This window comes from Phragmites australis, chromosome 12 (genome assembly GCF_958298935.1).
Source record: "Phragmites australis chromosome 12, lpPhrAust1.1, whole genome shotgun sequence".
Lineage (NCBI taxonomy): Eukaryota > Viridiplantae > Streptophyta > Magnoliopsida > Poales > Poaceae > Phragmites > Phragmites australis.
In genome coordinates, this window is record NC_084932.1 from 25,447,158 (window position 1) to 25,591,336 (window position 144,179).

General features: G+C 42.8%; 6 protein-coding genes across 10 annotated transcripts; 2 read left to right on the top strand and 4 right to left on the bottom strand.

Moving 5' to 3' along the window:
- Nucleotides 1–1,445: 1,445 nt before the first annotated feature.
- On the bottom strand, nucleotides 1,446–3,153 carry LOC133886082 (protein yippee-like At4g27745). The gene is made up of 3 exons (XM_062325808.1): nucleotides 2,711–3,153; nucleotides 2,456–2,566; nucleotides 1,446–1,902 (listed from the first exon to the last, which is right to left on the bottom strand). Exons 2-3 carry the CDS (start codon nucleotides 2,546–2,548, stop codon nucleotides 1,675–1,677), a joined length of 321 nt encoding a protein of 106 aa, XP_062181792.1. The 5' UTR covers nucleotides 2,549–2,566; nucleotides 2,711–3,153; the 3' UTR covers nucleotides 1,446–1,674.
- A 1,898-nt stretch (nucleotides 3,154–5,051) lies between these two features.
- LOC133886219 (growth-regulating factor 8-like) lies at nucleotides 5,052–7,977 on the top strand. Its single transcript, XM_062325945.1, has 4 exons — nucleotides 5,052–5,381; nucleotides 5,833–6,036; nucleotides 6,627–6,936; nucleotides 7,229–7,977. The coding sequence occupies exons 1-4, from the start codon at nucleotides 5,234–5,236 to the stop codon at nucleotides 7,734–7,736; spliced, it is 1,170 nt and encodes a 389-aa protein (XP_062181929.1). The 5' UTR covers nucleotides 5,052–5,233; the 3' UTR covers nucleotides 7,737–7,977.
- Nucleotides 7,978–30,123: 22,146 nt separating this feature from the next.
- LOC133887289 (nicotianamine aminotransferase 1-like) lies at nucleotides 30,124–34,658 on the bottom strand. The gene is made up of 7 exons (XM_062327227.1): nucleotides 34,293–34,658; nucleotides 31,824–32,163; nucleotides 31,505–31,723; nucleotides 31,234–31,293; nucleotides 30,928–31,083; nucleotides 30,750–30,843; nucleotides 30,124–30,589 (listed from the first exon to the last, which is right to left on the bottom strand). Exons 1-7 carry the CDS (start codon nucleotides 34,583–34,585, stop codon nucleotides 30,468–30,470), a joined length of 1,284 nt encoding a protein of 427 aa, XP_062183211.1. The 5' UTR covers nucleotides 34,586–34,658; the 3' UTR covers nucleotides 30,124–30,467.
- Nucleotides 34,659–37,887: 3,229 nt separating this feature from the next.
- LOC133886443 (uncharacterized) lies at nucleotides 37,888–48,120 on the top strand. Its single transcript, XM_062326148.1, has 8 exons — nucleotides 37,888–38,073; nucleotides 38,266–38,352; nucleotides 39,931–39,996; nucleotides 40,274–40,414; nucleotides 45,446–45,607; nucleotides 47,223–47,609; nucleotides 47,699–47,756; nucleotides 47,832–48,120. Exons 1-8 carry the CDS (start codon nucleotides 37,888–37,890, stop codon nucleotides 48,017–48,019), a joined length of 1,275 nt encoding a protein of 424 aa, XP_062182132.1. The 3' UTR covers nucleotides 48,020–48,120.
- A 10,022-nt stretch (nucleotides 48,121–58,142) lies between these two features.
- Nucleotides 58,143–63,899, bottom strand: LOC133887434 (uncharacterized). 5 transcript variants are annotated; one of them, XM_062327393.1, is made up of 8 exons: nucleotides 62,780–63,899; nucleotides 60,423–60,798; nucleotides 60,130–60,299; nucleotides 59,936–60,034; nucleotides 59,794–59,848; nucleotides 59,598–59,719; nucleotides 59,394–59,529; nucleotides 58,143–59,289 (listed from the first exon to the last, which is right to left on the bottom strand). In XM_062327393.1, the coding sequence occupies exons 1-8, from the start codon at nucleotides 63,800–63,802 to the stop codon at nucleotides 58,364–58,366; spliced, it is 2,907 nt and encodes a 968-aa protein (XP_062183377.1). In that variant the 5' UTR covers nucleotides 63,803–63,899; the 3' UTR covers nucleotides 58,143–58,363. The 5 variants fall into 5 exon arrangements, with proteins under 5 accessions (XP_062183377.1, XP_062183376.1, XP_062183374.1 ...); XM_062327392.1 differs by having other exon boundaries at nucleotides 59,794–59,812; nucleotides 59,936–60,028; nucleotides 60,130–60,798; XM_062327390.1 differs by having other exon boundaries at nucleotides 59,936–60,028; nucleotides 60,130–60,798.
- Nucleotides 63,900–139,463: 75,564 nt separating this feature from the next.
- On the bottom strand, nucleotides 139,464–142,782 carry LOC133886951 (probable receptor-like protein kinase At2g42960). The gene is made up of 2 exons (XM_062326865.1): nucleotides 142,597–142,782; nucleotides 139,464–141,804 (listed from the first exon to the last, which is right to left on the bottom strand). Exon 2 carries the CDS (start codon nucleotides 141,711–141,713, stop codon nucleotides 139,659–139,661), a length of 2,055 nt encoding a protein of 684 aa, XP_062182849.1. The 5' UTR covers nucleotides 141,714–141,804; nucleotides 142,597–142,782; the 3' UTR covers nucleotides 139,464–139,658.
- Nucleotides 142,783–144,179: the final 1,397 nt, after the last annotated feature.

Genomic DNA, 144,179 nt, shown 5'->3' on the forward strand with positions numbered 1-144,179 from the left:
ACCGCTCCGCCCCACGAACCAAACACTAGTTAGTGGTCTTCGCCACCACCCAATCGCCTTCAAAAGTTCCGACTATCTGCGTACTACTTTCTCCCAAAAATACCAAGGTGGATGGCATCACTCTGCAACCTCATCGATTTAACATTGCAGAACTAACAGGTGAAGACATACTCATCGAAGACCACCACCCAATCGCCTTCAGAAGTTCCGACTATCTGCGTACTACTTTCTCCCAAGAATACCAAGGTGGATGGCATCACTCTGCAACCTCATCGATTTAACATTGCAGAACTAACAGGTGAAGACATACTCATCATCAGAGAGTTGCCTTCCCTGGAGGATTCTTCAGAGCGGGATCAATGGACAACGGAGATTTCATAGCTGTCGGGTGGTTAGGACAAAGAGGGAGGACAGACCAGTCTCTTTCTTTCCGCTTTGAACGGAAGCCCATTTTTCGGGCCGCCCTCTCTTCGTATGCCACCAGCCTTCCTATCAAAAAAAGATCAAAAGCAATTTCTCTATCTCTAGATACGCTCTTGGTAAAGAAGAAGAATAAGGTTCCTCACCATCTCCCTCCCCATCGTCTCCTTCTTCACTTCCCAGGAACTGCACATCAGGATTCTTCAATCCTTCTATCTGTCCTGAAATCAACCCCTAGGGATAATGGCTTTATCTTCCCTCGATCGCATTTACTTAGTGACTAGCTCAAGTGCATTTGATCGCAAAAAAGACTGGCATTGGCTCGGTACGGTGTGCATATCCATCCTTGGAAGAACTAGCTCCGTCCCTGTCTAGCTTTCGTCTCGACTTATGGTTGAAATCACCTCAGAAGGACAGGATTGTTATTCATGGTGTAGGATTCCAATACTTGAAAGAGCTGCTCTTCTTCAATTGTGAAGGAACCTGCTTGATATTTGAACCAGCAGCTTTGCCGAAGCTCAAGAGGCTACAGACAACAAGTCCATGTAATCAGAGCAAAACCATATAGTCACCAACTCGGCATCGAGCACCTTACATCTCTCAAGCAAATTGACATCCAAGTTTTCTGTGATGGCGCAAGTGCTTCTGATATCAAGGATGTTGAACATGCAATTGCTGCTACTGTGAAGTGCCATCCTAATCATCCTAGGATGAATATCCAAAACCGTGGCATGAATTTGAAATTAGAAGATAGAAACAAGAGAGAACATTCCGAAGACAACAATGTGCAAGAACATACAAGCAAAGAGGATACCAATCATGCAAACAAGACGAGAAGGGTAACAGAGATTGAAGGACACCATGTATCAAATGCACAATGATTTCTCTGTAACTGTAAATTCCATCTAAAGAGGATACAAATGACAGGCTGATATATTTACCCTAGAAATTTGTTTTATTAAAAGCATGACGAAGCTACCGTCTGCTATTAGCATAACTTTGATGGCTAACAACTGGAAGAATAATAAAGAATTTACCAAGTCATCCATTTATGACCAATGAGAAAGGTCACCAGACAAATAAGCACAAATCTGTCTTCTTCACAGAAATGAACAAGGGCGGTTGAACATTACAAATGGCATGACGCCATGACCACAGTATCGTGCGGCCAAAAGATTGGAACTTACAGACGACAACTATGTACAAAGACATGGAATCTTTATGATAAAGTTTTAGACATCAAATCCTTGATCACTACCAATTTTCCTTAACAATCTTTGCTTTCTCAAATATGAACTTCCCTTCCTTGTATCTCTGCGACTCCTCATAAGCTCTCTCGTATTTCCAGCCCAGTATTTCACGGCAATCACGGCAGTAGATATCAGCAACTGTGTGAAGGCCAGTCATGAGTTGCCGATCCTCCTTAGTCCCAACAGCTATGTTCATGGCATGAGAAAACAGAAACGCGCGGCCGTTCCTCCCCTAGAACAGACAGAAGAGCAAGGGAGACAGTATCATCCTCCGAACATAACCCGAAGAACCAATGTATCTAAACTCTAACATGTTCTCCATCTAAATGAGTTGCAATTTGTTTCTGCTTGAATCAACTAAACTCATGTGTATACCGCTCATATGCTATTGTCGATTTCAACATCACAAACTTCACTGACAGCCTCCCTTACCTACTGGTAGAAATGACAAAAACTTGGATTAACTGAAACTCTGTAACATCAACCTCTGCACATTCGTTACCCTGCGGATAGACTAACGCTCAAGCAACAAAAGCAACTCTGCTGAAATTGTAAACTTGTGTGTTCATAGGCACGCACCAAACAGACGAAGCTTAGATTGCTGATTAATGTCTTCAGTCCTCACTGCAGCAAACCACTAGTAATCTGAATTTATGACCATCTGATGAAGAGACTAATTGAGAGAACTCTTAACTCCGAAACCCTAGTGATTAATCCAACACTATTGGCACATCAAGAACTGGGGACAGGATTAACATTTGGAGTTAGCTCTTGTTCTTGTTCACCTGAAAGGCCTTGGAGATGATGTCGTCGTGGAGGCAGACGTGGTTCCGGCAATGGCAGCAGCTGTACACCCGCGGCCCCACCAATTCCGCCATCGGTGCCCCTCCCCTCCCCTGCAACCAGTCTACGAAATCAGGAATCAAGAACCGATGATGCATCACAAATCAAGAACAACGAAAAGGTGCCGTCTTTCCCCCCAAGAACCGGAGAAGAAGAAATCCAAAACCCAGATCAATAAACCAAGGATCGAGACATACCTGCGACTACGGTTGATTCTGCGATTGGTTCGATGAGAGGGAGGTGGGGAAGAGACAGGGAGGAGTACGGATCAATCGGTCGGGGAAGGAAGAACAGGACGCAAGAGATGGGGAGAGGGGCTACGAAGAGACGAGTAAGAGATGGCGGACAAAACCAAACCCAGCACGAAAAGAGGCGGCGCCGAAGATTAGAAAAACATCAGAAAGAAGAAGAAAACAGTCAAACGGAGACGGACCAGAGGTAAAATCGAGTGATTTGTCAAAGAATCTAGGAGAAAAGAAGGCAATGGCTACCAAGTGGCGGTCAAAATTGGCCCGAGATTGATCGACTGGCACGATCAAAAAGATGATTTTTTTTTCCTGCAAAGTGCCGAGGAGGAAGTGAGGAACAGTGAGGGTGATGAATGGAATCCGAGTAGGAAAGGGAGAGGGGTGATGGACGAGGTGATAGTGAGGTTTGGATTAGGATATAATCGGTGTGGTTAGTTAGCTTATGTTGTGTTTGGTTGCTTATACTAAGTAGAATATGGATGGAATGGTTTATTTGATGTGTTGATTCTAGATGATATGGAATAAGTAATTTGTTTAGTTGTTTGTATCGGATAGTATAAAATTATATTTGGTTGGTTATATAGAATGACACAAGTTCATACAGAATCATGTTTGGTTAGGAGGATAAACTTGCTACGGTAACCTACTTCCAAAATATGATCTTGCCACGGCTAATCATTTTTTGAAACTTTTGTATTCTAACCAGGTTGATCATAAAATTCACACACATTTTATTCTTATTTTATTTGTATTTAAATTTTGTTCATAGAAAGCCATTGGCTCACAAAAGAAACACCTCAAGAGTTAATAGGGATTTTGAAATATTTTGTATAGAGCCGTGCATGCCACGAATTTTCGATGCTAGCAAGTCTAACAAAAATGGTTTTACATGCTGATATACAGTGAGCTAGTTCTCTACTTCTCTCTCACACACACACGGAGAGGTAAACAAAAAAGAGATGCTCACGTGAAGAACGGGATACACATATGCATGAGGTGACCCAAAGCATCCTGCTGCGCGCCCCCATCCTGGACGGCATGGTTCCACCATTTTTATGGGATGGAACCGTAGATGTAAAAGGGATATTTCTCTTATAAAAAAATTTATTTAGTTATCACTCTAAAGAAATAGTAATTGCTGCTGAGTATGATATACGGGTCACCTCGAGTCTATACATATGGGATATTATGGTAAATAAGCGATTGTCACTTTCTCAGAGTGATAAAAAAATGAATACTCCTCTTAGTAGGATCCGTATAAGATCTAAAGGAAAATTTTCCTCTTAGTAGGCTCATTTGATCATAGATGAGTTGGTAGAATTCAATCAACCAAATACATCTTAATCAAACACAAAGATGTCTCTCAATTCAGAATTGATCCATTTATACATCAATTGATACATGCAACCAAACACTATCTTAAACAGGTTGATTAGGGAGTGTTTGGTCATTCTGCCTATCTAGTTTATCCGTTGTGGAATTTGGGTATGAACAATGCTAATGTTTATACTAAGTGTTTAAGAAAAGAAAGTATTAAACATTTATACAAAAATTATAATTTTTAATATAGACAGACTTTTTTAAAGATAAAGATTACGTATATTTAAAATATAAGTAGCTATCTTATTAACACTAATATATAGTGGTGCTTATATAAATATTTTATTCTCTATCTAAACATATGTGTCAGTGTAGTTGAGAAAAAGATCCTGATTTTTTTCATAAGCATGTTCTCTGAGTACCTAGTTGTACATGTTCTTAGCGGGTATCCGGAATGACAGGGAATCAAACTACGGACTAGATTAGGTTGGTGTCGAGTAACCTTGGAGCTCATTTATCCACTCCTCGAGTTTTGGCCTTCCCAAATCTATAGCGTGTCAGACTATTTAGCCATATCAAAGGTTCGTTGCGTGGCGAAAAGACCAACACTTTTTTTAAAAGATTGTCAATAATTTATTTTTAAAATATCAATTAAAAAGGTTTGAAAAGAGAATTTTTACCTCTATAGCCATCAACCAAAAAAAAACATCACATCATGCATCAAAAGCTATTTTTTTTCCAGAAAAATGCATCAAAATGGGGAAAAACACTACTAGGACGTACTTTTTTTTTTACTGTCAAGACACAACAGTAACACCTTATTGCTCTCTGGCTGTGCATTTTTTTACTGTTAACACAAAGATCCTAATCTAGGACGTTTTAGAATTAGCAAGAAAAACAGGGGAAAACACTACTAGCAGCAGTCCATTTTGAGGTAGGCAAAGCTAAGATTTTGTTCCCTTGTCCAGAACAGGAGTCTGCATTCAATTCCTTTGCTTCCTCCTCTCACCACTCCCCTCCCCAAAACCAGCAAGCCAGCCTGGCTTCCCCAAAACCCACAGCCATCACCCCTTCTCCTTTCCCATCATGCCGATCCCCCAAGAAGCCATTGCTCCCAATCCTTCCTGACTGTCCTGCACATCTCCACGAGCAATGGCAGGAGGCCAGGATGTGTTCTTGGGGGTGGCAAGGGCGTCGCCGCCGCCGCCGCCGCCGCCTCCCTCTTGCTCCCCCCTTCTTGGATCCACCACCAGCTCTGATGGGCCGCAGATGCTGAGCTTCTCCTCCAATGGCGCATCAGGTGTGACGAGGCAAAGAAAAAACATATTCTTTTTTGTCTTTTTTTTTCTTCTCTGGTGTGTGGGACTGTGCTCTATTTGAGCCAAGCTGTGATTGATTGCTTGCTTATGGGTCATGGCCATGGCATCTCCTGCAAAAGCCCCTGCCTTTGGGGTCATGTCAAGAGAAAAAGGAAGGCATGTTTATCATTCCCCTCCCTTTTGCTTTCCCAAGCCCAGGACGTGTCTTGTCCCAAAGATGCAAGCTTTTTCTCCTCGGATTTACCTCACCCTCTTTTTCTCTCACAAAAAAAAGCTGAAGGGGTCACTGATTCGTGCTGCCTCCTTAAATCTTGCATGTGTGGGAATCAGGAAACCATTGGTTACGGGCACCATTTCCTTCAGTCCTACTGTACTTGCTCCCTGACCATTGCCTCACTTGTTCTTGTCGCTGATGCTGTTTATGTGATGAAGGGTTGGGTCTGAGCTCAGGGGCCAGCAGCATGCAGGGGGTGTTGGCAAGGGTGAGGGGGCCGTTCACTCCAACTCAGTGGATGGAGCTGGAACACCAGGCCCTGATCTACAAGCACTTTGCTGTGAATGCTCCTGTGCCGTCCAGCTTGCTCCTCCCCATCAGAAGAAGCATCTATCCATGGAGTACTTTCGGCTCTAGCTCCTGTAATTAGTCCTTTTCTCCCTCAATAGCTCAACATAGGAATAGTGAAATGCCCTCCATCCAGTGCTCTGTTATGTCGTTCCTGAATCCTGATATGGAAGATTGTCTTGCATTGGGATTCTGTTGTAGTTTAATTATATTTTTTGTTTTTCTTGGGATAAGATGGTTTTGTTTCTTCAGGCACAAAAAAAGCTGCAAATCTTGGCAGTATAATAATCTCAATGATTTTAGTAGGGTTAGAAACATGTCGTTTCTGGGATGTTTATCTGATGCTCATTTGGTAGTATTTTCCTTCTACCAATGTGATGCAACATGATTTTAAATATAAAGCACTCACACGCATTGGGATTCCGTTATGTTTTAGTTGTGTTCATGTCTTTCTAGGCAAAAAAAGCCCAAATGTTTTCATTAGTTTGTTGTGATTCCCGTTACTCGAGGCCCTTTTTCTGTACGTAATAAGCGAACTCCAGATGCAAACCTGAGCACTTGGATGCTCTGAAATTCTGAATCTTGCTGAGTTAGTGTTGGAAAGTAATCATTTTGGGGTAGTTTATGGCGTTCTCATATGTAATGAGAGGAATCTATTTTGCAGTAGCATGGGCGCCGTATCGTCCTGGCTGTGCTGATGCAGAACCAGGAAGATGTCGCCGTACCGACGGCAAGAAGTGGCGGTGCTCTAGAGACGCTGTTGGGGACCAAAAGTACTGTGAGCGACACCTAAACCGTGGTCGCCACCGTTCAAGAAAGCATGTGGAAGGCCAAAAGGCAACACCCACCATTTCAGGACCAGCCATGGCTGTCTCTGGTGGTGTATCGTCGCGCAGCCATTCTGTGGCTTGGCAGCAGCAGGTGAAAAGCTCAGCTGCTAATGCGACCGATCCTTTCTCCCGAGAGCCCAACAGGTGAAGTCACCTGATCCTACATTAGTGGACTCATTTTTGCCTCTTACAGGATTGTGAATAAGTGTTTGTGAAAATAAATGGCATCTATGGTTGATACATGTGGCAATCTATTGTTCAGGATCAGGACATAACAAAACTTCAAAATGTTAGGTATTTGAATTTTTTACACAAACATTAAAAAATAGATCAGTTTGATCTTAGCTTTTTATTGCATCAGCAATTGTCATTTAGTTACTAGTAAAATAAATTTTCAACAATGTATTCTTCCATGAACTTAAGATTTGCTTTGCAGGAAGTTGCTGGACAAACAGAATATACACGGCCAATTTTCAGTATCCACCTCCATGGATTCCTTTGACTTCTCATCGTCACGTTCTTCCCTAAACCATGACAAGGTAGCATTGTCACCAGTGGAGTTGCAGCATGATCATGACCAAGCATACATTGTGCAGGGAGCAGGCAGTTCTGCAGAAAACAGTAACAAGTTGCAGGAAAGTCGGTTACTAGTCTCCAGGGAAACAATTGATGACGGACCTCTAGGCGAGGTTTTCAAAAGCAAGAATTGCCAAATAGCATCTGGAGACACCTTAACCGACGAACGGACTGCGAGCCGCAAGTCGCATTCTCCAACTGGAATCCTACAAATGACTAGTAAGTTCAGTTCAGTGTCCAGCAGCAACACAATGCCAGCAGAGAATCACATAAGTAGAAATGGCTCTCTCACAATGAGATTGTTGAATTCTCAGACTGTCACAAAAGCACTTGTTCAGGCTGATCTTGTTGGAACCACAAATAACTGAAACTATGTTCATGGCACGAGTTTGCTGATATAAGGTTTCAAGTCAATGTCTTGTAGCTCTTATTTTATTTATTATGTGTTCAAATTAGGTTGCCTTTTCGTTTTGGTTGAGGTGGATGTACTGTTGTTTTGTTTCGTTATGCCTTGTAAAGAATTTGAACTCCAGTCAGAAGTTGAGTGCCTTTGTACACCCAACATGGAGATATTATGCAATTCGGACTTTTAATGGAGCATGATTCCTTTAGTTGTACAGGAAATTTATTTTTATTAAATTGTCGAAGTGTTGCCTTTTGCTCGAGCTTTTTACTATCATTCTGTACTGCAGAAACAAAGATTCAGGTTGCGTGAATGAGAACAGAATTACAATCTACTGAGACGGATCTTCTCATATAATCCCTTCGTTATTACAATCTACTGAGTAGAATCGTGAGTAGAATCGAGAGTTGCGATTAGAACGGGGTGAATAAGCATCTCAATAATTTTTTATAAAATTAATAGTCTTTTTCTATTCGAATACCTAACACACCTCTACAAGAGAATCATAACAGAATATAACATAAATACGCAGCAAAAAAACTACACCTAACTAGAAATTCCGAAAACTCTGGAGAAAGGTCAAAAATCAAACTAGAAAATTAAACAAAAAGTTGATCTCATGGCTAGAATCGAACACTAGATTCCACGGCAAACCAATCTATGATTTATCCTCATACAAAGGTTGAATCTTTAGAAAAGACCACTTAAGGATCAAGAGATGAACACCAGATGAATAAGATCTCCAAGATTATTGTCTAAAGGCAAAGGAATTCAAGACTCTATCACATATGCATGGTATGTGAATTTTATGCCTTTAGCATCGAGAAGAGCAACCTCACAAGGTGTCAAAATTTCAGCTAAAAAGAAAAACGAAAATCAATATCGAAGAGAAAAAACTTACATACAAGGCAAGTAAATTAAGAGAGGGAAACTAAAAGGAGGGGAATTCAAACATATGAAACAAAATAAACTTTATTACTCAAAGATCAGCCCTATTTTAAGCGGATTAGAAAGATTTTTCTCTCAAAACTCTCACCTATTACATAAGCTAAGCACTCATTCTCATCTCCTCTAAAACTCTAGCACAATATTCTCATATGGGTAGCACAAGGAGCTCAAATGGCTGCTTTTCCTCTATCATAACCCTATCCCTCTATTTATAGGCTTAGAAAATTTGATCTCTAAGTTTTCTAGATTTTTCTTAAAATACCGCTCTCTTGTAGTACACTCCTACCTACTATCGAGGGTATTTTGGTCTATTTTCTTTTCCATTCATTGGACGGCCACGAGACCTTCACAACTTAGCTTCGCCTCGACGCAAGCTTTGCGATGGTGTCACGTACTTCTCTAGTCCTCCCACGGTTTTGAGGTCAAATCGCGAAATCTTCTGCACGCTTTTCAATGTGTGACTCGCCACTTGCTTACACCTTAAGCAAGCACTCTAATGTTGACACGTGTACTCCGTCTTGCGATTCTAACCACCGGCAAGTCTCTCCTGCTCCTGATCCCTCAGGTCGTCTTGTCACTTATATCGGTATCCCTTTTACTTGACTTTTTCAACACGCTGTCTTCATCCTCTGTTCCATACTTTGCTTGAGCTCTACGTGTACAATTAGGATCACCCTTGACACTGTCCGGCCTCCTTGATCATCCGGTAACAAGCATCCGCTTTGCCCTGATCACCCACCGTCGATCGTCAAGTTTCATCCGTCACTTGCACACCTTTAAACAAGAAAGCATATTTCTCCACACTCCAAAACATCTCTAGGTTAGCACAAAACCAAAAAACTTCAACTCAGAGCACATCCCGCAAAAAACGTGAACACCGGATGTTCCCGTGTGTCCTGCTCCTGAACATCCGACCATCCGGTGAGTGTAATATTATCTGTTCTAGGAAATTTTGCTCTCTACAAGAAAAGGTCCGGTGAAAGCTTCCGGTGATCTCATGTCCATCACCGGATAATCTGACATGTGCCAATCCATCGAACCACCCTTCTACAACCTCTCTGCAACAAAAGTCTGGTGCATTCTCTGGTGTTCATAATCTCAGTACTGGACTATCCGGCGTACATAATCAAACCTGGCTCCAAAAATCTCCTCTATGCAAAAAATACTCCAGCGCTCTCAAAGTCAATCATGTAAGGAACTGTCCAAACAGTATTTGAATTAATCATTAAGTCGATCATTTACTTAATCACAACTTCGACGATTAACCCGAATACCGCTCCGGTAGTCCCGGCACATGTTTTGTGCTCAAGATCGGAAGACATGCCATCCAACATAATACATCACAACATAGCTTAATAAAGAGCGAGTAATTAACATTATATTACAAGTTCTTTAAACATGTAACGGTTTCCAACAATTTACAGCAAAAGGGAAACAACAACTATGCAGCGGAAGAAACCTATACAATAAAAGAGATAGCGGTGCCATATGCCCTTAGGCACCGCCCCAAAAGCACGACCTCCTAGAGTAGGATGAACTACTCTTGCCCGCCACCCTGATCGGTAGGTACGAAGTAGCCAAAGACAACCTCTTCCTCAGTAGCGGCAATATCTGCATCAACTTAAGGGCAACACCCTGAGTACGAAGGTACTCTCAAGACTTACACAATATAGGTATATAATATTCTGACTTCAAGGATTATGCATTGAGCTGTTAGCAAGGACATGCCATAAGGATAAGTAAAACATATACAGTAAGCAACCTAGACATATATGTGTGAGCACCTATACTTAGGGCCTGTTTGGTAGAGCTCTCTCTAATTCAAATTCTCCGTGGAGAGTGATTCTCTGGGGGGAAGTAATTCTATGGCTGAAAGTGATTCTCTAGAATAAACTATATGGAGGAAGTGATTCTGTGCAGGAAGTGAATCAGGGGAAGCTGCTTTTTTCAGCTCCCCAGCTTCTAGTTCATTTTAGAGAATCACTCCCACGAATTCCACTCAGGAAGCTAAAAGCTGAAAGCTATTGTTTGGTAGAGCTCTCCCTGATTCCAGCCAAAAAGCTGCTCTAGGAGCTCTGCCAAACAGTCCCTTAACCAAACATGTCATTCTACCCTACAATAACCAACCGAACATAAATCAAACTGTAACATACGAGAACTCTACGACCGGGTGCAAATGGAACAATAGCATGCTCATGATCGAGAGTGCGGCAGTTCGAACTGTTTATACACCATGCATGGGGATACTCCTGGACCCACATGACACGAGAACTATACGGCTTATGCCACCCGCTAAAGTGGACACAAGGAGGTACTTGTGACAACCTTTCCCAACCAGCCCCAACCGTGTGGATCGTGCATCGCTCGACGCGGTGGTACTATAACTACTCCCGGATCAAACTAGTACCACTTACAAGCCCGCCCGCTCACACCGTTGATGTTCAGGCCTACAAAGCCACAACTGCAAAGGTATTCAGCTCGTATTACTATTAGATCAACATGTGGTGAGTAAGGTAAGTGCTAAAGCCAACTACCCCGACGATCGACCTTAAACGATGCAAACGGTCTACAATGCCCGGGTTTCTCTCTCGAACTGTCCTCAGGACTTTCCTTCGAGGCAGACGTCACCCCTAACACCGCCCACATCTCATCTCATACTCACCACTCATCCAACCAACATCCACATAACCATATACGTGAACAAGTAGCATTGCTAAGTATTTCGATCGACTCTTAGACATTTACCACATTACCAAGGCTATAAGGATATAGATGAACAATTCAAGGTAGGAATTATGCAATCAACATAGGTTCTACCCATAAAAACCAAACATTGACTCCCTATACATACAAACCTATACATAAGTATAGTTTATCAATATTTAGATTTCATTCAATTTGACAAAGGTGCAATATGATAGATGCTTGCCTTGATGCTCAGTGGCTGTCTATAGTTACCCACGCAACACTCACAGAAATCTGGAAGATTGGAGTCGTCTTCGACCACGGTCATTTCCCGCTCCAACTCCTTGTTTGCGAAACAAGAACGCGTGCAATGATGAGCATGAATGAATGTAACAAGGTATTCTACAATGCTCAACAACATGCTAGAAGTATAAGATATACGAAACGATGCGATACTAAACGATCTAAGCGAAATCCGAAAAACTAACAACCATCCGGAGTATCCGGATTGGTTCGGAGTATCCTGTGATGAGAGGATTAGGCCCGATCTTCCGTTAGGTAATGGTAAGTCGATTGGTGGAGACTCAACGTTGACGATCCAAGGATTCCGATCAGGCCAGAACGCATCCCTTGCAATCACTACACCACTGCTCCGTTGGTTATCAACCGCGCACGGCACGATCGACCTCGCCAAGAAAGCTAATTCATGCAAGCGAATCAAGAACACAAGCAAGAACATGAAAGAACACAATTTAAAATTGCAAATATGATTAAGCTCACGAGTTGGGGTTTCACAAACCGAACGACGGCAAAACTATTCAATGATAGATTAATCTAAGAAAAATCCAAAAAGTCTGATGACGGCTGCTAGATATATGAAGAGAGGCGTGCTAGGGTTTTGGGCGACTAGTGGGGGCGTCCACAACTTGGTCTTAGACCCGAACACATTTACAAGGCCCGATATGGCCCAAAATTGTGACACAGCACATTGTTTTGACTATACAAAATAATCCACCATGAATCTGGAGATGGGACCAGTACCAAAACAAATCTATCGTCCTTAGCTTTCCAACGCATCAAAGAACACCTTATTTGGACTCCATATGAAGTAGTTATGGCCGTTTTAGTGCGGCGCTGTCTGCTGAATCCGAACCGAGTTCCGACTCCAACTTGAAGTTGGCTTGAGCCCCGTCCGACTTGGCTGTTTCATAGGTGCTTCTCCCATATTCTTAAGTATCAAAAATTCACAAAAATTGAGTAGCATCCCATCCTTATAATTAGTAGTATGGATAGCGAGTAATGAATTCACCTCGTGAATTAAACGACGTGCACGAGCCCGTGTAATCGGTCCTTGTAATGGATCAATCACCGGAGGATCACTTGTAGCGCGTGTATCTAAATGAGTGATGTCCTCATCATCCGGGTTCGGACCCTCCGGGTGAACCTCCGGAAAAGGCGTTATGTTACTGCCTTTTGCTTGTTTGACTCGGAGTATCCAGGTGAATCCGGAATATCCGGGTTCGGAGCCTCCGGGCCACCCTCCGGTGAAGGCTCTCGGTTAGCCACTATTCTAACTTAACCCGGAACCTTCGGGTTGGTCCGGACTATCCGGGATGTGCTGGACACTCCGGGTGAGGCTCCGGGAGAGGCTCTCGGTTATTCATTAACGCAGCTACCCAGAGTCTACGGGCTTACTCAGATTATCCGGGTGATACAAACTTGGGTTCTTCCACAAATTTTCCCCTCGGTGATTCGACTCACTTTACAAATCTGTGCTACACAAACGTGTATATGCCATATCCAAAGGATTCTAAACCCATCTTGCATTCTAAACCCTAACCAATTTTGAACACAATTCAACGGACGATTTCTGCTGAACCCGGAGTATCCGGGTGAGGCCAGAATATCCGGGTCAGCCCAGAAAACTGCTCTCGAGTGGATTTTTGGTCGATTCGAGTTGCGATCTTTTCCACGCCTAAAGGGAACATGTTAGGGGTAGTCCAAGGGTCCTGAAACTTACTTATCAACTATCAACACGACTCTAGAACTCAAATTTGTCCAAAATTCCATTTTTGCTCCAAAAAGCTCAAGAACACCAAGAACTTCAAGAACTACTCAAATCTTCCACGAAAATAAAAATAAATTGGATAGATGAGTAGCTCATGAGCTAGAGAATGCAATGGTATCACATGCATACCTTGGCCTTGCTCCTAGAGAGAGAAATCCAAGGGAGAGTGAGAGAGCTAGAGAGGGGAGTGAGAGGGAGGGGGTGAGCTGCTGCTGCAACTACAAGGTGGAGGAATGGAGAGTGAGAGAGGAGAGAGAGAGAGAGAGCAGGTGGGGCTGCCCACTTGAGTGGTTGGGATGGTGGGGCCCACATGTTAGAGAAATGAGGTATTTTTCAATGCCATTTCTATTCTTTTCTCTCCTAATTTTCTTTCTCTTATCCAATTTACTTTTAACGAAGTGCATTAGTATTCCGAATTACAATTACGCAAAATTAAACATAATGCTTAAAAAACATGATTATGCTTAATTGCGTGATTAAGAATTTAGGACATGACAAATCACCGGACCATCTGGTGTTTGCTTTTATTTCTGCTTCAGCACTGAAAATGCTCTGGTGCTCACTTCACCGTAACACCGGACTATCCGGTGTGGTAAAAAAACCACACATCGGATGTTTTGATGAGATATAATTCTATAGACTCTGAAACAGTCTGCTCCAATTCAAACTTTGGTTAGCCATAAATAAGATCATATACACAAGCTCATGCCAACCAAAATTATTTTAAATCCAACGTTGTCAATGACTCATCACATGCAAACCAATGCACATTTCAACTTGGTTTCTCAATCTTCCCCTTGATGAGTGCATTGACAACCCTCAAAACACAAAGGTTAGGTTTGAAGAATGGAAGCACGTCAAAGTGACCAAAACTTGAGAAAGAGCAAGAACCATGTCACTTGGCATAAGAAAAATTGTAAAAGCCCGAAGAGAGGCAAAGACAAGCTAAAGCCTCAAAAGAGTAAGAAAAACTCAAAAACTCAAAAACAAATGCTCCGCTTTGATGAATGCATATTTTTTATTTTTCTTTGAGGTTTGTTACAAATATTCTCATTTCTCTTCCTTTGAAGCATATTTATGCATTGAAGTATATTTATGCACATTCTCATCTTTGTGTATATGCTCTCTCCCTTTGGTAATGCAAACATCAAGGATAAAATATTATGAACATGCAATTCTAGATGAGCTTTTACAAGTATACCACAAAGCATTTGCGAGAGCTAAAAATTTCAAAGGGCTCCGGAAGGTAGAACTAGAGCTCACAATCGCATAGAGGCTCAAAAAGAGACAGTGACACAATAGCATTAAGCTTGACAAGCTAAACCCGAAGAATTGGTAGATGCATTTAATTTCATATAGCTGAATCATTTCCAAAGTGACCATCACATAAGCATTCACTCGTGCCGACGCAATACAAGCATTAAGAAATAGCCAATTTCAACCTCAAACTAGGCAAACAAGTGTTCATAATAGTAGACTTTGCAAACGCTTACATATGAAACTAAGACTTAGGTTGATCAAGTGATTAAAAAGAATTTAACAAGTAGGCATATTTATTTGAATTTTATTTTATCCTCAAGTTGTCTCTTATCCAAACAAAGTGTCACATGACTGGGTAAGGCAAACACCTTGAGGCTTCAAGACAACCGTATTAGATCATATTTTAGCACAAGAGACTTGATTTTTCATGATTATTCAATTAGTACAAGTTATCAAGATGGTCACATGATCAAGTTAATTAGTGCCTTTGTGACACAAGGAACACATGTTTCTTCAAGGTTCTATCATGAGCTAAACATTCAACAAAGACAGAAAATATAGTGCAATATTTCCCAATCCACTGTCTTGAACCAAGAAGACCTAGAGCAAGATATTCATCAAACTTGCATTAACACAAGTATTGACTAAGCCTAAGAAATTATGAACATGGTGATCAAGAATGTAGCATTTTACAGCCTACATGATTCATAAAATTGCCAAATGTTATCTTAAGGAAAGCAAGCTTGCTTGAAATGTATCATGTCAAAGCATCAAGAAGAGCCTAAGATTAAAAGATTGCTCCACACAACTACTCAACTTAGTTCAAATTTAAGTCTAGCAATCGAAAATGTTAAAATACATACAAGTCAAAGCTCAACTACTATGATTATCTTACATAATATAATGTAATGTAAATACAACAAAAGTAAGATAGAGTACATACAAAGGACAACTCCCCCTCACACAATGCTATAGGGATGGCACACACCAAGCTCTCCTTTCAAATAGGCAAATCTTGTAGCATCTAGAGGCTTGGTGAATGTATCGGCTAGCTGGTGTTGGGTATCTATGTAGCTCAACTCAATATCTCCCTTCTCATTGTGGTCTTTTAGAAAGTGAAATCTCACATCTATGTGTTTGGTTCTAGAGTATTGAACTGGGTTGTTAGCTAAGCTTATGGCACTAGTGTTGTCAAACAAAAGTGGTACACTCTTGAAATTCAACCTAAAATCTCTTAGAGTAGCAACCATCTACAAAATATGTGAGCAACAACTAGCATCAGCTACATATTCAGCTTCAACAGTGGGCTGCGCAACACTAAACTATTTGTGAGAGGACCAACACACACGAGAAGTACCCAAGAAGTAACAAGTACCAGAGGTACTTTTCCTGTCAATTCTGCAACTAGCAAAATCTGCATCCGAAAAAACCTCGAAGAGAAAGTAGAAAACCAAAGCTTATACTCGAGAGTGTGCTTGAGGTACCTTAGAATGCGTTTTACTGCTTGGTGGTGAGACATTCTCGTTGAAGCCTAGAAGCGAGCACACAAGAAAACAACAAAGTAGATGTCGGGTCTTGTCGCTGTCAAGTATAGGAGAGAGCCGATCATGCTCTTGTACTCCTGCTGGTCCACCTCCTCATCATCTTCATCTTGATCAAGCACGATCGAGGTAGCCATCGGTTTTGCTGATTGCTTCGCATGACTCATGTCGAATTTCTTCAATAAGTCCTTGGTGTACTTCGTCTGGTGAACGAATATACCTTACTTGTGTTGCTTGATTTGTAGTCCAAGGAAGAAGTTGAGCTCGCCCATCATCAACATCTTGATCTCCTTACACATAGTTTCTGCAAACTTGGCCACTAGTGCATGAGAAGAGCCAAAAAAATGATATCATCCATATATATCTGAACAAGTAAGAAATCATTGCCATACCTGAGAGTGAACAAAGTTTTATTAGCTGACCCTATCACATATCCATGCTCCAGTAAGAAAGACCTAAGCCTATCATACCAAGCTCTAGGTGCTTGCTTAAGCCCATACAAAAACTTTATAAGCTTGTAAACTCTATGTGGGTATTTGGGGTGTTCAAAGCCTAGGGGTTTCCTAACATAGAGCTCTTCCTGAATGAAACTATTAAGAAAAATACTCTTGACATCCATTTATTACAACTTGAAATCTCGGGATGCCGCAAATGCAAGAAGGATCCTAATGGCTTCTAGTCTAGCTACTGATGCAAAGGTCTATCTAAAGTCTATCCCCTTTACCTGAGTGAAACCCTGAGCCACTAGTCTAGCCTTGTTCTCACTACAGACCCATCCTCTCACTGTTTGTTTTTGAAATCTCATTTTGTGTCTATGATGTGAACATTAGGGTTGGCTCTGCAAGGACCCAAACTTAGTTTCTCTCAAAATTTTCAAGCTATGAATGCAGAATCAGTAAAATAAGCATGAGAAGCAGATTTGGACCTCGTTACCTTCTCATTGATGTCACCGACCATCATCTATGGATGGTGTCACCATTGAATGTGTTGAGAGGCCTCACACTGTGAGTGTACCTCTCCCTCAAACACTACTAGTGCAGGCTTGAAAGCAGCTGAAGTGAGAGTAGAGGCTGCAGGACCCTCTGCTGGAGTAGAAGAAGTAGGAGTCAACTCTGGAGCAGGTGTGATAGAGAAAAGTAGTGGAACATCCTCGTTATCACCAAGAGCTGGAAGGCCGCCATCTACAAAGATGCTCTCGCTCATCTCCTAATCACTTGCACACTCAAAGACAGGAGGATCTAGCTCAGGGTCGCTGTCATTGTTTTTGTCGTCCGCCATGAAGCAAAGGCCAGTGAAGTCCCTGGTCTCCTTCTTGTTCTTTACTTGTGGTTCATCCTCCTCTGAGCTCTCCTCCTCGTTGAAAGAGGCATCAATGTTGCTGAGAGCCACTACGAACGCCCTAGAAGCCGTCTTGACCGCCTTCTTGACCATCTTTTCGTGGTTCTTCTTGAAGAAGGGCTTCTTGTTCTTCTTCTTGTGCTTGTTGTTGTTGTGATCGTCATGTTAGGTAACGGGCAGGCTACACTAGCCTAAAACAAAATTTTTCTACTGCATTCACCCAGGAAACCATGCTAGTAGGAGATCATAGATCTTTATTGCTCGATGCGTAGTGCAGTAGAAGAAGAGTTGGAGTAGACCGATCCAATGTCGTGCGCGTCAAACTCCTCGAGCAGCTTCTCGATCAGATATGCGACCAGCCCAGCACAGGTGATCACGCTCCTCGACCAACTCCGAGTAGGTGGTCGTGCTCCTCGACCAGTTCCTCGATCAGCTCCCGATCAGGTCTATCACATCCCTGACTAGTTTTGAGTGATCGTGTCGTGCAGTCCGACCAGATCTGAGTGGTTGCGTTGTGCTCCGTGATCAAACGAGCAGGTACGTCGACCAGTTCATCACGGTCGGCGACCAGTCCCAAACAGGTTGTGATCAACTCACCGAGGAGATCAGTACCGCAATAGCAGCAACACCTATACGATATCCACACGTACTGGGTAGAAACGCTAAGCGCCGATGTGCTAGCACCTCACGCATGGTTTGGGTTTTAGGAGATTGTGTAGAAGGTTACAGTTAGGGTTTCGGAGTGGCTCAACCTCCGCACGACCTACCCATGCCTCTCCTTATATAGAGCTCGCCAGTGGGCAACGTTGAAGCCCTTTAGGACTCTAACTTCTCATGGATCACAATCCAATAAAAACCCATATACCAATCCAATTCGCATGTTTTGTTCCAACACATTAATGTGTGACACGTTAGGTTCATATACAAATGGCCACGACTCAGAAACACTTTCCAAACCGAAATAAATAGCGGTCCCTAGCAGGACATGTTAACTCCCGAGTATACACAAAAGATCATATCGGCTGAACCTTGATATACACATACACTGATCCCTTCGCCTCACGATATCAGTCAAGCTTAAGGCAAGATAGTGCCACCCTTGTGATAGATTGACCATTCATTCAATCAAGTAGTTGATTCATCATGACTAACTCTTTAATCAAATTGGCATGGTCATGTACTTTCTCGATCCAACTACCTCGAGGGGCCCAGAGATATCACTCCCGTTATCAAGGAGGGACAAATTCCATCTTGATCGCTCACACCTCACGACATGTTTCATGACAAGCCCGAAAATTACCTTTATGACTATCCAGTTACGAAATAGCGTTTGACAACCTCAAAGTATGTCACTACACATTCTGGGAATCAATGACGATCTCAGGTCTAAGGATCATGCAGGTACACCATTTGAGATAACAACTGATGACACATCACTAATAACAATCCCAACAGTATCTCAAGGTGGGTCTATCCAACATCATATTCTCTAATATAAATGTCCACATTATTAACTTGGTATCTCTATACTTATGATATATGAAACGTGATAATCAATCAATACATGTGCTGGTCTTATGTATCATTACAATGATATGTGACAGAGATTGAATAAGAATAACATCATGATATAAACGAAGAGTTTCATGAACAAATCACATACTTGCCAATGAATGTAAAAGGTAGTTATTCTTGGAATAATATATTATTGAAAAGTACATTAACATAGACGTGTGATATAATCATCTTTATGATTGCCTCTGGGGCATATCACCTTCAATCTCTCACTTGCTCTAGAGTCAATCATGTAAGTATCTAATACCCATAGCTCTCATATGCATCTCATGCTTTGGCCGCAAGAGTGGCTTTGTCAACGGATCAGAAATATTCAAATCCGTGTGCACCTTGCATATCTTCACGTCACCCCAATCTAAAATCTCTCGAATAAGGTGATAGCACCGCAATATGTGCTCGGACTTCTGATGCAACCTAGGTTCTTTGGCTTGCACAATGGCTCTACTATTATCACAATAGAGATCCATTGGACTAGTAGTACTAGGCATCACACCTAAATTAGAAACAAACTTTATGATCTAAACAGCCTTCTTTGCAGCTTTAGAAGCTACAATATACTCGGCTTCTGTCGTGGAATCGGCCACCGTTTCTTACTTGGAACTCTTCCAACTCACTGCTCCTCCATTGAGGCAAAACACAAAACCAGATTGCGATCTCGAATCGTCCTTATCGGTTTGGAAGCTAGCATCAGTGTAACCATTTAGAACAAGCTCCTTCTCATTTCCATAGACTAAGAACATATCCATAGTTCTTCTCAAGTACTTGAGGATATTCTTTACTGTTACCTAGTGAGCTTCACACGGGTTTGATTGATATCTACTCATAAAATTTAGAGCATAGGAGACATCTGGATATGTACAAAGTATGGCATACATGATGGATCCAATAGCAGAAGCATACGGGATCACACTCATTTTCTCAAGCTTATTAGTGGTCGAAGGACACTAACTCTTGCTGAGAGTGATGCCATATGACATCGACAAGAAACCCTTTTTGGAATCTTGCATATTGAACCTTTTTAATATCTTGTCGATGTATGTACTCTGGCTTAATCCGATCAGCCTGCTCGACCTATCTCTATAGATCTTTATGCCCAATATGTATGCTGCCTCTTCTAGATCTTTCATGGAAAAACTCTTTTGCAATGAAGATTTGACAGCATCAAGCTTCTTAATATCATTCCCGATCAATAATATATCATCTACATACAAGACCAGAAACACAAGTGCGCTTCGACTAGCCTTTTTGTAAACACAAGGCTCTTTTTCATTCTTGATGAAACCAAACCCTTTGACCACCTCATCAAAACAAAGATTCTAATTCCGAGAAGCTTACTTCAGCACATAGATGGACTTTTGCAGCTTGCATATCTTCCTAGCATTTTTCGGATTGACAAAACCTTCAAGATGTGTTATGTACACATTCTTACTTAGGTTTCTATTAAAGACCATTTTGACATCCATCTGTCATATCTCATAGTCATAATATGCGGCAATTGCTAGGATGATCCGGATAGACTTTAGCATTACGACGGGCGAAAATGTTTCATCATAATCAACACCTTGAATCTGCCTGAAACCTTTTGCCACCAATTGTGCCTTATATATGTGAACATTTTCATCAACGTCTATCTTTTTCTTAAAAACCCATTTGCACTCAACTGCTTTGACACCATCAGCTGGATCAACCAAGTTCCAAACTTGATTATCGTGCATGGATTCTATCTCGGATCTCATGGCTCCAAGCCATCTCTCAGAGTCCGGTCCCACCAACGCTTCCGAGTAGGTCTTAGGTTTATCATTGTCCAACAATAATATATTGCGCTGCTCTGTTGTTAGGAACATAAACCTATCAGGTGCGCAATTGATCCTTTCCGACCGTTGTGGGGCTGGTGTCTCCATAACATGTTCTGCAACATCTAATTGTGGTTCAGTAGGAGCTGAAACACTTTCTGATGGTTCTCGAATCTCTTTGAGTTGCATCGTGCTCCCACTAATGTTCCTTGAGAGAAACTCTTTCTCCAGAAAAGCACCATTCCGGGCGACAAACACTTTACCTTCTTCCCAATTTTAAAAGTAATATCCTTTGGTTTCCCTAGAATACCCCATAAAGAAGCATTTATCTGATTTGGGAGTGAGATTATCTGACGTAAAATGTTTTACATAGGCCTCACAACCCCAGATCTTAAGGAAAGACAACCCGAGACGCTTCTTGGTCCATATTTCATATGGTGTCTTCTCTACAGCTTTAGATGGAACCCTATTTAAAGTGAACACAACAGTTTCTAGAGCGTATCCCCAGAAGGATAATGGAAGATCAGATTGGCTCATCATGGACTGGACCATATCCAACAAAGTCCCGTTCCTCCGTTTGGATGCTCCATTCCATTGAGGCATCCCCGATGGAGTCAACTGTGGAACAATTCCACATTGCTTTAGATGATCACCAAACTCATTGCTCAAATATTCATCTCCACGATCAGATCGTAGAAATTTAATTGTCTTGCCAAGTTGATTTTGTGCCTCATTCTGAAACTCCTTGAACTTTTCAAAGGACTCAAACTTGTGCCTCATTAGGTAGATGTAACCATATCTACTAAAGTCATCAGTAAAATTAATGAAGTACTAAATACCACCTCAAGCGATAGAGCTCATTGGTCCACATACATCAGTATGTACAAGGGCCAATAACTCACTTGACCTCTCTCCTTAACGGGTGAAAGGCGCCTTAGTCATCTTGCTAAGTAAACAAAATTCACATGTATCAAATGATTCAAAATCAAATGAATCAAGACGACTATCTTTATAGAGCCTCTTCATGCGTTTCTCATTTATATGACCTAAGAGACAAAGCCAAATAAAAATGGGATTCAAATCATTAAGTCGAGGCTTCTTCGTATTAATGTTATAGATAGGGACATCCTCAAGATCTCGAATATATAATCCATTCACCAATGAACAATTACCATAGAGCATACCATTCAAATAAATCGAACAACACTTGTTCTTTATTATGAAATCATATCTATCTTCTTCCAAACATGAAGAATAGATAATGTTTTTGCCCAAGGCAGGAATGTCATAACAATTATTTAATTCCAAAACTAATCCTGAAGGTAGCAATAAGGACTAAACACCAACAGCCAATGCAGCAACTTTTGCACCATTGCCGACACGAGCATCCATCTCACCTCTCGCATACTTCCTAGTCTTTTTCAGTCCCTACAATGATTTGCAAGTATGAATTATTGATCCGGTATCAAATACCTATAAATCATTATGACGCATAGCAAGATTAATTTCAATAACATTTATAATTGAAGTGGAAGTCTTACTTCCCTTCTTCTTGAGTTCTTCCAAGTATAGCTTGCAGTTCCTCCGCCAATGGCCATGCTTATGGCGGTGGTGGCAAGCATCAAAAGCAGCAGGGCCAGCCTTGGACTTTTCAACAGGTTTAGGCTTTGAGCTCAAGATCTCATCTGACGCTTAATCTTTGGCCTTACGCTTTCTCTTCTTGCTATCCTTCTGAACCATCATCACATGACTAGAGCTTTTCTTAATGCTTTCCTCAGCAGTCTTAAGCATCCCATGCAATTCGGCTATGCTCCTCTCCATACTATTCATATGAAAATTCAAAATGAAAGGCTCGAAGCTCGCAGGGAGTGATTGGAGAATCACATCCGTAGCCAACTCAGGACTAAGGGGAAAACCAAGTTTTTCCAGGCTCTCAATATAACCAATCATCTTGATCGCATGAGGACTAATTGGACTGCCTTCTGTTAACCTGCACGCAAACAAGGATTTGGAGTGAACCTCTCGGCCCTAGCTTGGTTCTCAAACATGTCTCGGAGTCTCACAATCATATCGTGAGCATCCGCGTTCTCATATTGCTTCTAAAGCTCAGAGGATATAGTGGCAAGCATGAGATAGCTAACATCGAGTGAATCGTTGGTATGCTTCTCGTAAGCCATCCGATCAGTGGCAGATGCATTATCAGCTGGTTCATCAGGATAGAGATCCTCTAGAACATACTCTTTTTTCTCTTGTATGAGAACATTTCTCAGATTTATATAGCAATCAATAAAGTTTATTCCAGATATCTTTTCTTTTTCAAGAATTGAACGCAAATTAAAACTAAAATTGGCGTTAACAGTAGGTGCCATGATCTATAACAGAAATAAATATGCAAAGTTTAGCGCTATATTTATGTAAACTTTTTATTAAATAATTTAACAAAAGATACTCCCACTATATGTTTTGAAACCGTTTCCCTCTAATGACATATAGTGGAACAAGATCCATATTCAACTAGATTCTAGTGAGCTTTGGCATCACTGCTAAAAACTTAGGTGACAAGGGTAAGCAACATCTTGCTAATCACATCCCTATGTGACTCTTGTTTATGGGTGGCATCGAATGCCCCAGCACCCAACACTATGCCCCAAAGCTCAAAACAATTTTGATAGCTTTGTTAAGTAAACGAACACTATACGTGTGGATGTCCGACATCCACCCTAACTGGTTAAGATAAAAGATAGCACCCTGTTTTGGCAGACCTACCAAACAATGATCAAAACATAAGTAGGTGCAGCTATTGGAAGGGCATCAATTATTCTTAATTTTTCTGGTGGAAGCTACTCTATCATGTAAACATATCCATCTCATAGAAAACATGAATAAAATAACATGACAGGAACATAAATAAACATCACAAGCAATCATATTCACTGTGACATAGTATGGCCCCTTCACATGGTGATCTCCATCGCCATGGTCCCTGCCCTCCAGGTCATCACGCTTCAAGTCTCCATGATCATGTATTAGTCTATTACACCTAATAGCACTAGACAAATACATGAGAAATAGAAGCATCACAAGTCAGCACGTAAACTGTTATATAATAAAATGACAGCCTTTGACTGCAATTAACCATGACACGCAGGCCATAAAAATTACACACATGCAACATATACTCATAAAGGCCATACTATTCACATCATTCCCTGCAAAAACCAGTTAAGTGCAGAATCAAATTCTAACGGGATGATGAAAACATATTATCCCTAAAAGCACTAGGCTCAGACAGCACGGCGGTCCCGCTAGCCGGTTAGCAGGTGGGGGGTCGGGGGAAGCCGCCCCTGCGGGTTTCAGGGTAGTGCCCTGAAAACCTCTTAGAAATTCATAGATCGTATCTACGAAATCGCTATGAAAATATCAACGGATTGATCATATCAAGCCGATTCTGAGTCATTCACAATGCCTCAATTTTCATTAGATTAATCATATTGATCATCGCGTGAGGTTTTCTAGAAATGCTGACAACACGTACAACCTCGATCTACTGTTCTCCCGACCACTAAGCGGCATGCACTATCAGCCCTGATGGTGATTCCAACCGGTAGGGGCAAGTCGCATGCGCGACCATGTGGGAGATCGAGCTAATCTTTTTGGTCATATGGTTCCATCGACTCGTAGCTCATCTGATCCCAATTGCATGAAACCGTGCAACGACCAATCCATCACATGAACTAATCACTAAAATAATAGATCCAATCTATTACTACCACATATCACATATATGTGACCAATCCAGATAAAAAACTATGCAAGATGGCTTTGATACCACTGTTGGGTAACTGGTAGACTACACTAGCATAAAACAAAATTTTTCTACCACATTCACCCAGGAAACCATGCTAGTAGGAGATCATATATCGTTACCGCTCGACGTGCAGTGCAGCGAAAGAAGAGTTGGAGTAGACGATCCAACGTCGTACTTGTCAAACTCCTCGAGCAGCTTCTCTATCAGATCCGTGACCAGCCCCGTGCAGGTGATCACACTCCCCGACCAACTCCAAGCAGGTGGTCGTGCTCCTCGACCAGTTCCTCGACCAGCTCCCGATCAGGTCTGTGGCGTTCTCGACCAGTTTTGAGTGGTCGTGTCTTGTTGTCTGAACAGATCTGAGTGGTCACGTTGTGCTCTGCGATCAGACGAGCAGGCACATCGACCAATTCATCACGACCGACGACTAGTCCCAAACATGTCACAATCAACTCGCCAAGAAGATTAGCACCACAATAGAAACAACGCCTCTACGGTATCCACATGTACTAGGCAGAAATGCCGAGCGCTGATGTGCTAGTACCGCACACGCGGCTATGGTTTTAGAGTGGCTCAACCTCAGCACGCCCTACCCATGCCTCTCCTTATATAGATCTTGCCAATGGGCTCCTATGTTTAGAAGCCCTTTAGGACTCTAACTTCTCATGGATCACAATCCAATCAAAACCCATATACAAATCCAATTCACATGTTTTGTTCTAACCCATTAAGTGTGTGACCCGTTAGGTTCATGTACAAACGGCTACGACTCGGAAACCCTTTCCAAACCGAAATCAATAGCGGTCCCTAGCAGGACATGTTGACTCCCGAGTATACACAAAAGATCATATCGGCTGAACCTGGATATACACATGCATGGATCCCTTCGCCTCACGATATCAGTCAAGCTCAAGGCGAGATATGTGCCACCCTTGTGATAGCTCGACCATTCACTTGATCAAGTATTGTATTCATTATGACTAACTCTTTAATCATATTGGCATAGTCATGCACTTTCTCGATCCAACTATCTCGAGGGACCTAGAGATATATCTCCCGTTATCAAGGAGGGGCAAATTCCATCTTGATCGCTCACACCCCACGATATGTTTCATGATAAGCCCAAAAACTACCTTTATGACTACCCAGTTATAGAATAGCGTTTGGCAGCCTCAAAGTATGCCACTACACATTCTGGGAATCAATGATGATCTCAGGTCTAAGGATCCTGCAGGTACACCATTTGAGATAACAACTGATGGTATATCATAAATAATAATCCCAGCAGTATCTCAAGTTGGGTCTATCCAACATCATGTTCTCTAACATAAATATCCACATTATTGACTTGGTATCTCTATACCTATAATCCATGAAACGTGATAATCAATGAATACATGTGTTGGTCTTATGTATCATTACAATGATATGTGACTAGGGAACGTGATAATCAATCAATGCAAGAATAATATCATGATATAAATAAAGAGTTTCATGAACAAGTCACATACATGCCAATCAATGTAAAAGGTAGTCATTCTTGGAATAACATATTATTTAAAAGTACATTAACATATACATGTGATATAATCATGTTTATGATTTCCGCTAGGGCATATCACCTTCACGTTATCCTCCCTCTTATTGAGCTTGGGGCAGTCCGCCTTGAAGTAGGTAGTGTCACCACACTCAAAGCACGCACGAGAATCACCCCTCCTCCAATCTTGATGATTTTTGTAGAAGCAGGTGAACTTCTTCACAATCAACGCAAGGTCCTCATCATTCAACGCGTCCACCTACTCCTCTATGACAGAAACCAAGGAAGACAAAAAAAGTCCACTTAATAAAGTGTTAGCACAAGAAAAACTAGCTACAGACTGATTGCCACCACTAGGTCCGAAAACCAACGTCATTATCTGAGACAAGGGATTTTCGAGACCGATCTGAGCCACCTTGGCTATCTCGGTGAACTTGAGCTTGCTGAAGAGCTCATCACAAATCAACGTATCGTAACTTGGAGACTCTTTAATGCTCGATATCTTCACTTCCCATATGCTACGGTCAAGAGCATAGAGAAGCTTGATCGCTCTCTTGTGGTCATAATAGGGCAAAACAACAGTTGATCAAATATTGCTAACAATCCTATCAAAGCGAGCAAACATCGCATCCAAAAACTCTCTGAGGCCTTGCACAAACATTTGGTATTCTTAGTTGTATGTGCTTTGGCGTTTGACTTTAATCTGATTAGTGCATTCATGAAAGACACTCAGAGTATTCTAGATCTCTCCGGCAGTACGGAGGTGTTGGACCTTGTCAAACTCATTCTGACTTAGGCTAGTGAACAAAATATTTTTGGCCTTATTGTTGGCCTCATACTGTTCGATTTGAACCTGAGTCGTGCGAGCAGCAGGGATCTCGTAGTTGGAATCAACTACTTTCTATATTGCACTTCCTTGGCTTAGAAGATAAGCCTCCATGCGCACCTTCCAATATGAAAAATCACAGCCATCAAACAGTAGAATTTTTCTACTTCTCTCCATGTCGCCTACGGATCACAAAGCCAGTGAAGATCAACAAGTGATCAAACCAGCTCAGATACCAATTGTAGGATCGAGAGTGGCGACTAGAGGTGGGGTGTTGAATAGACGTCTCAACAAATTTCTTGTGAAATTGATGGTCTTCTCGTATTCGAACATCCAACACACCTCTATAAGAGAATCACAACAGAACATAACACAAATACGCAGTGAAAAAACTACACCTACCCAGAAATTCTAGAAACTCCGGAGAAATATCAAAAACCAAACTAGAAGATTCAACAAAAAGGGGTCTCATGGCTAGAATCGAGCATTAGGTTCCACAGCAAACCAATCTATAACTCATCTCCACGCAAATATTGAATCTTGAGAAAAAGATCACTCAAGGATCAATAGATGAACACTAGGTGAATAAGATCTCCAAGATGATTGTATAAAGGTAAGAAAATTCAAGACTTTATCATATATTCATGTGCATGTGAATTTTATGCCTTTAGCATCAAGAAAAACAACCTCCCAAGGTGTTAAAATTTCAGATCAAAAAGAAAAATGAAAATCAACATCGAAGAGGAAAAACTTGTACACATGGCAAGGGAACCAAGAGAGGGAAACTAAAAGGAGGGGAATTCAAGCATATGAAATAAAATAAACTTCATTACTCAAAGAGATCAGCTCTATTTTAGGCGGATTACAAAGATTTTTCTCTCAAAACTCACACATATTACATAAGCTAAACACTTATCCTCCTCTCATTTAAAACCCTAGCACAATGCTCTCATATGGGTGGCACAAGGGGCTTAAATGGCTAGTTTTTCCTTTCCTATAGCTCTATCCCTCTATTTATAGATCTAGGAAACTTATGTTGGGAAACAAGCAGGCTACGCTAGCCTAAAACAAAATTTTTCTACCGTATTCACCCAGGAAATCATGCTAGTAGGAGATCATAGATCGTTACCGCTCGACGTGTAGTGTAGCGAAAGAAGAGTTGTAGTAGATTGATCCAATGTCATGCGTGTCAAACTCCTGAGCAGCTTCTCGATCAGATCCGCGACCAGCAGCGCGCAGGTGGTCACGCTCCTTGACCAACTCCGAGTAGGTGGTCGTGCTTCTCGACCAACTCCGAGCAGGTGGTCGTGCTCACCAACTCCGAGTAGCCTACAACCAGCTCCGAGTGGTCGCTGTGTGATCCTCAACCACATAGAGGAAGCAGCGACCACGATGGGGAGGCCTCGATCGCGTCCCCGATCACGAAGAGGAAGTAGCCGATCACCTTATCGACCACAGAGCATGTACATCGCTACGATCTTCATGCCGAGAAGATTAACGCCGCAATAGCAGCAGCGTCTCTATGATGTGTACACATACAGGGATAGAACGCCGTACGCCGGTGTGCTAGCACCGCGCACCTGGCTAGGGATTCGCAGGGAGTTCGGGAAGAGGTGGCGGCCAGGGTTTTGTGGCGGGACCAACTCATGCGCCCACAGCCCCTCGTCCTCTTATATGGAGATGCTAATGGACCTTTAATCACATTAAAGCCTATTATGACTCTAAATCCTAATAGATCTTTAATCATATTAAATCTCACTCGTAGATCCAATCCGCATATGTGATCGCCTCTAGTGCATATCACCTACAACTTGACCCTAAGTTTTCTAGCTTTTCCCCAAAATACCCCTCTTGTAGTACACTCCTACCTACCACCGAGAGTATTTTGGTCTATATTCTTTTCCATTCATCGGACGACCACGACGCCTTCACGACTTAGCTTCGCCTCGATGCAAGCTTCGCAATGGTACCACGTACTCCTCTAGTCATCCCATCGTTTTGAGGCAAAACGGCAAAACCCTTTGGACGCTTCTCAAAGTGTGACTCGCAACTTGCTTATACCTTAAGCAAGCGCTCTGATGTCGACATGTGTACTGTGTCTTGCAATCCTGATCGCCAGCAAGTCTCTCCCGCTCCCAATCCCTCAGGCCGCCTTTTCATTTGAATCGGTATCCCTATCGCTTGACTTTGTCAACAAACCGTCTTTATCCTCCGTTTCATGCTTTTCTTGACCTCCATATGTACAACTAGGATCACCTTTGACTCTGTTCGGCCTCCTTGATCGTTCGGCACCAAGCACCCGCTTAGCCCTGATCACTCGTTGTCGATCGTCAAGTTCCATCCGTCACCTGCACACATTGAAACAAGCAAACATATTTCTCCACACTCTAAAACATCTCCAAGTTAGCACAAAATAAAAAACCTCAACTCATAACACATCATGTAGAAAACGTGAACACCGGATATTCCGGTGTGTTATGCTCCTGAATACCGGACCATCCGATGAGTGTAACACTATCTGGTCCAGAAAATTTTTGCTCTCTACAAGAAAATATCCGGTGAAAGCTTCTCGTGATCTCATATCCATCACCGGACAATCCAGCGTGTGCCAATCCATCGAACCACCCTTCTGCAACTCCTCTATAACAAAAGTTCTGATGCATTCTTCGGTGTTCACAATCTTAGCACCGGACTATCTAGCGTACATAATCAAACTTGGTGCCAAAAATCTTCTCTCTGCAGAAAATACTCTGGCGCTCTCAAAATCCACCACCGGACCATCGAGTGTTTGCTTCAATTTCTGCTACAACACTGAAAATGCTCCGGTGCTTACTTCACCGTAACACCAGACTATCCGGTGTGGTCAAAAAACCACACACTGGATGTTCCCGTGAAGCATAATTTTCTAGACTCTGAAACAGTCTGCTCCAATTCAAACTTTAGTTAGCTATAAATAAGATCACAAACATAAACTCATGCCAACCAAAATAATTTCAAATCCAACGTTGTCAATAACTCATCACATGTAAATCAAGACATATTTTAAATTAGTTTCCCAACTTCAGATCCCCTAAATTTGCATTGCACCTTCAAACACTGGGCGCTACAACAAGAGTTGTAACAGCATCTAGTTACAATTGGTCAATTGCTAAGCAAGGACCTTATGCATTAAATAAATCACCTCCGAGTGAAGATGATACAGCATATCATGAGAAGTTCATAGCAATATTGAATCCTGCTACCAGCTCCTGCCTCCTGCTGATTCTTCAGGCAAAAGCAGGTGCCTCATCTTACAAGGAACTGGTGAGCTCATCTTATCACTTCTTCGGCTTGCTGTGTCGCAAGCAGAAGGACTTGAGCCTGTCAAGGCCATCTTCAAGAGAAGATGGTCCGATTGCGAAGGTGATCCGGAGCCAATTCTTGTATCCCACAGCATATCCTGGACAAATTATTCCCAACTGTTACTTTTTTTTAAAAAAAAAAGGTTGCCCCAGTAATGGAAGAAAGAAAATATCTTGTACTGAATTACTTTTTTGAGGGGAATAATAGATTAGAATTACAGTTTCACAATTCACATCATGTATGTGGGAGAGCTGTACCAGGCAAAACAACCACCAATTCTTCCTTTGCCAGCCGGCAGCAGAAGTCCATATCATCTTTGATATCTTGCATGCAGGACAGATCCAGTTTCACCTGTAGCAAGCAAATGAAACTTCCATTAGCAAATGTTATGGTGTCTTGCAACATGGAACATCATGTATGTAGTTACCCACAGACCATCACAAACATGGAACCCTCAGGTTTGCTTGGGCAAGTGATGCAACTGATTCCCTTCAGCTTCTCCCAGCATATATCTGCGGTTTGTCTTAGAACCTCTACGGTTTTGTCAAAGAATTCTTCCTTTGTGTTCTCTATGAGTTGTGGAATTGCTCCCTGACAATCATAATTTGTGTCAGATTGGATGCAAACCACTATATTTTTCCGATGTTCAAGTCTTGCTGATCTTTCTGCATACTGCAGTGATCTTTCTATCGTTGTATATGCATTATCTCTGAAAGAAAATGACATGACATTTTTAGTCACCTGGACAAAAGTTACAGGATCAGAGGAGATATTAAGGTAACTCTTGATGCTGTCCAATACCTGAAACGGGGAAAAAACAAGTTTAAGCATTGTTTGACTGCAGTTGCTATGGTTCAGGCTTTATATAATTCTAAATCTGAAGCATGGCCTTGCTATTTAATCTGACGTGTATGTACTCTCTGTTGTAAATGAACTGTAAATCTATCTGAAGTTCTGAATTTCCACTACTGATTGTGATATTATAGACATCGAAGCACTAGATGCGAAGAACCTTTATCCTCTGAAATACACCATTAGGATCATTCGTCACTATCCAGCCAAGTCGCCATCCAGGCACCACCCATCTCTTCGATATGGATCCCAGAGTGAGCACCGGCGATACCGAGCCAAACACACCCATGGGCACAAACTTCTTCTCCCCAAACGTCAAGTGCGCATACACTTCATCCGCAATGACAAAGATGCCAAGCTTCCTCGCAGTCTCAGCAATCTAGAAAAACCATTGACTCAAAAATCATACATTAAGATCTTTTAACAAAAGTCTCATCAGTTGAGACATATCATGATTATATTCATGAATCAGCACTTACCTTGGCCAAATGCTCATAGGTGTAGACATTGCCACAGGGGTTCCCTGGGTTGACAATGACCATGGCAACTGTGTTCTTGTCAGCAAGTGCTTGCAGGCCATCAAGGTCAACCTCCCAGCCTCTATCTGGTACAAGATCGAAGTACCGGACCTCCATGCCGTTGAAGATGGCACGCGCCTTGTAGAACAGGTAGCCTGGCCTTGGAAGCAGGATGTTGGCACCAGGGCGAGCTAGAACAGAGCAGATTATCTCGATCGCTTGAGCGCAGCCGCTTGAGAGGTAGACGTCGTCGGCTGATAGCTCGTATGGCAGGTTGCGCGATAAGTACTGCGCGATAGATCTGGAATCCAACTTGAATTAATTAAACTTTCTAAGCCGTGATGAGGTAAATTTAATATATGCTCAGAGCTTGTTAGGAACAGAAGTATATAGTGAATTTTTTAGTTTTTATTTTTAGGGACTAAAATTTGTCAGTGACCCTTTCACTGTCCAAACCGTCGATCATCATCAGGATTCAAAGCCAAAGGATTGCATCACTGAATTGAACAATCATAGCTAGACAAGATTGGCAGATGACCTCTCAGGTTGTCAACTAAGAAGAAGGTTAACCACTTAATCAGAAGCCAAGTTCAGTGACTTCCACAAAGAACATCAGCAAGAGATAAAGGAGAAGGCCAACTGGACAACATGTCACCACTCCACTAATGAAAAATGGTGTTACCGTGGTTTGTGGTGTCTAACCCTACATGGGCGGGCCCTGTAAGGGGCATGAGTGTATAGATGTACACCTAAATTTTGAGATTTTTTTCCTATATGTAGTATTCTCAAGGTATGACGATCCAAGCTCATGCAACCTTTACATGATATTAACGGCTAATAGTGCTTGATGCGTTTACATCCCACGCGTGACATGCCACGGCCCACGACCTAAGTCACCTAGCTGCTTTGCCCGTTAGGTGTATCGAGTTGACCCACGACCTAGCTGCTCGATCACTGGAGGCTGGTGCATGAGATGGACAGGGGTGGTGGTGTGGGCACAAGCGAGGCCGATGCGGGACGCATTCTTGGGCGCGGCCTCGAGCCTAGAGGGCGGTGACAGACTGGGTGGTGGTGGCAGCGCGAGCGCGAGCCAAGAGAGGGGGGGGGGGGGTTTGTGGCAGGGATGCGATGCAGATCCAAGAGGGCTTTGGCGGCGGCTACAGCGCAAGCAAGACCCTGCCCCATCTCTAGAGGGCATAGTCGCAGCGGTATGAGTTCCTTACTTCCTTTCCTTGTTATGTCATATTATTGTGTTTCAATTTTAATTAATATATGTGATGATATGATGGTAAATTCATATGCATGAGATGAGTTAATGGTAAAATCACCAAGTTAAATTTTGTTAGTTGGTTAAAATAGATCACTTTTCGTTATACACATTTTCATGATTGATGTTGCATTTTAATATTTAAATAGACTATCATCAAGGCAGCAGATGCTCATAAAGATTTTTGTTGCAGCACATACATATGTTCATGGTTATTATTATATTAGATGTTATCATTATTATAAATATTTTTACTTTATATTATGTCATTGTTTTAATATTTAATTATTTATGGTTATTAAAAAATAGCTATATATAATGTAATATTTACACCCAAGATTAAAATCCTGAGCCCATCACCATAACCCTAGCCATCAAAATTGCCCCTTCTCTGTTTTCTCAGCTTCGGAACTTAAAAGCACACTGGCTTCTGCCACACTGAATGCATGGTGTGCCTCCTTTTTTTCAAAGAAAAAGGTTTCCAAGAGCTTTCATATTCACTAAAGAAGAAGATGGACACCTGTGCCGGCTCTAGGACTCGACAGCTTTCCCACTATCGTGATTGTTCATGTACTGGTGAATCACCAAACTCAGAGGTAATCACTTGTTTTTTATAGCTCTCTACTGGGTATAGCTGTAGCATCTGTTCATAAGTGAACACATACTTCACTCATATCTTACGCACACATACAGACTTATAACTGTACGCAGCTTAAAAAATTGTGTTTCTAAAGAGATCAGCAAAACTAATGGAAACATCGCATGTGATAGGCACGTCACATTCTGACATGCTCTTGAGCACGGAACGAACCATTGCTCCTATCACCGGGCTAGCAGTACGATTCCTTTCCTCGTGATTGTCGGTTGTCAAGCTCTGTGTTGGTGTAACAGTGTCAGAGTGAGACCACAAACAGTTCCTTTTATATGTAGAGCCTAGTCATCATCTGACAAATCCTGCTGTCACTTTTCTCATGGCGAGTGAAACGTACCAAATGTTTTGAATCAAATGTTCCCCTTTTTTGCAACGACGGAATGTATTTTTGAATTGATTTCAATTAGATTAGCATCAAGGAGGATAGATATGCATGTATAGCATGAGCAAGAAAATAAAGCGATCGACTGAGAGAAGCCAAGAAGTTTTTGTGTCTTGGATTTTCACTGACCTCCGCGCAGGCTCGAGGCCGACGCTGTTGGCATAGGAGTTGTACTCCCCGGACCGGAGCGCGCCGGCGACGGCGTCCACGGCCTCCGGCGCGGTCCGGAAGCACGGGAACGCCGACGGGTCGCCGTGCCCCAGCGGCACCACCGGCCGCGCGCCGTCCTCCACCATCCCGGCCTTTACCCTGCCCAGCACGCCGCGCAGCGAGACTGCCGTCAGGCCGAGGAGGGCCTCGTTCGGAGAGAAGTTCCATGCGGCCGGCGGCGGCAGAAGCCCATCGCCGGCGGCGTTCTCCATCGGCAAGTGGCGGTTTTGTGTTCTTGCGGCGCGGGAGGATAGGCGAGTGAGCGGAAGAGGATGTGATGCAGTGCAATTGTGTGAAGGTGTATTTATACACATGATGGCATGGCTCGAATGCCAAATACTCTCTCTATTTACGAGTGCAGGGCATATCTTGTTTTAAAAAAGTCAATTTTATAAATTTTGATCGATAAATAGTTGAATTATATGTAGATTTAGTTTACAAAGTTATATAAATATATTCATATTTCAAAATACTTTTAATATAATATTAATTCTGTAGCAATTAATAACATACTGTAAGAGAAACTAATAATTAAAGTTTATTTTTGATTATTTTTTTAAAACAAGATACATCCAATATTTATGGATGGACGAAGGGAGTAAGAAAGAGTGGAGCTCGAAGCATATTTTAGCCCAACTTTTAGGGTCCACAGCTTCCGGAGGACTCACAAATTATTAAAATTTAAACATAAATTGGCTTCCCAACTATATGTTTCACTCCATTTCTTAGGCATTAAACATACTCTGATATGCATCTGCCAGTTATCGGCCTTGAAAAATACTCTCCTTTCTTTTTCTAGTTTGTAGTATTTGACACTTACACCTACTCTCTACTACATACTTTGACCATTAATTTTTACATATGTATCAGTAAAAATGATTAAAAAATATATGACATGAAAGTATCTTTTATAAGAATCTAAAGTTTTGTAAAGTTTTGGTGTATAATAATGGCCAAATTTTGTAAAGTGTTGTTGCATGTATTATTATACAACATATATTTGAGAACACATGGAGCATTTCTTTGCTACTAGTCAGGACCTCTGGAGTTAGAGCCGACACTAGAGCAAAGTTTTTATTGGTTTCTATGGCAAATGGACTTCTGGAACTTCCTGTGTCGCAAACATGCCCTTAGTATTTCTAGTGCCACCCTCCACGATGCTTAGTAGCAGCACCCATGGACACATGTCCGAAAACATGGATGCATCTTTACCATTCAAAGATTAAAATGACATGCCTGTGAATAATGGAACTTGCGGTAGTAATATATAGTAGTTAACAATTGCAAATTGAGCAAGCCATCATATACAGTAGAGGGCTTTGTGTGTTCCTTTATGTGTAGCGGGTAAACTCTTGTGCGGTTATATCAGTTTGATGTAACGATGAGAATTAATAAAACTTTATTTAAAAATATATATATATATATATATAGTAGAGGACTAGACGGCTAGAGGCGAGAATACTGAAGAGACGCTTTTTTGAGCTTTCTGAAACAGACAAACGTTGATAAAGACTTGACCAGTGGTTAGAAAGAATCTCGCGATCTCGTGACGTGCGTCTCAGTTAATTTAAGCGGTTGGTGATTTGCGCCACATTTCTTGGCTTGGCAGCCAAGCTAACTGCGAGTTTTGGTGGGAAACGTCTCATGTTGGCTCCTACCAATTGTTCTCTTCTTTCTTTTATTTCCATAAGCCTACGACAAGTCATTTTCACTCTGAACTCATGGCACATCTTCATTCAGTGATAGGTCCTCGCAAGTTAATATGCTTCCCAATTCTCATAAACCTTTTCATAAGTCATATATCACACTGCATATATAGGGTTGAAATGCAGATTTGAACCTTGGAGGATGAAGGACTACTGGGAAAATTTCACCAATTGACCATTACATGCTTCTTAAATTTCAGATAATTAACAAGAGTCTTGAGCTCCAGATATTCTTGTCAGTTGAGATTTCTCTGCCCTACTAAAATAGTTTGAAGGCGCACCGGCATATGTACAACGACGTGAGGCAAACGGACAAAAAAAAAAACTGCCATTGACTATGATGCAAACATGACCACACCACATCAAGCACTGACGCTTGCGTTTCACGCTTATAATGCACACTACATGACGTGTAAGGGCCGGGATGGTTCGAAGGGCTCTCTTTTCTTCCTCCTCCACTCCCTCTTCCTCTTTTTCTTCTCATCATTTCTCTGCCTTCACCTCCAATCTTCAATGGATTTCCAACCGGTAGGGGGTTGGAACCTGCCGCATGTGTCAATGCCTTGCTATTGCTGCCAATCCTACGTGCAATCTTCCGGCAATCGCATTCGTGCAGTCTCGAATTTCTCCTACGTGAGTAATACTCCCGAGGCAAGACTTTCTGCAGTCAATCCTGTGCTCTTGCAGGTATTAGTCACGTAGGAGAAATTTGCAAAATAACGAATCCTATTATGTTTTTTTCTAAACTTAGTGATCGCTTAGTCCATGGATGTGACAGTTGTGGGAAATCGTCGTGCAAAGAGAGAGTACTGAACATAAGAGTTCAACAACGTACCGAGTGTGGTGTGAAATTATAACATTATAGATGCAACGTAATGGTCAGTACTTAGTACACCATTTATTTGCATGGAGTATACACTGGGCAGGCACTAGGTAATAGAAAGGCATTTTTATTGAATTTGCATCAAACAGATAGATGCATTACAATGCCTAGTTTTTTCAGCAGCAACTCCCCGGAGTGCCGTAGGCATCTTCACCGTTGGGGTCATTTCTTCGCAAAAACAGCAGCAATCCGAAGCCGTAATATAGCGGAATTTTGTAGCACCTAAACTTTGGTGATAGTGGCGGTGGCGATCGCTCCCAGGCAACTGATGCCTACACATGCAACACAGTATAAATGAGACAAGATTGGTTTGTTAACTAATCTCTCATACTTAAAAAAATAGAAAGGCGTGTTTCGTTTGCCCTGTGCCGATTCCTTTACCATCGTCCGTTCGTCGATCGCTATTCGTTCCCGATCGGGCACTCGTGCGCTTCGTCCACACGCCTGCATGATCACCCCACCCCTCTCCTCGATTCCCCACCCTAGTCTTCTCCGCCCGCGCCCCACTCCTGAAATCGCCGCCCGCCCCATCCTCATCGTGTGCAAGAACAGTGCCCCGCCACCCCTAACACCCGTCCCCGCCGCCCCCATCCTCCTTGCCCTGCCGCCTCCAACCCCGCCCCCGGTCACCTTCTCTACGTGCCCCCGGCACCCCGTCGTGGGCCCATGGAAGAGAGCCCGCTCCCATCGTCCTGCATAGCGCCCTCCTCCCCCACCCATCACCGCCAGCCCTGCCCCTGGCTTCTCCGCACCCCTTCGTGGGCCCATGGAGGTTAGCCAGCTCGCCCACCCTGTCCCAGAACCCTAGCCCCCTCCCTCTCCCCTCGCTTCCTCCATCCGGGCCATGGTGGAGATTGAGGTGGTATCCGACGGCGGTGCTAGGCTGGATGAGGAGGAGGAGCGACAGTGGAGGTAGGGCGGGGTCATGGAGCTGGACCCTGTGGTGGACGCGTACTCGGCGGTGGTGTACAGGGACCTGGAGCGGTTGCGGGTCTTCATGGAGCATGGAGGTGCCACAATCGTGCTCAGGGAGCCCGACGGAAACGGCTGCCACACACTCCAGTGGGCTGCGCTCAACAACTACGCTCGCATTGTGCTCTACATCATTGAGGTCGGTTAGGCTCATCTCGTCTTAATGCTGCTGTTCTACTTGTTTGCTCTTCGTTGGTTTCAATCCGGTGCTGATTTTAGAAAATTGGGATCCGTCCCCCCTCCCTCCCTACTTCGCTGATGAATTTGGTTTGCGTAGCACAGAGGCAATGTGAATGTGATGGACCATGCGCACCAGACCGTGCTGCACTAGGCGGTGGTGCGTGGGGCAATGGCCGTGGTGGACGTGCTGTTGGAGAATGACGCGAGGCTTGAGGTGACCGACGTCAATGGCTACCGGGTAATGTGGTAACTTTGTCTTTCTAGGAATTTCCCTGTTGTTGCTCTTTGCTTTGCTGATGGGTTTAGTGTTTGATTGGTGAGGATATCATAAGACCGATTGCTTTTTCTGATGGTCTGTGTGATGTCTTTGGAACGATTGTTTGACTATTGAAAATATAGGATCCGTGTTGACTGTGGATTATCATCTAGTCCGGCATGTATGCTGTATAGTTTGTGTGTTTCAACATATATAGACTACAACAAATATTCATGAGCTAATATCTATTTGTACATAACTAGGAATGAGCTTGGCAATCTAGAAAATCTGTCATCTCAATTTAATTTTGAAAAATACATGTCTTTCTCATTCCTGCTAGAACCCTCTTTGTTTGCTAATAACAAATCATATGCAATAGGAGCAAGTAAAGATTAGTTCTGCTTTGTGTGCTGCTAGGAAATCATTACTTGCTTCATTGGAAACCTGTTTGGCAATTTTACAGTGCAACTTCTGAGGATTTCCTTTTAGGCTTGATAGCTTGTCTTTGTGGAAGCCTTTCAGCCCTCCTTTTGGAGTTACAATGCTGAAAAGGAATATAAGTTTAGTCCCTGTCACAGCTTAATGCCCCTTTGCATTTTACCTTTGTGTGGAACGAGTGTGATCTTCTGTTTGACTATTCATCCTTTGGACTATAATGTCAAGCAGACCATGTTGCAGCTCAGTATGGCCAAACATTATTCTTGCATCACATTATCTCCAAGTATGGTGCAGACTTTGATGCTTTGGACAATGACGGGAAGTGCCCATTGCACTGGTACATGAATATGGAGAATACTCTACTCTCCAAATGCATGCTTTCCCTTTTCTATGTATCATTGGCACCAAGAGGACACAAAATATGTATATTATGAATTTATATATTCTGTCCGAAATGTTGTCACAAAATTTTCATGCAATTAAATGAATTTATATATTATTTGTAGTGTATGCATATGATATGGTGTTGTTTGATTCTTTTTAATATTTATTTGCCATTTGGTATCAAGTAAATTAACAGTCACTACGATACACCACCGATGAAAAATGAATCGCGGTATTTAAGCTTGAGCAACCTCAAAATGATAAATGTCTGTTACATACTTGTTATGTAGTATATATTGTACATAAATTCATCTGTTGTCTTTTGGTGGTTTCTCATCACTTTGTCTAAGAATCATGTATAAGGTGTTCTCCTACAAACCAGTGAATCACCAGTATTAGTGGTTAAAAAGTGAGAGAAGTATGAAGTTTGTTAAATGAAGCTTCTGTATCTCCATCACAGTCCTAAAGAGTCAGTTGATAACCTGTTGTGACCTTATAAGTCCTATAACATATACAGGGCTGCCTATTTTGTTTCAAGCATATTAATTATGATAATTGGAATGGAATGGTTATTTAGCAGTGTATCCATATCCTATTATTAAGTTGCTTCTGTGCAAGAGGTATTTTAACATCTTTGTGACCAAAGACAGCTTTTTCTTTTACAAAGACATAGAAAATGAGATGGAGGTTGTATGGCCAATATCTGGAGGTGCTGCTTTTGACTTTGTTTGCCGATAGGGCCCTGCACAAGCTCATACCTTGAGACACTCACTTGTTGAGGCAAACTCAGACATTGTTGTCAAGGTTAGCTTTTCTTATATTCTGCTTGTCCAACATATCTTAGCTCTAATTGACAAGGTCAAAATTTCCACCGTATCTTAGCTCTGAACTATTGCTTGAATGGGCCATCAAGTATTCTTTAGTTTCTTCTTAACTCGACTTTACATAAGTTAGCATTTTCTATAAGGTAGCTAAAACAAAATAATAATTGCTTATGGGCTTTTCCCTTGAGAATGGTTTATCAACAAGTGTCTAAGCAATAAACAGTACACACATCTCTGATTCTGTGTTTTGATTTTAGATTGGTCTCCGAAAAGATTCTAAATCTTTTCAAGAAGCCTGTGTAGCTAGATTCACTGAAGAGACTAGGACGCTGGGTGATATATGGGAGACTGTATCAAGTAGTGATCTTCTACTGCTGCTGATATTGGATGCTGCTCATGTTTGCTTCTTTGGAGATTCATGTGCTCATATATTGCATACTATCTATGATCGTTCCCTAGTGTAGTGTCGTACCTTATACTATTTAAACTACTATTTCTTATTTCCGTTATCTTTCATTATTTTGTACAGAACTCAGATTCATGAACCAATTACATTTATGTGTTCTTATATATAATTTGTTCCTGATCTATTAGCGATATTTATTTTTGTTATATTCATGTTAGACAACAAATCAAGAGTCATGAAATTATCCTAATGTTGAATCTTAGACATCATAGAGCACTATTTCTCTATGAATTAAGTGTTACCTTTAGCATCAATATTTGTTTTCTTCATGTGGAAAGTAAAACAATATTGTGTGTGAGATTTAAGAACCATTGCAATGTAGGGGTGCCAGATTTAGGATCCATTGTAACGCATGGGCATTATACTGTAAAGTATTAATAGGCATATCATCTTTCTCTTGTCTTATATTATTTTAGAATCTAAAGTATTTATAGCGGTAATACTATCGTGCATTATTATTTTGAATATATTTCACACGGTCAAATATATTATCTTGTGAAAAATTTTAGCACATATTGCAACACACGGGTAGATAACTAGTTTAAACAAACACGTCTAAAGAAATAATGCAAAGTACGTAAAAGTCATGGTGTTTGGAATGATGGGAACTTGGAGGACATAGTCAAGACTCACAAGAACCAATAAAACATCAGTGGTCAAGGACATGATCCTGGTGGTATTGTTCTTGATGAGCACCATGAGTAAGAGAATACCCTTTTCTCTATATTTGCATGAGTGTACACTAGGCCGGAATGCAAAACTCGGTGGCATTCGATTAAGTTCATCAAAGTCTAATAGAGCAACCACGCCGAAGATGAAGCGACTTGGGAGCGTGAGGATAAAATCCGCTCCGAATATCCTGAACTTTTTGAGAACTTGTAAATACCGTTGTAATTTTTGCACATTGGAACATCTTGTATGTCTATATTCATCGCTATGTTTAATAGAAGTTTTGTTCCAAGGGTTCCTGCCAAAAAACCACCCAACCGGGAGAGTAATGCTCCTAATGGTTTGATCGCTATTGGTCTGCCGGTCTGACCACCAGTGTCATTTGGAACTCAAAACTCTCTGCTCCCTGGGTGGTCTGACCGCCCAAGGCCGGCGGTCTGACCATTGGTTGGCGGTCTGACCATCACCACACCGTCAGTCTGATCGTAAGAGCCCAAAACTCTCTGTATAGATTTCGATCTAACTGCCGTTTCCGCGTCTAGCCGAGCCACGGTCTGATCGACCCTAGCTGCGGTCTGACCTCCAATTCACAGAGAGGCCTGATGGCTATCTTTTTGTTCCATTGATGAAGGTCGTCGTGATTCTTTCCCCAATTGCAGAGAATCCTTTCCCATTTATCAATGTCCCTTTCTCCCAAGAATTTTTGAATCTCGGGACGACATTCTTCTTAAGGGGGGAGGTTTGTCACGTCCCAAAATACTAATTATGTAATTATGCATGCATAATCGTCATCACATGTGCTTACACGTGTTTTCTATCAAAAACTAGTTTAACATGTTTCAAATACCTTAGGGATGGTTTAGAGCACTTTGGAGAATCCCTAAATACTTTGGAGAAAGAAAAGAATAGAAGGAGGATGATGAAGGGAAACTTAGAAAAATTTCAGCAAAAGAATCCCCTCGCGGTCTGACCGGAGTCACCTGCGGTCTGACCACCAGCTGCGCTGTCACGTGGGTTACCACGTGGATTTCCCATGGTCTGACCGCCCGAGCTTGCGGTTTGATCGCTAGCACACAGAGGCTTGGGTTAAGTAGATCGATCACTTTATTTTGTTCTCTCCCTCTCACTTTTCTCTCACTCTCCCTCTCTTGACTTGACCCTAGATAGAGAAAGAGAGGTCCGTTCGTCGCATTCAAAGGCCAAAGATTAGAGGTGGGAACTCCCATGAGCTTCCTGGAGGATTTCCCCAAGTGTTCCCCTTCTTTCCCTCACCAGAAAAGTGTTCCTCGGATGTTTCCTCCTCCATGAGCTTCACCACCACTCCGGGAGCCTATCCGTGAATCGGAGCCTCCTTGAAGCATTCTAATCCAATAGAAAGCTTCCATAAGCTGAGATGAGCTATCCCCTACCGTTTTCTTATTTTTTTAGGCTCGATTCGACCCTTGTGTCATTTAGGCCCAAGTTCAACCTAGCCTAGAACTAATCCATGGGGTATTTTGAATTTATCTTGATGAATGATATCCAAATCACTTTAGGAACACTCCACTAGTCCTATAGAGCATTTTGGTACCCTTCGTTGTTGAAGGTTTCACCAGAGTCCTTACCGGTGACACCGCAAAGGCGCTACCAGCAAGGTCTGGTGGTCTGACCGCCACTAGGGCCAGTCTGACCGCAGGTTAGGACCGGAGAATCCAAGTTGAAAACTTATCCAACGTCCATGACACATAATGATCAAGCTCCTTTATCGACTACGCTAGCCGGCGAGGTGACGCCGGAAGGGCCAGCAACTAGGACACGCACTGCAACACGTTCTGCAGCCGACTCTCCAAAACCCCCCACCAATCTAGTGGTGCTGTCGGCACCTGAATTGCTGGTGGATGATCGGGCCACACTGCTATCGAGCGGGAGCAGCAGCACAGATGAAGGGTCTGTTCGATATAGGCATATTGACGATATCATGAGAGATGCTCAAAGGGTGGATCTTGATGAAGACTTGGAAGTAGAGGTCATGCTCGTGGAGACGGAGGAGCTACCTTGAGGCTGCTGGACAGCAGGTCTGGGAGGACGCCATGGCCAAGGAGATCGAGTCCATAGAGAAGAATAACACATGGACTCTCACGGCATTGCCAGCTAGTCACAAGCCAATTGGGCTCAAATGGGTTTACAAATTGAAAAATAACTCAGATGGAGATGTGATCAAGCACAAGGCAAGGCTGGTCGTGAAGGGATATGTGCAGCGGCAAGGAACTGATTTCGAAGAAGTGTTTGCGCCGGTGGGGCTGGACACTGTACGCATCATCCTTGCTGTTGTAGCCAACCGAGGTTGGCAAGTTCATCATCTAGATGTCAAATCGGCATTCTTAAATAGTGAGCTCAAAGAGGAAGTATACGTGACCCAGCAGGAGGGATTTGTAGTGAAGAACAAAGAGCATCTTGTGCTCAAACTCAGCAAGGCACCGTATGGACTCCGACAAGCGCCACGGGCCTGGAATATCCGGCTTGATAGAAGCTTAAAGCAACTTGGATTTGCGAAGTGTGCTCAAGATCACGCCGTATACACAAGAGGAACATGCCAACATGGAATTATTGTTGGAGTATATGTTGATGATCTCATTGTGACAGGAGAAAGTCCAAAGGAGATCATGGGATTCAAGTAGCAAATGATGAGTGAGTTCGAGATGATCGATCTCAAATTGCTCAATTACTATCTAGGGATTGAGGTAGTGCAAGAAGATGGGCGAATTACAATCAAGCAATCAGCGTATGCGAAGAAGGTTCTTGGTCAATTCGGTATGCTGGATTGCAATCCCACAAAATTCCCCATGGAACAAAGAGTGCAGTTGCATAAGGATCCAGATGGAAAATCGATGGATGCAACCAAGTATCAACGCATCATCGGTTACTTGAGGTATTTACTCCATACAAGACCTGATCTTTCTTTTGCTGTCGGGGTGGCAAGCAGATTCATGGAAATGCCTACGGTGATGCATTACAAGGCAGTAAAGCAGATTCTTCGGTATTTGAAGGGCACTGTGCATTACACTATTGTCTATACCATAGGAGGAGAAACACAGTTGATCACCGGCTATACAAATAGTGATCTGGCTGGTGACATGGATGACAGTAAGAGTACTAGAGGTATGGCTTTCTACATTAATGATAGCCTGGCGACATGGAACTCGCAGAAGCAGAAAATGGTTGCTTTGTCTTTCAGCTAAGCTGAGTTTATGGCGGCAACGACGGAGGCATGCCAAGCATTGTGGCTTAGAAGTCTGTTGGGGGAGCTGACAGGAGAAGAGCTCAAAGCAGTCAAATTATTTGTTGATAACAAATCAGCGATTGCTTTGATGAAGAATCCAGTGTTTCATGGCTGTAGTAAACACATTGACACCAAGTTTCATTTCATCCGCGAGTGCGTTGAAGAAGGCCAGATTGAGGTAGATTTCATCTGCACGGAGCAGCAACGAGCTGACGCTCTAACGAAGGCATTGCCGGCGGTGAAGCTAGTGGTCATGCGATATCTTTTGGGAGTTCGTGATCTAGACCCATGACAAGATTAAGAGGGAGTATGTTGGATTTAATCCTTGTCGTAGGCCTCGGGGACTTGTTTCACGACAGTGTGGAAACAAGGAGTTCGTATACAGTTCGTATACGGCTATAGCGTCGTTCGTATATGTGTAGAGTTCGAGTCGGATTGTGGGATGGCACGATTCGTGTTAGGATTCAAAGTTAGCAGGTCGCTATAAATATGAGTTGTAATCTCTAATTTTTGTAAGCAAGACACAAAGTCATGCAAGTCACGAGTTGAATAGAGTCCAAAATTTCCTCCAGAGAGTTTTTGCCTTGTTTCATTGTTCTCGTCAAGTTTCTACTGTTTAACGTTCTATTTGCTTCTTGTCGAGATACGTGAGTTCATTCTCGCTGAGTAGTACGTGGCTCAGGAGTTGCTAGGCGTTGCTGGTCGATCGGCATGATCGAGAGCAGCACGTACACGACGGATAGCCAAATTAGTCGTGGTCGGGCACGTACGACTGGTTGCTCAAGCTGGTCGTGACTGGTGGTCGTGAATTGGCGTGCTTTATCCTTCTACTCGCTCGGGTGGTCGAGGAGCCTAGTCGCTTGCGTTGTCGCGAATCCGAAGTGGTCTCGCTCGTGATCCAGTGGTCGGACCCAACAGGCGGGCCCAAGAAAGACGGAGTACCTGCATTGGCGGTTCATCAGGCCTGTCGTGGAGCGTTCTTGGCCGCGGGAGAGCAAGTTCCAGTTGAGTCCTGGCACGGCGGTGGAGGCGTAGTTCAACGGGGCATGGTCACCGGGAGTGGTGCATAGGATTGTCGGAGATGGTGAGTTTGAGGTCAGCATCGATGAAACGGAGCAGCTGCTGACCAAGGTTGTGGAGTTGCTGAAGCCGCAGTGCAAGTGGAATGGCAAGGATTGGAGAATTGTCAGTGCTAAGGTAATACAACAAATCCATTTCGTCTTCCTAGCTTTGCATTTCACATTGTTTGCTGCCCTAGGCTTTGCAGTACGGTAGTGCTATTTTACACCTATTGTGTAGCGTATTATTCTACATCTATTAAACAAAATTTTAGTAGTAACTACTGAATCGCGTTTTACTACTGAAATTTTGTTCGATAGTATTAAAATTTTGTTCAGTAGGTGTAGAATAATATGCTACACCTAGGATATAGAATAGTATATATATGTCGAGTCTATTTTACACCTAGACGCACTGTAGTTTATTATTGCATCACCCTCCAGTTACAACTCAAACAATTGTCAGTTATAATCCGCTAGGTAGATCAGTTACAACCGCACGTCCAAAAATACATAATTACAATACGAGAAACTAACGAATTACGTTTTAGATTATACTACGATTACAATCATGTTTCTTAGGTTGTACATCATTAGGCAAGAAATTCGTTAAGAGTTACGTTCATCCATCGTAATTGCAACCCAATTTTTTTTTATTTACGTCTAGTTGTAACTCCATATCTTGCGGATTGTAAATCTACTATTATTTAGATTGTAATTTGGGGTGGTACAATAGCAACTAGAGTTGAATTTAGGCACATAATATATATTATATTATATTATATTATATTATATATATATATATAAAATAAAACATGCTCGATTTATTTGTTCGATGGTTAACCAGATAGCTATGCTGGTTGCTGTTTAGCTAATTAACCCATGCATATTGCCTTGGTGTATTCTTCTTCAAGGAGTACTAGTCATTGCTCTGAGGTCTAGCTAACTTATTCATACAACAGCCGAGTACTCATTGTTATTTTGGAGTCTCTCTTGTATGCTAGGTATTTTTCGTAGGCGTAAGCATGCCTTATTTTATTTTTGTTACTGTAAACACACCTCTTAGAGTTGTACTCTCTTGGTTCTTAAAAAAGTTGTACTTTTCTTGGGTACTAATGTATAATCTACTGATTAATTACACCGTTATGATCTAGTTCCACAAAAATAAGCAGTGTGTCTCGCTCTCTTTTTTCTTAATTAATGAGAGAATTTCTATGATTTGTTTTCTTCTTTCTCAATATGTTTAGATTTTTAGGATTGTCATGGGCCTTGAATTCCGCCTATTGTTTTTACATTTATAGAATTACTCTCCCAAACTACATTCAAGGAAAATTAGTGGGAAGAGCTGTTGTTGCTGTTATCATCCTTATTTGTAAATTCTTTTACTCCCTTTTCATATATACTTTTATATCCTCTTTGTTGGTGATTCTTGTTGGGTTCGATCTCTAGCTTACACCAACTTGCGTGGGACTAAAAGACTTCGTCGTTGTTTTCGTAAAGTCTTTTTTACTCAAGCATGTTAATAGTGTTTAGCTGATCTTTGTTGTGTGGTAGCATTTTCTTCATAAGAATACACCATATATTGGTGCTATATGTTTTCAATAAGTAGAATTATTGAGATGTTCATGTTCTGAGCATGTACTGTTACTTTGCTTTATACTGACTGTTGAGATTTAAATGTTCTACGAATTTTTGACATTACATACTATTCTACAGGTAGCATGATGCATTCTGATATTTCATTACTTGTACAGAGACAGGGTAACTTGAGGCAGCAGTCTGCATCTAGAAAACGTCCAAGCTCACCTGTTGAGGTGCCATTCAGTGATGATGAACATAGTCATAATCCTGAATATTCTGGCACCAAAAAGTCAAGGGAAGAAGTGAAGCAGCAAGAGGTCACATTAGCTGAATGTTCTGAACTTGCTTCAGTCTCTGAGATGGACATTCCATTATCTGCACCGCACAAGTCTCCAGCAAGCAACCATTCTCTGAATTCTTGTTCTCTGCTATCTGGTAAGAATGGTTCTCAAGTGCTTTCACACAGTATAGTGAGTTCTTGTTCAGTGCCAATGAATAGGCGGCTTCTTTGTGCTTCCCCAGTACATTCAACAGCCCCAAAAGATGATGCCTCTGATAATGTAAGTCCGTTCATTATGATTTGTAGTTCTAGTATCATTGCATTCAGGTTACTTACAGTGGTTGCCCATGACATGTCAATATTTTGCAGGTGGAAAATCAGTTGGAGGGAAATAGAAAACACGTATGTAAGGTTTACACTAGGAAAAGTAAGTAGTTCCTCTAACACTGATTCATGAATGACATGGTTTATCAAAATTTAACGATTGTGGTACAATCTGCAGTGGCTGGAAAGAAAAGGGAAGGCTTCAAAGGAGCACAGAGTTCACAGAGCTCATTAGATTTGCCTTGTACTGGCCAGAAGAGAGGAGCAAACAAAATAGCTGGGCCAATGAAAGAATCTTCCTTAATAATAAGAACATTCTTTTTTGACCTGACACTTATATTATCCGTAAGATTCTCACTCTGGTAATTTGTTTCACATACAGCAGTTGGGGAGTACAAAATCTAGTCAGCAGCAGCTTGAAAGAACTTTGGAGGATACATTGAAAATAAATGAAGTAACATATCAGGAACCTTTAGCGTTGGCACCTTCGGGCTTCCGATCATTTTACGATGGTATGAACTGTCTAAACTTACCCATGGTGAAAATATGCGTAAATAATTGTATGTGTACCTCAAAGTAGCATGGTTCTAATGACTAGGTTTTTATGGGCAGGTATTAACATACGCGGTAGTCAGTTGGACGAAGGGCTGAATGCTACTAGTAGCTGTCAAGCGAACAGAAATGTAAATGTGCTCAGACACAATGCTGGTACCCCGGCTCCATTCGTAAAGAGCTCAGATTTATGGTCTGTAATTGAAGAAATCGATGAGTTTAAGGAGTTTCCACAGCGACCACATTTTCTTCCTCTTCAGCAACATTTGCCTGGACGACGTGAAGGATTGGCTTTAGGTCTGATGGTGTCGTTTGACAACTTAGTGGCAAATATAAGGAAATCAAGCATATCAGACAGCAAGGAATCATTTGAAGAGAAGAACTGTGTACTTGCTGAACTAAAGGCTAATGGATTCGATGTTCAGTCTTTGCAAAGTTGGCTGAACATATTGATCGAGGTGAAATCTGAACATACCAAACATCTCGAAGAGAAATCCGCGGTTGAAGCACAGAAGCTGGGAACGATAAGTTCCTTGTCCCGAAATGATTCATTACTTTGTGAAATTGATAAAGCTATGGTTCAGCTTGAGCAGAAACTTGTGCGCCTTCGCCAAAAAGAACAGCTGATTGAGAAGGAGAAAGCACATGATGAAGATGAACTCTCGAGACTGAATGTAGTGGACAGCAGCGTCAAGAAAGCACTTGATGTCGACAAACAACAGTTTCGCAGCATCTTAGCTGAGATGCAACAGTTTTTATGTGTCTATATTAACATGATGTTAACTCATGCTCCTGCGGGACTGTAGGTCTTAAGGTTGTCACTAGGTATCATTGTATACATGAATTAACTTCCTAGGGTCATTTGCTACCTTTTATGCATCTACAATTTAATTGCTAGTTGGATTTTACTTATTGGCTTAACGATGTGCTCAATTTGTGTGCAACCTGTTTTTGTACTAGAACTATTCCTCCTCGGATTTTCTAGCAATTAATTTTGCGCTTGGGATATTCCGCAGCTTTGTGTATTACATACAGCACTGGTGAGGGTCTCTTTTGCTGCTACTAATCAAACAAGACTTGCTTGCAACTAGGTTAATACCTATTATCTGCCTCTCTGATGTGGATGATGACTGCTTGTGTGTATGTAGAACAGCCATCCTTTGAAGCTTTCGTAATTACTAAAAAAACAAAACTGTCATCTAGAAACAAACTGGAACCCAAGAAGCAGCGTCACCAAATCGCGCTAGGTGCAAGTCCTGCACAAGGTACGAACTGAACCCAGTAGATTGTGGCTGCTACATACACATTTCATGATTGCACCATTGCCCTGTGTTCATGGTGCACAAGAACTTACTCCATTTGCGAACAGGCATCAATGGTGGTGGTGATGGCCGCTGCGGAGGAGACAGATGAGGTTTCCGATGGTGAAATTTCGTCGCCGTCTTCTCAAGTGTCATCCTCTGCAGGTCTAGGGCTGCCACTGCCACTTCTTTTTCGCATAAGCTCTCTGCGGCTGTTCGTCAGGGATGGTTCGAGAAAATTACCACGACGAAGACTGAATAAGATAGGATGAGTACTTGAAGTGGCTGCATCAAACTTTTGTGTGATTTATCTAACCTCTCTCATTATTCGTCTTTTGTATAGATTAATTTGAATGCTTCTGTGTTGTTATCTATCTTACTCCAGTAAGTTGCGTCAGGCCCTCGGCTCGATCCACCTCACACCTAAGCTGTTATGCTTTGCACCACGTCCTGGGCTCCAATGCTAGCTCAACCAAGCTCCACTGTGGCCAAGTTGCGCATACAATTTGCAAAATGGAGGTTAGATGGTGCAGGAGGTGATTTTTCTTTGTGTTCTGTGGTTGAAGGGAGAGTGCAAAGTGAACCAATGGCTACAGCTATCACCACCCACTTATTTTTTGAAGTGGTACTACACGAGCCGTATAGTTTCCTTCTGTATACTTCAGTTGCAGGAGCCCGCCAGTGTTAGGAAATTTAGCCCTCCGGAAGCAAAGGATTGAACTACAAGACGATGCACATAGAATCACAGACGACAAAAAAAAACGATATTTATTAGTAAGGTTCAGCGGAAACTTGCATCCCCAAGTCATAACTATAGACGCTCCTCCCGACGGAATCACAGACGACACCTGCCGCTCTGGGTCCCGATAGAACCGCCACCGTCCCCTGTGAGTCTGTCACTATGTTATCATTGTTACAACAGTGGTCCTCCTCTTATATTTATGAGGAGGCTAGGTTATAGGAGTCATACTCTAACTCCAATATATACTGCTAATACAACTTCAAATCCAATAAGTAACATACTTTGTACAATATTCAACACATATTTCAACAAATCCCACTTTAGCGAATATTCCGCCAACTTGAAGCCGTCATACACGAACTTCTATGTACACCAGACTTGAGTTGTCATCTTTGCCGCTTAACAAAAGTTGTCCAATGAGTTTGACTTTACTTAGACTCACTACCTTTCAGAGACGCGGCTATCCCTGCAACTCCAGACTCTATGACTCCACCTACAACTGTGCATCTTTCTCTCATACCAGCACAACCTCTCGTAAGTAAAATCAAATTCCTTTTCAGCCTTGACATATGTCTGACTCCTCAAAGCATGTAACTCCATTATAGATCTTGATTTTGATGGCACTTATTCCAACAGGATGGTACCCCATGTCATCACATAAGTAGACCAAAAATTACCAGACTCGTATGAAGAGAACTACTCATGTTGGGTGTCACATGATAAGAGCCAACTGAATCCAACATCCATGCTGCTAAATTTAACTACATTCTTCATACTGAGAACTTCACTATTGTTTCTGAGTCACTCAGAAATTGCTATATTAGCATTACTCTTCCACTTGGCTGTTAGGTTATGATTATCCGATGTCTTACACTGTAGCCTCATGCAACCCCAAACCAATCAGATTACTCCAGTTGCAAGTAGAGAACTTCGTAGTCTCTACTTCCTTCCAATTCAGCTCTTGATACATCTCCACACCCTTCGATCCACACTTCACAACTCATGCGCAAACCTTGATTCAACCCACACCCTTGTCGATTTGGAAACGTGCAAGCCATCTTCAATACAAACATGCACCCTGAGGCTCACACCGTGTGTTGCCACGCCATAGAGAACGAACACTGCCAGCCCTCATGCTCCTATGACATTGTCGCCAGTCTTGTCATTACCTCTGTCACCCGCAGTATGACTGTCCTGTCGCCACCAGCCTATCCTTCCTACATCACAATATGTTCACCCTCCAATTGTACTATCCTCTAGCCTTCCTTGAACTATCCACCATGTGCCCACAAACTATCTGACCTCAGTCTGTCTGCCTCAGATGGACTGCTAGTAGGCTGCTCTGCTCCTCGACTATGACAACATGCTGAGCACCCTCCTGAAAACACCACCGTTGACCTCATGTTAGTCATCATGTGCACCACAACCAAACACTGGCCATCGACAGCCTTTACTTGTCACCGAGCACCGCAATACCAGCCTAAGGTTTAGCCAGCTGACCACTACCTCCCTCCTATGCCTGTTGCAATTTTCATCAGCGTATGTGACCTCATGTCGCGCTTCAACACCCATGCACCTCATGCATGTGCCTGCACGACACACCTCGTTGCATGCATGCCAATTGCTAGATTGTTCACCTTGTCGCAGACTGCCTACCCAGGTTTGTCACTAAACCTACATATCATCATCAAAATGCCCTACACGAACCCACCAGCCCACTTTCGTAGTCTACCGAGTTGCCTATTCATTGCATTGTTCCATGCACGGCATCCGCTCGACTCCCGATCGGCCTTGCCTTGGCGCACTAGGCCACGCACGCCCAAATGGGCCTACTTAGCTACTGTGGGATACCAGCGCGTTGGTCCGCCAAGCCGTCGCCCTGCTTAGGCCTTAGCCTACTAGCCCGTGTGCCACCTGGGCCGGAGACCTTCACGCGCGCTAGCACGTACGCTCCCTCCAGCAGCTGGCCCACTACCGCGGTTGCTCTTCGTTGGGCCACCGCACCTTGGTTGCAGGTCCTCAGCTCAGCCAACGCACTCGGCACATCAGCTCCTACAGGACTCCGGGTGTGATTGGTTGCCCGCATGGGTCTAGCCTGCATGGACAGTATATGCAAACTCAGGGGAAGCAGACTGAGTAAAGTCATATTTGTTATAAAAAAGAATATTTGGTTGGTTGTATCTGTCTGGACAGGTTAAGCTGAGATTCTATTTGGTTCACTGAATTTGAGGTCACATGAGCGGATGCAAGAGTTGAGACTGAGATTGGTTGCTCGCATGAAAATGATTTTATGACACTAACAAGTGGGCCTGCCTACATGAGTGATGTAGGAGCCTGCATTCGCTGGGCCAGACTGTGAAGGGAAGCTCGAATTGAGCTTCCCTCCCAGGCTGTAGGCATATATTTGCATCTACTGAGCCAGGATGGAATAGTGCATGACGGTAACCTAACACGCTTCTCTCTAAGATTATACGCATCCATCAGGCTAGGTTGCCCCCATGCAAGCAATCAATCACATCCCAATTGAACACATCCACCAATCGCTAGCCACATGCGCTCCTGCCCCTCAGTCGAAGCTCCATGGGCTGGCCGATTGTCGAGCCTAGCACCCCGAACCAACTGCCCGCATGGTCTTCGGCCTTCGCTCCTAGCTAACTTGTACACGTGTGCCCGCGCTATCCCATGTGTTGCTGTTTTCATGTGCCATTCCAAGCTTCGCCACACATGGGGTGTGTTTGGTTGCCCACATGAGTTTTCGTAGAGCTGCAACGTATATCCTGTACGAGTAGAAGCACACTAAGCGGATGCAGTGACTCCGAAAAGAAGAGTGTTTGGTTGTCTGCATGGGCAGGTGCAATGACCCTGCACCTGTGAATACAATGACCATGTGAAGGTGTTTTGTTGCTTGCATGAGCAGATGCAATGATCCTACACCTGAGACTAACGAGTTGGCTCGTTGTAGTACTCTAGTAGATGCAATGCATCCACCGGGTCATGCTCTAGAGAGAAGCTCGATTCGGGCATATCCATCAGGCCAAGCTCCAACCGTATAATTACATCCGCAGATGCAGAGAGGAATAGTGCATGTAGGCAACCAAACGGCCTTCTTCACAGGAATATATACACGGGCAGAGACAGGATACCTCTGATGCGGGTAACCAAACACACCCATGAGCTCTGCTCAACATGTGCACTACACCAGCAAACTGCCTTGGGCCACGCTCCACCTATGCCATGTGCACCTAATGTCTTCGACCATAGCTTGGCCACCACAACCTCTTAGCCAGTGCCACAACCTAGCTCAGCGTGTGCTCCCGTGCACTCCCATGACTCGAGCCGCATTGGGCCTCCATCTTCTACCAGGGCCACCTGTCGTCAGCGTGCCCATGGCCTGCTGCGAGCCTATGGTTTCACAGAGGTGATCCACACGATGGTGAGTGGTGGATCAATCGGTGGCACGGGGAGGTGGACACAGTCGGTCTTCATTGGCTGGTCCACTCATAGCAAACAAAGATGTATGTATACCTACAGTGCGACATGACAAGATTCAGCCAATCGGGTTCATGTAGGTGACTAGCCAATTAGGTAGTGAGGTGTGCACATGCCACCGTGCGCAAAGGAGCAGAGTTGGCTGGCCATCTAGGAGATGGTGGCTTTTGTAGAGGCTAATGGGAGGGATCAGCAATGGTAGGGTGATGTCAACTCAATTAGGGTTTCGACGTTGTCGTTGTAAAAAATTAGATAAAATAATAATACAATTACTAAATAATTCAATTGATTAGAGCAATGAGATATACTTGATTAGCTGGAGAACTCTTTGCAAAACTGGCTCAGGTCATATTCAAATAAAGTGGGCGCGACTTAACCAGCTTCCATGCTAGACTGAGCTCGATTCAGTTGAGTTGTTCCTCGTGAAGCCAACCCGCTTTCAATAGATCAGGCCAAAAGCCGCATCCTCTCACTCCCTCTCTCACAGACACACATGCTTGTGAGTTGCAACCCCAAAACTCTCGCCACCCAAAACCCCAATCCCAAATTGTTGGATAATGCCTCAAGAATCCTAGTCGAATACGATTTCTCAAAACGCCTACATAAAGGTCGCTTCATCGTGTTGATCGAGATCTGATCGATCGCCACAGGTCTGACATCGATCGAGATCCATTCGTACTCTCTACCACAGATCTTGCGCAGGCCTTCTGCCTCAATCCCAAGAACGCTCGCGCCCACATATTGTTGGGCTTCCAGATCGATTGGCCGCAGTAGATCCCACCCAGATCAGCATAGGACAATAGTGATGTCATCATTGACGTCATTGTGATTGTGATGTCAGCATTCAGAGTACCCACAGTTTTTGAGCGAAATTGCTACATGCACCTAGCCATCGTACTAGGGAGTTTGCGCTGAGTCTTTTTGGTTGAAAATTGATAATGCACCCACATCGTACATGGAAGCCTTGTTTTCTTCAGAACCTATCGTATTTTTTTATCTGCAATTTTTTCTCCAACATGTCATCCACTAAATTTGACATTGAGAAATTGGATGGCAAGATTTGTTTTTCTATATGGCAGGTGCAGATGAAAGTTGTTCTTACACAAGTAGACGTACGAAAGATGTTGCTTGCTAAACCGGCGGACATGCCAAATGCCAAATGGGAGGGATTGGATGAAAAAATAGTCTTCACCATACAACTCAGTTTGTCTACATATGTTGTACGTGAAGTTAGTAATGAGACCATTGTCACCTCATTGTGGTCAAAATTGGAGATGTTATGCATGAAGAAAAGTCTCACCAATAAATTATGCCTCAAAGAATGTTTGTACACTTGAATGGCAAAAGGTACCTCCATTCAGTCTCATCCTGATGAGTTCAATTCACTAATTAATGATCTTGAGATGTTAGATGTCAAAATCGATGATGAAGATAAGGCCATTCTTCTTGTTGTCTCTTTGCCTGCTACCTTTAAATACTTCAAGGAAATTATGTTTTATGGCAATCATGTTACTCTTAGTTTTAAGAATGTTAAAACAAATTTGTTATCTAAGGAAAAATTTAATGTTGATTCTCATTCTAAAATTAAAGTTGAGGGTTTAATTGTTAGAGGTAGATTATTAAATAAAGGTAATTCTTCTACTCCAAATTCTAGATCAAACCAAGAAACTATAAATCCAGACTTTTTTTACTCTTATTGCAAGAAAACAAATCATAAAATTTCTCAGTGCTTAAAGATAAAAAATAAGAGAGAAAGGAGTAATAAGATTTAAAAAGAAAAATCTACGGAGGCTAGTTTTGTTGCAAATGAATCTGAAAGTGAGGCTCTCATCAACACTACTAATTTGAGTAATCAAATTGCTTGGATTATTGATTCAGCTTGCTCTTTTTATATATGTCCATATAAAGAGTAGTTTTCTACTTATAATCCTATTAGTATTGTGAAGTCGTGGTTGGTGATGAGTCTTCATTTGAAATTGTTGAAATTGGTTATGTTTAAATCAAAACATATGATGCCACTATTATGACCCTTACCAATGTTCTTCATGTTCCTAGAATGAAAAAAAAATCTTATTTCTATAGGCACTAAATAATTTTTGGGACATAAATATATTAGTGAAAATGATGTTCTTATGATTTCAAAAGACAACTTTGCTATGCTGAAAGCCAATATAATCAATAATCTTTACATGTGAAGCAATCTAAAATCTATAAACAAATGTAAGTAATATGAAGACCGCTAGGATTATAAATAATAGTCCCTCCGATTGTAAATATATGTTGTTTTTTAGACTTGTGCAAAAGGATTAAGAAAGTATATCAAATGACCTTGTTGCTTTTTATTTATTCTGTATTGGAAAAGATAACTCATTCATTTGTGAGAGTGATAGTATTTATTAAACAATGGTAAGAAGAGCACAAAATAGAAAAAATTGTATAGAAATTCAAAAATAACTTATATTTAAAGAATAGTTGAGGAGGTTAAAACGACCTACATTTACAATTAGAGAGAGTATTAAACGCACAATTGCGCTGTCCACTTTACTAGTTACACGAATTTTTTTTTGGGCCGGGGGGGGGGGGACAGTCGAATGTTATATGCACAGTACTGTTAACGAGCAGTAGGGAAAAAAAGAAAATATACTGAGACATCACTCTCACCACTAGAAATGATGTATTCCCTTGCTGAAAAGATAAGGAGTGCAGCAATTTTGATGCAGCCCCTTCAATCGCTCACGTTCTCTTATACGGTCCTCGATGTGGCAATCTTCTGGCTCCGCCCCTGGGACTCGACAGCCGCAGCGAGGAGAGGGCCACGAGATCCGGCGGTGGCAACCCAGTGGAGGACGACGACGCAGTTTCACCCTGGCTGTCATCGCCGTCGGCCCCTCGTCTGTCTCCTCCTCCTCGTCCGCCGCCGCCTGGTCACCGATGAGATGAGGTTAGTTCACGTTCATCAGACACAGGACGACGGATGAATTAAACCACGAAAATGTGAATGTGCCAGCCAGAATCAGCTGGGTTCAGTTCATACCTTGTTCAGGACATTCACCCAGCGCGATTTCAAGATGCTGCTTCTTGGGCTCCCTGTTGTTTCTACAAAACAATGTTTTTTTTCTCTCTCTCTCAGTAATCAATTACACAAGCTCCGAAGGCTGATCATTCTAAAGAAAAAATTCGCGGAATAACAGTAATTGCAAAATCAGTAAGTTTGATGACGGTGTGTTACCTGAACGCGACGAACACGGCGCACTGTGCCCGGAGCTGCTTCAGCTGCTGCGGCGTGAACTCCGGCGCAGGGCGAGAGGATGGAAGCATGCCTGCCCTTCTCTGCAATGGAGCGAAGCAAGCCAGCTATTTTTCCGTACCTTGTTGCGTATGATGATCATGGAAACTGCCATTGGTACACAATTATTTGTGTACTTTGCGTCTGCCGGCGAGTTTGTAGTGACCTGATCAAGACAGGTAACTAAAATACGACGATATGATTGATGCATTTTTGTTTATCTCGGACCTGTTCTGAACATCTGATGTCATCGGAAGGTAAAAAACGATTCAAGGATTCTTTTTTTCCCCTGGTGCAGGGGCATGGTGAATGCAGACAGAACGCAGGATAAGAGGTGAGGAAAAATTTATGCAAAAAACGGCCAATGCATGCAAACCTGAGAAGACTTGTTCAATTCGGACAGCATAAGCTCTCGCATCAGCAGCACTGAAAGTTTCTTCACAAAATCTAGTATAATTTAGAAATGGAAAAAGTTCAAATTACTTCCATGAATTATTCCTAGTATCTGAATAATCCTAAAACTTTAAAACTATTTATTTACCTAAAACTTTAAATACCGGATCACATAATCTTATAGAGTATTTTTTTCTCGGTGGTTGTATTGACATGACGACAGTTTCACTGACATGGCAACCTATAATATTATTTTCGCTGACATAGCAGTGCACAAGCCTCTCTCTGCTTCTCCTCCCTCTGATCAAGCTCTCTCTACCTTTCTCTCCCTCTCACTGGCCTCTCTCCCATCATCCTCTCTCGGTTTGGACAACACAGGACAAGAGCTAACTCAGGTTCCAAAATACGCGAGAGAGATAGCGTTATAGCCACGTGGCAAAAACAAGTAATGTGACGACTAGTTATTAAAACAGCTGTTGCAAACCACATCAGAGATTATATAATCCGATATTTAAAGTTTGAGGATTATCTGAATATTAGGAATAATTCAAGAGAGTAAGAACTTTTTTCCTTTAGAAAACGACCAGCGATGACCATCGCTAATCTCTACAGGTAACCAACCGCTGACACAACCAGATCACATGATCGACCAAAAAGACACCGAAATGATATTTATATCAAGCTTCCAACAAGGCATCAGATAACACTAGGTAAGAGACCATCATGAGAAAATATAAATAGTTTAAATTCCATCAAGCTCCCTAGGCCATGGGCATCTTGTACATACATAAAAAGTAGCGAATGACCACATAAAAAGTAGCGAATGACCAAAGTTGTTCATCCGAGACCGCAACGGTACCTAGATAACCTTAAGACCTACAGACTACAGCCCTGAAGCATGAGTTAACATAATGTCGAATTAGAAACATCGGAGCGATATCCGTACATCAAGTTAGCTGCTTTCGGTGCAGCCCAGCCAAGACGCTCTGAAACTGCCGTTCGGCATCTCCGTACGCTTCCTCCAACCTGCTATGTGCCGATTTGAGTTTCAAGAGTTCTGCGTCTTCATGTTCTTTGTCCTTTGCAATCTGCTGCGATTCCTGGCGGAGGTGCCCAAGTTTCTGCTCAAGCTCAGCTACAGCTCTATCCTTTTCAAAGAGCAATGCATCAATTTTGGACAAGGAGGTTGTCGTCCCCTCCATCTGTGCTTTCAGCTTGTCTATTTCTCCGAGATAATTGGAACAACTAGATTTGATCTGGAGCAATTTGGTGAGACTGCTCTGCAAAAACTGTACGTTGAATCCATTTGCCTCTAAATGGCGAAGTGTACTGATTTTGTCCTCAAACAATTCCATGCTGTCATCTATGCTTGATTCCCTTGTACTTTTCACTAAGTTGGCAAACGAGACCATCAGACCTAAAGCCATTCCTTCACGCAGTGCCGGTGAATATTCTCGAAGTGGAAGGAAATGCGGCTGTTGCGGTACCTCCTTAAACACATCCATTGCTTCAATTAGAGGCCATGCAGGAGTGTTCTTGACGAACAGAGCCTGGTGACCAGATATTTGAGAGAGAGAAAACTGTGAAGGCATAGAGCTCCCAGCAACAGAGCAGCTCCTTAATGGAGAATTGTCCATGTCCATGGTGCATTGTGTGCTCCCAGAACGTAGAAGGATTGATCTCTCATCCACTTCCTCACCAGCCTGTTGAACTGGACAATCAAGAGATAGGATAGCTGTCTCCATAAGATGGTTGCTTTTAGCTACTTGGGTAGCAGCATGCTCTGTGAATAAATCTGGATTTATGTTCGCTTGACAGATGTTGATCGCAGGAGTTGGCTCTTCTTCCAACATACTAACATGTATGTCAATACCTGCCCACAGAAATCCGATCATAAAAAATCTGCTACTTTGAAGTACACATTATTTAGGAAAATATGCACATTTCCACAACGGGTAAAGTTTTCACAGATCATACCATTTTTATTATGCATTGATTCAAAGCGTGGAGGTACTATCGATAACAGTACGTGATTTGCTAATCCATTTATGTTCAGAGTATCCTCCAAAGTTACGTCGAGCAGCTGCTGAGTATCAGATTTTGTACTTTCCAACTGTATGTGAAACAGTGCTAGGGTGAGAAGCTGGCAGCTAATATTAGTTCAAAAAAGAATTAACTTACTGTTGAGGAAGATTCTTTCATTAGCCCTGCCACTTTCTTTCTTCTTCTCTGATGAACAGTACTAGTCGCATCCAATGAGCTACATGGACTACACAGTTTTTTTGATCCTATCCTTTTAGACACTGCGGATTGTACAGCAGCCATTAGATTACAATAACCATCCTATTGATGAATGAGTGTTGGAGGGAATACTTACATTTCCTGTGGGTAAGAACCTTTGAATTTGAACCACTATTAGTCCGTTTTGACACCTTAATACAGATTGACAAACAGAACAGAACACACATGAACATGAATATAGAAAGGAGATGTTTTAAAAGCCAATCACAAGTCTGTACCTGTCTATTCAGCACTGAAGTGGTCTGGCCTTCCACAGAGGCAGTCAAAGCACAAACAATGTCCGTACTAGAGAAATTGATGTTTCCCTTCGACTGAATCTTCACCAGCAAAATGATCAACATGAACATAAATTGTACATCTATGGACAGATACAATATTACTCCAACTATGAAACAAAATGAAGGGGACTTACGTTATCCGAGGCATCATTTTTCCCTTGAAGTTCTTGAATAGGGTGTGTTTTGCTCCTTTTACTCTTGGATATATCTTTCTTTACCTTAAGTGTCTTGACAGAGAGCAGTTTTTTCTGTGTTGGTTGGGAAGCACTATTTATGCGAGCTGAAGCCATTTTCTTTCTTAGTTCTGCAATTGAAAGCATATCGTAGGCATCATCAGCACTTGTTCCACAAACGGGTGTACTAAGCTGACCATTGAAAAGCATCATCTCAGACATGATTTCTTGATTGTGCACTGTTTCTCCAGTACCATTTGGCATTGATTCGTTTTGAGGCGTTGAATGTCCTGAAGAAGCACAAAGAAGAACATTCGTTGGCGCTGAACTCACTTTCCTGTGTGAAAGCACTTGAAGACTATTCTTTGCTGAGAGTGGAGAACAAGAATTCGGAGAATGATTGCTTGCTGGTGACTTGCACAGAGAAGATAAATGAGTGTCCATCTCAGAGACTGAAGAATGTTCAGATCCATCAGTTAATATGACCTCTAGCTGCTGCAGTTTTTTCCTTGACCTTTTGGTGGCAGAAGATTCAGGATCATGACTGTGTTCATCATCACTAAATGCCACGTCAACAGGTGAGCTTGGACTTTTTCCAGATATAGACCGCCGCCTCAAGTTAGCTTGTCTCTGTATAAGAAATATCCAGAATGGATCATGCAAATTGAAAGGCAGGATGCTATGTCGAAAAGTCAAAGAGAAACCACATTGTTTTATCATAGCAATGTGCTATATACATATGACATGCCAATGGTTAAACAACTTAGAAAAGCAAGACAGTCAATAAGATATAGTAGAAAATCTGCCGCACTTAGTGGACTTCATCAGTGAAGGAACATGTTCCAGGATCCCCAAGATCATGAGTTCAAACAAGACAAACTTTTAAGTATTCATTATCGGTATTGATGAATAGGTTGGAGCTTCTGCACACCAGATTTCTAATTGACATGAAAGTCAGTATGAAATGACTTTTCCATGAGAGGTAAGATGAGTGACCAAAAAATTTGGACCGTTGGATCTAATACCAAAGGTACAATAAATTCTAGTTGAACACCATAGGACACGTAACTGACCATGTCGCAGGCAGTTGCAAAAAGAACAAGAAGGGCGGTTGCATGGGTAAATTAGCCACACTCCAAACCAACCACTAGTGCTCCTTCAAAAAAAACACATCACGGCCAAATGCATGGATTAATCAGCTAGATTGCAACTAACATAGCTAGCTAACCGTCAGACATATATCTGACCATGTATTATGAAGATTAGAATTTCTAACCGGCCAATATGATATGATGAATGAACACATGCATCACTTGCATCCAAAATTTGTATTTACATTTTTAAGTTTCTTTCTAATCATATTTAGTTTTTTCTTAACATAGACAAACTAAATTGATTGCCAACTCCCATTATTCCGACCTAACAATTTCTAACTCCAAACCAACACGTGCCTCTTTTCTTAACTCCTCACAACTTGCAGACTGCTTAACCCTTAGGATCCAACAAGTACTATGCTACCATCCCACTCGAGGTTGATTGTGCTTTCATAAATAATTATTTGAATTATCATTGCCAAAGACAATAATAACTTCATTTTAAAATGCACATGAAATTTTTTTTAGTACATCAATTAAATAACCACCATTGGAAATTTTGCTTCCAACACTACATATGCCAGCATAGAGCAAGGATTCCTATCCACCGGAGCTTATTTGAACAGTGTAGAATCTATAGGATATAATCTTACTCAATAGACTTACGGCTAACTTTACGTCCTATTAAAGTTTATTAACCAATCACAAAAGTATTGACATATATGACTCTACAAACTTGTGATGCTAGATACAGCCATATATTTTTCCTTGATCCAGGATTCATTTTATGTATATGTTGCTACAGCGCTGATATAATCTCTATTCGTCTTATGTATATGTTGCTACAGCGCTGATATGATCTCTATTCGTCGTTTCATTTAATTTGATGAAAAAAGTGGTCAGCATCTTAATATTGTTAAGTTGCTGTGGTTTAGCTTTAGAAACTTTTCCCATCTTCTCTCCCCACAATTTAAAAAGCATGTACTCAAAACATCTTTAACTTGGACTACTAACAAATAAAGATAAAAAATTGATTGTATTGTCGAAAAGTATCACATTGGTCCATTACGCCATAAGTAGCATTGTCCATGTTGCTCATTCCTCATCCAATCGTGGTCTTTTTTATATTTCACTAATCGCATTGTCATACATCGATTGCTATTTCAAAAAGACAATTGCATCATAAAAGTTGATAGTGATTCAGCAATAGTGGTAGTATTAAAAGCGCATTTTCTCATTGTCTTTATGCAAATTTCAGCCATACCTGGCTGAAGGATTCATGAACCAGAAGAAAGGATAATAAATTATGATCTCATTCTAAATAACTAAAGTGGAGAGAGGAAAGGGATTGAGGTTGAGGGACTGATATCCTCATCTCCTACCAAATTAGACATGATCTATGAATGGCCTAAAGCAGTAAACCTTACAGTCTATATCATCCACAAGGCTATGGAACAGCAAACAATGTGAAATGCAAAGCTAACAAGCACAGCTACGAAATGGATTTGTTGGATTACCTTAGCACTAACAATCCTCCATTGCTTGCCATTCCACTTGTACTGCGGCTTGAGCAACTCCACCACCTTAGTCACCAGCAGCTCCGCCATCTTGCCATCAATAGTGACCTCATACTCACCTTCCCCGACAACCCTGCGCACCACTCCCGGCGACCACGCCCCGTCGCAGTACGCCTCCACCGCGGCGCTGGGCCCGAGCCGGAACTCGCTCTCCCGCGGGGAATGCTCCACAGCCGGCCTGATGAACCGCCAATGCAGGTACTCAGTCGCCTTCTCCGCCCCGCTCTCCCCCTCCTCCTCCAGATCGAAGTACTCCACGACGTAGCTCAGCGGATCGACCACCTTCGCCACCGTAGCCGGGAACCAGGAGTAGCCGTACACCTCCCGATCCCTCCCCACCTCGACCTTCTCCCCGACCTCGTACACCCGAACCGCGTGCTTCGGCTGGACGGCAATCACGGACCGCGACGGGACCCACTCGCCGTAGACGTAGTCGCGGCGGGGGCGGGCGAAGTGAGGCGGAAACGTGATGACCTCGCGGGTAATGGGGAACGCGACGGTGACGGACGCGGCGGGGTCGTTGGGGGCTGCGACGACGATGCCGGACCACCACCCGTCGTTGTGGAACGCCTCGACGATGTCGTGGAGGAGGAACCGCGGCGGGGACGACGAATCCTCCGCGGGAGGTGGCCGCGGGCGGATGTGCGTGGGGGCGAAGAGCTCGGCGAGGGTGCCGCCGCCGTCGTCGGCGAGGAGGTGGGAGTAGGTGACCGTGTACCGCGCCGGGTAGCGCGGGCCGCGCGCGGGGGCGAAGTCGACTACCTTGGCCTCGAACCAGGAGCCGTGGAAGCCATCGTCGTCGACGCGGACCTCGACCTCGGCGCCGGGAGGCAGTGGTGTCGGCTCCTGCGAGGGGGACGACGCGGGGGGCGGAGAGGACGGGCGAGGGGGTCTCTTCGGGGACTTGCTCCAGCCGCGCCGGCGGGGCCGGCCGGAGGTCGCCGGCGAGCGGCCGGCGGCCATGGGCGATTGGGGTTTTGGCGGCTGGGGTTTTGGGTGGCGGGGTCACGACTCACAGGCGTGGTGTACTGGTCTTCGTGCTGACTGCCGAGTGGGAGTGGCAGCGCTCTGGCCTTTGGGCGTTCCGGGCTTCGAGGCGCGTGAATTGAAAGCGAGGTGGGCTCGACCGGTCACGACTCCAGTCTGTTTGACTGACGCGTGGGTCACAGCACCGGTTGGGTCATCCGGGCCCGCAAGCTGGTACCTGGGTGCTACACTCTCCGCGGTGCGAATGTTTTCTTTGATCGGGTTCCGGTTGCTAAGCAGCGCGGGGAAGCGGGAGCCACGTGGCGTGGCAGCGGGCAGGTGGCGGGCATGGGAGGGAGATATTACCGGGCCCACTTAGCAGTGGGAGAAGGTGTGAATGACAAGTGGGCATGGACGCGTGCTGGCGTTTTCTGAGTTTTGTCGCGGCGCCACGTCCGTGCTGGCGCATCGGGAAGCTGGAGTGGGACCCGCGAACAGCGGTGGTGTTTTGAGTGGTGGGTGGGTTGATGCTCGGTGCACGAATTCCTGTGGAAGAGGGGCGCAGGTGACGGATGACTGACTCGCGGGGTCCACAGGAAATGGATGCGGTGCCTACCTGGCAGACAGAGCACAGCGCTGGAAGCATAGGACGACAGGGCGGACTGCGGAGAGTCACTGCAGCGTGGGCCCTATGAGCCAGCGTGAGAAGTATAATTGGTCAGGGCCCACTCGCACTAAGGAGAGAGGGGTTGCCTTGGAACATGGCTAGCATGTAACAGCGATTTCCAATAGCTGCTATCTAGCTAGGCATAGTTAGATGTAGCGATTCGTGCTAAAAATAGGTTTTAATCGGCTCCCAACCTCTCGTAATTTTGGTCGGTTCGTTATCCCCTTTCCATTCTTCATCAAATTGAGATAGCGTAAAAATGAGTTCATCAAATCATGGACCTCTCGGCCCTCCTCATTGACGATGTCATGGCTGCCACAGGTGAGGACAGCCTCACCTCCTTTCTCGTGTGAGTGGGGGCCAGAAGAGCTCTATGCGGTCGTGGAGGGGGAGGTGAGGGCGAGAAGGGGGAGGCGACGGCATAGGGCGAGGTGCGAATAGGATGGCGATACATTGAAATACTTTTTAAGTTATAGGCTATTAATAAAATATAAGTGAGTGAAATTTAAAGAGTGAGATTTAGAGAGTCAGTTGGAGCGCACAGAGAAATAGAGCGAATTTTTTTGAAGAGGCTCTCTATATGAAGATACACGGAGCGAGATTTAAAGAGCCGATTAAAGATACTCTAACGCCTCTCAAAACTAGGCATTAGCAAAAAAAAATGCAAGTTGCCTGATTGTTTGGATTAATAGGGAATAGACGATAAATAGTATTCCTTACCATAAAAAAAATATCATTTTAAGTTCCATACAGTCAACATGCTTAAACTTTGATTATTAATATATTTTGAAATATTTTGATAGAACTTTCTAAAATCTTTTACATCTAAACCCCGTGTGTTTCTAAACACGTAGTTGAGCCACGTCAGCAGAAAAGGACGAACCGTCGGATGAAGCCATGGAGAGAGGACAACCGTCGGATCATGGACTTTGAGTTGTCTTCAGGAGTGTTCCCAAAGGAGCCGCTCGTGATCCTTTTCCCCCTCGTGAGTCTTTCCATAGGACACCCGTCCTTATCCTTTGGCACGCCCGGTGCGCTCCTCCTTGCTCTCCTCCGTCGCCAGCTGTGCTTATCTCTCCTAGTCTTGCTCCACCTGCAAGAAACCAGAGCCATCCACGCGCCTTTCTTTGCCACCGTTGCTCCAGTTGCGCCTCCGGCAGGCTGAGTAGCTAGCGCTAGAGATCCCCTCTTCCCCTCCCCCCCCCCTCTCTCTCTACCACAAGAAAACAACTTAGATCAAATGATCCGGTCTTTCTTTGCCGTAGCCACCACCGAAGATCCCATCTTTCCCGGCCGGTTTTCTCCTCTCTCTCTCTCTCTCTCTCTCTCTGTGTATGTCGCAAGAAAAACAATCTGGATCGAAGGTTCGATTGAGGAATCCATAGATCAAGATAAAGATATTATTTTGATCTATAATTTTTTTCCCTTAATAGCTCACTGTGTAACACATTAGACTGCCGATGATTAGGGCGCACGGTGTCGTGGTCGTTTCTTCGTCCCTGCTCATAGTAGCTCACTGACGACCAGCGCACGATGCAAGTGAATTGAGGAGGAAGTAATCATCCACAAGAAAACAACTCAGGGGCAAGGTATGATTCAATATATTCTCTCGTGAGCCTACTGAAAATACATCATATCTTGCATATATTCTCATGTCGGCAAAGTGAATGCCAGTGTATTAGATAATCTTTATGATGGCTAATGACTTGTATACTGAACATGCATGTTTCCTAGCACTACTATAAAACCTATTTTTCGAGACATCTAGGATTGATTTGTACAGGTGGTTCGTAGGAAAAACCGCTTCAGAAAGTGGCTGCGGCCCCGTGCGGCCGAGGACCGCCTGTGAAAAGTAATTTCCACAGGCGGTTCCTTACGTGGACCGCATGTGGAAATGGATCCATTTCCACATGCGGTCCACGTAAGGAACCGCCTGTGGAAATTACTTTTCACAGGCGGTTTATTAAGTCGACCGCCTATGAAAATACTCCATAAATACTGCATCTTCTCGACCAGCTCTATTCAGACAGACTTACTGTTCGAAACAGTAAGCATTTACTGTGGTGGCCGATTTGGAAAATAGGGGGGAAAGGTTTTGTTTTTGATTTCCTTGGAGGAGCCAAATAAGGTATGTATATCTCATCCCTAGCTTGCATTTTTTTGAAGTTTAAATTTAGATTTAAGGCTAAATTAGAGTTTCAATGTGATCTAGAGATGCTCATGGTTCTTGCTATTTTGATCATCATATTAGCTCAAATTTGTTGCAATATTGATTTAATTGTGTAGATTCACATGATTCTAGTATTATATTTTAAAATTGTAGCTAGAATGTGATGTTTAGCCTTAGGAGGTTTCATCATGCATGAATGAGGATATTTTCTCTAGATCTAGATCTAGATCTAGAGGAGAGGGAGAGGGAGAGAGAGAGAGAGAGAGTAATGAATTCACATTATTTTGAGTCATAAATTTACGTTAATTTAGATTCAATTGCGTAGATATATTATAATCATAATAATCTTTTTAATTATGATTTTCAAATAAATTATTTAATTAATTAATGTACCTAATTTTGTGGTTGAAGTTAAAGATGGACAGAGCATGGATGTATGATGCGCCAAAGACATGGAGAAATATACATTAAAGGACTCTCTGTTTTTATTGAAGCCGCAGAGAAGGACGCTTTAATTAAGAAGACAAAGGAAATGTACTGTCCATATTCTGACTGCAAGAACCAGAAATTGTGGGACAAATCAAGTGTAATCAAATCGCACTTGATCTTGAGAGGTTTTGTTGAGAATTACAAATGTTGGTCCAATCACGGCGAACAACGTACAAGCAAATCAAACCAGGACATCGCTGCTGATCAAGTAGATGGTGATGATGAGGGAGCAGTCGGAGCCGACAATGATTTTATGATGGATGATGAACCCGATGTTGATCTGGATGATGATGCTGACTTTGATCTGGAGGAAATGCTGCGCCACGCTGAACCGCATGTTTTAAGGGACACGAGAGGTTTAGATAATTTCGAGGCATTAAAAAAGGCATCGAACGAACTTTTGTATGAGGAATCGAAGGGCTGTGATAAGGAGTTCACGGTGTTGCATTCGGTCCTTGAACTTCTAAGGTTGAAGGGCAGCAATGGATGGTCCGACAAGAGTTTCTCGGATCTGTTGAGTCTCTTGGCAAACATGCTTCCGAAGCCTAACTCCTTGCCCACCACCACTTATCTGGCGAAGAAGCTTATCTGCCCATTGTCATTGGATGTGCAAAAAATACACGCGTGTCCGAACCATTGTATCCTGTACCGTAAAGAGTACGAAGCCTTGGATAGATGTCCAGTGTGCAATGGGAGTCGGTACAAGAGGAATGATGATTGCGAGGACGAAGTTGCTTCCGCCAACATGAAGAAGAAGAAAAGTAATGCTGGTCGTGACGAAGAAGACACTTCTTCCAACGTGGAGAAGAAGAGAAGAAGTCCTGGGATGGTGATGTGGTACCTACCAGGGATACTCCGCTTGCAGCGCCTGTACTCGAACCCTAGGGACTCTGAACTGATGCGTTGGCATTTTGATAAGCGCAAGAAGGATGGAACTAAGCTTCGACACCCCGCAGATGCTAGGCAATGGAGAAAGTTCGATGCCATGTATCCAGAGTTCGTTGAAGAACCAAGGAATGTAAGGTTCGCGTTGAGTACGGACGGAATGAATCCTTTCGGTGACATGAGCACCTCACATAGCACTTGACTAGTGGTCCTTGCCATCTACAACCTTCCTCCATAGCTATGCATGAAGCGGAAGTACCTTATGCTGTCCACTCTTATCCAAGGACCGAAACAACCAGGCAACGATATAGATGTGTTTCTGGAACCATTGATGGAAGATATGGCGAAACTGTGGAACGAGGGGGTCCGGGTATGGGATGAATTCCGACGACAGTACTTCACGCTGAAAGCAATGATTTTTGTTACCATCAATGATTATCCCGCCCTTTTTAACCTATCTGGACAGGTTAAAGGGAAGCAAGGATGTGCAGTGTGCTTGGATGAAACCGCATCTGTGTACCTTCCGTACTCACAGAAGGTAGTGTACACCCGCCACCGACGGTTCTTACTCAGAACTCACAGATACCGTAATATGAAGAAACATTTTGACAACACGGTTGAGGAAGATACTGGCCCGAAACCTCACAGCGGGGCACGAGTGTTTGAAATGGTCAATAGCATCAAGGTTGTTTTTGGGAAGCCGCCGAAGGGTACAAAGAAGAAGAAAAGTGAGACGCCGACCAGCACGCTGTGGAAGAAGATGCCAATTTTCTTTAAGTATTTGCCCTACTGGAAGGACTTGGACGTCCGTCACAGCATCGATGTGATGCACGTTGAGAAGAATGTGTGTGATAGCATCATTGGCCTCTTACTGGACATACCAGGCAAGACAAAGGATGGAATCAAGTCACGTAAGGACTTGGTGCATTTTGAAATTAGGCCAGAGCTACACCCTGAAGACAGACCAAATGGAAAACATTATCTTCCGCCGGCTAGCTACTCTCTGACACCTGAGGAGAAAAAGGCACTGTGCAAGTGCTTACGTGGGGTGAGAGTCCCGACTGACTACTCATCCAACATTAAGAACCTAGTCTCGATGAAAGATTTGAAGCTAATCGGCATGAAGTCTCACGATTGTCATGTGATGATGATGCAGATGCTCCCTATTGCAATAAGGGGTATCAAGCCGAGATACATAAAGGTGGTCATCACATGGTTGTGTCACTTCTTCAACGCAATTGCTCAGAAGGTGATCGATGCTGAAAAACTGGGTGCTCTACATAGTTCGTTGGTAGAGACTCTGTGCCAACTTGAGATGTGCTTCCCTCCATCCTTTTTCGATATCATGGTACACCTCTTGGTTCACATTGTGAATGAGATAATTGCGCTGGGCCCCGTATTCTTACATCAGATGTATGCGTTTGAGCGGTACATGGGCATTCTGAAGAGCTATGTACGGAATCGTGCTCACCCAGAGGGTTCAATGATCGAGGGCTACAGTACCGAGGAAGTCGTTGAGTGTTGCATCGATTACATAAAAGATTCTAATCCCATTGGTGTACCTGTATCTCGACATGAGGGGAGGTTGTCTGGGAGAGGGACCAAAGGAAAGAAAAGATTCATCGATCATGATTACAAAGCAGTGGAAGAAGCACATTTCACCATATTGCAGCAGATCCAGTTAGTGGCGCCGTACGTCGAGCAACACCTAAAGGAGCTGTACACAAAAAATCAAGGCCACTCGTATGATTGGATCTTGAAAGAGCACAAGCGTCGCTTCACCACATGGTTCAAGAACCAAAACCTTCCGGACGATGAATCTCTAGATAAAAAAATGTTAAAATGTTGGCCTGTGGCCCATCAAGTTTAGTTACGTCATGGCAAGCGTATGACATTAATGGGTACACGTTTTATACCAAAGCAAAAGACAACAAGAGCACGACCCAAAACAGCGGAGTTCGAACAGAAGCCTATGACACAACAGGGGAAAAGGTCACCTACTATGGGTTCGTAGAAGAAATCTGGGAACTCGACTATGGAGTGAATCTACAGATTCCCGTCTTTTGGTGCAAATGGGTCAAACACCCAAATGGCGTGGCGGTGGACAACTACGGCTTCACAATTGTCGACCTCAGCATTGTAGGCCACAAAGATAACCCGTGGGTACTCGCTGATCACGTTGCACAAGTTTTCTATATAATCGACCCCGCCAATGAAAAGAAGCACGTAGTTGTTGCCGGAAAACAAAGAATTGTCGGAGTCGAGAATGTGGAGGATGCGGAAGAATACAATCAGTTCGATGACGTGCCGCCTTTTGGAGATACAGAAAAGATCAAACTTGTAGAAGCAACCCTCGATAGATCTGTGATGCCGTACATGCGTCTGGATGGTGTAGGGAAAACAGTTCAAGGCAAATAGTGCAATGTTATGCGACATATTTTTCTAATGTGATAGAACCCTGAAATTTGTATACAATTAGGATAAGCTTTAATTTGTATTATGGACTTGTATGCATTTAAGATGCTTCAATATGTAATAGATTATTTAAGATGCTTTAGTACGTAATAGAACATTTAAGATGCTTTAATATGTAATAGAATAGTATTTCCCAAACTAGCAAAAAAAAACATTCAACAGGTTTCCACAGGCGGTTGACTTAAGAAACCGCCTGTGGAAATGGATTTTCACAGGCGGTTCACCTAAGGAACCGCCTGTGGAAATGGATCATTTCCACAGGCGGTTCACCTAAGGAACCGCCTGTGAAAATGATTTCCACAGGCGGTTTCTTAAGTCAACCACCTGTGGAAATCGTTCCTATTTATATAACCGCGCGCGGCCCCGAAAACCCTAGTGCTTTCAGAAAACTTCGACCTCACCGAAAGGCTGTCCTTCCGTCCCCCTACCGCGCTCTCTGTTTCCGCCGAGTGCGACCGCGCCGAGGAGCCGCCGAGGTTGGCAGGGCCGACGAGGAGCCGCTGCTGCCACCGTCGGTGGAGGGCCGACTGCACCGAGGAGGAGCCGTCGCCGCCGCCGCTGCCGCCGAGTACGACAGCGTCGAGGAGGAGCCTCCGCCCCCGAGGTCCACAGCACCGAGGAGGAGCCGCCGCCGCCGGTGAGTAGTTCCATGTCCCCCTCCCGGCCGAAACGTCGTAGTCGGTTCTCCGGTCGGCCGTGTGTCCCCCCCTTCTCTGTGATGCCGGCCATCGTGTCGTGGTGCAGCGCCGCCGGTGAGTACCTCCTTCCCCCCCCCCCGGCCGAGCCGTCGTAGTCGGTTCTCCGGCCGGCCGTGTTCCCCCCCCCCCCCTTCTCTGTGATGCCGGCCATCGTGCCGTGGTGCCGTGTACTGTAGATTTGTTCCTTGTATTGGTGAGGTGAACCCATTGCAAAGTTGTCAAAATTGATGCTTCAAAGACATTGTACATTTCCATTTCTAAAAATTTTCTTATATGGGAGTGGTAGCTCTTTCATCGATCTTTCGTGTCATGCATGAACCTATATATCTAGAGTGATTTTGTATGTGTACTATCTCTTGCGTGTCTTCCTAGAACGCTTTCAGCCAAAATTTTAAAACTTTAACCATTCTGTAAATAAAAAGTACTTACTTTTGGTTGAATATGAAAATCAATAGATCCATCATCAATCATATATACTCCATTGCCATTATTATAATTTTATTTACCTATGATAACACATGCTTAATTAGAAAATGTAATGGTAAAACTTGTGCACCAGATTCTTTAAGATGCCCTACACGACAGACAAATCACTTATACATTATAGAAATCGAATTACCACTTATTAATATTTATTGTGCTCTATTTTGGCAACTCTTAATTTTTTTTATCAATTAGTTCCACCCATACATTATAGAAATCGAATATTAAAGAAATCGAATATGAACAATTGATTCTGATAGACTTTATTGATATTCACCATCTAGCTTATGTGTAATGCTAACTAATTCGCTGCATCTTTGTGGTTTAGGGACATTGTCACTAAAATTATTTTTTGTTGGCGATTTGCTTTTGGGGAAATTGGTCACCCTCATGAAAATTCCCTAGTCTGTTTGTGTTTAGAGGTAAAAAAAAAAGAGATTAGCTGCGAACATGTTAGTTAATTCGACCTAATAGGTACTCTCTCTCTCACACACACACTGGAGTTCATGTGGAAGGAAAACCATGTCGAAGGTTATGCTAGAATATGCAAATGAGCCACATTTTTCTTTATGAGGTAATAGAATATGCTGCATAGCATACTGATGCCTAAAGTAGGAAAGTGGGCACATAGATTCCCAAGAAAAAGAACATGGAATTTCAATGTATGCGAATGAATTTCAATGTATGCGAATGAATCCATGCATGCTTATCTCCTTTATGTCATCTAGATGGATATATTGGACTAATGAATAGGATGAGTTAATTACTACGCTAGTTAGTTACTATTACCTTCATTCTTTTTTGCTTGTTGTTTTGAACATGGATATAGTCTCCAATATATGCCTTTGACTATTACTTTTTCTAAATTACATCTATTTGAGAACTAAGGGAGTATTAGAACCTAACCAAAATGGCAGAACTAATATGTTGTAACAATATATTATGTGTGCCAATCATTGGAAGGTGTCATCTTAGAAATTTTCATCAAGCATGGATGGAGATATATATAGTACAATAGGTCGTGCAATGCATGATAATAATTCAAACATGGAGATATATATAGTTTTATTGAATGCATCACTGCCCCACCTAATATTAACTACTTTGCTATAAGATTCATATTTTTTTAGAAAGAAAGAGCAATACCAAAATGTATAAAACATCACCTCTTTGAATATTTTGTACAAAGATTTATTGGAGTGGTGAGACATATTGCATTTGTATTAGATGTATTCTTTTCTTGTAGTAGTTGTAGGCATATAGCATGATTAAATTAAAACTAGTCTTTATTGTGCTTGTAATGCTTTGTTAATTATTTGTATATGATGGCTTAACAAATCACATACAAAATGTTGAAATCGGCTGTATAGTTTTATTGAATGCATCACTGCCCAGCATTTTTCAGTACACTTAACCTTGTACATATGCGAATAACATGTTAATACCCTGTACCACTATTGTGTGTGTTTCTAATATTTTTAACCTTTCGTTTGTCCCTAACATATAGTCCCTAGTAGGGATCAACAGAGAGAGACCAAATTAAGTTCAGTAGCCCATTTCCCAGGCTAGTTGTTGCCCATGTAGAATAGCCAAAAGTTAAGTGCATAAAGTGCTATTGTAGCCAATCTTTTCTATAAATGGCACCACCCGTCTCGCAAACTTCACGTAGAAGCTTCCTTTCCCGTGTTATAGAGCAAATCCTTATTCAAAAGCTTAATCTACCACAATGGTGATCACCAGAAGGAAGACCCTCATTCTTTACTTCAGGTTTCTAGACTTTGACATTGCGGCGTTCGAATAATCCAATATTGTCATTCTCTGCTCTCTAATTTCCATGCTTTTCTTGTGTTCTATGATACTCCATTTTGCATTTTACACTACTACTAAATTCCCCTTTTTTTCGTACTAGCATACTTGTTAGCTTTTTCTGGACAACAATAATCCAGCGGTCGATTCAGTACTATGGGGTAGAAGAGGACAGTAACCCCGAAGAAACCAGAAGCAACCAGGATGTCGGATATTGCAACAGAGGTCTCCCCGGCACAGAGGACGCTCGCAATAGAGGCCTCCCCGGCACAGAGGTCGGATAGGGATCCAAGCCCACACCAACCGTCTTCCTCCGACAGCAGCAAAAGCTCGGGCTCGTATCACAGCCCGAGCCCTGTTCCGTGCGAGCGGGAGATCCGTCGTCGGGAAAGTGACAACGAGTACGATCCCGTCGAAGAGGTATTTAGTTGAGTCAATGCATTTCATACTTGTTACATGGAGGAATATCTTCTGTTGATGTCAACTCTCATTTATTTTCTCTCTAGAGGGTGAGGGTGCCAAGATCTTCACGTCGATCATCTGCGTCACAACCCACTGCTACATCTGTGCCCGAAACTGCGGGTCCCTCTGGGCCGACGCTGAAACGAAGAAGGGGCGAGCGTAGCAGGAACAAGTTGCCGTCCGGCATTTTTACAATAACACGATCGGAGTTGAAGGGGAGCCTATTGCACCTCATGAGGCCTGCGCCAAATTCCGCAACGGTTGCGGATTCCTTGTCAAGGAGTACGTCCCAATCACTGTAACTGATTGGCGATTGGTGTCGGATGAGACGAAGGATTTTCTATGGGCAACATTGCAGAGAACCATCTGATTCCCCTCGGGAACAGAGGAAGCAGCCAAACAGAATGCATTGAAAACTATGGGAAAAAGTCTCCGGGGTTGGAAGAGTGAGCTCAACAAGGAATTCGTGAAGAAGAATCTGGTACCCTTTAATAAATACGGAAAAATTACACCAGAGCAATGGGCAGAGTTTGTTAGGCAGAAGACCACACCTGATGCCATCAAACTGGGTGAATCGTTCAAGCAACTTGCGAAGAAGAATAAGCACCACCATCACCTGGGCACTTCTGGGTACGCCCCCAAAATTCCTGAGTGGAGGAGGCAAGAGGAAGAGGCTGCCCGGGTTGGGAAACCCAACCCTTTAGAAAATTGTGACGAGCGAAGCAGGAACTGGGTCTATGCTCGATCACAACGAACCGAGTCTGGGGACTTAGCCTTCAATAGCCCCGAGACCATGGAGGTGACCCAGACCATCCAAGGGCTTGCTAACGAAGGGTCTATAGAGGCCGACAGGGAGAATGACCTGCTTACCAAAGCCCTGGGGAACAAGGAACACCCGGGTCGCACTCGAGGCATCGGATCAAAAGTGGGCTGGAAGCATGGGTTCCCAAACGATGCGGGCCAGTACAAGACACGAACTAGATATAAGAAGACCCTAGAGGAACAGATACAAGAACAGGTTAAGGTCGAATTCATGAAGATGTGGAATGAAAAGGAGAAGGAAAGGGCGACATTAATGCTGATAGAGCAACCAACCAGCCCAGGATTTCGGAGCAGCGTCGGGTCCACACATTTCGATAGCCAGAGATATCCTGTGGATGAAATCAAAGAGACTACCCCTTGCATTCTTCATGTTCTGGTCGGCAAGGGAGACTTCACTGTCGAGGCTGCCACTGGCCAGGCCATTCCAGGCCGTGTGTTTCACAGTCAAGATATTCCGGCCGGTTACGCCAAGGTACAAGTGGACTCGGTGCAACCGATTTTCAGGAAGTACAAGCTCAAAATCAGCGCACCTGAGGGTATTGAGATTCTCGATGAGGCTGTTGGAAACTTCATTTTGTGGCCCAGACGGGATATCATAGTAAGCTATCCGAAGTCACAATCGCCAGCGTCCCGCCTGTCCCAGGGCCCTGCATCTCTGCCTCAGGCACTGCTGCCCCAGAGCCAACCCACTCCGCCTCAGGCAACTCAGCCCCAGAGCCAACCGACTCCGCCTCAGGCACCTCAGCCCCCGTGCCAACCCACTCCGCCTCAGGCACTGTCGCCCCCGCGCCTGGTATCTCCACCGCAGGCAACTTCGCATCGTGCTTCACCGTCTACAACTCAGGCACCTCCGCCTCCAGCGTCTCTGACTCCGGCGTCTCCGCCTCCTGCACATCCATCACCTGAGCATCGGAGAGTTCCTACAATGATTACCCCGTATGAGAAGATTGAGCTACCTGATCCGATGAAGAGGTGGCTTTTGTCTCGTCAAAACCAAAGGCATCATCCGCACAGGAATCTCCAGCGAAGGGCAATCTCACGAAAGAGATCGTCAAAGCATTAAGTACGTCACAGATAGATTTTGTGCCTACACTGGATGTTCCCGAAAAATATGAGCATGGCAAGCCATTTCTGCCATCATTTCAACTCCAGGAAGGTCCGTGGGAGATGAGGAAATTCCACGAATGGTACATGAGGGCATGTCGCGCGGGCCTCTCTATAATCACTGCTTCTGTCCCCGCTAACGTTTATCTAAGCGGAGACAACTACCTCATGTTGGATTTCAAGGACATGCACGCTGTGTTCCGCCTCGACAAACTTGACATCAATCTCATAAGCGTCTGGTGCCTGTAAGTGCCAACAATCTATCTCTACGTTCATAAGTGTACCAATATATGTTATAGAAGCTAATGACTATTAATTTGTTCTGTAGGATGCAATTTAACGATGCAGATAAGTTAAAAAGGCCTGTCAGATTCCTTGATCCGCAACGAATTTCCCAGCCAAACATGATCGTGAACATAAGGACTGATGACCCTAGGATTAAGGGGAAGAGTAAAAAGGATAAAGCACGGGTCATAAAAGAAGCAACCAAAACAAAAAGGCTCGAAATGTCAACCTACGTAGGAAGGGCTATGCTTGAAATGCAGGACACGGACTGCATCTTTGCTCCCTACAACTTTAAATAAGTGTGATACGTTATGAATCTAACATAAGTGTTCAACTTAGTTGATTGATCAAGAATCTAACAGAAGTATTCATGTAGCGATCACTACATTTGTATAATGCTGATGCCGAAGTCGAGCAGACTCGTGGTCCTTGACTCTGCCGATTTCCAACAAAAATCCTACCAAGATTTCATTGATATTATACAGAGGTAAAGGAAGTCTCCCATACTTAAAATTCTTATACATTATTTATGAATTGATAATTACTTGTTGGTATTCGAATAGGGCCTACAAGTGGTACGTAATGAAAGGTGGGATACACGATACGGACAGGCCGGATGCGATGACAGTCCGTACACATTTTCCGGTACTAACACAACTTCTAATTCTTGTATTCCACTATTAATGACGAATAGTTTTATTGAACTAACGAATACGTTGCATTTTTTTAAGTGCCACAAGCAAGGTTTCAATACCGTTCTTTGTGGATACTATGTTTGCGAATTTCTTAGGATAAACAGGAGGTACACAACGAACCCTGAGGACGTAAGTCACCATTGCGCCTGCACATTCTTATTTGGTTATGTTTCCGTTGTTAGTAGTGTTTTAACTCTTTTAGTGTGTTTTCAAACCAGGCAAGGATGATTCAATGTGCGAACCAAGCTCTCACCGATAAAGAAATCCAAAACGTCCAACGTGACATGTGCCGGTTTATTATGCACGAAGTCATCCACAAGAACGGTAGATTCTTTGATCGCGGAGGCGAATTAGCTAGCCATCCGAGACTTTGTGTGTGGGACAGCGACTCTTAGCTATATAGGCTTGTGATGTTGTAAATACTGTTTTGTAAATATTGCTGTACTTGTGTTAAATGTTGAAATATGTGATGTTATTCATATTGTTATTGAAACTGTGTGAAATCTGGATAGAATAAAATATATTCTATTTATTTTTTTTGAAATTAATACATACCACAGGCGGTTCTCCTACGGAACCGCCTGTGCAAATCTTTATATCACAGGCGGCAGCTAATGTGGACCCCGCCTGTGGAAATCCATTTCCACAGGCGGTTGTCTTAACGAACCGCCTGTGGAAATCCATTTCCACAAGCGGTTGACATAAGGAACCGTCTGTGGAAATAGATTTCCACAGGCGGTTCGTTAAGATAACCGCCTGTGGAAATCCATTTCCACAGGCGGTCATTTTTGCGCGTGTGGAAATCGTTGGCCTTCTGTCAGAGGCGGGTGCGCCAAACGCCTGTGAAAAGGCTTTTCCACCCACCTATACAGTATCGTTTTGTAGTAGTGTAGACAACCTTAAACTGGAGATACTGTATAAATTTAGTCATAAGAAATACGTCAACCCAAGATTGTTCTTAAAACATAACTTGACAAGTCAAGAAGCTCTGCACAGCAACAATAAGCATCATAAAAGTACTTTTAGCTGAAAGTGCAGATACTGAGACATACACCATGGAATAAATAGAAGAGAGTATTTTTCAGCAAATTTTGCATCAAGCATGAGCACAGATCATGGTGATAGCAAGGAAAACGCATCAAAACTATAAATAAATGTACTTCTTAATCTGTTCCATAGTGTTTTTTTTCAGCCACAGGTATCTTTGGAGTCTAGACTTTTCGTCTGACTGTTCATATTGTAACTGATGGGAAAAACATATGTCCCTACTGCCCGGATGGCCAGTTGACTCTTCGTTGTAGAAAAGACACTATAATAGAAACAGTCATTTAAGCTGGGTCATCAGTGTCAGTTTTATCTTAGCCGACACTGATGAAGTATCCGTGTCGGTTCATAACTTTTTGTGCTCGATCAATGGTTGAGCCGGATTTCAACTGGCACGGATACTGAGTATCAGTACCGGCTCTTAGAACAAATCGGCATTGATACTTTAGTATCGGCTGGTCACCATGTATAATTCGTATTACAGGCTACCACTAATATGTTTACAACCTATGAAAGGCTCCTTATTCTCCTCCTAACGCGAATAGAACAGAGAGGAGGTCAACCTTACGCTTGGAGACTTCAAAATTTGGGGAAAAACCTTACAAGGAGCTATGCCTGGACCTCACCCTTGACCCCTCCCTCAGGCGGAAGGCTGACAAGGAGCTAGCTCACGTCCTCTCCTTCTTCTTCGGCTGGGCACCTTGAGCTCCTCCTCTGCCTCCACGCTGACAGCCACCTCCGGCCACTCTTCAACCAGGCTGAACCCATGGTGACATCCCCATCCTTCCTAAGAAGCTCATGCTCTCCTCCCTTCTCTCTCTTCCTCGCCGGATCAAGCCGCTATCGTCCTCTCAAAATGCCGTTACCGCAATTGTAGTCAACAAGCCCTTTCGCCACCGTGCATATCACCATTGACCCCTCAAATGCGTTCCTCTCCTCACACTAGTCCTCCTTGTACCACTCTGTAGACAGACCTCACCGCCGTTCATCGCCAGCGACCGATCAAAATTGAGTCAAAGCCGATCCCCTCACCCTCTATTGTAGGTTGATTGCAGTCGTGGGCCTAGGACCAACAAAATAAAGAGAGGCTAGATAGATCTGAGTAAGAAAAGTATTTGAGGTTAATTACATTTTCGTAATAATGAAGAAGCGATGAAATAAATCGTTTGTACTATTTAATCAACTGAAAGATTATAAAATACATAGAAAAATAATTAGAGCTCAAAAAAAAGGTGAAACTAATTTTTTTTTGTTCACATTGATGTAATATGCATGTTAAAAATACATTCACTCCTGAAAAGTGTACTAAAATTCCTTTAGTCCATTAATTGTGCTGTAAATTATTAATTCTATAACTAATTAAGGAGAAATCCAAAAATGATGAAACTAACTTTGTTAAGCTTCTTTTACCATACTCTATACAGAAAAAATACCATCAAATCATGAAACAGTTGATCTTTAATTAACCCTTTATGTTTCATTAATTTCTACAAAAATTAATAAAAACATAAAATGGAAAAAACATTATTTTTAAGACTTCTCTAGATGTATCTTACACATAAAAAAATACATATTTCCATGTTAAGCCCTTAATTTATATGAGTTAGTTTGCATCCTCTCTTTTAATTATTGATTAAAAACAGTACGTAAGTAGATCATTAATAACTAAAAAGCCTCTACAACAGGTCAAATCGTGCCACAACGCCATGCTACTTTCTAGTTGAGATCTTATTGAGTACAAATTATAATTTTCTCATTGTAGGGCATATAGAGATAATCTACTTTTTATTTGTGGCTACTTTTCTCATTGAAAGTATGTGATTATGTCATTGTTAACTAGATCTCCAATTTTCTAGTAGTGATTTAAGGAAAAATGTTAAAATCACCTCTAAATAGATTAAAACCTAGCTCCAATTTTCTAGTATTGAATATGAATATTGTGTTTTAGGGATAGTCAATCCACCTGCTAGTCAAAGCGGGCATGGCAGTATTTAGAATATGGGTCCTCCAACCCGGACCAAGTGCCGGAAGGAGATGGGCCATCTAACATGGCGCAATCAAGATGTGAGATAATTCAATAAATTAGATGCACATTTTGAAATATTGCATAGTTATCATTTCATTGGCTTTTTTATTGATTTCTAAAATGTAATGTTAATTATAAATTTGCAGATGGACCGGATATGGATGTACAAGTCTGATCATCATAGTGCAGAGTTCTTTTATGGCATGGATGCTTTTTTGAGGGCTATCGCAGTGTAAAAAAGCCAAAAAAAACAAGCGTGATGATCACTATATATGATGTCCATGTGTTGATTGTAAGAATGAGAAACAGTTCTCAGGCATAGAGCAGATCCGTGCACACTTGTTTTGCAGGGGTTTCAAACCTGGCTATATCTGTTGGAGCATGGTGAACATGAGGAGGTTGTGCATAAAGAGCAGCCCACGGTCGAGGAAGACAAAGGCAATGATATAACGACTGATGAAGACATCGATATGTCAGCGTTCGAAGGTACTTTTGTTGGCAACGATGATGATGACCTAGACGAAATGTTGTGCAATGCTGAGGGCGACTTCACCAGTGATAAGCAACACGAAAAGTTCCAGCGCATGATGGAGGACTATAAAACATCAGTGTTCCTGGGCTGTAAGAAAGAGCACAACAAGCTGCATGTTGTGCTAACATTACTGCAAATGAAGTCTAGCAATGGTTAGTCTAATAAGGGCTTCAACGAGTTTTTACGATTCTTGAGGGACTTGTTTCTAGAGGGCAACGAGTTGCCTAAAAACATGTACCACGCTAAACAGATTGTCTACCCATAGGGGTTGGAAGTAGAGAAAATACATGCATATCAAAATGACTGCATGTTGTTTCGCAACGGGGATACAGACTTGGAAGCGTGTCGCATTTACAGTGCATCACAGTACAAGCGCAACATTGACAATATCGATAGCGATGATGTAGGGGAGAAGAGTAAGGATAAAAGACCCCCATGCAAAGATAGTTTGGTATTTCTCTATAATCTCTCATCTGAAGCGATTATTTACCAACACAATGAATGTTGAGTTGATGCAATAGCACACCGAAGGGCGCAAAAAAGACGAAATGCTTAGACACCTGCTGTTGGAATGCAATGGAGAAACTTTCATACAAAATACAAGGAATTCGAAGTTGAAGTGAGGAATATAAGGTTCAGGTTGAGTGCAGATGGATGAATTCTTTTAGCAACATGAGCAGTAGTCATAGCATTTGGCCCGTAACTCTCTGTATCTATAACCTTTCATCTTGGTTGTGTATGAAGCAGACTTTCCTTATGATTTCTTTGCTGATCAGTGGGGCAAATCAACCTGATAATGATATTGATGTGTATCTCCAACCATTGCTTGAATATCTCCTTTTACTATAGAAAGATGGTGTACAGGTGTGGATGAATACAAACATGAGCATTTCACTCTACACGCAATGTTGTTCGTAACAATTCATGATTGGCGTGTTCTTGCTACCTATCGGGAAATACTTTAAAATGCTACAATGGATGTGTATGGTGCTTGGATGAAACATGGAGGTTGTGGCTGAAGAACTATAATAAAATGGTCTACATGGGTCACTGTAGGCTTCTACACCCAGATCACCCATACTGCAGGAATAAAAGAGCTTTTGACGGGATAATGGAAACTCATTGAGCTCCAAAGGTTCACATTGGAAAACATGTATATAATATGGTAAAGAATCTTAGAGTTGTCCTTGGAAAGGGGAAAGACAGTACAAAATTCCCAGCTGGAAAACTCACTCCTATATTTAAAAAGAGATCAATTTTTTGGAACCTACCTTATTGGAAGCGCTTGATGATCCGACACGCAATCGACGTCATACATGTGGAGAAGAACGTGTTTTACAGCTTGATTGGTGTCAAACCCGACCAAATTAAACTCGGCTCAACAAAGCCTAAGATCACATCATATACCATTTACAACATAGTTTAATCACAAGATATGAAAAGAGTATAACAGTTTTAATTTTTATTACAAACCTTTTTCCGAGTACCGTGTCTAATTAATAATAGAGTTTTCAAACGCAATGGAAAAATATTAGTAAAACAAAAGACCAGTGGCACTATTGTCCATAAGGCACCACCGGGACTAGCTCAAACATTCAATCTCTACTCCTAGCCATCTCCAGCATCATTGGGATAAAAATACCCGTATACAAGTTCGTCATTACTTGCATCAACTTAATGGTAGCACCCTAAGTACGAAGGTACTCGCAAGACTTACACGATATAGGTATATATATTTTCGACTCTAAGGATAATGCATTGAGTATAGCAAGAAATAGTCACAAAGTTAAGCTAACTCAGCAAAAAGTACTAACCAGTATACAGATATGAATAACTAGCATTGAATGACAATAAACATCTCTTAAATAAAGTAAACTTACTCATCTTAAATGAGTATCAGCCCACGCTTCTCCCAGAAGCCCACATATTTTCCCTTCCTTTTTCCCAAACTAAACGAAACTCTACAATTGATGTCCAATGAAATTTAAGCATGCCCATGACCGAGAGCGTGGCAATTCAAATTGTTCTTACACCCTACAAGGGATACATCTTTACCCACATAACTCGGGTCCACGCAAGGCAAGCATTAACACATCATACGATAATCAACTTATCTTACCATTAGATCGACATATGAAAGTACGAAAAATGCTTAAGCCAACGACACCAACGATCGGTGCTTAAATGATGTAAGCGGTCTATAGCGTCTGGGCTCCTCTCTCAACCTATCCCAGGGAACTCCACTTCGGGGCAGAAGACACCCCTAGCACCGCCCACATCTCGTCTCAACCTTTTGAACTCACAAACGGTCTATGGCTTCCGGGTTCCTCTACCGAACTGCCCTAGCACCACCCATCTCTCTTTTTCAATCTCACCAACTCACCATCCCAACATATCATTTATTTGTAATTGTAGTTGAAATTCCTGCAGCTCGCGAACAACAATGACATCCATCGCTCGATTTTTACTGATGACCTATGCAAGGCTAAGCAATTACCTCATCACTTTTAAGTTGGACCATGATACGTTATACCCAGGCTACAAGGATCAAGATTAACAACTTTATCAAGGTAGGTACAATGCAACAAATAGGATCTACTAGATTCCTGACATCGACTTCTTATCACATGCATCTACGACATATAGCAAAATCTAACAGATTAACCAACTATTCACCAAAACATATAGGAGAGATATGATAAATGCTTGCGTGGTGCTACCTTTTGTTCACCCACAAACTCCACTGGTTCACCTTCATGTTCAAACTTGCGACTCTTTGAAACATCATTTGCTAAATAAAGAATGGTGCATCGCAGTGAGTATGATGACATGCAGTGAAAGATGCTCCACAGTGCATCACCATAGTGGAGATGGCTGGCGGTAGGCGAGCACGGAGGCCATGGCGGATCGGTCCAGCAGACCTGTGGCTAAACGATGGATCAAATGGCCCGGACGAGAGCACCTTCTACACGGGCTGGCGAACATAACAGTGTGCCACTTGGTCAAGGGCCCGGTCATGACTCGATCGACGGTAGCGAGAAAAGGCCCGACGTCTCAACCACAGTGGAGAAGCGTGCCGGCATTGGCTCGAAAGGAACCGGTGCACGCACTAAACTCTACGGGGGATGGGTAAGCTCACCAAGGGGCATGTTGCCGTGAAGAGGTAGTGAAGGCGGCTCGACAATGAGGGGTGGAGCAACATGCCGGCATTGGGGAAGACGACGCTTGGCATGAATCCGGCCAGGGAAGAAGGAAAATCTGATGGTGGAGGGGCTCGGTGACCTTCCTTCGTGCTCCTGGGCGCTCGGGTTGGGCTAAACGGGGCTCAACACGGTGGATTGGGGGAGAAGGAAAATCTGATGGTGGAGGGGCTCAGTGACCTTCCTTCTTTCTCTCATCTGATTGACTTTAAATGAATTGCACTAGCGTTCCAAAATAAATTGCCTCAAAACTAATCATGGCGCTAATGATGCATAATTAGACTTAATTACGTGATTACGGTTTTCGGGACGTGACATTCACCCAGATTTGTGACTTCATCTTTGGGGGGAGCTCTAACACGTGATCGGTGGTATTGCTATGTACCATATCCACCGTAACTACGGCATAACTAGCACATATCAGGACCATATGTAAGATTTGGACATACAAGGCTGCTGGGCGTGAACCCTTCTAGCATGTCAATAGTATCCGGTTCAGTCACGATAATAGCTACTTGTTAATCGACCTCCTTGGAGGCACAACTACTCTTCCCTACAGTTTTGGGGCTATCTTCCGTTGGGATGGTAATCTCTATTCCCTGTGCTTCAAGCGTTTGCATTATTTTTGCGTAAACTTTCCAGGTGATGTCATGTGTCAATGCATCCACGTCCACTACACCCAACCTCTTTCTCTTCTTATACATTCCGAGGTCTTCGGAAAAGCCGTATTTCCAGCCTTGTGAACTTGATACACCTCACACTCGACCTGGACGCTCTGGGTTTCCCAGCGCCGCTGAGAGAATACCATATTTCCTAACCTTGTGAAAGAACCTTGGCTAGCTTCAACTACCTTTTCTTTTACTTTTTCTATGACTGACTGGGTTTTATTGTTTCTAAATGTGATTTCTCTGCGTTCCGACAACCCACCCCTTGCATGCAACTATGACCGCAATCGTCCCGGGATTGCAACCAATTATTCTCGCCGCCTTCTTTGGCTAACTTTTCATTCTCTGTCTGTCATTTCACCCTTTTCCCCACGTAACCAGTTGCGTCGGTCCTGTGGTTGTGCTTGTTTCTAGCCTGAAGCTGATTCTTCTCCTCACTCTCCTTTTAGAACCGCTTTGAGTTCTTCATCAGCACAAAAGCATCCCAATCTTCCTCTTTCAAGTGCTTGTAGCTCTCCAATGGTGCCACCCGTTTAGCCAATAACAAATTAACAAGCTTGCTCTTAAAGCTTCGTTGAAGTTTCACGATCGCTTTCATTGCTACATTAACTGCGGCGATCATTTGATGCTCACTTATGTTTCTAGGGTACTTTATATACTGCTTGATGACATTATCGAACAAGTCACTCTTAGCTTCATCACTGAGATCATCAAATTTAGTCGTTATTTAGCCCTACGACCCTTCGGAATCTATTCACGGTCTTTTCATCCGTAGGTAGCCCATCACCATCGATTCCCGTGACGATAACCTTGTCTGTCAGCCACTATATTTGTGACCTTGGCTTTTGGGCTCATTCATCACTACCAATTGTCTAGCTTGGAGAGTGCGCTTCCTCCATATAGAGAGAAAACAAGGGGAGTTGGTATAAATAAAAAGTATTATTCCATTCAAAAAGTATAAAATGCATTGGCTCAAATCAATACCTCTTTGGCGGGATTGCATTCTTCGCTACTTGCCCGACGTCGGCTCTCCCTCTCGCACGGAACAGGGCTTGAGCTATGATACTGGCTTTCGCTACTGTGGGAGGAGGACGTCGGGTGCGGGCTTGGGCTCCTATCCACCCCATTTTGTGCCAGGGTGACCTCTAGTTCTAGCATCCTCTGTGCTTTTGGTTTCTCAAGGGTGACAATCCTCTTTTGCCCCATGAAAATTAAGTGTAATATATTCTATTCTCAATAGAGGAAAGGAAAGGAATCAAGGTTAAGAATAGGGTAGCATCAGTCTAACTACAAGAGGTGTAGAAAGACAGCTAATTTTGACAATGACTAGGAATTGACGTAAGTAGTTCGTGTTAGCATGTGAGATATAAGAAGTATCTTGATGTAGGGACATTAATGGATGCCATGTATTGATAGTTCTTTGCAATTCTAACAAGTTTCTAATTGCATAAGCTTCTTGTGTAGTTTGTTCCTGCTAACTTTAACAATACATATTTGTTTAGATTGTCCATATTTAAGTGTTCTCATATGTGATCATGTGGACTTGTAGCCATATAATATGTGCATATTAGTTATTGCCTTTTCAAGTCAATTAGTAGAGTTATAAAACAAGAATGTTATCATAGTGTGTGAAAATGGATGACATATAGAGTATGGCAGGAACTTATTGACATATAGTATGTGAAAATGGATTTCTTATAATGTGGTATGTCACGTTGTCTTGTAATTGATTTCCTCAGTAGGTGATCATGTTCATAGCACTAAAAGTAGACACATGCTTGTCAACCAAAGAATGGGAAAATTTCACATGATAAATTCAATAATCATCAACTAGTCAACTACTTCTGCTCGAGTGGGGAATGGCACATCTTTCTTTGGCATGATTTATAGGTAGGAACTATCCCCCACTTGTACTCTTTAACAAAGAAAAACGTGGTCACCCTTCATTCTACTGTATCAATGGTTCAGCTACATCAAATTTTTAACTTGGCCACTATTGTTCAAGCCTTTGATCAGCTACATGAGTTGCAGGAGCATATAAACAATATTTATCTTTCCAAAGAAGATGACATCCAGATATATTTATGGGGCAATGCTATATTCTCAGCAGCTAAAGTTTACAAGATTCTTATTGGGCACATGCCAATTCACCCCATCTTTAATGGATATGAAAAAGGTTTTGTGAGATGAAGCATAAAGTTTTTCTCTGGCTTCTTCTCAAAGATAGGCTTAACACTGAGGGAGATTCTTCATAGAAAGAATATGCATCTACCATCCTATTGAGATGACCAACATAGAGGCATAGATGTTATGCAGCTATATATATGCTATGTTTGTTCCAACATCTAGCCAACAAAAACTAGAGTTGCAAACGCAAAGCCCAAGAGCTCAAACCAACAGAAAAACACGTACACGAGTTTACAATTCCCTCTCTCTCTAGTTTCTCTCCTCAGTTAGCTCACAGAGAGCACGTAGCTAGCTGATGTAGCTAGTTCTTGTGTGTCCATGCACATAGCTCAACAACGAGGAGAGGCACGCAGGTAACTACAGGTGTGCAGGAAACATGAAGGTTCAGATCGAGAGCTCCAACACCATCAAGCTGGTGTACGACGGCATGGCTCCCATCACCGACGAGAGTGTGCCTCGCAACGTGTTCTACAGGGTGTCCTACTGTTGAAAATTAATCTTGTTTTATGGTAGGTTTAGTTTTGGCATGTAGGAGAGTCCATGTCAAAGTAGAGAGTTGGAGTAGGATTAGAGTCCTAGTAGGAATAGGATTGCATCGGAGTAGGATTGGGAGTCTAGTATTTGGCCCCTATATAATGAAGGGGGGGCACCCTATAATGTGCCTTGGAGAAGAGAGAGGTGCCGTGTCTCCCTCTTAATCTTGTTTTCTTCACACTCGATTCAGGATGACGAACACTTCTTCATCACCCTGAACGCACTTGCACTTAGTTCAGGATGACGAGCACACTCCTGCCTGCCTCCCTGCACACTTGATTTAGGATGTTGAACACTGCTTCATCAACCTATGATGGCAAGCACACCTCTTCCACCCTGCACTTGTTTTAGGACGACGAACATTACTTCATCATCTGAGGATGGAGAGCACACCTCTTTCACCCTGCACTCACCACACACCACTTTGGACACGCATGGGCACTACATGCACGACCACACCTCAACACAAGATCACAAAAGAGCTGTCTCATACGTAGGTAGCCCCTGCTCATCATCTTTTCCTTTCTTCTCTTTGTTAGGACACTCAAAAATGCCCAAACTTCTGACAATTATAGCATTGTATCTTTGACTTGTCAAATTTCTTCTTGCGACCACCGACCTTCGCCCCCCTTGCTTTCCACTCGGCCTTTGTTAGCAGGAGATGTTCACAACCTTTATTAGCGCCTGCATAACTACGTAGTCGCTCCTCATGTGCTTTTAGTCGACCGATTAGTTCCTCCACAGTCATGGTCTTTAAGTCACAAAATTGCTCAATGGTAGAAGCAATATGAAGAAACTTTGAAGATAGGGCCCGAAGAATTTTCTTGACAACATAGCTATCCTCCACCTTGTCACCGAGTCCGCGTAATTTGGCAATGATGGCCGTGACACGTGTGGCAAAAACATCAATTGAGTCCCCTTCTTTCATGCGCATCATATCAAGCTCGTTCTTGAGAGTTTGAATCCTTGCCTCCATTACATGTTCAACACCCATGTACATTGTCTTGAGCGTGTTCCAAGCCTCTTTCACTGTCTCCTTCTCAAAAATTAGCAAGAGAGTCTCCTCGTCGATGCCTTGATAGATGGCCGCAAGTGCCATCTGATCCTTGCTCGTGTCGACCGTATCCTTATCCCCATCCTTGTCGACAGCTTCCCACAGCCCCTGTGCCTTCAGAAAAACCTTTACCTTGATTGCCCACGCCGCATAGTTGGTCTTCGTGAGTATAGGGTACTACAACGACATGGAGCTCGATTTCGTCTCTCCGATCTTTGCCATGGCTCTGATACCAATTGTTGGCTTTTTCATCAGGATCAAACAACCACGAAGAACACAAACACACAAAAGAACGACGAGATTTTTTCTCAACACACGCTGCTATTTTATTTCTCACACACTCACACGTTACAACTCATGAACACGACTCTTTTCTCACGGCACCTCTCTCTTCTCCGGGGCATATTATAGGGTGCCCCCCTCCCTTCACCTACAACATGCACATTGCCGTCATCTACGCGTTCCGGTCGCCAAACCCACCGAACGCCATGCTGGTGCAGGGGCTGGCCAAGGCGCTTGCCATGTATCGGAAGTGGGCGGGGCAACTTGATGACAGGTCCGATGGAAGGCCGATCGTCCTTCTCAACGACATGGGTACGTGGTTCTTGGAGGCTACCATGGTGCCAGAGCTGCTGCGGCTTCACCCTAGCATCGACGACCCCGTGGAGGAGCTTATGCAGGTGGGGAGGAGATGGGAGGGAGCTGTAGCAGAGTTCTTATGAAGTAGATGGGGGAGGAGATGGAGGGGGAGGAGCGGGGGCGTACTTGACAGAGATGGGGATGGGCCGGAGGAAGACGATTCTGCTGGGTGCTTAGAGGCGGCGGGGCTCTAAGGGCGGCGAGGGGGATAGTGGCGTGTGGAGGAAGGTGACGGCACTGAGCTCCTGGTCCTCTGGGACGATGGCGGTGAGGTGGACGGCGGCTCGCAGAGGAAGGCGACGACGTTGGGTGCTCGAAGGCGATGGCGAACCCTACTGTGGGGGACCAGAAAATGACTTAGGTGGAGGGCGCACGAGGATGCCTATATATACATAAAGGTTATATGTGACGGGTGATAAATTTTGTCATCCGTCACCAATTAGCTTATTTTAAGTCATAAATGACAAGTGATACTCTTAACCCATCACCTATAACTCATAATAAGTGACGGTTGAATATAGTAAAAGGTGACAGATGATTTTATTTACCCATCACTTATTATATATAATAAGTGACAGGTGAATAATATCACCCGTCATATATAATAAGTGATGGCTGCCTTTATAATGCTAATTAAATAGACTTAAAATATGCTCATAATTTCATTAACATTAATATAAAAAATGCATATGAAAAATCACACAGTAGCTGTATATATTACCCATATGAATAGTAGCTATATGAAAAAACAAAATTAAAAAACCTAAAATTCAAATTTGACATAATAATATTACATATTTGGCATTAATATTACAAAATTAATATATATAAATTCAAATTTGACATTAATATTACAAATTTGACACTCAAATTTAAAGTCACCGTTTTTGTGCTTTCTTGATATGGATCCCTTCGTTATGATCGGAGCGCAGGTATGGAGTTTTATCAGTCGGCGAAAGGCGTGGCACGATTGTAGTAGCAAAAGGGGGGTTTCATCGAATTGATTGAACTCCTCCTCATCAACGACATTCGCAACTCCAACAATGTGTCTTTTCCCAGTGAGAACCATATGGCATTTCTTCTTTGTTGTGTCAGTTACACTTGGCGAACATGTTTGGCGAGTACGAAGGGTTCAGATTTGTATCCGACATGTTTTAGATCAACGCTAGTGAATCCATACTAATGACACCCTTTGCCCCATGTACCCAACGGCACCAAACAAGGCTGCTTTAAATCTCAAGTAGTTCAGCTCCTAGATCTCCTCTATTTGACCATTGTATATGCCTCTCTGCATATCGTTATCATAAGCATCTATATAGACACCATTGTTCAAGTATATGCTCTTCTCACTTTGGGTAACCATGTAAAATATGTATCCGTTTATATCGTACCCTTGATATGTCATAATTGTGTATATAGGGCTTAATACCAGTTTTTTTTATTAGAGCACTTGTAGGAGTACTCGATTGTCTGATTCGATCTTGGAACCAAGTCATGAACCTTTGCATATGTTGCCCCACAACCCAAGCTTTGGTGTACCATGGATTCTCTTTAAGTATCATCTGCTTGTACTCATCGACATATAGGCACACATCGCTCATTTGTTGTAGGATGAGGAATTGAGCTTGGTTGTATGCCTTTGGATTAGGAGTTACTGCCCTCTTCGCTAGAACACCTACACCAACAAGTCTCCCCTCATGGTTGGGAGACTTAAGCACATCAATTGGGTTATTTGGGTCAATGTTATTAACAGACCACTCTAATGCCTCCTATGTCGCGTAACCCTACACAATGCATCCCTCACGAAAGGCCGATTACTTAGGCACGACTTATAAACGTCCATATATCTCTCATATGGAAACATGTGATGCAGAAACACGAGCCAAGGTAATGCATTTCCTGCCGTTTTACTATGATCTTTCATATCCGCCAAAGCAGCATTCATAAAATACTTCACCCCGCTTAGGGACTCCAGACAAGTCCGGATCTCAAAGTACATCCAACTTATGTATGCCATCTACAATATAAAAATATTCACTCTTCATTAACAAATATCTTAATTGGGTGATTAAGCATGCAATTAAAAAATTCTATACAATTACATTAGATCTGTAGCATGAAGCGGTAGATCGAACAAACCTAGTATCAAATCTAACATAAATACAACTCACTTGTACTAAGATTTTGGATAAAGATGCAAAATAGTCGATTACAACTTAAAGTACAAAAATCAAAATTAAATAGGATTTAGAGGAGGAGGAAAGGGGGAGATGCAAACCTTTAAAGACCTAGCAATAATTTAAACTTTAAATCAACAAGATATTGAAGAGTCTCTAGTGAAACTAAACAAAAATCACCAGATCTATTGTGCGCGTAGTACTGTTGAATTTGTTCTACGCGCACAGTAGCTAGCCAGCTCTTATAACAGATCTAAGTCATTGGTGACGGATTGGAATATAACTCGTCACCTATACTAGTCATAAGTGACGGGTCGTAATATGACCCATCACTTATGACTGTGTAGAGAGACACGTCACTTATAACCAGGTCATAAGTGACGGGTCATAACATAACCTGTCACTTATGACTGATATAGGGAGAACTGTCGCTTATGACTTGTCATAAGTGACATGTGTAGTTATGACCTATTATCAATGTGATAAGCGACGGGTAAAATTATGACCCATCATTGATGACATGTTATCAGTGACAGGTCAATGTTTGATCTCGACCTAAGGCTACATAAGTTACGGTTCGTATAATGGCCCATCACTAAATTATGTCTCATTTGTTTGTTTTTCATGTAGTGAAAGAGGCATGAAACAAAATTAACAACCCGTTACCTGCTTGCTTTATTAAATTTGGAATGAAACTATAGAATGCTCCAAATGGAATGAAACTAGTTTTGTTGGTTTACATATATTGTACTCTTCATGTTAAAATTAGTTTCAACCATGAAATGCCTATGCATTTTTCTATGAGCAAATATAATTGTATAGCTTCAATAATGCATAGTAAATCATATGTGGCTCCAAAATTCTCAAATTTGGACTGAAGTTTTGCTATGCCATGTAGATCATGTGAAAAATGCTTAACCCCCTGTCATATGCCCAGAACCCCTATTCAATTCATTTTGGTAATGTTATGTCGAAAACCATAATGCAATTTGTCATTTTTGCATAGAATTAAGTATTCCTCTAAATGAAGTGAATCCAAAACCAAAGTTCATCTTCAGTTGTAGTTCATCATTTCAGCATGTCATGGGCTTTAGAATACCGCAGTGAGTGTTTGGTGAGCTATCAGCGTCTCTGCACTGAAAACAATAGAAACGTGTTGCGTTGGAAACTTGCAACTAGCTAGTGAATGGTCCAATGAGCCATTTTATGCAGTTCGTAGACGTGTGTATTTATGGCTTTGGTGTGTGTGTGTGTCTATACAGCTAGATGGATGGAGAGAGGACAGAGAGATCGACGGAATAATAATATGATTGGAATGGAATTATTGGGGTAATAGTGTGTGCAAGGGTCCAGCTATAAATTATTGGGTATGTTCACATTGGAATGGAGAATTGGAGATATGATAAACTGTAAGTCCACAGTATGTATGCATGATCTTGATTAGTTAATTCATATGCATGCCAAGTTTCAGAAAGGAAAAAATACCATATTTGTTAGAGATTTGGTACATGTACATAAGCAAGTAGAGAACTACTTAACATAGAACTTAATTATTTTGATTTTGGGTCTGTATACATATATTGATTATTGACAGACCTATATATTTAGTTACCACTACAAATGAAAACTACCTTTGTACCTAGATTACACTTAGATTCCCCCCTGCACATTTTCAGGAGTGTGATGTGCGTTGCACGCATGTGCATCACCTCGTAATCGCAAAAAAAAAAACAAAAAAGTGGAGTTTGGCAAAACAAAATGAGAAAAAACTCAGGTCTTACTAACAATGTTTCAAGTACAATTTTCTTATTTATACTTGGTAACCAATGTTTTTCTTTGACTAGTGGAGTTTATTTTCAGTTTCATTGTTCATCTACCGCGGTCCATTCTTTTTTCTGTAAAATGATCAATTTTGGTATGCATTCTGGTCAAGTCATGTGGTTATTACATATACCGTACCATATATACTAGCAAATTAAACTTGTTTAGTTGAACTTAAATTCCCAATTTTTCAAGTTTCTACTGGTTTTCTATAAGTTTATTTAAGGGATGCTAATAACTCATAGTCAACAAAGGTAATGTAACCTTTTCTGTAGCAATGAAAGAGTAAAGTTTAGCCGGTTAAACTATCATAATGTTTTCTTTTCAATATAGCTTCAATAATAAATAGTAAATCATATGTGGCTCCAAAAATTCTCAAATTTGGATAGAAGTTTTGCTATGCCAATGTAGATCATGTGAAAAATGTTTAACCCCATGTCATATGCCCAGAACCCCTATTCAATTCATTTTGGTAATGTTCTGTCGAAAACCATAATGCAATTTGTCATCTTTGCATAGAATTAAGTATAACGCCAAATGAAGTGAATCCAAAACCAAAGTTCATCATTTCAGTTGTATTTTATAGGAGAAATACTTGACTTGGTATAAAACTCAACCTTATGATAACTTTAGATTTGAATGTATGCTCTTTAAAACATTATAGTCCAATGTCCCTTTCCCTGTTAATCACTTGATAATATAGTACATGTAGTTTCAAAATCTTGCGATGAAAGCTACCAACACTAGGATACTTATGGTTTGGCTTATCTATTAAGAACATTTGGATATATGCTTTGAAGGATAAGTTACACACTGCTGGTTTAATTATATGGATCAGTATTCTACAACTCACCATGTGCCCAAATTCTGAATGGTTTATCTAGCATTCATATTCACATTGAGGAGACAAGAGTACAATCACTAGGTCTAACATTGTAAAATAAGTTTTTCTGGGGCAACTTGTTCCACTAGAGTGATTAGTGGTTGTTGCTGCAATAGATTACAAATTATCTCCATTCTCTCTCATACTTTAGTAACCTTAGTGGCAGTTTCACACAATTCTATAAAATGATGTAAATTGAGATGAGTTATTAATGTGAGTAAATGTTAATCATATAGCTTCATTGTTCTGTGCACTTTACTCTTTGTTTCTTTAAATTCTACTAGTGCAATCAATATGATTTACTAAATGATTAATTGGTGGCCTGGTGTTCTCTTATTTGGTCACCCTATTGGTTGCAAGAGTTGTTTTGTTTTACCGTAGCAATGCACATGCCATTTAGCTAGTATTCTCTTATTTGGTCATCCTAAGTAGTATGTTGAAATATCTATTTGATGCATTTAAGCATAATCTGTTAGTTGCTATTTCTTGATGTATCCGATAGCTATCATATATGCTAATATTGATGTTGTAAGAAATTTGAATAGATGAAATTTTTATGTAGGAATGACACGTACAAAATCAAGTCACCGCCCACATACGTGCCCACCGATACAAGGCCCCTCCTCTAACCAGAATCCAGTCTCTGATGATGCTCTGCAATAAAGCCCAAGTGCATACCTCAACTTGAATCAACCTGACGCTGATGCTCCGGAGGGTCTGATCATCGATGATGCTCTCTCGTCTCCGACCACTGATGCTGCGCCGGATGGTCAGTCGTTCGAAGAACCGAGGCGTTGTAAGGTCCCACCTAGATGCATGAGGGGCGTTTTGTCATCATGGAGGTCAATTCATCCAGGGAGCCTATAAAACCTCTAGATGTACTCGGGCCGTCCAAGACAGCATGCAGGTGTCTCGTAAGGGACCACATCGCAATCATGTACAGAACATGGAGAGGCAAACAGGGTGACAAGTGGACGGTTCCCGATAGCATTAAGGATTTATGTGGGGCAAGTTTCCCAAAAGTTCGAGTACACTAAAGGATGCAACATGGCTATAGTGGAGCATCATGCCTTAGTTATAATGGGTAGAATTTTCAAGAATTTTAAGGGTAAAATGTATAGAGATTATCACTTGAAGGCGCAGACGCTGGACTAGGATGATTATCTGACAGTGAAAAAATTTTGGAATGATTTTGTGAAGTACAAGGATTCGAAGGAAGCAAAAAATATAAGTGAGGCAAATAAGGTCAACTCCCAGAAGAACTTATACCCCCACAAAACCGACTTGCACTGGTACGTTAGCAAACTTGATGAGTGGGAGAAGATGGAAGAAGATGTAACTAAAATCGGTGTCACAACTATGACGGTTAAGTGGATTCCATGAGCTAAGAACTACCTGTATGGGAGAGGGGTGACACTTATGACTGATGGAAGCTTATGCTTCAAAAGCGAATGAGAACTGGAAGTCATGCAGAAGATTAGAGATGCCCACGTCTAGTGTTCCCAAGGCTCTCTTCAGGAAAACAGGGAGAATGATGAGCTAACCTTGGCACTAGAAAATAAGGAGCACACTGGTTGCACACATGGCAAGGGTTTGAGGTCTTGGAAGGTCAAATTCGAACAAAACGCCGACACTTACAAGAAATAAAGAAAAGAAAATATGTTATAAATGATGGTCATTCTAAAAGAAAAACTTGTAGAGGAGAGATAGATGACAGACGCCAAAATAGAAGCAGCTATGTAGCAAGATAGCAAGCAAGGCAGGAGCTGTTAGTCATCGCAGATAATGCTTTGATGCCGAGCCCTGGTGGTCCTCGGAGTAACTGCGTGTCCACAGGGCTTCCTGGAGAAGCCTTAATCCATCACCCTATAGATGACATCATAGAAAGCACACATGCAAGCTTGTCGTACTAGTCTTAGGTGTTCCCACCATGATGGCTAGGGGTCTGGTCGAGCAATAGGTGGAAGGGACCCTCTTCAACGGTCGTCCGATACCACAAGGATACTCCAGTGTACATGTGGATAGTGTAATACATAAGTACCATAAAAATAAGCTGGATTACCCTGGAGAGGCAGGGGAAACAAGGTTCTCAAAAAATGTAGGTCATTACATCATGTGGCGCAGCGCAAGCGCAACATATTGTTTGGCGAAGACACAGACGAGTCTAGGTCTAGTTCGGAGTCATCGGACGCACTCAGAGGATCTCCACCTCCATCATCGCCTTCATAGCCACCAGGAAGATCTCCAACACCTTCGCCGCCACCACCTATCCCACTTTAGAAGCCGATAGCACCAACACAAGCTCAGAAATCAATGTCATCTTAGAAATCAACTTCGTCACAGTAGCGAGCAGCAACTAAACACAACAGTTAGCATTCAAGAAGCCGTCATCTCCTCTGCCTTATGATAAAAATGATGAGGAAATCAAAAGGAAAGTGAATGCCGATGTCACTGCACACTTCAAACATACTGAGCTAGAGAAGAGTGTTATCGATCTAGCAACGATCGCCAAGTTTCTTTAGACTTTGGCAAGACCTGTGGACCCACCGCTAAAATCTAAATACACACACATCATGGGTAAAAACAGTTGAGGAAGACATCAATCGAGAAGGTAAAAAAACAAATAGCACTGAAACAACAGGAAGAATTAGAAAGAAACTTTCTAATTGAGGTTGGAATGACAAAAGAAGCACTTTATGACGAGTCCAAGGTTGAAAAGGCAAAATCTAAATAGCAATTTAAGCTTGGCGAACCACTGGTCAAGTCCCTATCGGAGCTAACAACACAAATATGAAGATTTCATTCGTGGTACTTGGAACAGTCGAAGGCCGGTAGAGAAATGCTCACGTTCCAATGCAGACATTGTGATTTCCTCTACGGGGACGGTGAAGTATGGATTTATTTTGATCAAATATATCAACTGTACCACCAAGACACCCTCGGCATTCAACTCTTAAGTTTGTGGACTTCGTAAGTATCTTACTTGTATAATTCACAGTATATATTCTTGGACCATTAGACTGAATGATATAACTTCTTGTGTATATAGAATGGAGATACATACATGCTATCAAAAGGGCATAACTGAAGTAGGATTCCTCGACCCAATGAAGATAAATGAGATGATGATCGCCACCCAGCCACAGGCAATCGAGGATTATACACTTAAATTTCTTCAAACATACTAATTAAAGAGATACATACTTTTAACTTCTAACTTTGGGTACGTGTTTCTCTCCATGTTTGTACTACTTTTTTTTAGCATCATGATGTTAGGACTTAGGGCTAATTACCTACGGTAACATATGTGCAGATTTCACTAGGCGCTCTTTGTCATCTAAATAGACTATAGCAGTATCATTGTCCTCAACGGAAAAAAAATCTAGTAGCCAAATATCAACCTATTATAGACTTGCAACAAAGGTAAACTAATCATTTCATTAATGCTTTATTAAACTTTGAATTGATTGAATCTAAGTCTAGTTACAGTCAATAATCACATACGAACCGGGTGTATGTGTGCTACGTCAAGAGGAAAGGACGTCACTTTTGTTTCGAAAGGAATGGAAAATCGTAACAGACTTTCCTTAGGCTTCAGACCCAAGACAACAATTTATGTGGCTACTATGTATGTGACTTCATGCATGGATGAATCGAAAACAATTATAGTACCATTACCAAAGCCGAGGTAAGTAGTATACATATTGATGATTAATTTTCAGTTCCTACTCATGTTCAAATAGATTGATTTCTTCAATTCTGGTAATTGCAGGATCTCGAGTTGGAAACAGGTATCCTCATGCCGCAGAAAATCAACTCAATTCAGGAACAACTCTGCAGGTTTATCAATGACCAAGTCATTTCAGAGTCCGGGTGGTACCTTGTTCTCAAATGGTGCTGTTCGGACGTCGTCCCATCACCTAGCATGTGGAGTTCATTACATGATTCTTCAAAAGGCAAAAAACATAGTTCATGGTCTTTGATCAACAGGAACAATTGAATGACATCGCTTCTTACCATTTTATTGCATACTTATGTTAATTATGAACTTTTGTTGCAAACTTGTATTAGTTATGAGCTCTAGTCAATGACATGTGAAATAACATGGTTACGTACGCATGAATGGGATGAAATGTGAATGAATTGTGTTTGTGTTTGATATTATATGTCTATGTAAAACTTAAATGCATGTTTATCTTGTTGTATGTGTTGTATGTGATATTATTTGTGCTGTTGTCGATAACGGGTAGATTCTATACAGGGGGAGGGGCCATCAGTGCCAGCTCATGACCAAAAACTGGCACTAATAGTTGAGTAGTAGTGTCAGTTCCTTGTTATGAACCGATATTGATAGTCTCAGTAATCGGTGCCGGTTCAAAAACTATTACTGATGACATTTTTGAGCCGGCATTAATGACCATTTATGTAGTAATGGAGAGACAAAAAGAAAAGAACCTGAAGGACTTAGTGTCCACAGCTAAGAAACCTTACAATACCCAGTGCAAACACACAGTGAGCTGTGAATGGCTCAGCAATCTGCAAAAATATCTTTGTATTCTCAGCCGTACCATCTTTCAACTGTGCTTATTGCTCATGTGCTTGCAGCCTGAGTTTCATCTAGATGGTTGATTTTTTTTAGCTCCTGTTGAAGCATATATAGCGTGACACAACCTAGCAGACATAGTGCCTTGATCCTAACATGTATAGTTGAATATAAAGATTTAAGTATGCACACAACCTAAGAGATATAGTGCCTTGCTATTGCATTTTTCAAAAGTTGCTTATGTTTTCAGATGTTGTCCTTTTAGTTTACCATCTGCTGAAATTGGAGTTGTTTATGCTTCATTTATAAGCATTATGTGAGTTTTCGCTTTTTAACTATTGTTATTTTGTTACTAGACCCTTTCACATAGATATTGGATGTAGAATATGCAACCACTAAACCAAGAGAGGGAGAGGAGGATGTAAAGTGCTCAAGAGTTCAGATATGAAGTGCTAGTGCTCCCCCTTGAACTAGCAAGGGATCTATTTATAGTCCACAACTCGAAAGGTGGTTGTTGCCAAAAAGCTGACTTCTTTGTGCATCTAGCGATCAGACCGCAATACAACTAGAGGTCAGACCGTCACTAATCCAACGGCTACAAAAGTGTAATTATGACTCTGACTCTAAAGAATAAATGACATGGCGGTCAGACCACCACTGGTCTTGGTCAGACCACGAACCTCGAACAAAGGCCCAAAACTCTATTCCCTAGCGGTCAAACCGATAAGCCCTGCGGTCAGATTGCTAGCTGGAGCAAAAAGTCCAAACTCTCTGCTCCCTTGGTGGTCTGACTGAGACACCCCTTGGTCAGACCACGACTTAGAAACTTGGGAAAATTCTACCTCCCTTATACAGTGCTTAGACTCACACTACTCAGAACACCCTCAAAGGCAGTTTTTCCGATTGTTCTCAAAGTAAATCCATCATCTTCGATGAAATACAAGTTTGAGCAATAATGGCACTTTGAGACCTCAAGTAAACACACATGAACCCCTCTTAATAGTACAACACTTATCCTATCAATCTGGTCATTACTCTTCTCTAATCACCATTGATCGGCAAAAGAAAATGTCCTACATTTTATATCTTTGCCTTGAACTAGCCATTTGCATATCCTCCACACATGCTTCTTCTAGCTTCGTAACATTCTTGGGACTACTAACATTTTCATAACTCAATAAACATGTTAGTCCACAATTACATATTGTCATTAATTACCAACATATGAATTAGAGGCCTGGATGCTTCACAAGTGACGGTAGGGTAGAGAAGCCAAGAGGTGCAGTGGTGGCATCAAGGAGGTGGGATGGTGTCAAGGCTTGTCATTCCTTGGTGTCTTAGGATTCCATCCCTCTTGCACTCTTCGAAGTTCTATCGCATCAATTTGGTATGCCTTACATTTGTAAATAAATGCTTCAATCGGGGAATTATAGAAAAATAATACACCACCTTAGGGTTTTTTTTCTTACGCTTTACCCCGATGTCATCGTTATCATTGAAGTCATCCTTGTTGCGCTTGTACTATGATGTTTTTCAACCTAGATACACATTGAAGTCTGCATACTCTTTTCAATAAAATCATTTGGAAAGGTATGTATTTTATTTACTTTCAATCCCAATAGACTAACAATCTGCTTAGCTTGATAAAAGGTTTCAGGCAATACATTCCTCTCTAGAAGCACGTCCAATAAGAGATGTAATAACTCTGCAAAGCTCTTATTAGACCAACCATTTCTTGCCTTCGATTGCACCAGTGAAAAGCACGGTATGTAACTTTATGTGCTCCTTCTTGAAGCTTGGGAGCATTGGTGTTTTAGAGTCTTGTACCATACACTTAAACTTTGAAACTATCTTTCACTAGTATAGTCCCATCTCGATCGCACAATATCTGATCTAGATCATTTTCATCATCGTCGACCAACCTATTTGCATCGAAACCATATCCGATGTCAGCCAGCATATTGTTGTGTCCGTCTTCCTCGGTAATGTTTTGCCCTTCCTATATAATCTCATCTTCACCCTGCTCGGTCCAATATGTATAATCAGGCTTAAAAACCCTTTGAATAAAATGTGAATGGATCTGCTCTGTGGTAGAAAACTATTTCTCATTCTTGCTTGCAATCAACGTATGGACCACATGCTTATTGGACTTGTACTCCATGGCCCCTCTTAGAAAAACAATCATGCTATTAATGAACTCTAGGAAGCAATGGTCTGTATCGTACATCCACCTTCAATCCATCTACAATTTTATGATTATCACACAATATTTTATTCATTATTTTAAATCCATTGAATTAATAAACATCAATTGATAATATGATATGAATTGCTTAGATATGCTCAAAATTTGGTAAATTTAATCCATCCAAGTTAATTAAAAAAAATCACTAAGCTAATTAATGTAATGCTAATTAATTAGCTTTGTAGCAAAAATGATCCTATTAGACCATAATTGTGATTTTGGTGATTAATGACAATATAGTCAATGGGACTAACATGTTTGTCAAGAATATATGTTAGTAGGTCTCATGGATGCAATACATGAAGAAGCCACCACAGCCGGGACAAAGTTAGACTGAATTGGAGAAGCTCTAGGAAGATTTGTCTTACCGGATGGTCCGGTGATCTAGGTGTTGAACTCACCAGAGCTTTGATTGCTTATCAAGATAGAAAGAGGATAAGTTCACCGGATACTCCGATGTATAAGTTGATGAAACCACTGGATGAATTCTTGGGTGACACATGGCCAAAATTGTTAGAAATGTTACAACGGATGGTCCAGTGTTAGTGTTGAAAGTACACCAGAGCATATTTGGCAAAGGGGAGAGAGGCCTGAAGACCTCATCGGAAGGTCCAGTGATCAGAGAAGATACACATCGGATCATTTTATCCAGAGAAGGTTGCAGCCATTGAAGTTAAAGATCAAAGCACCGGATGGTCCGGTGATCAATATGTTATACACATCGGACAATGAACAGTGCAAAGAGGCATAACGAAATTAAATGCAACAGATGGTCCGGTGATGAAGGTTGTGCACACCGAAGCATTATTTCCAGAGAGGGTTGCATTAGCTCGGTTGGCTAAAGCCAACTCACAGGATAGTCCGGTGATGAAGTGATGTGCACCGGATGCTTACACCGGAGCAATTTACACCAAGAAGAAGGAAAGGCTTAGATGGCTTAGGATAACTCACCGGATAGTCCGGTGATAGAGATGAAGTATGCACCGGTGTGTCCGATGTTCATAGAAGCTTAAGTGGGGTTCCAATGGCTAGTTTATGAGAGTGTACTCACCGGATGATCCGGTGTTAATACTATTGTTCTCATCGGATCATACGGTGTTAACAACTTTTATGCGCCATTGGGTTAACGGCTAGTTCGCGAGTTTGAGGCTATAAATACCCCTCCACTCAGTCATTTGAAATTGTGGCGTGCTGTTGGAATCCAGAGAAGTTCATGTACACCTGAGAAGACATCCAAGCCACTAGTGCTTAAAGTGATTATCCGAGGTGATTAAGCACAAGATTAGAGAATGTTTAGTGCTTATAGGCCTATAGAGAGTGTTGCTAGGTGATTGCTACCTAGAGAGTGGATTAAGGAGTGACCCAACCTTGTACCAAGTGGTACGCCGACACCTTAGAGTTTTGGTGACTCGCTGGCAAGCTTGTTGACCCTCCGACTTGATATGGAGTAGTGGCATGGTGATTGTGCTCAGACGTGGAAACCCTTGCCTCGGTGGCTCAAGCTCTGAAGTGATCATGGCGACAAGGAACTGGATGAGAGGCTAGTGGTGAGATCTTGCCTTGGTGGCTTCTTGGCTCATCCGGGTGAAGGCCTTGTCTTTGTGACTTGGTGGCTCAAGAGCCATGACCGGGTGCCGATTGGGAGTATATCCTTTATGGAGTTCAAAAGTGGACTAGGGGTGGCATTTATTCAATCGATACCACGGGAAAAAATTATTGTGCCGAGTTTTTTCTCTCTTCCTTATTTATGTTTCCGTATTTACATTATTGCAATTTACCTTCTTAGATATGTTGCAAGTGCTTTGATCGGTATGTAGACACACTAGATAAACCTAGAGCATATTTAGATAGAAATTGATATAGGATTATCTTGTGTTGTTTTTTAGCTGAAATAGTTCTAAGTGTCCTAATTCACCCCCCCCCCCCTCTTGGGACATCACTGATCCTTTCAATGGGTATCAGAGCTATGGCTCACATCTAGCTCTACAGTTTGTGTTAGAGCTTCACACCTTTCACAAGGTTTCATCAATTCAAGTGGCATTTAAGCCTTAGTCTTATTGTGATCGGTTAGGCTTCACCGCCTATTGAGTTGTGACGTTCAGGGTTGGGATGGATTCTCATAGTGCTCCACTTTTTGATGGCATAAACTTCTCTCGATGGAAAATTCTAATGGCTTTTTATTTGCAAGCCCGAGTGCTAGATGTTTGGAGAGTCACCGAGTAAGGGATGAGACCTCCCATCACCAATAAGAAGATGCAATTAGATGCATTGGATAAGAGTATCATTTTATCATCTATATGTGTTCATGTATTTAATCGTGTTTATTTCTCACCAATGCACATGATATTTAGACTAGTCTCATTGAAATACATGAAGGCATAAATGATGTGTGCAATGAGAAATAAAAATATCATATGTTTGTTACTAAGCTCAATGGCATCATGCAACTACCCTATGAAAGTGCTAATGATATATATTCTCATTTGAACATTCTTGTTAATAAGATTAATGGATTATGTCTGACGTCAATTGAAGATGATCAAGTGGTGAGAAGAATACTTCAAGCTCTTCTTCTGAAGTACAAGTTGATAGTCTCAATCATCTACGACAATAAGGATATCAAGAAGATGACTCCAAGTCAAATGCTCTGTAAGATCACCGCCTATGAGATGACAATGAACATAAGGGTGGAAGCTTCTTCCTCATCCAACACTAAGAACCTTGCTCTCACAAGCTAGTAAGCTCAATGCTAAGATATGGAGGCAAGAATGAGGAGACAAGAGCAAGAGTCAACCTCAAGCGAAGATGAAGGTGATCAAGATGAAGAGAGCTATGAAGAGGATGACCAAAGCACATCAAATGATAAATAAATTGATCCTAAGATAGTCAAACTCTTTTCAAAGTTAGAGAAGAACATGAAGAGGATCAATATCAAAGTTGATCATCCTATCTCTATTGAAGACTTGGTCAACACAATTGATCACATCAAGAAGGAGAAAAAGACCAAGATCAAAAAGAGGGAGACAAGTGGGAGACCAAGGCATTCACAAGCATAGAAAGATGGGTCAGCGACGATGAAGAGACAAGCTCAAGTGATGAAAACTTCACCATCCTCCCTTCCAAGAAAAGCTCTTTCTCAAGATTATCATCACAAAAATCGTCATCGTGCAAGTTATCTCACAAGTACCTTATGGCTAAAAGTATGGATAGCGATGTAAGTGATGATGAATCTGATAAGGATTCTCCTTCCTATGATGAACTCCTTCATTTCATCAATGAGCAACAAAGGGTCCTTAAGAAATAATCTAAAGAGCTTAAGAAATTCAATACACTTAATGACAATCATGCTACCTTTGTCTTTAATTATGAACAATTATTGAGCAAATTCAATTTGCTAAACAAGGAGTATGATGAGCTTAAGACTAAATTTGAGTGTATTGAATATCAAACTAAGGTCCCTTTGAAGCAATCTACCTCTCTATTTAATTTCAACCCTAAGGTAGATGTTTCTACTTCTTGTGTTGATTTAATTGATATATGATGCTCACCTCTTGCAATGAGAAATGCATTGAGAATGTTTTTGTAGAACCATCTAATGACCTCATTGCACAATAAAATGATGAGCTTAAGCAAGAAGTCGAAAAGCTCAAGAAGGACTTAGCAGGACTAAAGAGCAAGAATCATGTCCAACCTCCTCAAGATAATCGTGCAACCATAGTAAAGAAGCTTGCGGAGGGGTCCATCGTGTCATGCTTCAAATACCATCAAGAATGCCACAAGTCATTCCAATACGGACATGTGAAGAAGAAGACCAAGGAGAAAAAGAAGATGGTGAACCTCTCCAACAAGACATCCAACCTCTACACTAAGCCCAACTACAAGATCAAGATCAAGAGCAACCACTACAAGATCAAAAAGAAGGGCAATAGCAAGGTGATTGCACACATGGTTGGGAGAAAGGACTAAAGGTGGAACCAACCCATTTGGGTGCCAAGGAAGTTATCACCATCATAAATGGACCCCAATCGGTTTGGGTTCTAAAGAAGACTTGAACCACAAGTCGGCTTGGGGATTTGGAGGCTTGGCTTACAAAATAAAGTGAAGATTCAAGCAAAGAAGCCAAGTATATAAGATAGGCGTATTGATGAAGATCATGATCATCACATACCAAAATCTCCATCCAAAGGAAAAAGAGGTAAGTATAGCTAGATTTATGTTTATGCATTTTGTTGTTTAGCTTCTAGCTCATTTGCCTTGTCTAGGATTGCATATGCTTATTTCAATCTATTGCAATGTCTAATGTAGGTTTTCATATGATAGGTTACTTGTGTTTATCTCTAACCCATGAGCAACCTACATAGTTTATTAGTTGTAGGTTCTTTACATGGTATTGAATATATATATATATATATATATATATATATGCAATTATTATTGATATATATATATATATACCTCACAAGTATTCAACACTTGTATGCATATATTTAGGGGGAGTATATTCTATAGGTTGTGATTTTGAGATTAACATGTGTTTCTAGTGACATCTTTTGTAATCTCATGGAGCAATCAACATGTCTCCGGAGGTATGCAATGCTTAAATGCTTCAATTGTATCATTGTCAAATCTTTTATTTATTTAAGCTACGTCCATCCATAATATGGCTTAAACTTTCTATCATGATATATTATCTAGTTGTTCATATATTTCTTTCTTATCATATGTATGCACACATATAGGGGGAGTTTAGACTATATTATGTGGGTTTTATAAATTATGATCCATATGCTTTCATACTTTACAATTGGTATCATTCTTTTGTAGTGATACCCATACAATTGCTATCCTTTTATTGAATCATGATTTATGAGGCTCTCTCCCATGTGCTCTAATGTTTTTCTCTTGAGTTCAACATGTGTTTATAGCCATTTTAGGAGATTATTGACAAAGGAGGAGAAATTTGACAACCAAAGCAAGATGAACAATGTGAGGAGATTGTAGCAACAAGCAAGATATCTAGGAATGCCAAAGTTGATAAAAGGGGAGAACAAAATATGCTAGGCACCTAGATTGACAAAAGAGAAGCTCTTGCACAGGTCATTCAAAGGAGATAGTGGCAATGGAGAAAGGGAGAGCCACAACAAAGGGGACTAAGTGGTAAGAACATGCATCCAAGCAATGTGGTAAGACTTTATGCTCATTTATGATCTTTATATTTTGTATCATTTATTATTTATCATTTGCTTTGGTTGTATTGTCATCAATCACCAAAAAAGTTGTAGCGAAAATGACCCTATTAGGTCATGATTGTGATTTTGGTGATTAATGATAACATAGTCAATGTGACTAACATGTTTGTCAAGAATATATGTTAGTAGGTCTCGTGGATGCAATACATGAAGAAACCACTACAGTCGGGACAAAGTTGGACTGAATTGGAGATGTCTCAGGAAAATTTACCTCACCGGATGGTCCGGTGATCTAGGTGTTGAACTCACCATAGCTTTGATTTCTTATCAACACAGAAAGAGGATAAGTTCACCGGATGCTCCGATGAATAAGTTGATGAAATCACCAAATGAATTCTTGGGTGACACGTGGCCAAAACTGTTAGATGTGTTACAACATATGATCCGGGGTTAGTGTTGACAGTGCACTGGAGCATATTTGGCAAAGGGTAGGGAGGCCTGAAGACCTCACCGGAAGGTCCGGTGATCAGAGAAGATACACACCGAATCATTTTGTTCAGAGAAGGTTGCAGCCATTGAAGTTAAATATCAAAGCACCGGATGGTCCAATGATCAATGTGTTGCACACACTGGACAATGAACAGTGCAAAGAGGCAGAACGAAGTTCAACACAACGGATGGTCCAATGATGAAGGTTGTGCACACCGGAGCATTATTTTCAAAGAGGGTTGCATTGGCTCGGTTGGCTGAAGTCAACTCACAGGATAGTCCGGTAATGAAGTGATATGCACTGGATGCTTACACCGGAGTAATTTACACCGATAAGAAGAAAAGGCTCGGATGGCTCATGAAAACTCACCGGATAGTCCAGTGATGGAGATGAAGTATACATCGGTGTGTCCGGTATTCACAAAGGCTTGAGTGGGGTTCCAACGGCTAGTTTGTGAGAGTGTACTCACCGAATGATCCGGTGTTAGTACTATTATTCTCACCGGATCATCCAATATTAACAACTTTTCTGAGCCGTTGGTTTAATGGCTAGTGCGCGAGTTTGAGGCTATAAATACCCATCCACTCAGTCATTTGAAGTCATGACGTGCTACTGGAGTCTAGAGAAGTTCATGTATACCTAAGAAGACATCCAAGCCACCAAGGAGTGCCCAAACTTGTATCAAGTGGTACGCCGACACCTTAGAGTCTTGGTGACTCATCGGCAAGCTTGTTGACCCTCCGACTTGGTGTGGAGTAGCGACAAGCGATTGTGCGGGGACGCAGAGACCCTTGCCTTGGTGGCTCAAGCTCCGAAGTTATTACGACAGTAAGGAACCGAAAGAGAGGCTAATGGTGAGACCTTACCTTGATGACTCATCCGGGTAGAGGCCTTTGTCTTTGTGACTTGGTAGCTCAAGAGCCGTGATTAGGTGCCGACCGGGAGTATATCCTTTGTGGAGCTCCAACGTGGAGCATTCATGCCATCGATACCACAGAAAAAAAAAATTGTACCGAGTTTGCTCTCTCTACCTTATTTACGTTTCCGCATTTACATTCTTGCAGTTTACTTTCTTAGATAGGTTGCAAGCGCTTTGATCGGTGGAGTAGACACACTAGATAACCTAGAACACATTTAGATATAAATTAATATAGGTTTATCTTATCTTGTTTTTTGAGCCGAAATAGTTTTAAATATCCTAATTCATCCTTCTCTTCTTAGGATGTCACCGATCCCTTCAAGCTTAAAATACACTCATAATATCATTAACTTCAATCTAAAACAAGCATATGAAAAATCACACACCAATTATATTACCCATACGAACAATAGCTATATGAAAAACAAAAAAAAAACCCATATATACAAAGTAGATAATTTAAACCTTCAATTGAAACTAGACTGTACTTTAACTTGTGCCAAAGCACAAACTGCAATATACAAATAATTTCTTAAATTAGAGCTTAAAATTGGAGCTCTAGCTCTATAAATATGAACATCCATAAATATGCAAACGTTTAAAATCTAGAGCAAATTAACAAGTAAAATAAGCAACCAAATCAATAGTAAAATAAATTATTAACCTTGGAGTACCGAGAGGAAGTAAAGGGACAATATCTCTCAATTTGAAGCCTCCAAACACGAAATAGCCTCCAACGACTGTAGGAGGCCAGAAAGCTTAGCGGCTCCTTTGTTTAGCTCAACCTCAGGGGCGAAGATCAAAGGCAATATATATAGTACCGAATATTACTGCTAGTTAGTAAAAAAAATTCATAGTAATATTCCCGTTATGGCTGTCAGTTTATATTACTAATTTATAATGATAACCGATAATGATAATAAGTTAGGTTCTAGCGACCTTAATTATTGTTTGGTTGTTGAATGTTATGAACAGTAGTGATATTTTTTCACTTTTAGTTCTAGTAGATCCAGCTGTGATAGCCAGTTGTGAATTGGAGTTAGTGTGGTTGTGAGTCTCATCGCTGGTGTACTGCAGGCCGCGATCGAGCTCGTACCAAGAAATTAGTCAGTGCATTGCAAGCCACATACGCGCAATGATCAGCCATCGTAATCCACTCGATCGACACGTGCTTCGGCACAAGTTGTACTATCATTGGTCAGTAATCGTCACGTCTCTGCATGGATTCATCCTAGGACATTACTAGTGTTTAAAGGTCTCAATAGATTTTAAAATGAGTTTTATATGTGTGTGGTTTGGATTAAGGCATGCTTATATTATGTTTAAGACATAGACGGTACTTTAAGTATGTTTCACTCGGAAAAAAATTCACAAAGGCTCCGGTTGATGACATGTTGTGAAAAGGAGACGAGAACCAATATAAAAATAATATTTTATTATTTGAGTTCTAACCTTAAACTTAAAAATTGATCATAGCAACATAGATCTTGAGATTCTCTCTTATAATATATAAGGCATTCGTTAAGACCACTTTCTAGCTTACCACCCTTCTCATATTAGAGCATTTCAAATATATTCTCTTCATTTGGTTCCCTTTCTAATTTCCCTATTCGTTCTCATTCCATTTATTTTCTTCTATCTCTAATAGTTTTATTTGAAGGAATTCGTGAAATAAAAGGAGAAAGAATCCCGTCCTGAATAGAATATTCTTATAAATACCTTTATGATGAAAACCGAAAAGAAACTGTTAAAACACTAAAAAAAATAAAAATCCCTCAATAAAGAAATTTTCATCCGAAAAAAATCCCTTAACATGAAAATACCGGTGCACTGGTGGCAGCACTGTGCCGCTGCTGGTCCAACCGCCGGCTGCAGGACACGCGTACGTGCGCAAACGACAAGAGGACCGGATGGAGTGAACAGCAGCAGATCAGCTGCTAGCAGCCCGCCGGAATCTCTCTCGATAGCGAAGCTTCATCCGTGCTGCCTGCAGCTACGTATATGCGTGCCCGACTGCCCGGCGACGTGCGTGTACGTACGTACACCCAATAGCTAGCTATTCGTGCAGTGCCAGCGCGTATACATATACGCGGCTTACTCGGACTCGGGTGAGACATCTTTGCCTGATCGCCCGACCGAGATACGTGCGCCGGCGTCGGCGTCGGTGCGTGCATGGGGATGGACAAGGGATCCATCCATATCCATGTTCCGCCGGTGCGTAGCTAGCAGAAAGAACCGGGGAATCCATGCCAATTGGTATGAAAATCAGACATGTCTCTTGGCGCCGAGGTGTTCGACATCAGAACCAGATCGAGACTACAAACGGTTCTAGAAGAAGTTGTACGTCTATCTCTACAAATTAATATAAAAAGCTCAAAATCCAAACTCTATCGATACCAATGGAATTCGACGCAGACCAAGCCGCTGCAAGCAGCAGGGAGATCCAGCCGCGCATCACACGTGTTAGCTCTGGTTCCGTGGCTAGCTCGATTGGCCGGGTCTATACTACAGTTGTTGGATACAGGCGCCTCTGCAACAACTTCACTGTGCACGTGATATATAATTTGATTGTTTTTGGATGAATAATTTACCCTGGTGTACCGTGTACGTGCACCATGCTGGCATAATTTGGCTTCGCCCCAGGGCCCAACAGCTAACCGGCAGCGGGACATGCATGCACGTGTATAAACTGCACCAAACGACAATTAACTGGCTTCTCTCTCCAAAAAAATAGAGAGAGAGGAAGAAACGACGAGGATCGATCGCGGTGTGGCGGTGCGAAGCTGCCTCCTTCCTTCCTCGATGCTCCGATCCCAATCCCAGCCCTGCGACGACGTGTGCACATGCATATTCATTCACGCAGCGACAGCGACCTTGTCATCTTGGACGTATGCCGTACTATTTTCTGTTTGTACTATATATCTGTCGGATCACATGCACACGATCGAGATGCATGCATGCATGCATGCATGCACGCGGCCGGAGACACACACACTCGACCGCACGTGTGCGCAGCGAATGGGTCGACGGCCATGCGTGCAGGTGCCGCCAGAACTAACTAATAACGAGGGGACAAGCTGATTAGTACGTAATACGGAGCGAGACAAAACATGATCCACGAGGATACACCCACTTCTAGGATTCTAGCTCTAATCCTAATATAGTTGTTTTGTTTGAGAAATAAAACAGAATGGGCTGATGTATCTTTATCTCATTGTTCATAAACACATGATTAATATAAAGATAAGGGATGGCGTCATCCTACTAAAATTTATAAGATAAACCATTCCATCACATTTCCTTGTAAATGGCTTGCTCGCCGGTGTCACGGTCGTGATGTCTTGGCAACGTAATTGTGAATGCCGGCTTTTAAGCGTATGTTGAGCCTTGGGTCGTCAAATCCTTCTTCGAGAAAGGTTTGGTTGCCTATGTGGCAGCATAATCGTTTAGTGTTTGCCTTCTGTTGTTCTATCACCATCTTTTATTGTTTTCGGTTGTTCTGCTAGTAGTCTAATTATTGTGTTTGTTGTATTAATGTTTGGTTGTTGTCCTTCCTCCGAGGGTGGTATAATGTCTAGTCTGAATTAATTTTTTCTTTCTAATATAATAAGCAGTTCTACTGTATGTTAGTAAAAAACCATTCCATCTAGAACAGATATCCCTCGAGATACTTTCTGGGCAAATCCGGCCGTGCGCCGCTGGCCAGACACCACCAGCCCCACCTGCTACACGCCTTTGACTCCTCTGGACTGCGCATGCTCGAGGCTTGCCAATATCTAGCTTGTCCCAAAACAGAGGCGTGCGTGCATGCATCAGAGGCGCCGACCGGGGCCAGAGGGGTGCACCAGGTCCATGCATGTGCATGCACGAATGCCGGTCGATTCACATTAATTTAGGTCTATTTACTGTACATGACACCCAGCTGAAACTTCTCATGTCTCAGTAAAATCTATTGACCCTCCTCAATCTCAACCTATATATTATGTCTGAACCTTGTGGATGAGATATCTCCTGTCTCTTCCTCTTACTAAAAAAGAAAAGAAAAAGAAAACTAAAGGCCTGTGGTGCCAAGTAGCCAGGACAATAATTCTGGCCTTGTCAAAAATTGGAAAGGCCAAACTCAGGGGCAAATAAAATAGCATTTCATTTGTGACTAAAGGTGTATTTGGTTCACAATCATGCTCTATCAAACTAATATAGGAAAAATTGCAAAAGCCCGATTGCAACTTTGTGGGTTCGTCAAAAACCCCTCTACAACTTCATTTCCTCCCGTCTCCCACTGGTAACTTTGAGGATTTATAAAAAAAATTATGACTGTTGACTGTGAAAAGAATCAAGATACCCCATAGAAGGGTGAATTGGGTTCTGAGCAAGAAATTAAAACGACAACCTTAACCTATATATGTACTCTAGGTTTCAGCGAGTCTATCCAACACACAAAGTTTTACATCCTAGCTTCATTCCTAGTCTAGCATGTCATTTCTATAAATGTAAATGGGGAATGTAAATTGCACAAGTAGTTGTCACTCCTCCTAGTCCTTGTTGGAGCACCCAAGCAATGGTAGCTCCATATTAATTCACTCAATGAACAAATACTCTCTAGTGGTAGTTCTTCACTTCAAATTGGTGGACTCCAAACCGGCATATCATCATCTTAGAGCTTTAACAGATCAACTCCATATAGCTCAACAAGATCAAATGCCACCAAGCCGCTTATGTGATGTCAATCACTAAAAATAAATAACCAAAGACCTCATTTGACGTAATCTAAACCAAAGAGATGGATAAATGCACACTAGCAACTCTCCTAAAACTAATAATATCCTTAATCACATGCAAATCACTCTAGTGCTTCTTCTATCTCTTGACTCCCCAATGAAGTGTACGAACTCACAGACCAACCAAGAGAGCTAAAAGGAGGTAGGTGAGGAGTATTTATAGTCTCAAAGGTCATCAACTAGCCATTATACCCCTCGTCATGCAGAAATCATGCAGGACTACCACTATACAATGCGGTGACTACCACCATACAATACGGTTATTGAAGAATCCAATGGTCTAAAAACTAGCCATTATTCCGTACAGGCCATCGTACGATACAATGATATCTAGTTTGGCTTCAGCCTAGCACTTTATTATTTGACATCCTTATTCACGTACTTTTGAATATTCATTATATTTAAATGCATAAAATCAGAGTGACAGATCCAATTTAGTGATTCATGAGATTTAAAAAATATTCTAGAAGTCTCCATGTCATTTGAAAAGTCATACGAGCATCATATCATGTAGTCAAATAATGCTAGGGAGGTATTTGACACTAAATAAGAGTTGCAGGATGTTGATCAACAAAAAACAAGTTCTACGGGTGTTTTTGATAAACTCTTAAAATTGCAAGTGGGGTTTTTTTTTTTGCGGGAAGTGCAAGTGAGTTTTTTAATTTTCCTAATGATATATATTTTGGCCCAAGGACCGTCGTGTGGTTTGCTACCAAAATTTGGTCGTGTCCTAAAGAAAATTTGGCCGGCAAGAGTTTTTTAGAGCAAACTTGACAAAGCTTGGGTATGCAACCCGTAGCCAGAACAGCTGCTACAATTTTGGTCGGTCAAAACATGCCCCGAGGCTCGAGCCATGACTTTGGCCAGCCAAAGGATCGGAGGGGCATGCAACTGATTCCGCTGACTACCCGAGTTTTGCCTAGATTTGCAATATTTTCCAAAAAAAATCGAGACATGGCCAAATCTTGGGGCCCCAAAACTGAACGAAGGCCTCACGAACGCCTGCCTGCCTTCATGCAACGCCTCCGCTTCCAATACCAATCCGAAGATTTGGGGCACGGTGATGCCTTCGTGCCGGTGAGATGTTGTCACCAAAGATCCACAATAACATGAGAGAAAGACCTCATTTAGCGTAGCTCCATATTCAATATTTTTTTAAGTAGGTTAAACCTAGTTTAAAATTTTTTAGATCTGGAGCTGTAGGTGGATTAAAAGTATTTAATTGAATCCACTACGTGAAAAATATCATTAGCGACAGGTGATAACCGGTATTAGTGACGGGTCACGTCCCCGTCACTTTTATCGCGTCACTAATGATAGATCACTAATGCTCAGTCATTAGTGACGGGTTGTAATCTTGACCCGTCACTAATAATTGATTAATATTTTTCGTATTTTTTTACATGAAAAAAGTCAAAAAAATATTTTTTTTCACCCGAGTCATTCCAACACAAGATCATCCCATATGCCTCACAAGCCACACTTTTTTTCACATTATTTTCAAGCTTGCATTCTATGGGAATCGAACATGCGACCTCTTCCTTGTGTGTGTAGACACCTTTACCACCTCTGCTATCACGTAGTTGTAATAAAAATAGGATATTTTATCATTTTAACCTTCTTTGCCGAAGGTTATTAGTGATGCGTCATAACCATGACCCGTCACTAATGACCAATTTTGCTAAATTTCATCAAGGGTCATAATTTGATAGGTGGCTTGGAGTGCATTCGGTAAAACGGGTATAACTTTTGCATACGGACTTCGAATTCAACGTTTTTTTAACTCTACGGACATTTAAAAAAAGTTACATCCATTTCTCCCTCATTTTATCGGGTTCAAAGAATTTTTCAAGGCCAAAAATGGTTTGGAAGCTTGAGTTCTCGCCCTCGAAAGTTTCTGCACCGTTTTCAGAACGCGTATTTGTGTCCATAGTTGCCACACCTTACATCAAACTTGAGCAGAAATGTACAATAGTTTCTATTCTAGTGCTGCTGAGGTGAGAAATAACAGAAAATAAAATAAAATAAATATTTATGAATACCATCATTAGTGACTGGAGTTGGTCATTAGTAACGGATTACAAGTTGACCCGTCACTAATGACTGGCATAGAACGATCCTTCACTGATGATCTTATCATTAGTGACGGGTCATAACTTGACCCGTTACTAATGACTGACTAGGACGACCCGTCATTGATGACCTTATCATTAGTGATGGGTCACAACTTGACCCGTCACTAATGACTGGCCTAAGATGACCCATCACTGATGACCTAGTCATTAGTAACGAGTCACAACTTAACCCATTACTATTATCATCAATAACAGGTTATGTTACAACCCGTCACTAATGACCACTCATTAGTGACGGGACTATATCTGGTTCCGATCAGAATGAACATTAGTGACGAGTCCTTATTGGACCTGTCACTAATAGAACATTAGTGACGCTTGTTGAGCAGTTGTCATTAATGTGGTGTCTCCTTTGCTTGTTTCTTACGTAGTGGTCATCTGATTTTTATTTTAAACTAAAAGTAAAGGTTTAAACTATTTTATTTTATCATACAAACTCTAGATCTAGCATATATCTCAAAGCTGGAGCTATGCCAAACAGGTCCAAAATTCGATGAAAATTCCTGTAATTTGGAGTTATTCGGACTGTGAAAAACCGGCCAGGCCAACTGAATTCAAATATTTGGGGCCATGGTGAGGCCTTTAGTGTCAGGTAGACATTGTCACCAAAGATCTGGAAACAAGTCAAACACAGAGGCAATTCAAAGGAAATCCCTATAATTTGAAGCTAAGCATGTGAATAATCCAGGTATATGTAAGGATCTGGTTGTTATGATAGGATATGATTAGTCTATCTGATATGATTACATCTTATCTTTAAGATTGCTCTATAACCTCTATGATCTCTCTTGGGAGTTGTGTAACCCATAGATTAGTGCTCATATCATTGATCCATAAATCGACCACCACTTAGAGTTTTCTCTGGTTATCTTCAGTTTAGGGTTTTTTTCTCTTCTTTTTTTTTTCCAATCATAGAACAGGTTGTGTCACTGTGCCTACATGTCGTCGCTCCTCGGCTCCAGACTTCACTACCTTGGCTTTGACCTCTACGGTTCCTCCTCTCCTTCATGGTACATTGTGGTGTGATGTAGTATGCTCTTGACATGGTGCTCATTTGCGGCCTTCCGATCGCCCTGTCTATATGTTGTCATGATGTCAAATCATCATCGGCGGCACATCATCCACGAGCATGACCATCATACCACCGAGAACGAGGTTGTCGCTACATACCCTCCCATGCGATAGTGCCGGCACTCATGGTCATGCCATCATTGTGGAGTCACCACCCCTCCAGGGAATGACTCCACCCCCATGTCACTCATCCTTGTCACTAGTGCTACCTAGCACTTTGAGTCAACGACATCTGATTGCCACCTCCAAGTGGCCACCACCGCCCCATCGAGGCCACCGCCTCCACCAGTCGAGGTGCTCGCCCGGATCAAGTTGATTTTGTGTATGCATGTGCTTGTGATTGGTGCTTTGTGCCTACACCCTCCTCCACGGCTACAACTACAATGACCTCCAATGAGCACAAGACGTCAATGCCCGGAATTTCCCTCTTTTTCACAGTACCAAACCAAAAGAATTAAATCTTTGAATATTATCCAAAGAGTAACAAAGAATATATGTATATACGCAACAGTTAATAAACTCTAGCTGGAAACTCAACCCAAGTTGCTTCAAGACTCAGTCAAAAAGTTTTACTAATAGAGTAATACGACACCAAATAGATGGCAGATCACCCTTGCGGCTAGAAATCAACAAGAACAATAGTACTTAGCTTGATTTTTACTGAAATAAGAAAGAAATCTGACAAGCGGCTCTCCACCCATGTATCTCGAGAGTGGAACATGATCAAAGAGGGAGGGAACATAGCAGAACTCCCAGCATGCGCCCAGGGAATCGATTCCCCAATCACACATGCACAATCTCACAAGGATATATTGGCCTAAGATTCAACTCGATAATGACAAAGATGGGATCGCCATCTTCTAGGGTTCTCTAATCTCACCAGCGAAAAGACAAAAACTTGATCTCCTTTTCACCAAGTATAGTTCAAATATTATGAGGGGTCATGAGTAAAGGTGGCCAAGTGGATCGGGCCAAATGGCTGGCACGAGGCACGGCCATTTTGGCCTGGACTAGGCACGGCACGGCACGGCGGCTAACAGGTCAGGCCGGCATGGCACGAGGACTTGGGTCGTGCCTGGGCCGGAGCCGTGGCATGACACTGTAACTGTTTCTATTTTTAATATCTTATATAATTTATTTAAATCTAATACCATATAGGATATGTGGTGCAATGGTACTCCCAAGCAGAAGGTCGTGTGTTCGATTTCGGGTGAAAGCAAGTTTTTGTGATTTTTTTTCCAATTTTCCGCGGGTTGAGGGGTTGACGAGCCAAAATGGGTCATTGGGCCTACCGTGCCATGGGCCGGCATGGCATAGCCTGGTGTTAAGTGGGCCATGCCTGGGCTAGAGTCGTGGTATGTGGGTCGGCACGGTACGGCCCGTTTAGCTAACGGGCCTAAACGGGCGATGCCTAAACAGGTCGTGCCTCAATGGGCTCGTGCCATGCCGGGCCGGACCGTTCATTTGACCACCTCTGTTTATGAGCTCATCATCCTCCCTCCCTTGAAACAAAGCTATCCTCATTGTTGAGGAATTTCAAAAGCATTTTTCTTCTTCTTTGTAGCAGAAAAAAACTCCACCTTGATATTACTTTATGACATTGGTTTCAATACATGATGCACACTCTTGTGAATAAAAGAATAATTGTTAGAATGACCCTCATGAGTAGCATTAAGATCAAACTGTCATGGCCTCCCCAATAATAAATGGCAGGCATTAACTGGCACCACATCATAGTCAACCTTATCACAATAGTCACTATAGAAAATGCAGCTCTCACCATGTGAGTTATTTTCATCGTGCCACTTTGATTCATCCACTGCATATAATGCGGTGTAGGAAGTCTTTGTATAGACAAGGATAAAAACATGCACCAAATCTGAACTAATAGCATCTGTAAAGCTTCCACCATCAGTAATTAATTTGCATATCTTTTTTTGTACTTTGCACTCCAATTGAAACACATTATGGTGTTTTCTGCTCACCTCAACATGTGCACCATCACGCTGAATTTTATAGGCTAACAAAGATAAAGCAGTCTTAGGAGCATCAGTATCATTATCTATCGAATACAAATCAGGGTAGTTATCACAAGTATGACCATCATAAACAGACCCTTCTTGTGATTCTTTAGAAAGGCTATCAGAAATACATCCTTCTTTTGTCATCAAAAACTTCTTTTCATTAGGATAATCCCTCATAAAATACCCTCTTCCCCCACAAGTATAACACAAGTTTCCAGAATGAGAAGAAGATGTAGCAAAAGATTCAACTTTGGATTGTTCTTTGCTCACTGATCTAGCAATACATTTAGAAACAGTCTTTGACAGAGTGCTCGGTTTGAAGGAAACTGACTTAGTAGCAGCACCCCTATCATCATCTCGCTGAAAAGAATGAGAGCAACCACAGCACAACGAGCTTTTAGTTGTTGCTCCACCCTTTGAGCGGCATGCACCAAACTTTGCATGCTAGAATAATGTGCATTTTTAACACATTCTTGCACATCCCAATTCAGACCATTAATAAATCGAGACATAGTATTATTCTCATCCTCTTGCACACCTGTACGGATCATCAAAAGTCCCATGTCCTTGTAATAAGCATCCACACTAAATTCACCTTACTCAAGTCACTGCAAATGAGTGTACAAGGTTCTAGTAAAATGTTCAGGCACAAAGCAACAATGCATAATATGCTTCATATAGCACCAAGTGTGTGGAGAACCTCCGGCACAGCACAAAGAATTCCATCAACTCAAAGCATACCCAATAAACTCAATAGATGTGGCATGTACCTTCTTATCCTTGGAATATGTTCACAACGTATCTCCCACTCCAAATAGTCTTCTGGCTCACCCGATCCAAGAAAGAATGCACTTAAATTTTCAACTTACCAAGCCTGTAAGACCCTTGACTACCGGGATCTCCTGTGCCTCCAGTATCAGTCCCTGGATTACGTAGCTGATATGCACAATATAACAGTTATAGTATCATAGTCAAACTTTGATAAATCATAGAGAGGTTCAGTATTCAAAGGGTTACAACCCGGATTGCAATTTACAAGCTTGGATTAGCGGCCACCAAAATACACAGCGGAATAAAAGCTCAAGCCACAAACAACGAGGTTGCGGGCGCGACTTTTAGAGACTACTCTTCATTACCGGCTTCACCTCCGGTGAAGTCGGCATCAGCTTCTTCATCTGAATGACAGCAAGAGTGAGTACAGAAGGTACTCAGTAAGCCCTACACTACTTCGAAGTGTTGATAGATGCATAAATGGGTATTTCAAGGGCAGGGCGATATGGTTTTAGTTTTTCTTTGCATAAAGCCGTTTTATGTAGGTGATCAATGGTATTGTCATGTAATGACTTTAAAATAGTTCAAAAGGCTGTAATCCAATAACAAGCTGTATCTGGGGTGTCTCGGTCCTGGGAGGGGCTATACCTCACTCCGCAGTCTCTTTTATCACATCTAGTGTACCTCAGTACTACATAGCTTCTGGCAGATCGAGCCAGGAATTACATCACACGGACTTCTAGTCCACACACTCACTCATCAAGACACACGCACCCTGAGTCTAGTCAAATGGTGCCATGCTTCGCATGTCCATGACCGTGGACATGACTATTCGAATAAATTTACACTCTGCAAAGGTTGTGCAGCTTTAGCCACGCGATATACTCAGCCTCCAACCATTGCAAGAGGAGGAGTGAATCATACCGAGACTCTCCAAACACCTTTCTTGCCGGGCTTTTCCACGAGACACGCCAAGTCCCAGAGCTGTATGTTCCGAAGGCCAGCATCCCTTTTTAAGACTAAGCCGATCACTGAAACCTCCAAACAGTGGGATAGATGGACCCTTGGCTGCTCGTTGCTCTCAGCCTCCCGGTATGATGCCCAACCCAGTCCGGTGTAAGGAAAAGTCAAGTCCTGCCCATACAGGACGCATGGTTGCACGAGGTGACTAGGCATGTCGAGGTAATTGACTCGGTCCTTAAACGACCAGGGCAAGCATCTCATGTGTTGGCAATGAGTATCACCTCAAGCCCCCAACGTATGAGATAGCCTCCAACTTTCAGAGGACTACCCCGCTCACCCCTGCCAAATCAGTTTTCACCCACCTTCATACACCACCCTCCATATCCCACACGACATCAAGGATTTTATAACCATCACGGAATTCACAACCATCAAGGATTCATGGTATATGAGTTATTATGGATAACGGCAATCTTATCTCCGAGGAGAAGTGTTTTAAAAGCGACGTCTCCGAGAAGACGTATTCAATCCTAAGCATGCTAGATATCATGGCATCGTTCGACATTAATATAGTTAACGACAGGTAATCCTAGGGTGACATGTATTCTGGATGATAATATTCAAGGACATGGCATGTGTTTGATAGGATTAACTATTACAAGTAGTTTGTAAAGCGTAATACATAGCACATGCGATAATAGGTCCGGTTTTAGTTGATCAGGTATATCATTTCAAAACATAGGTTCAATATGATTAAGGAGATAGGACTGGCCCTCTCTGGAATTTTTTTTGAAGTCTTGATTGTAATCAGAATCCTTCTCACTCCTGATGCTTCCTGCGCAGCACTTGCAGAACTTTGGTTGCCTTGCATTCATGATTACGATCAATAACGACGATACTAAAGAAGAACCAATTAACATCAAATGAAAAGTCAAATGAGTCCTAATGGATATCATAACATGACAGATGAGTAGATCTCGATTTTAGATGAATTTCAGCGAAAGAATCACCGAAATCGGAGGAAGAACGAAGAAGTTATGGCTCCCGAAAGATTTAGTCAGAATTTAAATCAGAAAATTACAAAATTGCAATGTTCATAGGTGGGGCCCACGTGTGGGACCCACTGAACAGTAACCTAGCCCCACATGAACAGTGATCGGTGGGACCCACATGCATAGTACGAGCTTGGGCCGAATGGGCTTGGTTAGACTGGATCCGGGCCTAGATGGGCCTGAGTCGGGCTTGGTATACATAGTACTACGCCGCACAGTACTAGCCCACTCGAGTCTTGGGCTGGTGGCTATTGGGCTAAGAAAGCTGGGACGGCCCACGACCATACGGCCTTTGGCATCCGGGCTAGCCTGGTAGGCCAGCCGGCCACTGGGCCAAGCTGTGGCCCAGTCGGCCAGGCCGAGCCACGGCCCGTGGCGGATTCAAGCGCGTGCGCTTGGCGAGGCGAGCGGCGGAGGGGAGGGGAAAGTCAGTTAGCAGCGAGAAATTAACGGCGGTGCGCACTGGGAAGCTCACCGGCGACGCGCTCCGGCTAGGGATTCGTGACTATGAGTGGACTCAGAGGGGGGCTCGTCGACGGCGGCCGGCAGCGAGAGCACTCCCAGACGGCGGCTGGAGGAGAGTGCGGCGGCGCGAGGGAATCGGGCAGCACCTCCCCTGCACGGGGAGGTGCCAATCTGCAAGAAAAAGAGGCCCAATACCTCTTGGTAACATGGCACGACGGCCGGCCACATCACAGGACAACAGCAACGTCGGTGGCGAGAATTTAACGACGGCGAAGGCAAGGGCTACGGTGGCATGCGGCTACGCGCGAAAACAAGCTATGGGGACACCTATATGCTATTTATGTGAACATGAGGGGGATTTGGGAGGCTCAACGGCGCCTGGGTAGAAGGAACGGGAAGGCTGGTAGCGGGGGGGGGGAAGCTTAGCGGCGACGACGTTGGCTCGGCTCCGTACGCAAACGACCCTCGTCGGGCTTCCGATAAACTGACGATGGCACGGTGACGGTGATGGCTCCCTGGTGCTCCCCGATGGCAAGTTGACGGCGAGTTGGTGACGGCGGAGCAGGGGCGGAGAAGAGGGGCGCGGTGGCTGCGAAAATGGGAAAAGGGGAAGAATATGAGCTCCGGGCGCGCTATTTATAGAGGAAGGTGGATTGGAGAGGGGTGGTGCGACCCGCTGGCGTCAAGCGACGTCTGTGGTGAGGTGGCGGCCGGCGCCCACCTTGTTTCCCTGGCATGGGTGTGCTCTGTGCCGGCCAAGCGTGGGTGTGGGCGCGAAAGTCGCACGGTATGGCGCGGAGCATGGGCAGCAGCAGAGAGAGAGGAGAGAGGAGAGAGTGTGAGAAGCGGAGGAGTGTCGCGGCTAACCCGGTGAGGCGGCCGTCGTTGAGGGCACGACAGCGCGATGCGGCATCGCGCTGGAGGAGAGCGGGGAAGGAGAAGGCGTGAGCGAGCACCGATGCGTGACACGTGTACGGCGCAGATCACGCACGGGTGGACGCAGGCGGCAGGCCGCGCATGTGGAAGCTGGGCCGCACAAGGCTGCGGCAGCCTACGCGCGTGAGGAGGGGGGAAGAAAAAGGAGACTGGGCCGGTTGGTGGGCTAAGAAAGAGAAGGGGGGAGAGAGAAATTGGCCCAGGAGAAAAGAGAAGGAGAAAAAGGAAAAGAGAAAAAGAAAAGAGGAAGGGATTTTAGGAAATAATTCAAAATGGAATATTTTGAATTTTGAATTTTGACTTGGGATTAAGATCAACTCTATTTGGAATATTTGAACATTGATTTAGACTTGGGTAAAGATCCTTGGGAGGAGCTTTGAATTTAAGGAATTTTGAGCTGAATAGAATATGAGATTAGATTTGAAAATTGAGAGACATTCAATTTCAAATCTCCACACAAAAACCACAAAACTCAACTAATGCACAACTCACAAATATGAGGGTATGTATATACTGGTATATACACCACCACATACAAGTTTTCTTAATCTTAGATAGCGTAATCTTAAAATCTTTTAATTTGGAGTGAAATCTGCAATCAATTAGCATGCTTAACTCAGGATGTTACAAAGCCCTTCATAGAGCGGAACACGAACATCACGACCAACCATATAGCTATCACGGTTAACACGACGAATATCAGCAGCAAGTCGCTCCATATGAGTGCCATGTCGATGAGAAGGATGTTGTGGTTGATGATGATAATCATTACCATCAGATCATAGTCCCGAACTCTCATCTTCAGCATCATAAACATGGCGATCAGAAGCACAAGAACACCTTCCAATATGTGCATCACGTCGTGGAGGTAGACTTGCATCAATCTCAGTAATAAAAGTCCTCGTCATCTTAGTAAAACCAAGATTCGTATAATTCTCCAAATAATGACATGTGTCTTCCAATCCACTCCTAACTTCAGCAGGCATGTTAGGATCAAAAACAGGATGTGACATGTCAGGCAATTCATCAACAACATCATGGTTGGAAGCTTTAGCATCAACGGCTTTAGAATTCCCAGAATTCACTATCATACAATTTTAGTGCAAACAGAGCAATAAAAAAATCAGAAGTACCGTGAGCAACCCAAAAAAATCTGATACCACTTGATGAGCACAAGACGTCGTTGCCCGAAATTTCCCTCTCTTTCACGGTACTAAACCAAAATAATTAACTCTTTGAATATTGTTCAAAGAGTAACAAAGGATATAGGTATATGCGCAACAGTTAATAAACTCTAGCTGGAAACTCAACCCAAGGTGGTTCAAGACTCGGTCAAATAAACACTAGCAGCAAGGTTTTACTAATAGAGTAATACAACATCAACATAGATGGCAGATCACCCTTACGGCTTGCAATCAACAAGAACAATAGTACTTAGCTTGATTTTTACTGAAACAAGAAAGCAATCTGACAAGTAGGTCTCCACCCGTGTATCTTGAGCAGAACACGATCAGAGAGGATGGGAACACAACAGAACTCCTAGCATGCGCCTAGGGAATCAATTCCCTGATCACACACACGCACAATCTCACAAGGATTGGCCTAAGATTCAACTCGATAATGACAAAGATGAGATCCATCTTCTAGGGTTCTATGGTCTCACCAGCAAAAAAACAAAACTTGATCTCCTTTTCACCGGGTATAGTTGAAATACTACGAGGAGTCATGGGCTCATCAACCACGCATTCGGCTACCTTGGCAACAAAGGGCTATCATTCAATTTGAGCAAACTTGTCAGTTCCCACTCCAATATGAGCATCCACACTGCTCACGTTACAATTGAGAGAAGATTTTAGAGTATTTTGTAAGGATCGAGCTGTTATGCTAGGGTATGATTAGTATCTCTGATATGATTTCATCTTATCTCTAGGTTTGCTTGAGATCAAAGCCATCATCTATCTTATATAAACAACCCACGAGGCTCAATACAATACATCAACAATTACATAGTATATTCATTGCGTGATTGCCTCATTGCATGATTGCCCCAAATATTGCACCCTCTCAAAAGGTTGTATGGCTATGAATCTTGGTGACTCAACCCATTCTGTATGTGATTTATTGTCGAAGGTTGTCAGGTAGGAGGAGGATAACACCAACAAACTAACGGATCACTGTACAGATGATTGACTAAGGCTCTGTTTGGCAGGGTTTTTATTCTCTTAGAAACGTTTTAGATTCTGTTTCTCCATAGAAATGTTTCTATGTCAGAATCACTTTTAAAATCATTTGGCTGGTTGGCAAGATTCTGATTTCTTAATAGAGGATGATATTTGGATGTGCTGATTTTTTGCAAAATATAATATGAAATTATGATGCAATAATAATATCCATTAATCATGTCACAGTAGATTAGAAACATCATCCAAGTATTTTCATATATATAATATTAATGCATGAGTCAGGCTATGCGGTGGGGATGTTTGGTCCAGTGGCAAAACACATACTTACTTTGGAACGATAGGAGAGGTAAGAAAGGAAGAGCATATTCTTGTGTGAAACAATTTTTACCCCATTTCTCCTAGTAGTGTAAAAACAAGAAACATTTGCCTTGTTTCTGTTTTGAATCACATGCCCATCAGACTGTTTGGTAGTTCTCCTATTTCTGAATAGAAAGCCCGAAGAATTCCCGCCAAATACCCCCTAATAATAATAGAAAAATATTAGGTTCAAATATACTAACTGGTGCAAATGCGCAAACATAAATTCCTCACTATCATATATATGTTAATCCGAAGACATATATTTATCCTATCATCCCACTTAGACATAGTTGTCCAGATTTTCAGGTGTGTGGGTGGTTTGTGTAAAAGTACTTCATTAGGTGAGGAAATCCCGCTCACATGAACACAAGCCGCTAGATCAAAGTACGACGTTTGTCATCTATTATTTACATCTTTACAGCAGATAGTCCATTAGCACTTAATTTTCTCCACCAATAACCGGCTGTGTTTCTAGTTTCCCTGCTGAAATCCATGCATGCATGCCTCCAAACGTACGTACATCGTGTCGGCCTATGTTTGTCTGGTTGTGCACGTCATCGACGAATTGGCCATCTATTTTATGGTTGCACTCGCGTACGTGCCAATTCAACCGTACTGCAGGCTACAAGTAGTACTATCTAGTAGCTCTCTGCTTAAATTTGCGTAGGAATTGCATTAGGATATCTGAGGCTCAGTCTGGGCCTTCCAAATGCTTGTCGGGTTTGATTTGGTGCACGTGAACCACGTACGTGCATACATGCTGCAACGAACTTAATTGGTTTATTAATTAGCAGAGCATGTGCAGTTCCATGTCGTTCTCGGTTCTTCTGCTATTTCTTTTCGTGTGAAACGCACTAGCAGATGATCAGGTTAACTACTCCAAAGATTAAGAAATCAGGTTTACTACGTTTCAATCGATTGGAATTGTATCTTTATTTCACTCGACGTGTTGTCTGTCTGATCATCTGATCGTACGTTTGTCCTTTGATTTATATTGAGTCAGAGCTTTTGTTTGGTATGTATCACGAAATTACATGTATCTCTAATATAAAAAATATTATTCACTTATTAATTAATTTTTTAGATCTAACAATCATTGTTGTCAAGTGAAATGTATCTTTATTTTCACTCGATTGAAAATTAGCAAATCTCTTAAAAAAATTTAGGCCTGCAATACACCAGCTGGCTCTCCCTCCTCGGTCGCGTTCGTTCGGTGGCGGCGCGTGTGCAGTGGGCGCACGCGTACGCTCCCTGGCTCCCGACTCCCGTGATCTCGCGCGCCGCCGCCGGGCCACGGTGAAATGCCTCCATCCTTGGTCCCGCTCTCGTCCCCGCGGCGGCGGAGCGGCTGGCTGGGCGGTCACGCGCGAGGCCCGGCCGGGTGTAAATGCACGCGCGGGCGCGGCCAACCGGCGATCCCCGAACCGATCGATACGATCAGAGAAGCCAGCCTGGGGCGCGCCGTACCATGCCTGCTCACGCGTGAGCGCTCAACAGTACCGGCCGTTAGAACAAGCACGCCGTCGCTCATGCAGGTGCATGCATGGTGTAAGAAAACAAACACTATAAGATAAAAATTTTCAGTGATCTTCGCTATATCAGACATACATATAATATAGAAAGGTGCATGCATGGTGTAAGAAAACAAATACTATAAGATAAAAATTTTCAGTGATCTTCGCTATATCAGACATACATATAATATAGAAGATTATAATAAACGTCTCAACCCTACTGATAGCTTACAAGATATAATTGTAGAGGTAAACATCTACAACTCGAATCTAATATGAACTATTTTAAAATATAAATCAAAAACATCTCTTATATAGCACAACAAAAATTCTGATCACAGTACAACACATGGAACACATCGATGCCCTCCGGTGCAGCCAGTCAGTAAGCTACGTACCTAAGCTAACCTAGCTACTGCCATTGTACGTACGTGTGTGCACCGTACGTACACACACGTCCCGGCCTGTGTCTCTCCGTGCATGCGAGAGGTTGCTGTTGCTGGTGCCTTGTACGTACGCGCTGCTGTCAGAGCGAGCACGTACGTACAAATCTACGCGTACCCAGTCACGCACCGTAGCACGTACGTCGCTCTCGCGCGGAGGGGACAGAACGATGGGACGGACGGCGGAAAATGACGCGCACGCGCCGGTGCACGTACGGCGCGCCGAGATCAGCGGCTTTGGGCGGGAGCGCATGCACGTGGGCGTCGCTGTTCTTCCTCCCGCGTAGGCGTAGGATCGGAGGGTTAGCTCTACGGTCACTGTCCATCAGGCTTGGAAGGTTTCGACCTGAGGCTGTCATATTAGCAACCCGAAACGGTGTCGTGCTATGCGCTGGCTGTTTGGCTTCGTTTCCAAACGGCGAAACCTGCAATAGTACGGAGTTCTTGACAAATGGTGATCTGCTAAGCAGGGTACTGGTGGCGGACGCAAAGCCGATATTTACTTCTCGCACCTGATCGGCAGAGAAATTGTCTGAATCTTGCATCTCAGTCTCAATCACCGGCTCGGTAGCTACATCTTCTTATTCCGTTGTTGCGATGATTTCATCCGTCTCTATGGGAGCACTTGACTCTTTTTCTCTAGAATCTATCATGGTCCCTTCCACAAGCATGTTATGCCAAAAACTCTCATATTAGCAACCCAAAACGGTGTCGTGCTATGCGCTGGCTGTTTGGCTTCGTTTCCAAACGGCGAAACCTGCAATAGTACGGAGTTCTTGACAAATGGTGATCTGCTAAGGGTACTGGCGGACGCAAAGCCAATATTTACTTCTCGCACCTGATCGGCAGAGAAATTGTCTGAATCTTGCATCTCAGTCTCAATCACCGGCTCGGTAGCTACATCTTCTTATTCCGTCGTTAGTATGATTTCATCCACTTCTATGAGAGCACTCGACTCTTCTTCTCTAGAATCTATCATTATCCCTTCCACAAGCATGTTATGCCAAAAACTCCATTTCAATCTTAACCTCACGAAGTTGTTTTCACTGTTTTTTATTTTCAGGCCAAAGTAATTCTCACTTCCACCAGTGGGACACCTCTTAGGCAACATAACCTTAGCCGACAAACGCTGCTTCGATAGTCTAATTTCAAACAAATTATGTAACATCTCTAAATTATTCTAAAATTTCTAAACTATTCCAAAATTATAAACTATTCTATGAAAAAAAAAATTACCTCTTCTTCCTCGCCCTTGTCCTCTCTCAGCCAAAACTGAAACGAATGGGGTAAGTCCATAAGTGATAGCGACACAGTGCATTATAAAGATGTCTATTGACATCTGGCGTGCCGATAGTGCTTGTCGGCATCTAGTGTGCCGATAGGAATCCTATCCCACTGCAAGCCACCATAATAGCGGTGGGCCACCACATGTCGACGTTCCAAATACCGATATACCCTTTCGGTAGGCAAGCTATTGATATCGATATGCCCTTTCGGTAGGCAAGCTATTAATAGGGCTCTTGCCAGTTTTTCATCTGCCGACATAATTCTAATTTGTCAATTTTCAAAAACACATTCTATTTTTGTAATTTTCCATTAATTTAAAAAATTCGATGGCACTATATCCCTATGTTTTGCTGTTCGTTCGTTCTACTTCCTACGTTACAGAAAAGCCCCAGTTTTCTCCAATGTACATGTCAGTCAATCCTTCCAATGGGTGCTAAAAAATATCTTTTATTTTGTTGCTTCGCTAAAAAAATATTATACTCACATTTTAAAGACCGCTATGTGCCTCACGGACACGAGGGCCCATGATCTCTACTAGTCATACCAGGCTATATTCATTTTATTTTTCGTTTGTTAGGAAAAAAATGTCATTCTTTTGGCACAACCTTTTTCTCTCGAAATGGCATGCTTCCAATTGTACTACCAATTCCATCCTTACATCATCATAATCTAAGAGGGCTAGTAGTATACTTCCTCTAGTCTAAAATAAATATCGTTTTAAATATTGATATAGTCCTTAAATTATAACTTTGACTACCACTTTTTATTATAATATATTGATAAAATAGAGCAAAAGTATACTATTTTAAAAATATTTTTGAGGTAAATCTACCAATACCATTTTTAAGTGTCCAAACTCAATACATAAAAAATAATTTATAACCAAAATTTTAAACAGTTACCTATATACAACTCAAATTGACACTTATTTTAAATTAGACGGAGTATATCATTGCTACAACTACTACAACTATCAACTTATAATAAATAAAATTAATAATATTACCGCAGCTAATTACTTAATTAGTCTACAGTTATCAACTTATAATAAATTAAATTAATAATTTTATTGCGGCTAATTACATAATTAGTCTACAGCCTCCACTTGGCATTGACAGAATGCCAATGATACACATAGCAGTACGGCCCACCTACCAGCAGCTACCCTCCAAAAAAATACAAGAAAAGAAGAAAACAAAATGTTTTCGATCACATCGTGCATGCGCCGAAACAGAGCAAAGCAGAGCATCGCAATGCAATCCTCTGTTTTTTTTTCTCTCGGACGCAAGAAGATGTGCACCGCCATGGCGATCAGCAGCTGCCGAGATCCATGACTAGTTCTTGCAGCAACGCCTCGAGCACGGCGGCCGCGGCGTCCGCGCCGACGTCTTCCCGCTCCGGGAGCACGTCCGCGGCGTCCAGCCTTGAGGTCGGCACCTCGGACGCCACCAGCTCGGACACCCTGGCCAGCTCGGCTCTGTGCGCCTCCCAGTAGGCGGCGGATTCGTCGTCGCGGCGGTTCTTGGGGCTCGTGCGGTAGCTGTAGTAGAAGTCGTCCTCGTCGGCAGCAGCGGCGGCGGTGTCCTTGAGGAGGCCGTCGGACTTGGCGAGCAGCTGGGTGAGCAACGCCGGCGAGTAAGCCGCGTCCATGAGCTCCCGGAAGACGTTCATGGCGTTCTTGGAAGGGGAGAGCTTGCTGTGGACGGGGGAGTTCTCGAACGGGTGTTCCAGGACGGAGACGGGGCTCAGCTGCTTCTCGTCGTCGGAGTCGCAGTCGGAGTACTCCACCTCCTGCTCCTTAACGTCGGCGAGCTTGACGGCGTCGAGGTGCTTCGAGCAAGGGGACGGGGCCACAGCGGCGGGGTTGGCCATCTTGAATGAGTCGGAGAACTGCAGCGCGGCCGGCTTCCGGTTGGCCGCCTTGCCATGGAGGATCCTGGAGAGCAGGAGCCGGAGGAGCCCGGTGGCAGGCTGCTGCTGCTTCTTCTTGCCCCGGGAGCTCGCCTTCGACGCTGTCTTGTTCTTCTTGCTGGTGAGCCGCTTGAGCACGGCGGCCGTGTCGTTGCCTGCGGTGGGCCAGCACAGAGCGGTGTCGTAGCCGTCGAGGAGCCGCGACGAGCATCCCTTCTCGAGGAGGTGGAGGTCCAGGAAGAAGGGCTCCTGCTTCTCCTCCAGCAGCTCCGACAGGCGCCGGCCGGATGGTGAGGGCGACAGGCACGCCATTAGTATCTCTCACAAGACGCGCAGGAGCTTAACTATGAGCAGCGAGGAACAAAGTTGTAGAGAGAGAAAGCGAGTTGTGTTTGTGTATGAGCAATGTGAGGGGGGTTGTGGATGGTGTAGGTTGGAGTGCTTATAATAGAGAGAGAGAGAGCGAGAAGAGTAGGAACCAACCAACCTAGACAAATGAGACAAGGAGACGAGCAATGAATGAATGGACGACAAGGAGGTTGAGAGGAGATTCTTTGAAGTGCCGGTGCCTCCTAACTGTGTCTTGTTATCAGACAAAGGTGCATTTCCTTAATCACACAGGATTACTCTAATCTTCTCCTTGATTTCTGGTTGTTTGCATGCATGGGCGTGGCTGACCTCAATGTTGTTGTCATGTGTACATGTGTGTGAGAGTGAGTGCATGGTGATGTGGAGGGTACTCCTCTAGTCCTCTCCTCTGTGATTGAAAAAGAGGAGAACGCAATGGCTGTGTCAAATCACCAGATGAAAACAGAAAAGCTGGAGGGATCGATCAGCAGCTCTTGGCTCCGAGTTGGTGCTCGTCGTACTCACCCCATTGAATGCAGGAGCTGCAGTGGTTTTTGGTTTGAATTCTGAATTGCAAGCAGAACAGTCACATTCAGCAGCTTTCTACTGCTCCTATGGGCTGGAGGGATCGATGTGCATGGGCATGGCTTCCTCAATCACACAGTTTTTGTTTCAGATTGTACTGATCTTCTCATACTACTGCTCCTATGAGAAAGTATAAGGAAAAAAAGGAAATTTATGCGATGTCTTTTATAGCACTATTCCCATTAGATCTTGCGTTGTATGAAGTCATAAGAAAATGGAGCAAATTTATGTTCTCGCGCTTGCTAAGTGCCTACTTATTAGAATTTAGAACACCGTAGTTTCGTCGAAATTTCACAGGAAACAATTCAGTTCCCGTAGGATTTGGAAAGATTCTCTCGTTTCAAACAGTCGCGGACACCGAACGTCACCATTGCTGTGGCGTCTCATCATGAAAAGCAAGCTCTCTGAAACCAACCTCGGATGCTCCACCATTGGCATCTCATCTCTCACGCACTCGTGAGTCGTGGCTGCATCTGCATTCTGCAACACCGCACCGCCATGGGTGAGGTCTCAAATTTTAATATCGATCCCCGGTCTCCTAGGGAGCCTTCATGTCGCCTTCATCCTCGCATCAATCTGCGATTTGCCCCCACAATGTCCACACCTCATCATCACCACCTTCCATTAAAAAATAACAGAGATGCACACCTCACTAGCGTCCATCATGGTACCCGGAGGGGTGACACTTGTCCATCCTAAACACACTAGGATAATGACTCTGGTACTATTTTACTATATATCTAATAACATATACAAATTTATATAGCCGATATTAGCAAATTACTCGTAGAGTTTTTCTTCACCCTTATGCCAATACACCACCATAGATCAACATAGCGTCGCCCCTGTAAACACACGCGTACACACCTCTAATCGAAATAAAAAAAACACTTGTATAGCACACCTTTCAAGTCTGGATCATACTTTAATCGCAGCTAGCTGATCATGCGACTAATTGTATGTAGGTTGGGGTTGGTTATTGGTCGCTGACAGTGTGGGAATCTGCGTGATTGGCTTGCTGATTTGTCGCCTCCAGGGAGGGCCGGGGGTGCTTGTCCGGGGACGCCTTGGACTCGCACAGCTGTTGTCTTCTTCCTCTCGCCGATCCGGTTGGATCGGACCAACAGTATGCTCGTGTATCTACAATACCTTCAGACGCATGCACACATGGATGGACGCAGTACCAAGAATGCAGTCAGCAGCCAGGTCTTTTATTCCTACTCTCAAGTGGGGCGTCGTCTCAAATCGTCCGTGCCGTGTCATAAGAATCCATCGGGTGAAATGGATCTTTAGATACGAGACGAGAGCATTGTATCGTCCAGTAAACTTCCCTGTGTGGAACAAGCTTCTTCGAGCTGCCAAATGTGCTATCTTGTCGTGTACGAATTGTCATCGCCGAGCATTTTTGGAGCTGTCACAAAATTCAGGTTTGGTCTACCACTCTCTCCGTGCCGATTAGTTTTTCGTGGAAACAGACATTACAACCCATGTTAGACGTGTACGGTGGCTTAACATTTGGGATGAGTAATTGACATTGTTTGTTTTAGCTTGAGTTGAAATACGGAAATTTGAGGATTGCATGAGTATGTTTTTTTTTGCAATGTATGATTATTATTTGTGACAAATCGGAGTTGGTGAAGGTAACAGAAATTGTTGGACGAGAAGGAAATGTTTTTTCTTGTCTTGTGATGAGTAGATCAATGGAGTCAATTTGGCGGTCAATGGCGAGGTGATCAGCACTAAGCGGGAAATTTGGTGCCGGACGATTAGGATACCAGGTGAAGAAGAGTGATCTACATTGTCCACGTGGAGAAAGCAAGAAGCACATGAAGATTGATGAAGATGTTATGTTAACCAAGTCAAAGGGAGCAAGCTGCCGCGCTACAAGTGACAAGATGGCCTAAAACGGACTTGCCAATGGTCAGGATCATAAGATAAGGTGGCATAGGTCCATACAGAAGACTTTCTAAAGATGTAAGTAAGAGGCGAGAAGTCATACTTTGAGAAGCGTGCAAGTTGGTTATACGAGTTTGGCCTTAAAACCACGATATGGATGGAGGTGCATGTGACATTATCACGAAACTTCTCTATTGAGACGAAGCAAAGGTATGAAGATGTTGGGAGTTTTGGATGAAAGATGAAAAATATGGCTGATTTTCCCCCTAGGGTGGGTAGTGCGTGTTGATATGAGGGTATTTTGGAGATGTCCAAAATTGCTTACATATGTTGAGGGGACTGGTTGTGAGCCCCCTGAGGCTTGGATTTTAGATTTGGAGATCTACGATTTTACAGAGAGATAAGAGAGAAACGAAGAGAGACTTAGAGAGAAATTTCTTGATCATTTCTGGTTCTACACAAAAGAGGGAGGGAGAGGATGGTGTCCTCATGACACTTTTGATGTAATTAGAGGCGAAGCTATAACTTAAATGGTGGTGGTGTCAAATACATAATCTAAAGAAGCATTGGTCCTATAACTCAATTATTCTGGTTCACATACAATTAAAATAAAATAATTACTACTAAAATTTTGATTTACAATTGTGCCCGTGTACCATACTAATTCTATCTAGCTTTGTCTCTTGATGTAATAAGCACATTCAAGATTCAATGGAAATCGAGATTGAATGAGCTCTATTTGTTCTCTTTTTTTTTACCTCTTTTGGGTGTTTTGATGGATTCCTTGTTTCTTCTCTCCCTTGATATATTTGCTGTGATTTCTTTAATGCTACGACGTAGATGAACATATATTGGCTACCTAGCACGATCCTACCTACGAGCTTTAGTGCACTGCACACTCACAATAGTCGTCTGTCACCGGTGTACGGCGCCCATTAATACAGCAAGTCCACAGGTCAAATACATTCAAGAACGCAAATGGCATCTGCTACCGATTTAGGATATCAATTCATACAGCATGTCCACTGTAGCAGTGGCCCTGGCTATGTATATGTATATATACACGTGGAGGTATATATACATATATCTATACATACATATGTAATTTTCTTTTTTGAAAAATTATAGAAAAATATCGAAATGAATATTAGTTACATTAATAAATCGGCTGAAAAAATCTAAAATGCAAAGAAAAATATCTAAAACTAAAAAAATATGAAACATATTTTTTTTAGTTTAGTATTACTTTCACCTACATGTTAAAACTATGTGCATGCATAAAAGTACTATTGTTTTCTCTATAATTAATTGAATATGTTTAACATTAATAATTTTATGAATAAATATTGAAATGTATAAAATTTGTAAACCTAAATTTTTAGTCTTTTTTTGTCGTGCTCTATACAGTGCAAATAAAAACAGACACGATATAAACACGTCAATCAGACTAGTATTAGTCATTGGTGGTTCCTCAGAAACTTCACGGTCGACTCTAAATGAAACATGCTGGAAAAAAAGAGAACACTAGAAAATCTAAAAAATAAAAAGCATCTGATCCTTCGTTACGAAGATCCCAACTATATGAAAGATCTAAGGCTAATATGGCGTCTAGCGGCCACGAATACAAAACTGGACACGTTACCAATCTGCATGGGTGTCTCACATCAGTCTTAGCCATGTTTGTTGTTTATTGTGATTATAGACTTTATCATCAAAAATAAAAATAAATATTCATAATATAAAAATTGATTATTATAATTTATAAACTAAATTATACTATAAAATTCCATAATCTACAATCAGATAAGAATGGGCTTTTACAGATTCTGCAAATAAGATTGTATTTTTACAATATAAAACTAAAACAAATATACCCCAGCTCTCTTTGTTGGCCCCGAAGGCATCTGTTTGCAATCAAAACAAACTGATCAATCAATATTTCTTTTAGCTATCGTGTGCACGTGTTGGACGAGAACACATTAAATCACAAATCTAATCAATCTCGTTCTCTCCCGGCGCTGGATGGACTTGATGACGAGAACACGGGGGCGACTCCGAGGAGATGGAGTCGGCGGACAAGAACACGGCTGTGAACGTGACAGAGGCCACTTGCAAGTGCTTCTACCGATCACTACTATATATAAGGGTTATTCCTACCCTCCTTAAGTTCACCGATTCATTAATAATTGAGCCAATACGAACTGATAATTTATATCTTTGTCGACTTGCATTCCAAACCGGCAGTGATAAGGATTATCACTGTCGAATCATATGCTCATCGACGGAGCAATAATAGAGCGAATACGAACCAACCGTGTTAATTATTATCACTATCGGTTTGTATTCTAAACTGACAATGATAATTTTTCTATAAATCTCGAGTCCATCTACCTCAGCCGCACCTCATCTCATTTCACCCCCAATCTCCAGAAGCCGCTCCTAAGAGGTATTGGCGGTCGAAGTGGTGCAGTGGTGAAGGAGATCTAGGACGTCCTAAGGTGGGTGAATTAGGATACTTAAAACTATTGGCTCCAAAACTTCCACAAGATAAGCCTATCTCAATTTCTGTCTAAATATGCTCTAAATTTATCTAGTATATCTACTCTACCGCTTAAGAGAATTGCAAGGTAAATTACAAGTAAATAAATGCGGAAACGTAAATGAGATAGAGAGACAAACTCGGTACGATGGATTTTTATCCTGTGGTATTGATGGCACACAAGCCAGCCCTAGTTCACCTTGGAGCTCCATAAAGAATATGCTCCTAGTCGCGAAGTCTCTTCCGGTCACAGCTCTTTAGATACCAAGTCACCAAGACAATGCCTTAAGCACGATGAGCCACTAAGCCACCATGATGAGGTCTCACCACTAACCTCTCTTCCGGTCACTTGTACGCCGTCTTCACTTCGGAACGTTAGTCATAAAGACAAGGGTCTCCGCGTCTCCGCACAATCCTCTTGCCGCCGCTCCATACCAAGTCGGAGGGTCAACAAGTTACCGGCGAGTCACAAAGACTCCAAAGTGCCGGCATACCACTTGGTACACATTTGGATCACTCCTTAATCCACACTCTAGGTTGCAATACCTAGCAACTCTTCTCTCTAGGCCTATAAGTACTAATCACTTGCTAATGGTGTGCTCAGTCGTCTTGGATAAACACTTTATGCTCTTGGATGGTTTGGATGTCTTCTTAGGTGTACAAGAGTTTCTCTGTACTCCAGCTGCTCCAAATGAATGAGTGGAGGGGTATTTATAGCCTCAACCCCGCAGACTAGCCGTTATCCCAACGGCTCACATATTCTGTGAACACCGGATGATCCGGCGTTAGAAAAGTTATAAGCACCAGACCATCCAGTGTGTACATTCTCAGAAACTAGCCGTTGAAACTCAACTCAGAGTTCTTCTGATCAACAGATTGTCCGGTGTAATCTTCAATCCGTCACCGGACTATTCGGAGAGTTTTCCTGAGCCAGACCGCGCCAAACTTCTTTTCTGCACAAAATACTCCGGTGTGTACTGTCTTCATCACCGAACCTTCCGGTGTGTAGAACTTCTTCTTTTCTGGGTTTTTCACACACTGTGTTAAATGCTCCGGTGAAGCCTCCGGTGTGCATTACTTCATCAACGGACCTTCCGGTGTGTAGAACTTCTTCTTTTCTGGTTTTTTCATACACTTTGTTAAATGCTCCGGTGAAGCCTCCGGTGCGCACTGTCTTCATCACCGGACCTTCTGATGAGTGCAACCCACTCTAACCCCTTCTGACAGAATTGCTCCGATGTGTATATTCTTTATCACCGGATCATCCGGTGAGGCAAACTGCCTCTGGACATAATGCTCCGGTGAGTGCAATTCTTCCAGCACCAGACCTTCCGGTGAGAACAATTTCCTGGGACTTCTCTAATTCAACCAAACTTTGTCCTGGCTGCGGTGGCTATTTCATATATTGCATCTATGAGACCTAAATATGTTAGTTACATATATTCTTGACAAATATGTTAGTTACATATGTTAGTTACATTGACTATTTTGTTATTAATCACCAAAATCACAATCATGATCTAATAGAGCCATTTTCGCTACAAGTGGTCACCGTCACCACTACGGTCATCTCTACCCCATTGCGCCCAGCTTTCACATCCTTTGAGCTCCTTGCCATCTCTCGAGCCTGAGCCACCTCGTTTTCTCGAGTCACCTCGTGATTGCCTGAGCCACCTTGTCTCTCTAATCCCATAGCCATCTCGCAACCACCCGAGCCACATCGTCGTCTCTGAGCCCGTAGGCACCTCACGACCGCCCGAGCCATTTCGTGGGAGCCGTCTACCGAGCTTGTCGTGCTCCCAATCTCCAAAAGCCGCTCCCAAGAGTAGTGGCGGCCAAAGTGGTGCGATGGTCACTGTCGCCACTACGGCTGCATCTATCCCTTAGACCTGGCCTCTCCCGAGCCAACTCATATCCATCCTCGTTTCCCCCTGAGCCCTTGCCGTCTCTGAGCTCGTCGCCCCGTGTCCGTAGCCCCGTCTCCCCATCTCCCGAGCCCATAGCCCCATCTCCTCATCTCCTCATCTCCCCAACTAAATGAGTGGCTAAGTTTGAGTGTTAAAGATTGTGGTAATAGGTAGATCTAAATGAATAGCAAAAAACGCATTTGCTTCAAGATGATTGTATTTTTACCATTTGTTTAAACTTATTATTATCACTCAGATAGCGCAAGATGTAAAACGGATGGTGCAGGGCTACTGTATCAGGTGCTCTTTGACTTTGGGCGTCAGAAAAACTCCTGGTATAGCAGCTTCGCAATATCTGTTCCTATTTGTCATTGCGAATGTAGATTTAGATATAAAATACTCTACCATAAATATTTTGACATGGGGTCTCTTTCTAAGTTGAGATCAAACTTAGGCAGATTCCTATGCTGAAGAGTTCACGATAGAGTATTTTTACGCATGTTGATAGTTTATCACTGTCGGTCCTTGGCTTGAACTAGAAATGATAGTTGGATATCACTGTTGGTTCTCGGTTTGAACTGGTAGTGATACTGTCGGTGACATGGGAACCAGGGGTCCCCGAGTCCCGATGCCAGGACAGCAGAGTGCCACGTGGCGCCCTCCCTCGGGGGTTATCTCCCCGAGGTCCGAGAAGACCAAGTCCCGGAAGAGGGTGCTCGGGGCCATGCACAGTGGTCCCCGAGTATCCGAGTTCTCCGATGACCCGAGAAGACCAAGTCCCGGGAGAGGGTGCTCGGGGCCATGCACAATGGTCCCCGAGTATCCGAGTTCTCCGATGACCCGAGAAGGCCGAGTTCTAGGAGAGGGTGCCCGGGGTCATGAACAGTGGTCCCCGAGCACCCGAGTTCCCCGATGACAAGAGAAGTCAGTTCCGGGAGAGAGTGCTCGGGGCCGTGAACAGTGGTCCCTGAGCACCCGAGTTCCCCGAGGACCCGAGCAGTCAAGTTCCGGGAGAGGGTGCTCGGGGCCGTGAACAGTGGTCCCCGGACACTCGGTTCCCCAAGGACCAAGAGAGGGCATATCCAGGAGAGAGTGCTCGGGGCTGTGAACAGTAGTCCCCGAGCACTCACAGTTCCCCGAGGGCCTAAGAAGTCCTTCACTGGTGGTCCCCACAAGGGCTCAGCGGTAAGGTGTCAATTGGTGAGAGGCCCGATGCAGTATTTAAGAGGACGCGTAGCCTGTCACTTCCAACCACTCCCCCCACGCTTGCTGTCAGTCCCTACCACAGTCTGGCAGGGAGGCATAGGGACATTTAATGCGCGGGTCCCATCGCGCGTCATCCGGCGTGCCTCGGGATAATGTCGTAGGGCTCGAGGTGTGACGTCTGCCGCCCTGCTGTGTCAGACTCGCTCTGACCGGGCGGGCACGCGGGGCTGCTCGGTGGCTGCCCAGCGGGCCCTCCCGCTACATCCGCTGAAAAGCGGAATGACGACGATGAAGACCGGACGGGGGCACGTTTTCAACCCTCCCCGTCATCTCAAGCAGCAGCCCATGATGGTTCCTTTCCATTTATGGCGCCTTGGAACTTGCGCCAATCTTTTCTGGGCGCGCTACCCGCCCCGACGGGTATAAAAGAGGGGCGGGCTCCCCGGAGAAGAGGACGAGTTTTTTAGAACACAGAGTCTGGAGAACACACCGAAACACATCGGACGAACTCGGACGGCGACGACGGAAGAAGCACGAAGCCCTAGACTTAGACAAACATTCTTGTAACGCAGCAGATCCTCAGAGAGACATTATCAGAGCATTTATAGCATACACACAGGAGTAGGGTATTACGCTCAGTGCGGCCCGAATCTGTCTAAAAATCCCCTAAGCATTTACTTCCTCATGCATCTGATCATCCACTCCACCTGCATCTCATTTACTCCTATTTATTTCATGTACGAGGCGGACTCAGAATCATCCCCCGGCCGAATCTCAAAGGGGGTCCCTCCGGATCCCCGTTTGATGAGTTCACCCTCCGACAGATACTTACTATCATTATCAATTCATAAGCCGATAGTGATAATCCTTGATTATCACTGCCGGTTCAAAAACCAACAGTGATGATTTTTTCTATAGTAGTTGATGTTGCTTCTTCTAGTCATTGCCTCAGACATTAAAAAACCACAAAAGCTAGTCAATTCAGAAACCATCATCATAGTCGGTTTTAAAAAGTGATTGTGATGATTGTTATCACATTCAGTCCCTGGGCACCTCAAATCGTCCTAATCGGTTGCTAAGCAAATATCCCAATCGATTCTAGATGGAACTCGACTGGAATATATCCTAGTCTGTTTTTAGATGGAATTGACTATGACAACTACATTATCATAGTCAGTTCCTTGAAATAACTGTTTGGAATAATATTTAGCCGGGTTGTGACCAAAACAGATTGTGATACTTTGCCACAATATATCATCTTAATAGTGTTTTGAATTTTAAGAGTATTAAAGCATAATATTTTTTATTTTTAAACCTGTCACATGTTGAGTCTAGATTTATAATTTTTTAAAATAAAAACATATATTTACAATTTTTATTTAAAAATATAAAAATAAAAGTTCGGAAGAGGAGGGGTGTTCGTGTAAAAAAGAAAGGGTGAGGATTGCTAGCTGGACTGGGCTTACTAGGCTTGCGGACCAAAATGTGAGCATCTCATCTCACATAGTCACAATCCTCTCTCTATCAAAAACGAAGAAAATTCTAAGTCATAAACTTGTTTCTCCTGTGAGTAGGCAGAAGCAGCAGAGTTTCTGTCGAGTTCGTGTTCATGTTCAAATGAGCCACGAGCTAGAGAACATGAACAAGGTTTGAATTTGTGACATGTTTGAAAATATTTCCACGAGATGGGATCTAGGCGAGGTGCCGTCCTTTCGTAAAGATAAGATCTATGCGATCCATTTAAATTTCAAAAATCACATAAGCGATGTTTGAATTTGTGGCTCGTTTGAAATTTTGCAACAAGTAAGTTCTGGTGGAAAAGTTACATGGATCATTGGAAAAGAGGGACAAAAATTGGAATGGACCTTGGGTCACACTACACAGTACACAACCAAAAGGAGAATTTCTCTCTCCACTGCCTTGATTAGATATAAAGCAACCCAGCCAACCACTATTCACCTGAGAAAAGGAGATTATATCTCCTCTCACTCCTCTCCTATGTCCAAATCTCAAACCATAGATAAATGGTTGTGAAGGAGAGTCCAATGGCACCCGAGATCACCATCTTCCTACTTCACAATATATTTACTCCCCATTGTCAGATATATCAGACATGCCATTCTAATCGTCAAATTTTGCTCCTGACAAATTATTTGTACAATTTTGAGATAAGCATAGTCAGATAAACATTGTACTATTAAAAACATGAGAACAGATACCAGAAGAATGCAAGGTCAGCTAACAGAATTAATACCACACATCCCTGTGGTTTTCACATTCACCACATACATCATGAATGTACAGGATCACCGATGGAGATTCGCCGATATCCGAACAAGTGGCGCATCAGGTTTGGTAGCCTTGGCTCAACTGACATCACAGGTGTAGCCTTAATTTCATTTGCCTGTGCAGCTGCCTCTGTCCTGCCCTCCTTCTTCCAGGATCTCCTAAGCATACGAAGGTGTGCTGCCACTTCCTTCATCGTCGGTCTCTTAACCATCTCATCTATTTTCAAGATGGTACACTTCAGAGCCAACTTTCCAATCTCTTCAAGGACATTGATATCTTCTTCAGTTGTTAGTACATCCTTGTCGAACATCGCCTTCCCACTTTTATCTGTCTCGTAAGCTCTGTTGAATTTGACGGCAAGGTCGTTATGATCGACATTATTCTTGTCCCTGCTAATGAGTGCCATGAGAACACCACCAAACTTGTACACGTCGTTTTCCAGATTCAACAACACAGAACCATAGCAAGATGGATCCTTGTAGAGCAGTTTTTCTAGAAGGCCGCTACTAATTACATTGTTACCGGCAGTAGTTTCTTCACTCTCCTTCTTGATAAGCTTGCTTGCCCTTGAAAAATCTGTGAGCTTTGGTATGAAGTTATCATCTAGAAGTATGGTGGATGTTGCGACACCGCCATGTCCGATGATACCAGTAGCTGATGAATGGAGGTATTCTAATGCTTCTGCAGTCTTGATTGCAATTCTCATACGTAGATCCAGCGGGAGATCTTCCTGGCCACCCAAAATGTCAAAGAGACTGCCTTTAGCAACGTACTCATATACAAAAATCAGAGTTTTGGCTTCCAAGCAACAGCCCAAAAGTTTGATAATGTTCTTGTGGACAGTTTGAGACAGGATCATCCCTCCGTTGATAAAAGACTGTTTAGAGTCCTCACAAAGAAAGTTATTTACCGTCACCATCACCAGTGTATTGTCCTCAAGTGTTCCTTTATAAACCTCAGCTGACGTACCTCCACCGAGTAGATATGAGTAATTCTGTGTGATATCGTTTATATCCTCGGTTGTGAAAAATCTTACATTGCTGAGTTCCGATAGAATCTTAGAATTGCTAGCATTTCCCTTGAGAAAGCTAAAACTCTTCTTAAAACTGGGCATGCTTGTGCCTTGCTTGTAGTTTGTGTGCCATGCTGCGTGTGTTGCCAAAATGGAATCAGAACTTTTTTCACGTCCGCCCTTCAGCTGAGCTTTTTTAAGCGTCCGAAGGCGTTTTGCCACATCTTTCATTTGAGGACGTCTACGAATGTCCAGTGTCACACATTCAGCTGCCAATTTCCTCATTTCTTTAAGAATCTTCAAATTGTTCTCATCATCTGCTATTTCTGAATCAAACTGTTCCCTACTGAAAGCTCGAATGAGGTTAATATCCCCATGTTTTACCCTTTTTCTAGCTATTAGTTCCAAGAGAACAACTCCAAAACTATAAACATCACTCCTCGGGGTAAGACACCCCTCATGAAAATATATAGGATCCATGTAACCTAAACTTCCTTTTAAACTCGTAGTGAACTGAGTGTCACCACCGGAAAGAAGCCTCGACAGTCCGAAATCCGATACTTTTGTTGTAAGATTGTCATCTAGAAGTATGTTGGCAGGCTTAATATCACCATGATAAATAAGGCTGTCACCTGATAAATGCATCGAATGCATGTAGCTCAATGCTTCTGCACACCCTATAGCAATACCCAATCTTATATCCAAAGGGATGGAAATGTTACTGCCGTGGAGTATGACCTCGAGGTTTCCTTTGGAGATATACTCTGTTACCAACATTAGAGTACTTTCACCAATACAATAGCCTATAAGCTTCACCACGTTCTTGTGGCTCATTTGACTATGGATACTTACTTCTTTCATAAACTCTTTTCTTAAGTCTACACGGATATATCTCTTCACTGCAACTAGATCACAGTCACCATCAAGGATCCCTCTATAGACTTCTCCAAAACCACCTTTTCCAATAAGAGTGTTGTAGTTGTTAGTAATTCTTTCAATCTCATCTTCTGTGAAAATCTTAATATTTTGCCTCGTCGCACCCATGGATGAGATCTTTAGTCATAAGCTAATTTTCTGGATGTTCCACTCTATGCCAGCAATATATGTCCCACAATCCAAAACTACAGTTAACAACCTGCCAGAAAATAACTTGTTAAACGTCTTTGCAGGGCACTGTAAAGTTTATTTAATATAATCTAACTTTATCTTTGATGTATCGAGCGCTCTTTATTTGTTTCTACTTTTTCCAACAGCCCTGAGAAGCTCAGTCAACAGGAATTCTAAGGAACCTAGCGTGATGCGTAACCTACTGAAATTTTACTTCGAGTATGTCTCACAGTCTCAGTCCAGAATCCTATACCTTTTTACTGTGAAGCATTCAAACAACTCAACTGAACAATTCATGAGTTTATCTAGCTAGCTTTTGCCACCCCAATTCTTATGTCTTCTTCAACTTGTATTTTTTTCGATTCCCACAGTCCAAAGGTATATCTAGTTGATTCACGAGGAATCCTAAAACACATTTTTTGTTCAGCTGAGCCAATTGGATGCTTTCTAGGAAAATTTCTGTGGTTACCTACAAATGGACCAAATGAATGGAAATTTCACAGGAAATCTATGAGCTTATCACTGTCTCAAAGGGTTCCAATTTTCGTAGGAAAATTTCTGTGGAACCATTTCCTATAGGTTCCTATTTTCAAGAAATTTCCCCAACATTGTTACTGTTCCAAATCTTGCTCTACTTTCCAAAATGCACGAGTACATGCTCTCCGTTCGTATCCACCTAGCTACATACATAAGATTGATAATGGGGTACAAGCTCTAAAATATCTCGCAAAATGGTTTAATTTTGCAACTCGAAAAGCCAGAGAGAGAGAGAGAGAGAGAGAGAGAGAGAGCATGGAACGTGTGATGGAGAACACCATACCGGGCAATTCGCCGGTGGACGCCCCGCTGATTTCACGACGGAACTTGCCGTCGGCCCGCCCAGACCCGTTCCGCCGACGGTGAACAGCTTTTCCCCCCTCCTCCTCAGGCTTGACAACCGCTCTTGCGACTAAATCATATGCTTGGAATTTGTGGAGGAGTTGACCAGCTAACTTTGAAAAGTATCTTATCAACATATGTATCGTTGTATTATTATTATTATTATTATTATTATCGCCGCTTGCCCCCAAGGCACCAAGCCATCGCAGTTGGAATTTATTAGCAATCGCAGTCCGACGTCGAAAGTTCATTCAGGAACCAACCATGAATCGCAGCCTCGCCTTGGAATCGAATCCCTCTCCTCGATCACTGAGTAAACGCAAAATATATAATAAACTAGGCGTGGTTGGTCAAGATTGGAGCCTTCTGGGATAAGCTACTTGGACTTTCTTTGATTCATCGGCATAGATCACTAATCCAAAAGGACATATTAGTGTGGTTAAAAAACAGTTTCGCTGTCGATTTTTTTTTTTACCCATTATTAGTGTTGGTTGTCCATCCGACACTAATGCTATTTTCATAAAATAACAACAGAGAAAATTGGTGGTGGCGGGAGTTGCATCCGTGCCGGCTCGGATGCTGCTTTTGTCTCCACTGCCGCCGGGCGGCGGCACACACACATACACAGATACGGCAACAACACACACATACACAGATACGGCAACAACACACACATACACAGATGCCGCGGCACGAAGGCCGCCACCACATAACACGCTCGATACACACGAAGCCTGGCCCATCTCCGGCTGCTACTACTGCTCGGCCTCTTGCTACTTGTGGTGGTGTTGCACGCTGCCGCTGGCGTTGAGCGCGGCGAGCATGCCAATGTTGGCGTCCATCCGGCCGGGGAAGTTGTTGCATCTTGTTAACATGAACAGCAGTGGCGTCTGCATCGTGTTCCCGCCATCGTCGAAGGCCCACGCGGGCTTGTCGGTGTATCAGGAACCGGGGGTCCCCGAATCCCGAGGCCAGGTCGGCCGCCCGCCACATGGCGCCATCCCGCGAGGTCTCTCCTGTAGAATGGGAAAAGGCCAAGTCCCGGGAGAAGGTGCTCGGGGCCACGGTCGGTGGCCCCCGAGTCCCCCAATTCCTCGATGATCCACGAAGCCTAAGTACCAGGAAGAAAGTGCTCGGGGAGGTGTACGGTCACCCCCGAGCACTATAGTCCCCCGACGTTCAGAAGAGCTAAGTTCCGAGAGAGAGTGCTCGAGGCTGCACGCGGCAGCCCCCGAGCACTCGGTTCCCCGAGGGTCCGTGTAAGAGTGCTCGGGGTTGCACATGGCAGCCCCCGAGCACTCGGTTCCCCGGAGGTCCGTGCAAGAGTGCTCGGGAGAGAGTGTTCGGGGATGTAAATAGTACCCCCGAGCACTCGGTACCTCGACGACCCACGAAGGCCCCCGAGGGGCCCACCGTCGAGGTGTCAACCAGTCAAAGGCCCGAGGCCGCATTTAATGAGCGTGCGTGGCCTGACATCTCCAACTGCTCCCGCCGCGCTCAGCGTCAGTTCCTGCCATATTCTGG

What these genes read in the sequence shown, in the direction of transcription:
- LOC133886082 (XM_062325808.1), bottom strand. Translation starts at nt 2,548, where the DNA reads ATGGCGGAATTGGTGGGGCCGCGGGTGTACAGCTGCTGCCATTGCCGG. An exon ending in TCATCTCCAAGGCCTTTCAG is followed by an intron (nt 1,903 to 2,455) that starts GTGAACAAGAAC and finishes TGTCTGTTCTAG; the next exon opens with GGGAGGAACGGCCGCGCGTT.
- LOC133887289 (XM_062327227.1), bottom strand. Translation starts at nt 34,585, where the DNA reads ATGGAGAACGCCGCCGGCGATGGGCTTCTGCCGCCGCCGGCCGCATGG. An exon ending in CCTATGAGCATTTGGCCAAG is followed by an intron (nt 31,724 to 31,823) that starts GTAAGTGCTGAT and finishes TGGTTTTTCTAG; the next exon opens with ATTGCTGAGACTGCGAGGAA. An exon ending in AGGGTTCCATGTTTGTGATG is followed by an intron (nt 30,844 to 30,927) that starts GTCTGTGGGTAA and finishes TGCTTGCTACAG; the next exon opens with GTGAAACTGGATCTGTCCTG.
- LOC133887434 (XM_062327389.1), bottom strand. Translation starts at nt 63,802, where the DNA reads ATGGCCGCCGGCCGCTCGCCGGCGACCTCCGGCCGGCCCCGCCGGCGC. An exon ending in GGAGGATTGTTAGTGCTAAG is followed by an intron (nt 60,799 to 62,779) that starts GTAATCCAACAA and finishes TTTCTTATACAG; the next exon opens with AGACAAGCTAACTTGAGGCG. An exon ending in CTTCAGTGCTGAATAGACAG is followed by an intron (nt 59,849 to 59,935) that starts GTACAGACTTGT and finishes ATCTGTATTAAG; the next exon opens with GTGTCAAAACGGACTAATAG.
- LOC133886219 (XM_062325945.1), top strand. Translation starts at nt 5,234, where the DNA reads ATGGCAGGAGGCCAGGATGTGTTCTTGGGGGTGGCAAGGGCGTCGCCG. An exon ending in CTCCTCCAATGGCGCATCAG is followed by an intron (nt 5,382 to 5,832) that starts GTGTGACGAGGC and finishes TATGTGATGAAG; the next exon opens with GGTTGGGTCTGAGCTCAGGG. An exon ending in TTCTCCCGAGAGCCCAACAG is followed by an intron (nt 6,937 to 7,228) that starts GTGAAGTCACCT and finishes TTTGCTTTGCAG; the next exon opens with GAAGTTGCTGGACAAACAGA.
- LOC133886951 (XM_062326865.1), bottom strand. Translation starts at nt 141,713, where the DNA reads ATGGGTGCGACGAGGCAAAATATTAAGATTTTCACAGAAGATGAGATT.
- LOC133886443 (XM_062326148.1), top strand. Translation starts at nt 37,888, where the DNA reads ATGGAGCTGGACCCTGTGGTGGACGCGTACTCGGCGGTGGTGTACAGG. An exon ending in ACTCAGACATTGTTGTCAAG is followed by an intron (nt 39,997 to 40,273) that starts GTTAGCTTTTCT and finishes TTTTGATTTTAG; the next exon opens with ATTGGTCTCCGAAAAGATTC. An exon ending in AAGATGATGCCTCTGATAAT is followed by an intron (nt 47,610 to 47,698) that starts GTAAGTCCGTTC and finishes AATATTTTGCAG; the next exon opens with GTGGAAAATCAGTTGGAGGG.